The sequence below is a fragment of the Pagrus pagrus genome, assembly GCF_965226575.1.
Source record: "Pagrus pagrus genome assembly, chromosome: 14".
NCBI classification, from domain to species: domain Eukaryota; kingdom Metazoa; phylum Chordata; class Actinopteri; order Spariformes; family Sparidae; genus Pagrus; species Pagrus pagrus.
This window is the reverse complement of record NC_140198.1, coordinates 15565847-15710025: the sequence shown is the minus strand read 5'-3', so window position 1 is coordinate 15710025 and position 144179 is coordinate 15565847. Positions and strand designations below refer to the sequence as shown.

Sequence of the window (144179 nt, the reverse complement as noted above, 5' to 3'; positions counted from 1 at the left end):
TTTGACATTTAACTTGATTGTGCAGGGACTTGTATATGAACTTCACTACTCAACTATGAAGTGCATTTCTAGCACTCTTTTTTTGTGTTTGATAACCAGTCTGAGGGATCAATGCAAAAAATGTAAGTTTATGTACAGTTTAAATTCTGTGTATGTGAGAATATAGGCCAATATGTCAATATCAGAAATTTTTACTCCCTAAAATTGGTATCGGCAACAGTCCCAAAAATCCAGTATTGGTATCGACTTATTAACAAACATTTACCAGAAAATGTTAACACAGGTGCAGAAACAACTACTCTTTTCAATAAAACTACAATTGTTGAAACCTCTATGTGTGGCTCACTATTTTGTGTATCCCATACGTACACCATTGATTGGGTACACATTCCTGCCAGTTCCTTCCAATGGTTTTACACTATTCCACTGGTCAAAGGGTGGCAGTAAGATGTCACGATATTCATAGATACACAAGATACACCAGCAAAGAAGGGAAGAAGAAGATTGCAAGCTAGTGAAAATGGATGTGAACAATGCTGAATCTAAAATACTGTTAACATTTTTCAAAAAATGGCATTTGAAAGTTCGGATAGTAAGACCTAATGTAAACATCACTTTTTTTACACAGGGCACCTTTAATCAACACCTATTTTTAAAGACTCTGGATGCTTCGAGACTTGAGACACAAAGGGCAGCCCAGAGCTAATGTAAAACTGGGCCAAAATTAAGTCTTACTATAGATGCTTCACTGCACACCATTTTTTGTTCGTTAATTGAATTAGATAGTAGACCTGAAGCTAATAATAATTGTTATTCGCTTTGCCCTGAGCTAAGGTTAGCCTTAGGCTTAATTTTATGTATATTAAGAGGTCAAAATAGCGCAGCGTTTATTCTCAGGGCAGGGCTAAATTTTGCCCAGGGCTTGAATATGTGTACTGTGAAAATGGCTCCAGAATTTAATTCAAGGTAGTGAGTAAATGATGTCAACAGCATGTCTCAGAGCCTTAACATACTATTCAAACCTATCTTACATGTGGCTCAGTCATTACTTTTCATAACACAGTCTTGAGATTGGAACATAATAATTATCGCAGAGTTAAAAGCTTTAGAAATGGAAGGTAGCATATGTGAAAGATCTGGTAAGCATCCAAAATATCCCCCTTGTTGCCGGGCATGTGCCAGCTCATCATGCATTAATACAACACATCATGCCGGTGTATGCTACAAACACACACATGCGAGCAGTGCAACACAACAGCCATTTCTTGTCTGTCTGCGCAGTAGCCAACCGTAGGCAGCACAGAGCTGCAGAAAACAGGCTTAGACACACAGTTCTACATGAAAACCCTTCTTTTCCATGAGCTGATCCTTCTTTGTTCTGCATAAATGCCAATTACATAATTCTCTCTGGCATGCAAATCAGATTAGATGAGGCCATGGCAGATCACCTATACCGCTCGGTCTCGTACCGCTTCCAAATCCACAAGAATAGAACATTTGGGGACACCACAGTTGTGTGCATTTAACAATTTAATCAGCTTTTAATTCAAGATGCAACAGATGAAATATGGTTCTTAATGTAAAAATGTATCGTTATATCTTTTGAGGTCAACTGTGCTATTTAAAACAGTGTGGACATTTTGGTGTACGCATGCTGGTATTTGATTAAATAAAACGCAACTTGAAATTTTGATAGGGAATTACCAAGAGTATTATGAAATGTTAGAGATGTCCAGGAGTATACATGACATACTGTATCAGGGGAATATTTGTATGCTGAGAAGAGACACTGACATTCAGCTTGTGGGCACTGATACCCAGAACCATGCTGGGAAAGGGAACCAATGCAAATTAGCAAATCGAAGGAAAGTGACACTTTGCTGTTGGCTGTGGCAAGTCATCAGTAGAATGTTGCAGCAGTGCACGGCGCAGTCGAGAAAAAGCACAAAAAGGGCTCTCACGACACTACGCTTTTTCTCTGTGCGTGTGTTGCAAGGGCACGTGTGTGTGTGTGTGTGTGTGTGTGTGTGTGTGTGTGTTTGCCTGCGTTTGTTTCAGCCCAGGGAACTAAAGAGCAGAACAAACCAGAAGTTGCCTGACAGCACAAGACCCTACCCAATGTGAACTTTGAGGATGCGAGGACAGCTGGTGGAGGAGAGAGGGGGGACGGGGGGTGGCTGGTGGGGGGGGGAGGGGCGACAGAAATGGAAAGCAGAAAAAAGGATGTTGCGACTGCGATGCATTACTCATGATTTTAGGAAGAGCTTGTGTCAGAAATCTCTAGTATGTGACACAGAACACGCTATGAATACATTTATTCCTTTCTCTGTGCGTATGTATGTGTGTCGGAACGGAAGTGGACATAAAAGAAGAAAAGGCCAAGAGGGCACCTATTCACCGCAGATGTGTGCGAGAGACAAGACGCTACAAAGAACCGCTGAAAAACATCAAGCAACGACACAACATAAAGTAGAGCCACAGGCTGCCAATCAGAATCCAGAATTTTGGAATATATTTCTTCTTCTGAAAATATAACATGTTGATACATTTCTGTTTTGCATATTACAGCATACAGTAGTGGAGAGGCTGCAGGCACATTCCCGTGACTCTGAGTATCCAAGCATACATGCTCCAAGTGCACAGGCCAGGCTGCAGAATATGGACGTTACAGTTTGCATTAATAGATGCAATCCCGGTCCCCACAGTCCTCCGGGCTTTCTTTTGTTAATGGTATTATGAAGCAAACAAGACCAGTGACATTAACTTGATATTCAGCTTCCATCTTAGCGCACAGGAATGCTAAAAATACAGCATCTGGTGGAAAGAGATGACTGTGAATGGTTTTCAGAATTTTCTTTCTTTTCTTTTTCTTTTTCTAAACGCAAGTCCAGTGAAATTCAATTCATCACCAGGGACACACAGCCATATACCGACAATTCCTCCCAGTTGTGAGCACATCTGGATTGTGCACATAAGGTAAACATCCTTAACGCAGTAGCCAGCGGACATACAAAGAAAAAAAGAAACACATTGCACAATAATAGGTTTGATGCCTCTGTCCCCTCTGTGCTAAACCATCAAACAGAGCATTGTGTCCCTGCTGCAGGCCTGGCCTCCGGGTCCTGGGGACAGATATAGACAGATACAGATCTATAACCTGCAGTATCAGGGCCTAATTGATGCAGGTCTAGCATGCAGGGGGAAAAAAATCGACATGACAGGCATCAGCCACGTGTGACAAGCTTTATCGGTTTGTCTGGGTGTTCTGGCCAGGAGGAGTTAAACTGGTGTCAACACGCATGCGTCATGCAGCTCATTTGCACTGTTTTTGTCATTTTCTTTGTTTAACAGAGTATGAAATTGTCGTGAAGCTTTTTTCCTGCTTGAAGGCGGAGCTCTTCGAAAATGACAGTAGAGATTGCGGTACCAAAAATCCTGCTTGAATAGCAAAAGCCCCGGCAGCAGTGTGAATTTGAAAACGCCTGCTTGGAAAAGCCCCGCAGATCAGCGATCAAATGTGTTAAAAAATTTGCGAGAAAACATCTGAAACACAGATGTCTAGCGGATGTTTCCCATAACACTTCCTCCTCCTCTGACATGCTGAGCTGTCTCTCTCCTATTCATATGCTAATGCTCAATCAGGCTGTCCAATCCGGAAGCATTTCCAACCACAAGTTGTTTTTTTTTTGTTGTTTTTTTTTCTTTTTCCAAGCAATCAATTTACCTTGGAGAGAGATAAAAGCTTAAAGAGTCACATAAGAGGCGAGCTGGAGCAAATGGTGATATGAACTGAAAAAAAGGGAGGGAAAAAAAAAACCCAAGACAGGAAAAGAGGCAGTTGGGGAATAGCTGGATAATGTAGGTATAAACACACAAGTCTGTGCCTAGGAAGGCTCGACTGAAGCTCATTCTCATCTAAGCTGAGTTTCCCCCACTGCAGGAGGGACTTCCAACACCTTCAGCTGCAATATAAATGTTAATAGAGTTCAGGGAAAGAAAACGAGGCGTAAACAAACAAATGTGGTATTCCATGCTTTGGGGCAGCAGGAGGGCCCCTGCCATTGAGCAGTATGTCTGTGCACGTTTGTATGTGCCTGCCTGTGTGTGTGTGTGTGTGTGTGTGTGTGTGTGTTTTGCGTATGCATGTGCTACGGGAATCGTGAGAGAAGAGGGAATAAAGATGGGGCTTCTCGTACACTCGGTGTGAGCCGGGCTGTAGTGGACCTCCAGCGGTGGAGGCCCCCCGAAAGCCTTCCTAAAACCTCCAGTGAGACTCCGCCGTAAGACAGCCAGATCATTTTCTACATCGTAAAAAAGAAGACAGCTTTGAGGGTGAGAGCCGCTCCGAATGGAAATCCACTGTCACCGGAAACAACACACACTGAGCATCCAAAACCAAAACAATAGCGGGCGTCATTCTAAATTGAGTGCTTCCTAAAATATCAAAGTATATCAAAGATAAAGTATTTATCTGCTTGTTTCTGCTAACTTTCCGAGCTTCAACAGTCATTTCCAGCACACAAAAGCAGGACAGTGAACAAGAGAGAGAGAGATGAAGGGTAGGTGGGTGGTAAACCCTCACATCCTCATTCTAAGCACACAGGCAGCCACAACTCTCCGTCCTGACTTGTTCAAAGGGTTGGCAACCTTCAGACCAATTAGACATCACAGGGCAGCCTGCACAGCGCCCAGCTTTCATATAAACGGCTCTCCATGAATTTTTAATCAGCTATAATTTAAGGATTTAAATAAAGATCAAATTCTTCCGGCTGCACTGCGAAGAGGTGTCTGCCTGTGTGTGTGTGCATGTCTGCATTTTTATGCAATCAAACGGAAGTGAGTTTGCATGAATGTGTTCATCTGTTTCCCTCACTGTCCCTCCCCTCCTCCCCTCATTCCTCACCACCCCCCTCATCCTTAATGTTTCCTCTTCTTCCTCTCCCGCTCCCTCTCCTCCCTCCCCCCGATCCCACCTGCCAGTGTTGTGAGCAGAAGCCCGGCAGGTTGTCTAACCCAGAGCAGAAAATTTCCTGACTGACTGGTTGACTGGTTGACTGGTTGGCTGGCTGAGTGGCAGCATGTGAAGAGCAGGAGACAGATCTGCAGGGAATCACTGACAGATGTAATTAATGAGGTCATACTTGGAGTTGGCAGTCCCCTTCATATCCAATTCCTGCCGATCACAACTGAACACACCTGCAGCTCGAACAGCGAGAGGGAAAAAAAGACAATACCCCCTGACAGTGTAAGGGGAGAAGAGACTCATTTTTAGAACGCATCGTCCCTTCTGAATCTCAGATAAGAGTTTACACGGCACAAAGCCCCAAACAATATCTAAACTGCAGCGACGCAGACAGTAAAATGTATGAGAGGCTGATCTTTAGCTGGCTACATCTTTTTCTTGCGCAGATATTTCTATTTAACAAACATCTGAAAGTACAAATATTTATGGTATTTCTTTATGACTTAATATAAACAGCAAATCTTCTTGAGAAAGCAATAAACAGACTTTCCACGCAATAATTGAAGATTGTACAGGCTCGTCCTCTGTAGAGCTGCAACAATTAATCGATGAGTTGTCAACTATTCAATTAATCATCAACTATTTTGATAATCGATTAGTCAGTTTGAGTCATATTTCAAGAAAAAAACCTAAAAATTCTCTGACTCTGATGCCTACCTCCTGGACATCTCACTGATGGCAGGTAAAAGGCCATTACAAAATACTGGCTTCAGAAAAACTGCCCCACTGCTGCCTTTTTTTAAATATATATATATTGTTTAACACCTAAATCTGTTAGAGCAGATGACTTACTCCATACTACTCAAAAACAACTGGGAGAAAAGCAGTAGGAAAAATAGTGTTTATTTAGCCAATCTGTAATAAAATATTGTACCATGTATAACATTTTATTATAAAATAGTCAAATTTGCTTTCATTTACTGATTTACCCATGACTTTGTGTTTGCATTTTGTTTTTTCCTTCTCTCTTATTGTTCACATTACCTATCATATGAATTATCACAATATTCATGATAATCTTGATGTTAGGCCTTGTGCATCTTTGTTTATGATTTCATCTGGCTGATTTTTCACTGGTAATTGAATGCAACTTTATTTGCCAAAAAAAGACACAAAACACACAGTAAACCAAGTTAAAGATAGAACTTGATAATATACCGTGAATCACGATAATCGTGTAGGGAAAATTTTTAGTGTGACAGCCCTCATGTGAATAATGTGAAAAATGTTAATAAATAAAAAAATAAATGTGAATATGTTCTGGTTTCTTTACTCCTTTATGACAGTAAGTTAAATATATGTGGGTTGTGGACAAAACAAGACATTTGAGGACATAATCTTGAAAAAAAAAAAAATGTTATTGCAACCTTAGTCTTCTGTATCCAATCTTTTATCTTTGTCTTATTTCTTTCTTATTCATTCTTATTTGTTATACTCAGAAGTGCTCAAATTGGACAGCCTGGAGATATAAACTCTGTTGTGATAATTTGCTGCCCATTATTCTTTCATAAGGAGTGGCTGTTTTTGGAGGCTACATTTATGTTTTTGGGGTTGCCTTTTTGGTTTTCTTTTGATTTGAGGAATCTGCCTACCTGGGTCTCTGTACGTCAATAAAAATTTGCAAAAAAGAAACCAAACAATAAAAATCAATGCTTACCTCAAAAACAAACCAAAGAAAATAAAACAAATAAAAATTGGCATCGCCATAAAAACCAAGGGGACATGCTTTCAAGAATGGAAAGACAACAAAACCTTCTACCTTACATGAACAATTTTTCCTCCTATGTATGTTTGGGAGCACTTTCTCCAATAACAGAGTGTGACATTTCACGAACTTATGAGATAAACAATATCACATGAGACGGTGATGAAAACACAGATAAAACAAAACAAAAAATGCTGCTTGTGAAATGAAGTTACTACCATTCACCACGGTATTACTGCAGTACTACAGTTAATTATGCTGAATGTCAATGAGTATTCCTCCATTTCCACCCAGACCAGATTATACCCTCTCCTGGCCCGGTTTCTAACTTCGTGCTGGATAGTGTTTATTACCTGTAAACAAGCAGGAAAACAGGCCTTGTCACGTTTCACTGGGGCTCCCTCACTCATCACTAATATGTGAAAATATGTATTCAGGTCAAAGATTTCAGGCCTTCCCTCGAGACCCTGTCAGTCTTCAGTCTTCCTTAGTGCAAACATGCAAACAAACACATGTACTAAAGGCCACATGATGCCTAGCAAATATTGTATGCTCAAAGGACAACATTGGAATAGATTTACATCCGGTAAACGACACACACATATGGCCGCGGTTCGCATGCGCGTCCATTTACGTGCACGTTTACATTTCCCCCCCCGTCTCCGCACATGAGGCTGACCAGCCATTACAGCATCAATGGAACACTTACTAACCCTGAAAACAAAGGAGAGCCTTGGCAATGCTCTTGTTATCCATCACCTCTTCAGTCTTGCATAAATAACTCTTAATAAATAGCATCATCATGTCAGAGAGCTTTCAGCTGCGTGGCCTCCCCTGCAGCTCCAACCTATTTTTTCTCCACTCTGCACTTTTATCCTTACTTGTTTTGCATTTTCGCCTCGCTTAGCATTAAGGGATAACAAAATATTTCGAATCCAGGGTTCTGGTGACTCTTCAAGGATGCCAAATGCAATTCCCTGGGATGCTTTAGGTACACTTGTAACTTTTGGAGGGAATGACAAGCTGTGGTGAATCTAAAACCCATTCTGACTATGTTTGCCCTACAGGGAGGTATTACCAGCCTGATTAGAGTGGTCTATTTTAGGATGGCAACAGTCAATCATTAAATGGTTGGAAAAGCATGACAAAAACAAATAATAACTACATCAGTCAACGTGTATGAATTCAAATGAAGAGTTGTAAATGACTAAAATACTAATTTTGCATAAATAACTTTGTTACTTATTTTAGGTTTTTATTTTTCAATTGGATAAATGCATTTATCAATACATACAATAGTTCTCACTGTTATTGCACACTAGAGCTCAACCAATGTATTGGTCATCCGATATTATTGGCTGACATTAGCCTTCCACAGATATATTGAAGGTATGTCTGTATCGGTGTATGATATGCACCAAAAGACACTTGAGGTCATTTATAACAGAGCCTGACAATGTATCAGCTGTCCGATATTATTGGCCGATATTGGCCTTGCACAGTTATACTTGTATTGGCGTATATGTTATCCGATATGTGTAGATAAGTAAACTTTTGTTTTTATAGAATATAAGGCAGAAAAAGATGCATCAAGTGATTTATAATTATTAAATTCCCAGTGACATGCACTGATGTCATTTAGGACAATAAACTTTATTGTACTTCTACAACTAATGGTTATTTTAATCGTTGGTTGATCTGCAGATTATTTTTTTGATTAATCGATTATTTGTTTGGTCTATAATATTAAGCAAATGAAAAATTTAAAGAAGGCTATCAGTGTTTCCCAAAGACCAAGATGACTTATCTTGTCTTGCCCACAACCCGAATATTCAGTTTACTGTCCTAGAGAAGTAAAGAAATCAGAAAATATTCAAATTTAAGAGGCTGGAATCAGAAAATCTTTAGGGTTTTTTTCCTAAAAATGATTCAAATCAATTAATCGTTTATCAAAAATCATGATGATCAATGAATCATTGCAGCTCTACTTTATTGGTTAAACTGTAAAATAACCTGCCTCCATTACATACCTTTGTCACAAGCAAGTATATGATATTATGTCTATACATATATGTGTCCCCCCCCCCGCCCCAATATTGGTATCAGCATCAGCCCCAATACTTTTATGTAATGATTAAGTGGTCAGAGCAGGATTATCAAATATTCTTCAATGTGTTTAAAGTGATTTTTGACCACAAGGGGGCAGAAAGTAAAGTCAAAACCAAAATCACAGCAATGACCCTTAGCATTACCTGCCTTTCCCTTGTCATTATGGCATCTGGTCAGTTTTGATTGTCATCTAACCTCCAATCAAATTATCCATAGCCTGAGCTTCTGCTGCACTGGTATCACTCCTGGTACATCATATTAATTTATGTTCAAAAAGAAAATTGAGCTACCCCTATTCTTCTGCTTCAATAAATGTGGTAATTGTGAGTGTGTTTCCAAGCGTTAGAGTATCAAAGGGCCTCAGGTGTTGTAGCTCGTTTTGGCCCTTTTGGTGTGTAGCAGAGTGCAGCGCTCCAAGCAAACTGGCAGCGCTGCAAAAAAAGCTCGAACAGTGGAGTAATTAAGTTACAGTATTTGAACATAATTACTAATAATTGTTTAAACTAACCTGAATTATCCTCTAAAAAGCACTGAGGACGAGTGCAAAGTAGGTCAGCCCCGTTCAATATCGCTTATTTTGTCTTCTCCCCTTATATCCCCCCCCCCTGTCTTTTGATGATGAAACACTCACCAGGCACGGTAACACATTTCAAGTGTTATCATTGTTTTAACAAAGCTCTGGCCTGGCATTCATGTTTCCTGCTTTTTTTACTTCCCTTTTTCACACTCCACCTCAAAGAGCAGTGTCATGTTTTATCTGACCATCTCACACAGGGCCTAGAGAGCCTATCTCTTTTATCTGACCACCTCTATCCACCTCTCTTTTTCTCTGTCTCTTTTGCAACAAAACACACACACATACACACACACACACACACACATACACACACACACACACACACACACACACACAACCCTGCCAGGGGGGTAGGATTCGGAAAAAAAAAAGAAAAAAAAACCTTATTTCTCCCTAATAGGAAAAGGAGAGCTTGCTGTGTCTTTGGGTGGAAATAAGGTTATTAACAAGGTTATAGCGCCCTTCTAGGAAAAGGTTGCCTTGAGCGGTCGGAGAAAAAACTAAATCAATCAGCACTTAAGCTAGATGAGATCGAATGACAACAGAAGAGAGGACTATACAAAGAGTTTAAATAATGACATGTGGCTGAAATGGTGGAGACAACCTCAGCTTCACCTGCGCGAGCTCTCCGCTCCCTCCCCCCAGGCTTTCCCCTTTGCTCTTCTACCCTTATATAGAGCTATTTCTTTCACAGGGAAAGACACTGGTTAAGCCCTCTTGACTATACCCAAGTTATTTATAGACTGAGAGGTTCCATAACAAATAACCATTGTCCAAAGTAGGAAGAGGAAGGATAACTGAACGTTTAAACCCAAATCGGCAGTACTACTTGGACTACAACCAAACAATGTGAGCCCCCTTGTTCGCAGGACCCCTTAATGTTGCAAAAAAAGACAACGAGACTATATTAAGTGCTCAACAATGGGGATTCTAAAGTAGGATGAATCCCGCAGGGTCTACTAGAGTTAGAGGCTGTTAAGGATTCTGTCCATTGGTCTGTGATGAATGATGTGGTAGCCAGCGTACCTTAGCAATGATAGCTTATAGCTCCATTAGCCTGTAACTACAGAGAAAGGGTCAGAGAAAACGGTGAACTCCCTGGCAACATACAGAGCATGGGCAGGCTGCAGTGGCCAGGAAGATTCATTAATCTAAGATGATGAGTCTTGGTAAGTGTAATTAGGCCTCCTGACACAGACAGCCTCACAAGAGTTGTGTTGAAGGCCTTTATGGCAAAAAGAATCTCCCCCGATGTGCTAGCGTTGGTAAGCTTGGGAACAAATGGATCAATGAAGCCGTGATATCATTGTTTACAAGCACACCTCTGTATTTTCCTTTCCTTAGGTGCTGCACTGGGTCTGTGGGAGTTAATCATTCATAGGTAGCGGGTGGCTTTAAGACACAAATGCAACTCTTGCTGGCACCAGAGCTACCAGCATCACCCACACTTTCTATATATAACTCTTTTTCCATGGCGAGGCCATTTGTGGAGCAGAGTTCACAAGGACACTTGCTAGAGGAGATTTCTGCTCTAACATTGTTAGCTAGACCTAAAGAAAGATTACCGCCAACACCCTTCTTCATAAAAATAATACTTTTATCAAAGCTTCTTACGTTTTATAGGCCATATGATCAAGTCAGTGGAATTTGTCATAGGGACACACAGGAAGCTTACCAATGCCTGTCTGCTGATCCACAATGTAGATCCACATGCACAAAGAAAGTATACCAAAAAGCTTAGGAAAGCAGATAAAACTACCTACTTATTAAATTAAAAAATAACATAAAGTGATTTTTCACCACCAGGTGGCAAAAAGCAACACAGCCCTAAATTATAAGACACATTCAGGCCAAATAGCAATTCCACATTTAAACATCCAGTAGTGACAAAGTGAGACGATCGCCATTTTTCTGCCATCTGACAAATGTGTTCTGAAGTCTGGAAGTAGTAGGACACTCAAATCTTTTTTTTTTGTTTGATACTCCAGCAGTCTGCTGTTGAAATAAAAAATGACGAAATCAACTAATGATTATTTTCATTAGCGATTAAACAGAATTTAATGTTTCTTTTTATTTCAACTTCCCAGAGCTCAAAATGACTTCTTCAAATTGCTTATTTTGTTCCACCAACATTCCAAAACCCAAAGACTCTTCATTTACTATCATAAGTGACAAAGAAAAGCAGAAAATCCCTCCATTTAAAAAATCTACTCTACTAAAAAACAGACAAAGAGGGTATGTACAGTATACGATGAGGATGGGATGCCTATTTTGCTCTATTTCTGCTCAGCAAGCAAAAAGTATTTCTAATTACACTTCTACTTATTGGTCGACAATGTTATGCCCTTGAAGCCAAAAGTCCCAGAAATAATAATTAACCAATAACTTTGTCGGTGGAACTTGACTTCACATGTGCAGCTTTGTACCACTGACTGTATATTAAGATAGGCGACATCACAACTCCCAAAACGTAGAGGCTAAACATCTCAATCGCCTCCCTGGAGATAGACAAATACATTTTTACCAAGGATGGTTTCTTACATTTTAGGTAGTTTTCATCTTGCTGATGTATGTTCACTTGTTAGTTTTTCCGATAAGTTTGGTTATATTTAGTTTTTTGATGCTACCAAAAGGGGGCATCACGTCATGAGTGACTTGCAAGCACTTCTCGGGACTGAGTGTGGCAGTTGTAATATTGCAACGCTGGCATGCAGGATATTTTGGCTTTATTTTGTTATAGTGGAAGGAAGTGTGAAGTGTAGATGCATCGCCCATCGTTATGTATGTAAACGTTTTGTACTGTGAAGCCTTGCCATTCGGAATAAAATTACTGCTCGTTCCCATTTCCTTGTGTGGTGCATTGCACTGATTATTAAAACAATTCGCGTACCAAACAGAATGTCCTGTACTGAGCAATTCAGCGACCGAGCCCCTCTGTATTTGCATGCTGCTGTTAGAGGCAGGGCTTTTGATCATGTTTCCGTAAAATAAAATACTTTTATCAGTGTGCATCCTCTTTGGTAGGAATGGCTGATTAATCTGAAAGCATCAATAAATACGGAACCTTGCTAATGACACATGAGAGCCGCTCTCACAGCCCTCTTAATAACCACAGCCAGCCGTGCCCCGGGTAGCACAACCGCTGGGTAGCCACAGCCGAGTGCACCAATTGGGGACCCATTCCTTAAAGAACAATTAACAGGGCCATTTAAAAAAATCATCCAGCCCACACACTCAATTAACACAACCCACTTTTGCACTTTCCCCTCTATTGTGTCCTAGAATAGCCCTGTTGAATTGGCACGATTAAGCTGTGTTGGTGATGACTGAATCACGGTAGGCCCTCGTGCTTTTTCCCACAGCAGCCACTATGTTTGTGTGTAGCTTTAAAGAAAAGATTTAACAGCTTTGGGGATCACCTATCAAATGTGTGTCTTTCAGGGGTCTAAACGAGATGTAATTACTGCCTGCTTTTTTGTTCCAGGACGAGACGGTCTAAATACGTCTGTTTTACAAATGAAGTTGAACAGAACAGAAAGACTGAAGCTGGGAGATAAGAAAGCAGCTCTTGTGCAAATATGTATTTGAAGAAAGAAAGAGCATGCTGGTTTTGCGGTTGCTGCCGTCGCCCTTGATGCCAGGGAACTTGAAAGCTTTGAATCAATATTTATGGTCATCAAAAAATCATCTAAAAGTCCTGTGCTGACTAATAAAATGTTGGCTGTCCTATACTGTATATCGTTAAACACTATGTCAAAATTGAATGGCAATCAGCTCTGTGTACAGTGAATCTACTACAAAAAAAATGCTTCCCCAGTACTCTGTAAAATGCAAACACAATGTCCTAAAAATAACCCTTATCTTGCAGCAGTCATTATCATTGGGAACACTTCAGAAAACAGCAGCCCCAGTGGTGTGTAAATAAACAGTGAAAAGCGGAGGAAGAGGAAAAAGATAACATACAGCAGGAATTCTATCAAGAGGCAGGGTGGGATGACTCATGAAAATAAGTGACTTTGAGTTTATGTGGGGAAGGACAATAAGGAGCTTTGAAGCTCTGAGATTACAGAGAGGTGGCTGATGGAGCAAACTAGGGAGGGCTGGGTGTTACGGCAGCACTGTAGCACATACTGTGCAACCGGCTCTGGTACTCACTCTTCTGGAAATACATGTAGGGCACGGCTTCATCAACCCCCTGGAGGGATGCAGCCATTACATTAACACAGCTCACCTAGCGGGCAGAGGGACAGGCTAGTGTCTTTGTTGCAGTGCAAGTTCATCCTTGTCCCAAGCCAATATACCCTCCATTCATTGGCCATTTGTCATCATCAGATGACTGGGTATGTTCCTCCTTGGATTACATCAGCAGATAAAATGAAGTAACTGTAATTTCTGTAACATTTCCAACAGCGGGATGTAATTAAGCGCACTTCGAAGGACATACACTTGAATCTCAAACTGCTCATTAACAGTTATACGTATGCTCGAAAGAACACTTGGAACAGTCGAGATCGCTGCATGATCAGTTGAGTGTTTGTAATAGATGTATCTCACAACATCAAGATCGTAAACCACGGCAGGAAAACATCTGGTTCACACATAGCTTACACCAGTTTTGCAGACCACTATGCATGTTTGTATGTTTGTAGAAGGGAAGAACCTTGGAGAATGTCAACAGCTGCACTACTGCTTAAAGCCTCATGTGACTCATGTGATTAAATGTCTATTTTAAATGTTCACAAAAATAACCCATACCAATATTTTAAAAAACACCTAGATTAGTCCGGATCCTGTGCCATGCCCGATCGGGACATGTAACTACATGTTCACACAAACACTCAACTGGTATATGCAGGCTATCTATAGACTTAGCCACTCAACTTTAGGTATCTGTGCAGTGTACAATTGCATGTGCATGCTTTATCAATCAGTCCATTCATCTCTCAAGTGGCTGCTCCTTTAATGGAGAAGCAGTGAATCCTCTCATCCATTCTTCCTTAGCGACAGTGACAAAGGATGGCCAAAGATGGCTGTCTGGAAACGGATCTCAAGGTCTGTCCTTCCTTCCCTGGTTTGGTTACCAGGGTCAATCAATTTCACAATACTGTATTTACTGTTGTTATTGGGCTTTAACTAGGACTTTAACCAACACCTAACTTCATTGTTGATTAATGTGCTTATTTTTCATGATCAATCAATTAATTGTGTAGTTTATAAAATGTCAAAAAAATTGTGAAAATTGCTCATCACAGAGTCTAAAGTGACATCTTCAAATTGCTCCTATTGTCCAAATAACAGTCCAAAACCCAAAGGCTCTTCATTTACTATCATATATCACAAAAAAGCAGCAATTGCTTGAAAAATGACTGAAATGATTAATCTATTATAAACATAGTTGGCAATTAATTTTCTTTCAATTGACTAATCAATTAATCATTGCAGCTCTAGTTTTAACCCTACACGCCTGCAAAGTTGGATCACTACAACCTGTTGGAAGTAGAAATCTGGTTGCACATTGTAATCCCCACTTCTAAAACAACAGGCCACTTACCCTTTATAGGAGCCAGAAGCACATGAACCCATCATACCATCCATACCATCCCTCCATCCCTTTAATGCTTTTTATAGCTCTGCTCTATTGGTATTATTGCCATTTTTCACTGCTACTTTGAAGTACTAAGTGGCAAATCAACCTGCGTCTGCATTGCATGTAAATGGAATTCTCCACCCATAATCATGACTGTACAAACAACTCAAGAAACCAGATATACATAAACTTCTTTTCAGAGTTGAGAAATGCACAATCAAAGAGATCACATTTTCAGAGTAATCTGTAACACATCCTACCAACCACTCATTAGAGCCCTTCAAGTCCTGCTTCTGCTACGCGACAGGAATTTCTAACTTCACTGCAGTCAAAAAAACTTCATAGAGACAGATTATATGTTTGCAGTACAAGAAATCTGCATCAAGCTTATTTATATCCCACCTACCATCAAGGAAGAAAACCACGTTGATACATGATTGGAAATGATTACGGGCTTATTTTTTTTAACCCCAATCAGCAGTGAAGTGTTGCAACTCTGTCCGCCGTTTGGACTATGTTTAACTTCTAAAAATTACTCTGAGATTTTGTTGTAGCACCATACGAACAATTTTAAGCAAGGCTTCAGAGAAAAGTAAGCACTTTTACACATATAAGCACACACTTTGAAAAAAGGATCCAAGTGTGAGAATTTAACAGTACTGTTAGCCTGAGTGTGAGGACCGGTACCACTCAGGGTCAGCAGTGAGTGCTCATGAGAAGGGCAGAAAGGGAACTCTAGACCATGGGTTCAAATAACAAACTCACACCGCAGGTGGTGTTCAGCTGCAGTGCACCCCGAGGCTCTCTACAGCATGCATGAGGGCATCTGTCATGTAAATGAATCAACTAATGACATGGAAAGAGACTCTAGTACAGAAACGACCAGATTGAGATGGCAGGTTGAGAGCTGTTTTATAAAAGAGATGGCGTTTAAACCTGGGCCCTCGGTTTGAAATATCAAACAACATGGCTCCATAAAGATGTACAATTTTAGAGTGTTAGGTCACAAAATTATTATTGCTTGGCTGATGTTGTCTGTGTCAATATAAAATAAGTCCTGAGCAGTGAAGCAAGAAACTGAGCCATAAAATCTGTTCTCTGTGGTATTACTGGGTATCATATCATCATCTGACATCACCTGGACGCTGAGATTTTAACTCGCTGAACGGGAAAGAGCAGGCGAATCACGGGAGCTCAACAAATCAGACTTCATATAGTCCTTTGATGATTCTGCTGATGGTACAAGGTGAGCGAGAGGCTGTATCAGAGTCATTGCTTCACGGTGCTTCAAGTGATTAGCTCTTATTTTGAAACTTTAAAAAAGGAATTTCCCAAACAAAGACTACGTCCACACCGAGAAATAAAATTGGACAGGAGTGTTTAACATTTATCACGGCTAATAAGAAGAGAGGGGAGCTCAAACTTCTAAGCAAGTACAAGGCAATTTTATTACCGCTTAGGGGAAATTGTGCCCACCGTGTGTGATAAAAACAGGACAGTGCAGATAATATAATAAAAAAGCAATTTACATTCACCCTCACTCATACTCAAATGTCACCCAAACACTCATTAACGCATGCCCTGTGAACATATTTTGACATGCATGCAGAAGAATACATACTCCATTTTTTTTGTTTGATTCATTAGAGATTGAAATGTATTTAAAATGTTTCAGTCTTAATGCATTAGAATATTCCATGAAGCTTGGTGATATTAAATGTCAACACACCAAGGAATTTAAAGGACCATGAAAGGAACAGGGAGTTATAACACAATTATAGCTCTAACCTAACTCCAGAGAGAATGGGTTATCTGAATATACCTTACAATATAACATGAATTGTTCCCTATTCACAGCCTATAAGACAATGAAGGCGATAGGCTTAGTCATGCCAGAGGTAGTGCTGCAGGGCTCTGGAAGCTCTCACTACAGTCGGAATTTTAATGACAGATTTAAATGATAGAAACCAGATTGAAAATCGGTAAAATGGGCATTTAAGTACTGTTGGACCATTCATTTACTTCCTCATTCTACTTCCAAATTAGGGCGTTAAACAGGGTTGGGACAAAAAATCAATATGGTGTTATATTTCAATATCACAACATTTCCTCTCGCCTAATGATATCGATGCACTTGCACCAAGTATCAATATTTTTATCAAACTAAGAACGCCGTAAATGGATTTCCTCACATTGAGCCTGCTACTATTTTGGCTTACAGCATTACGACCTCATGAATCCTCCTTGTGGTGGTTATCAGACTGATGATGGAGGGCTGAAATGAAGCTTGCAGCTAAGGAGGAAAACAGAAAATAGCAGATTGTGGAAAAAAATCTGGCTACAGCAACACATTATATCAAATTAATGCCAAATTTATAACCTAAAATTTGTCCAAATCTCTCAGTATTGAACAGAAATTACCTTCAGTTGCTTCAAAGCCTGTGGGTGAATTTTCTTCCACAGAATAACAGAAAAGAAAACTATAAAAACACTGATTCTGACGGTCTTAAACCTGCTCTTACAAACCAAACTTTAAGCCAGGATTTTAGGCCTTGTTGTGCCATACTGATTAAAAACTGAGATCAGACTTTCAGGATTTGCTGGCTCAGCTTATGTGAGGGTCAGTGCCAAAAGTTGGCATTTCTTATCTTGTAGTCTTTTGCCTCACAATTAAGTTGCAGGCCTCCAAGTCTGGAAATCTAATTTTTTTTACCATTATCTACAGCTCATCTCTAGTGTGTGTACAATAGAGAAAAAGGAAATCTGCTTTGGGGTCTGTCATATGGTATGAAAGGCTTTTCATTTTCAAAGTCTATTAAATCTAATAAACCAAGAAATAAATAATAAATAAATAAAATAGCAATTTCCTGGAGAAACAGCTGTGGATATATATTAAAAGAAAACTGATATCATCTTGACAGGCAAATTTCCTCTCCAATAAGTCAACCATATTCAAAATGAGGCATCTCCATACAAAAAATAAGTTGCAAAATTATTAAAGATTTGAAAACCAAAGTCAGCCGTTTCCTTGAAATGCCTTCATCTTGGCTGCGCCGTCTCTCAATTTGTGGTTCATGTGTGTATAAAAGATCAATAAGCAGAGAAACCCATCATGGCGGTTTGTCTTCAAACTGTCATCAAACACATTTGCTCTCAAACTCAAATACATTTCTTCTTCTCAACCACAAGGTTTTATTAGTATTGACTATCAACACAGTAAAGAAGAAGCAAACATTAGCACCATTATCTCATACATCAGACAACATACTGGAAGAATCATCTACTGTACTGGCTCACATCTGCATTTTATTCCCAGCAAGCAGATACTGTTTGGAGCATCTGCTAACTATATGTATACTGTGCACTACTACTCTACGTTGCCCTGCACGTTGTATGCTCGTGTAACTTCGCAGAAACACTCCAAGTGAGCTAATAATTTCGCTCCTGTTTATATTCAAACAATGTGAAGAGCTGCAGCCAGACAGACTGGCTCGGTAAACAAAGACAACAGCACATTTTCTCATTACCAGGGTGCGTGCAGGAGGCCAAGGCATAGAAATTAGTGAGCAAAACTGCAAGGAAAGCAAAGCTACCAGGTCATCTGCAGTGTTTGGCACCCACTGATTTTAATTTCAATATTACCGTACAAACAACGAGAGAAGAGTGGATTATGTGATAAACACGCACTTCATCCACCCCGCTAGCCACAGATAGCCGTGTATGTGTAAGTGACAGACCAGATTACCTTGCCTTTCTATTCTAGGTAAAGCATAAGTACTGTTTTAAGAACAAATCTATAGCCTATTGTTTGCCAATTGTTAGAGGCAGGGCTAGACACACAGTTTGAGGGACAAGGCCTTGGGAAAGAATAACGGTAAGCCTCACGGTTGCACCTGCTTCTCCTTACATCCCCCCAGGGTAACCCACAAACCTTTCTGGAGATGCTGTCAATACAGTATTCAAAACCACAGTTTCAATATCTGTTCTCTCTGTGTGGATGCGTGTACACACACACACGCACACACAGTTTCTTTGTTCAAACTGTATTGTGTTAAATACACAGTGTGTAATTTCTGCCACTAGGAGTCTCTAAATAAAAAGCCGTGACAATAGAAGACGTAGTTTGATGATATCGTGAAGTAGCGTGGGATCATGGGAGTTGTTGTATTCATTGTTTAACGAGTTTTATTCATGTTACTTTTTGTCACATCCGCCAACTTCCAACTTATTATTTGGTGTCTCTCTGGTACCTTTAAAGTACAGATTTCTCTGGGTTTGAATATCGTTGGAAACCTTTAGGGGTGATGCTTTACATTAAGGTTCTCGGAATAAACAAGAGATAATAGTTAATATAGGCCCCCAACATCCTGATAAAATAATTGTTTACATTAATAAGATAGAGTGCTAAAAGCAGAATATTAACACATTTACCGCTAGATTAGACATTTATGAGCACTTATAACAAACTTGTAAACAGTTTATATACAGCCTAAAAAGAGTTAATAGAAGCTTTATGATTTTCTCAACACGTCCTTATACCTAAACGACTGAATAGGTCAATTGTCAGCGTCAAAACAGCGACACACATACCAGAACTTCCTTCTACGGTCACATTTCGGATAGGTTTAGGCACTGACACTACTAAGTTAGTATCAGGAACACATTGTTGTTTGGGTTAAAAGGACGTAAGTACATTACCTAGACATCTTAGATTACCTTGTGTACGTGACATTACTCACCACGTTAGTGACTTTAGAGAACTCACAGCTGACTTGGTTTCACACTGGAAGCGAACAGCAGCCTCCTGAAGGAAAGTCCTGTGCTTGTTTAACCCATCCGTCTATCCCCGACTTCCTTCCTATACAGACCTTTCGCTCTTAATACTACTTCTCCTCACTTCCTCCTTTGCAGCTGTATTAAATACTACAGGTGCTAGAGGTCGCTGTCTAACAAGAAGCGTAAATATGGGCCTTAATAATCACGTTTGACCTAGATGGTTGGTTTTCTGATGATAGCTAATGTTTCTTATAATTGTTTATACCAGAATTGCAAACACATTGCACATGCCATTGTAAGGCCTTTACTAAGCTGTTTTGTTGCTTTAGAAAGATTAATATATACTTTATTATATATTTATTAGTGGTTACCAGGTAACTATGGCCTTTTTGACACATGCAGCAGAGGGTTTCAGGCCGGAAATCAACCTGGGTCACATATATATGAAATAAAGCTATGATGATAGCTTGTATACTTGTATAAAATATAGAGATATACAAGCTATCATCATACGTACTTTAAACAATTTACTAGCACTTATGTTTAACATGTTGCAGTACATTAATAACATACAGTCCACTCCTACCTGCCCTATGAGCAAACAATCTCAGGAAACACATTCAGCATTTCACATAACAGCCTGTTTTCACTGAATACTGTGGCTAATATGTTGCCAAGTGTCCCAGCATAGCCCTGTTGTATATATAGTAAAAATATACCTGCCTGGGGTTAACTGCTAAGCATTGCACAAGCAGTATGGGGATAATGTGCACTCTTCTGAGATCATGCTCAGAGCGAGGAACAGGATTCCACTTTTCACCCCTCACTGTTTCAATATTGCCCCATAGATACAGAAGCAAATAAGCTTCTTTGGCTCAGCTTCCACCATTGTGGGTAGATTTTTTTTTAACAGCCAAACTGAGTGAAGAGAGAGTACAGCAGCTTTCAAACAATAATTGCTTCAGCTATTAATACAGAGTAGCAGCATCTGGTATTGTTTGGTTTCATTTTCAAACCAGCTCATATGTTTAATCTTATGAATATCAAAAGGATAAATATTGCTCAGAGAATCTGCTTAATATCACGACTAACTTGACAGATGAGAGAGGGCCTGATGGCAACTTCAACATAGCCAGTGATGAATCCTTGTTGTGCAGTTATGCACTTGTTATGAACAATACAGCACAATTTTCAAATTCTCAGTGGTCCTATTTTGTCAACGTGCCATTAACAGTTTTCCTTTCAACACATGTCAAAGTGTTTGAGAGGAGCCAGTTTAAAGTCATATCAGATCTTCTTAGATAAGCCAAGCTGACATTTATCCCCATCACACATCACACTATAAACTACAGCTGAGTGAAAGTGCGGTGTGCAGAGCACAGTGCTATTACACAGGCAGACACCCACCGCATCATTTATCCTGCCCATAAATCAGCCCTCTGCTCTACTGCACTACCTGCTCCTCTTGTCCCAGCAGATCTCTCTGACGTATCATTATATCTCATATACCTCCACTAAAATAACCTCTACTGAGCCTAAGAGCTTAGGATGTGTGAAAAGGAGAACCTGAACCCTCTCTCCGTCTGTCTGCCTGGGTGATGCTTTGCATTAGAGCATCAATTAGGCCTGTGATATACGCTTGTTGTTTTACTGCATACTGTTCTGTCTCTCTCTTATGGTTGCAATGAGAAATGTTTGGGGTTGTATAATGCACCATCTCTTCATAGCAAGTCTAATCCTGTGTATGTGATATATCACTGCAGGTGAGTGTGTCTACAAAATGAGGACATTCTGTAATAATGAGGATAATTGAAGGGCTGAGCTAACACTTGGTCCTACGACAAGCTCCACATTGTCTATGCTTAACTCATGTGGCACTCATCGCTGAATCTGAATTCCACACCCATACAGCCCACAAACGTCCCTACTCCTTACATTTATATTTAAAGCTGGACATTGTCCTCTCTGATCCCAGCTTGGCTGCAATGAGTAGATCTGTACCAGACATCAGGGGCAAGCCCAGAAAAAGGGGCCCATGCTTTCCCTGACTCTAGTATTAATGAATTTCTTTGCACGATATAGATCACGATTATTTAACATGATTAAAATTACTTATAACTTTTAGATTATTATTTAAAATGACTTTGGATTAATTATGTATTTTTTAGAGCCTGAACAATATATCGGTAGGCCTATTACAGATACATCGCTATCAAGTGTTCGATAACCACATTTGAGGGATGACTGCAAAAAATATCTGTGTATATTGGCCAATATATCAGTAGTAATTTTCTACTCCCTAATATCGCTAATGCCATCGGCCCAAGAAGACGCATTTAAATTAAAAATCTAAATAACTGACTAATATTAATAATGTATAAAAAAATAATCATTATAACACAATAAAATTCAGAAAGAATCACCTAATACAGCATATGATCTGTATTATAATGTAATTTTTATTTGGTATATAAAATGAGAGAAAGGATTGCTGAGAAGTGATTATTGCGTCTTTTTGGCCGATAATGTAACTGCGAGATTATGCGGCAGTGGCTGGATTTGCCAGATTTTTGCAAACAATGGCTCACTTGAGTGCAGTGCTCACTTGCAGTGAGTTGAACTAATTATGCTTTTTGGGAAGAGCGAAAGTGAACCACCGTGAAGGCAAAGGGTGTGCTGGATTTATAACTAGGGCTCCACGATATGGATTTTCTTCAGCCCATACTGATATCTGATTATGACCTACTTCTCGTGCCAATAATTTCATATTTTTTGTCATTTTAAAAAGAAATTCTGAACCTGTAGTTTCTGCACTCCTGGGGGTAAGAAAAGCGAAGATGTCCGCCCCCACCATCAGTGACAATGGGGATAACGATAATTTATTAGTCAGATATACATTGTGCATCTATATAATGCATGACAAAGTCATAACATTTTATTAAATCACCCTGCCCTAGTTTGAAAGCAACGCCAGTATCCTTTTTCATAATACAGATTACAGATGTGTACATAATAAACATGCAGTGTTGGACTTTATTTTCTGAGTTTTGCTACATTGTACTTCTGACTATGCTCCAGACATGAATAGCAGAAAAGAAGAGCAACAAGGCCCGCTGGACATGTAAATAAAAGAGATGGCAAGAGTTGAGTTTGAGTTTTTTTGACCGAGGAACTGAAAAGGAAGGACAACAGGACATCATTAAAATGTACAACAATGAGTGAATGCCTTATCTGCTGAATGGAGATGACAGTAACGAACGGAAGCTGCAAGGGTTAACATCTGTACGGATTAGAGATGCTGCTCATCAGGCAGGCAGGGGGGGCTGAGTAATGCCTGGGTCCCCTATCAGTGGGGGCTGAATCAAGGCTCTGTGGAGGAAAGGCAGCAAAGCAGTGCAGCACCACTCAGGCCTGTCTAGAGAGGACTCGCTGTGTACCCCTTCACTTAGCCAGCACTCAACTTCTGATTCAAGTGACAATGCCACGGAGAGGGGGGTGAGAGAGAGACAGAGACAGAGACAGAGAGAGAGAGAGAGAGAGAGAGAGAGAAAGAAAGACAGAGAGAGAGAGAGTGATGAAGCAGTAGAGAAAGTAAGAGGCTGTCAGCACTAGAGTAAAAGAGAGAGTAAACAGACATTTTTAGTGGAGGTGAGAAAAAAAAAACAAGGACCAATTTATTTTCCAAACTGTGAAAGCTAAAATGAAGAAAATATAGGGCTAACACCTACAAATATGAGGGAAAGTGTAAGAAAACTCACAGATTTAACTTAAATTCAGCATAAAAAGAACACTTTTACTTCGACTCAACTCCTGTCTACGTGTGCGCTTTTCTCCCCTTGACTGCCCATGCCTCCCCCATTATTTCTCCACTCTCCCTCGCCCCGTGTCTCTTCCTGTCTCCACTTTGAAAAGCAGCGGTGTGTTTGTTTGAGAGGCTCTTGCATCACACCTGTTTGTTTAAGCTGCAAATGACGCTAGAGACAAAGCGCGCCTGTCTCTGCAGACTGCCCAGATATAGCCCGTGGTTGCCAACAACACAGGACTCCCTCTACCTCTCACCCTTTTCCTCCACTCCCGCTCACCCTCTCTGACGCCTTCTCTCTCGCTCTCCAACAGGGGAAATGCAGAACACCGAGCCTCAGTAATCATTCCTACAAGCACAGCAGAGCACTAAATACTCCCAGAGCACCTCAGCTTAGTCCCATGGATAATATGAGGCAAAAACACTAAGTGCAGATGCACTCTGGCTTGCTTAACTTCGACTTATCACCCCAATAATACTGGCAGACTACTATGAGCAGTAGCAGACCAGTACAAAAAAAAAAAAAAAATCAAGGCAATCACTTCTAGACTTCTAGGCAGTGTATTATCATCTATAAATAAAGTACAGCTAACAAAATCTGTATCACAGTGCAATAATCCAGTGTGAAAAAGCTTTACCTAGGGCCATTTAGAATGACCTGCACTCCAGTCTTAGCCAGCACCTTTAGATCCAACCGTACATACAATATGATAAGCAGCTGAGATGTGGAATCTATTTACTGCAGCATTATCAAAGAAAATGCCCAGCCCTTCTGATTTTACACTCACAATAGGTTACGGATCAAAGCCCTGCTATCAGCAGTCAACATTATTCTCTGAAACAGACCTGAGAGGAATCACACCGTAACCTCTGCTGTGCATGTAATTTTTTTCTCCACATGCATCATACATAAGCAAAATTCAGCCTCGCAAGCACTCATAATCAAAGCTGAATACACAAAGAGCAAAGACTGCTTTTTCTTTTTTTTTTTATTTGTCCTGTGGGACAACTAGCAAACGGGGAAAGGTCAAAGGTTAAGGACATAAAATAGACACACCAGGTTAACATCTTTGCTTGTTTTGGCCTCTAAAATGGACAAGTCATCTTGTTATTGACAGACCTGAAAGCAAAAGCAGTGGCTGACAGTTATTTCCGAAGACAGAAATGTCCAGAATGAAAGGAATACCTAGCACCTTAGGCTGACACACTGAGTATTAACTGTTTTTTCTGAATAATTTTCTCTTAAATACTACATAAGGCTTTATTGCAATAGATTTTCTACAGTTACAGGACAAATCATCCTTTTTTTATTAAAGCATTGCAGGTAAGTGTAGGGTGTAGGGAGTAGAATATATTTGGTCCTGTGCAGAGGTAGGTTTTATGTAGGAATATGGTTATTAGAGGCAGTTAAGTTCGCCCCATATAATAGTCCGTTAATTTTTTAACAGACTAGGGGGTGTTTAATGTGTACATTTAAATAATAAAATTGTATTGACATAATTTACACTCAAACCTCATGCCTTCTAAGTCAAATGTTGCTTTATAAAAAACAAGCATCTGTTACTAATATTAACAGCACAAGTGAAATGTTGCATGTAAGTTATCACACAGCCACCCACTACTATCTTATATGCATTATAATATACACAATATTTTTAGCGCCTTCAAATTGCAATATTTTTTCATACAATGTGTAACTTTACGCATCAAATTGTGCTCAATTTTGATTGTTTTCTTACTTTAAGACTAGTCAACATTACTTAAAGTTAATCCTCGGCTTAAGCATCAGGGAAATTAGTCACTAGGAACTTCCCTAGTTACCTTTTGCCAACAGGTAATTGCGAGTATAAAGTCATAAGACAGAGACAAAAGTGGACTTTCATGCAGAAGAACTTGAAACATTTTGAAATAAAATAGATAAATTAAATTAGGTAAAATGTTTAAAGACCTCACACATTCAGATTTACTTCTTATCACATTTAATTTAAGACATTCAAGACACCCTGTGCAATGATTTTAATGTGTTTTTTAATTTAATTTTGCTTATCTTTTTAATATTTGGTATTAAGCGATACAGTATAGGAGACTGTTTGTTTACAACTGTCTCGGGTTTGGAGAAATTGAAGAATGGTTTGCAGAAAACTACCAAATGACACCTCTTTCTCTCTCTTTTTCTTTCTTTCTCCGTCTGTCTTCCTTTCTCTTGCTGTGTGTGCCCCTCAGCTTTGTGTCTACCTGACAAGAGTGGAATTGAAGTCAGATGTGTAACCCCGGGGGCCTCTCTGTCTTCATCGCTAGGGTGAAATTTTCTCCAAACATTTTGTCATTTGCCTCCACTGATGGACAAATTCGCGGTGAAAAACCAAGGGGCTCTCTTATGCTCATTTAGTGCAAGGGTGACCTACACTTTGGAGCAGTAAATACCAGTCTTCATTCAACAACCGAAGCCTAAATTCAGATTTGTTTTCAGCGAGGGCTGGGAGTGTGCGTGCCCATTTTTTAAAAGGGTGTGTCGGCTGATGGCAAATAACGTATTTGCTCTGTTCGCATTAATATTCAGCTGCAACATTTGCTCTTATGCTAGACACCAACACAAGTGTAAATAAACCATTTGCAGCTTAAACATTTTCCAACATGCAACTGTTCCCTCGCCGCTTGACATTTAGTGACTAGGCAGGTCGATACATTAAAACGGCACATTATGAGATCCATCTCAGTGCTGAAAAAAGGCAGGAAGAACTAAAGTTTAATACTGCACACAAATGGTGGCATCCATTTTTATTAAGCTGGGTATTTGGGTTTTAGTAACAACTTCTAGTAAAGGAAACTCATTACACTGAAAGCAGACTTTAGTTCCCGAAGCACAAACACAAACCTGCTCTCTACCATCCGGTCACCCTTTCCACATGTGCCTTCATAAATCAGCCAGGAACTACTCCCGGGTGCCTTCTCACTGTCCCTCCAGCTCTCCTCTCCATGCTCTCCCCATGACTTCCAGATGTGAGTCACTCCTTGCAGACGTCAGGCTGCTCTGTTTTTAAAGCTTGCATTAAATTGAGACAAACAATATAAATGGCACAATCATATCTACATCACTAAATCTGGTCGTATAAATATGGCACTGATAGATTCACTCCCCCTCACTATGAGCCTTCAAGCAGGAAAAGGCCCTCTAGGGACAGTGTTGTACGTGGTTTCAATGGCTCCAGTCTTGTTACCACTTCAGGCACAAGATGGAAAGACAGGTAGACAGGCCCCGACTCTGACCACCACCTGCCATCCACAGACCAGACCCCCTTCCTTCCCCTCCTCCGCCTCCACCTCAAAGCCGTGGTGAAAGAACTTTGCCCCTCTTCTCCTGCTCGTATCACGAGAATCCCCCCTCCGTCTGTGAGCCCGAGGGAGAGGATACCTGCGACCGAAAGCCAGTAACATGGCAACCGAGTCAAAAGGCCTCCATGCCTGTTGCACGGCAGGGCGCTGGCATTTACTTCCCCTCATCCGCTCCCCGTTTCATCCTCGAGGCCCCTAGCCCCACCCGGGAGCCTAAAAGAAATCCACTGTCCTTGCTTTCTCAGCTGCCTCCCTCTTCCCGAGTTAGGAAAACAATATTCCACAAAAGAGAGCGAACGAACTTCCTGTCCTTTTGTCCGTTGTGCAGGCCAAAGGTGCTGTTTATTGCACTCCCCTGCGTGATTCCTGTCTCTGCACACAGGGACTCTTTTTGATGGAGAAAAAAGTAAAGCCCTATTTGTTCAGTGTTATAATGGACTCTACACTTGCAAATGTGCAGTTGCAATTCAGGTATTCTTCTCATATCTAAGACAAGAAAGAGGTGAAAATATGTTTGTGAAGTCATGGAGTTTAGATTTAGGTCATGGGGGACGTTTCGTTCTCTGTGTATTTCCATAAGGCCTTATTTTCACAAACAGCCAAAGCAGCATGCATTTTGTCACAGCCAGTCTTTGACCAGCTGCCTGTTGCTTCACAGTATGTGGGCAAGATTTCCTCCGAGGTTTTAAATGGGTCACATTCGGACTAAAGATACCAGAAGTTGTGCTCACACACGACTGGCTAATCCTGACTACTTTGTTTTATTATTGAGACTATGATTTTATCTCATTTTTGTTTGCGCATCCTGCTTTTGCTACTGAATGTACTGTACTGTGCTATATCTACACATTCTCAGCAGTGATTTTCAAATGTGCAGCAAGCCAACAGTCTTACTTTTACTCCTAATGTTTTATGTCTATTTAAAATTACAACTAATATGGTACTGTTCATTAAATATGCCATCATTTAGTCAAATGCAGTGGCAACATACGATGAATAAATGACCTAAAAATAACATCCAAAACTTTAAAGCACATGTACTGAATCTCATTTGTCGCCATCAGTTGGGTTAAATAGCTCGGTGAGGTCAGTGTTTCCATTGTCGACATAACATTTATTCACTTCTACCATAGTAAGAAACAATATAGCTTTCATGTTAGCCCTTAAAATGAACAACTACTTCTCTTGGCTATAATTTCCCTTCGCTTAAAATGACTGACAGTCGGCACACTGGGCTGTGTTCAACGCATGACACGACCGTTGAGCGTGGCTAATCAAGAAGGCATTGTCAATCATGCAGAGCTTTGGAAAAGCCAGGAACGAATGGGTATACCTTTGCTGTTGAAGGTTGTCTGATAACTAACATCTACAGTAGCATACAGTCAATAATGTTGGTTGGTTATGTATTGCAAGGCTTTACTTATTAAGCATATTAATAGTAATACTTATTACTAATATTTGTTTAGTTTTTGATACTGACCTTGAATTGAGAGTTAAGTAATAGTTTAAATTATTTGTTTAAATCAAATGTAACATTTTTTATTTGGAGGCACTGTGTCTCAATTGTTTTGAGTGTATATAGGTTAAAAATGTGATTGTTAATATTTGTCACTTAAAACAATGCCATTAACAACCACAAGCATTTCAGTGCAACTTTGAGATCTTAAACCACACCTAAGCATTGCATGTGAATACTTAACTCTCAATAGAAGCTCTGTTGACCACTTGCATGTAGAAAATGATGTCCAGCTATACAGAGTTCAATTTATCAAGCTCTCTGAGATCAGATGAACTGAGACTGTCGAATATGCAAGTGTGTCACTATGAACATTGTCTGAATAATGAAATAAATGGACTATGTGTGTGTGAATTATAATGATTTTGTAAAGCTCATTAGGTCCTTATAATGCTATATGAAGCTGCATTTGACACAGACTACTACATAATGGTGCAAACCCTTGCAATTACTCTGCTAAATCACCCCCCTTCCTTCTCCACACACACACACACACACACACACACACACACACACACACACACACACACACACACACACACACACACACACCAATTTAACCCGGAGATTTAAAACCAAATTACCTCAAAATGAAAGATAATCATGATGATTCACTTTAAGGAACCACAACAATATTTTTACATTAAGATTTAAAAAGTCAGCACCAACAGTTTTACACAGATCTATGCAGGGATTCTATTTTATTTTCTTTCCTATTTGAGCTTCCTGCTTTTTTTGCATTGTGTTTGTTTGACGAGACTAAATTACAGCATGTCAATATAAATGAACTGCATGATTATCAAGTATGGAAATACATTGCTGTGATATATAATTCTCTTTGTTTAATTAGTGCAACACAAGATGGCAAAAAATGCAAATCAAAGACAACAACATCTTGGTGACGTTAAAAAGAAACATGGATCCAGTCTGAATTTACATATTCAATGTAATCAGTGATGGTGATGACACATCAAAGCATTTGTGTTAACACACCTGTTGCAGTATACAGTCATCCAATGTACACTTTCCTGCTTACTGGGCATCCTCCACCGCACAATGTAACACAGTATTTTCAGAGGAGGAGAGGTGTTGTGCTTATAATCTTGCTTTGGGAGGTGCTAACCTCACCATCTTGTAGAGTTCTCAGTGACAGAGGGAGAAGGACTCGCCCAGAGTGAAGGAGCCAGTGGCAAGCTCATCGATCAAAGACTGGGAAATGTCAGACGCCAAGTACGAGGCAGAGGTTTTATGCAAGCCTCACGTCTGCTAAAGCTACACCTCACAGGCAATTACTCTGAACAAGAATTCTTTTCTCACCGGTACAATTAAAATACAGGGTCAGTTCATGAGCGTTTTGGTAACTGACACATGCCAGCTATTATCATCATGCCTTCAAAAAGTGCTTGACATTTTGATGTTAGATGAACTTGAGGTTTCAAGCAAAATAATATAATTGCTCTGTTTTTATTTCAGTGTTTCCCACACATAGACTTTACTTGCGCAGGCCACACAGGTATATTTACGGCCACCCAAGTATATTTGGTGACCTATTTAGCATTTTACACTTCTATCGCACCATCTGCCCTCCTCTTCCCCTCCCAATGCTGTCAATCAAACATGCTTTGCAGAGAGAGAGAGGCTCTCTGGTATTACATCCCTCCTGTAAATGTTTGTGATGCGACCTCTCCTATTTAATGTAGGCCTACTTATGCTTTTGTTTTGTACAAGCTTGTAAGAGCATCTCTTTGTTGTGATGTTTATTAAATTGGTGCATTGTTTGCAAGAGTTTGGAATATTGTCCAATACTAAGAAGATATTCCTCCAGAAATTGATCGATAATAATATCGACATAATCTATATTATCCAAGGGAAAAATGGGACTTGACCACACTGATTTACATCCATCACTCTGTTTGCACAAATAAAGCCTGCAAATCAATCAGTGTACAACTTTTTCCTTTGGAAGATTGCCGTCTTCCAACTCAGAAGCACCTGATTTTGATAATATGTTTGAGGTAAGCATCCCAGTGGATGGTTGGTTGACTCTCTGTGACTCTTTCCAATCAAACAGCTCAGAAATAGATGTATAAGCAAGTTAGCTACACTGTATAACTGAGAAAATTACAGTGAAACGTTTTCTCCATATCCTAATGATAGAGATTTGAATCCACTCGACTAAACTCGAATGTGAGGTTTAGAAAGACAACATAGAGAACAGATGTGGTAGCCTGCTGATAATAAACAAAATTACATTGTAATCTGCGAAGATACTTTTTGAATTTCATCTAGCTAATGTGCTTTTCTGTGAAATATCTGCCTGGTCTTACTTTCTCAGCGACTGACACTGTTTACCTGTAATGTTCCAGAATCTAGCAAATAATTGCATTGTGAATCCAAATGGCAAACTAATTACTCGCTCTCCTTCTGGAAAATGTACAGTACAATGTAGCCGAGGGCCACCGCAGGATGCCACTTTACTGCACAGGGAGGAAATATTCCACCCTTCATTATCAACATAAACAAGAGGCAAACGACAGGCTATAGAACACAGGATAAAGGAGAAGTATTACTGGCAACAGGCAGATAAGAAAGTTATGAAAGCGGGGACAATGAGAGAGAAAGCGACAGAGGAGCTGCTCTTCTGTTCGAGCCATTACCTTCCTTCTTGAGACACTACAGTGAGGAATGTGTGTGTATTGTTCAGAGGATCGATCCATCAGCATACTGTATAGGACAAGGCGGGGAAACTGCACTCTGCTTACAAACTATTTTAATGCAAACATGAGCTTTACAAAACATACTTATACATCTACAGGAAGGCATAAAAACTAAAACTGCGCTCTTCACGGTATACACCAGCGCTGCACGATATGATAAAAAAAAATCTCATTTTGACAGATAGTATGATTGCGATATGATTTACGATGAGTGGGAATTCTGTTTTCTTACATCTAATCAACAAGACTTGTAGACCAGCACATCTCTGCAGCATTAAAGTACTTCATTTTAAGCTTCTGCGACTTGCCAAATTGTGATATACAGATATAATGAGCCAATATTGGCCGATCACATATCGATATTGTGGTACACTGGTGCTCCCTACTGAAAATGTTAGGATCACCAGCATAAAATTTAGGAGCACTATTTAAATCAACATGCACCGCCTGCACAAGGAGTCGGATGCGTGGGCTGGATGGGTCAAACAAACACAGGACTTTCATCCAGGAGACAGAAAGTCGTATCTGTTTGTGTGAAACCAAAAGTCAACAAAGAGCTATTTAAATTCTTCATAACATACTTAACTTACTACTTATCTTACGTCATGCACATAACTTAACTATTACACAAATAATGTATTTTTAACTCAAACCATGATCTTTTACTAAACCTAACCAAGTATTTTTGGTGCCTGAACCTGACCAAACAGCAATCAGTTCACAGTGTTGACGACGGGACAAGGAAGGTCCAGTATAGTACCGTCACAGGTAAAGATCATATACTTATGTTGTCTTGGGAGTCACTGACAATCAGTTGTTTATGTATGAGGAGTTGTGTAGTTGTCGTACAACAGTCAGACAGTGTTTTCTGTAATTCAGCTTTCCATAAGTAGTTCAGCTCCACTGTTTAATACTTTCATCCCTACTAAATATGCAATATAAGAGCTGACTAAGGATCAGAAAGCTTACAGTCTCATATCTGGATTTCCATTCATATGCTCTCCTGGTAACAAGACAAACATCTATATCAACTTGCTATATGGATGCACTGAACCACTTTCATTCCCAAACCCCATGTTTGTTTCAAACTCGACAAATAAAATCAAACAAATATTGTGCAGTTGCTCAGACTCTCTTCTCTTGCTCCTCTCCCCCAGAAACAAAATACCATTTCAGAGATTTTTAAGCACACCGACATTTATTATTGATATTCTGACTTGTAACTTTGGTTGTATTGCATGGTCCATCCTCTCCTGTGGCAACTTTTAATAACGTGTGTGCATCCCTGCTCCTTTAGCTCACGTACGGTTCAGTTACAGAGCCTGAACCATCTGCAAGGCTCAAAATGTTCTTTTACTTTGTGCATAAATAAAGGAACAAATGTGTCCTACAGTGTAATGGCACTTCAAAGATCACAGAGCTTTTTTTAATGCGTCCATGTCCATGTTGAGGTACTCTATTGCTTTTCCTGCTAATGTGTTAGCCTGTGGCTAACACGTCTCTTCACAAAAGTGAGATGAGTCAAGCTTGTAAGGTGCTGCCGAAACCACTCCGGGCGGACACATAATTTCCGTCAGTGGGTGCCATATTGTAATCAAACAATATTAGGGCTAACAAAGAATTTGGGAACTAAGGGGAGTGTAATGAAGGCTGCACTCACTGTCAGCACATTTGCAGCTGTAATTTAAAAAGGCAAAGATATTCTATTAGAACCTCTACAAGCCCTTAATTTTATGATGCACAACCCCACTGAGCTGAATGATGTAATTTGAATATGCTGTCAGTTTAAATGTAGCCTTCTGGGACAAGAATGCGGTCACTGGAATTTAATTGGAGGACAGCAAACAGTCATGGCAGCAACAGAGAGACAAAAGAGAGAGGGGGATTTCTGTGATGGCCTCACGTTTTTCAAAGAGATAAATAAAAGATGATAAACATGGATTAGAGAGGCCATTTTGTCTGCTCTCTTCTCTCTTTCTAGTCCCGGTGTCTTTGAGAAATATGTCTCTAAATTTAGCATCAGATTTATCAAGCCGAGGCAATCCAGGGAAAAGGGAAGGGGGACTTGGGAATAGAGAGAGCAAAAGAATGAGACAAGGTTGAAAGGTATCTAAAAGACAGGTGCAGCAGACAAAAAGATTGAGGGTGGTGGAGGGGGGAGAGCGGGGGGCATTGTCTGGGAGATCCTGTCCATCACTTGCCACTTTTAGAATGAAAATACATCTCCGCTAATATCCGCCCCGCGCACACACATATAGATTCGCACACACCGGCAAGACACATGAGGAGAAAGAGATGTGAATTTCAATTAAGCAGGTAAGGAAATTAAACTAGTGTTACAGTTATAAAGTCAACCAAGCAGATAAAGACTCCAATACTGCAAAGAGGGTGGATAGAAGAGACAGATGGACAGAGAGACAAACTCATTCACACAAAAAACACACACACAGATAAACACAAATATACCCACAGAAAGCCAGACAGAGAATAAAACCAAGGTCAAAAGAGGTCAGATGTGAAACTCCTCTGCTCTCAATTTTTTGGATTAATTTCCACTTCCTGTCCACTAACTGTCCACTCTATGGAGTGAAATGAGAGCCTCATTAAGTGGCGCCACATATAATTACCAATGATGTTAATGAATTCTTTGCCAGTATTTACTCTTAATGCATTCATAGATGCTGGTGTTTGCTGTTTTTAATCACCAGTGGAGGTCCTGACTGCTTTATGCAAATGAAGCGCTTCAGACAACGTGACTTGCCTCTTTTCAAACCGCTGTTATCTTCTGAAAAACTGAGACCCAGCCACAGTGTCACCTCTTTTTGGTTGAATTATCTTCAGACATGCTATTCGGTGGACTTGAGAGATAACGTTCCTGGACACGTTTTTCTAATTGAAAATTGTGCCTAACACAATTCGGTTTACTGACTATCTGCTGCCAATCAAATGCTAACGACGGGTCAACTTTTAGTAGCATCAAATATAAAGTGGTTTTACTGCTCTGGCCAGTCTCCCTTGCCTGCTCTTCATTGCCGTCTTCCATTTGCAATGAATGGAATCTTGTCATTCACCACTATGTTTTACTGGTGGAAGTAAATTCAGCCTCTCTCCTTTCCTACTCTCCTTTTCTTTCCTCTCCTCTGCTGACAAATCTGTCCTCTCTGAAAATTGCCCTTGTTTAGATGCAAGATTTACATGGGATGCAAATCCTCAAACTCCACAGTAGCACTGTATACACCTGGCTGCCAGGTCTCAGACAAGGCCTTTCTGTGTAAGCTCGGCCACATTGTGTCAGCATAAATCACAATACGGCAACAACAGTTAAAAGTTAAAGAATTGCTCGGCTGACGGTGGCTGAACGCAGTGCATGCTGGCACGCGTGTTCATACAAATTCAATATTCATTTCGTGGATGGATTCCAAATGAATACTAAACACCTTGTCAATTGAGATTCATCCGAGGTTTGTGTTTATTCATTTACCAATATACATCTGCTCAATATTACATGGGAGATTAACTAGTTCCATATGAAGGATTTATCTGAGTAGAGTCATCATGCACCTGTGTTCCCTAATGACGTATGTAAGGGCTTCCCCTCTTAGTCAATTAGTCAACTAAGTGGTTGTTGCAGCCTCATTCCACAGAGGTATTTTTATTCACCTATTTATTTTTATTTTGTAAATCCTTGTAAAATAATCTCTCTGGGGTCAGAGACACTGAGTATATTCACATCACGGATTATTTAATTGTGTGAAATCAATCAAACAATTAATGTAAGAGACCATTATCAATTCACTTGAGTCTCACCATATTTCATACAGTGCATATATGGATTAATATGTTGTAAATGCCTGTATTCATTTGGCAAAAGTTAATGAGGAAAGAAGGTGAAAATAATTTGGAGCAATATAAATGCAAAGCGAACAGAAGGTCAAAGTTGGACTAATTAAAAGTGCTATAAAATTGTCTCGTGCTATAAAATTGCTGCATGTAGCTATCAATTAGAAATCACAAAATGGTCCTAGGCGGCAGCGGCAAGGAAATGAATCTGTCAACACTTTTCATTATTGTATGATAACACGGGAGAAAATTAAGTCACAAAATAACTGTTACAAGCTGGACTTGACCTGCTTATGCATTACCTCTGTTTGATTATTTCACATTCTCTGCGACTCTGCAGCAGCGACACAGAGACCGGGCTTGTTTTTGCATTTTCCCGACAGAGTGTCACAAGGGGTCTTCTTTTAATGAATCGAGGTGAAAGCAAAGGCAGTGGTGTAAATTCATGGCAGTAGCACATGTGCGAGAACACATTTTTTTGGTAATTTTGTGACCAGAGATGTTGGCGCAGCGGTGGCACACCTGCGGTGCGGTCGCAAAAAGAGGTTGGATTAGAAGGAATAAATTACCAGTAGATGTGGAAGGGGCCGGTGTCAATCACAGTCAATTAAATTAGGTCCTCTCGTTCCCTTTAAAAGCAATGAGCTCCCCGCCATGTGGCAAAGACAGTTTCACCATAAATGAAAGTCCAAACTGGCCGCCCTGTAAAACCTTCTGAACAGAGGAAATCTGTTGATGTCTACGAGGTGCAGACATTGGAAATGTGCTGCCAAGACGTATGATATCCAATTTAAAGCTGAATTAATTTCACTGCAAATATTGAAATCTTACAATTGGCACAATAAATCAAATCTGTGAACAGCCAAGCTCGACACTGACATTAACTCTGAATATCTTCTGAGAATGGATAATGAACGGTAATTACTTCAGTTATGTGTTTGCTTCAATTAAATAGAAAGCATTGAAGTCCTATCTAAAACAGTAGTTTCCCTTTGTTAAAAAATAGTGGCTAGTTTCTATGATCAGTGGAGTGGGTGGTGTAGTCACACTGAAAGAAACTGGGCGGTATGACAAGGTCACTGATTCAAAAAGACTCAACAAAGCATCAACAACTGATGTAAGTGTGGAAATTATGGATTGCCATGTTATTGTTTGGTATTCCGTGGAGATAATTAGCACCGTCACAGATCTAGCGCAAACAGTATCTAGTCAAGGGTTTACTTTCTATTGTTAAGAAAAATGTATAAAGACATGTTGTCCGTCTATAATAACTACTGTTATTACACTAATTAAACATGAATTACATGCCGGTTGTGCATTCACTCCTGTTGATTTTTGCCACAGCAGCACAAAGTAGCTCTATGCTTATAAAAACAGCCACAAAAATGTCTGCTTTTGTTACAAGGTCCATTTTGTTATTTGCAGCCAAAGCACTCAAATATAACAAGCCGTATTTGTGACTTCTAAGCTTAGAGCCGCAGGAACACGGTGTATAGTGTGCACTTGGAAACAACATCACTCTGGAGACAGTTTCATTAAGCATGAAAAGCATTCATTTTAACTATTACATCTGGTTGTTAAAATCACTGTTTGAATATTGTTCATCCATATACAATAACACCGATAATTTAGCTGTTGTGGTTCAGATAATCATACATAAAATGATCATTTTTCATAACGCGTTTCTCCTTCATTTTGTGTTTGATCATCACACTTTCAGTATGTGCAGCCGTGGTGTAGATCGTTTCTGTCCAACCATCTCACCATCTAATGGCTCACATGCATACATTCATTTTCCTACTCGCATCTTATTTATTCATGTTACATATATCACTCATTTAGCGATGATATATGTATTTTCCCACCGCTGCCACATTGTGTTTACATCTGAATCAGTTTCTGAGTTGAATTGAATGCAAAATCTAATCTCTAGGGCACGCACATAAACAGACAAATACAAATTATGGAGAGCCTACATGCACACACAACACAAATTTATCCAGATGATAAAATATGATGTGGCTGACATTGCCTCCAATGAAAAATTATTGGCATGAGCCAACATGTCAGCAGTATAATCATGAATGATGTGCGGAAGAGAAAGGTCACAGCTGAGGACCGAGGCATTATGTTGAGGAACAGCTAAGCTCTTTAGCGCCCTGACTTAGATATAATTCAGTATTGAAGACTCGCTGTCTTACACATTCATACATTTATTCTTGTTTTTTTGTTTTTTACCATACCTTACAATGTGATTCATTGCAGCGGTGGCAACATGTCATCATGTGAAAATAAACATGTGATTTCAGCTCAGAAGAGTCACCAATTTTATTCCATCTCCATTTAGGTTGGAAGATTGTACATTATTATGGAATTGAATGACAGACCACCCTGCATTTAACTGCGGACGGAAAGCAGGTGAGGGACTCCATCATAAATGTGGAGCTACATGCCCGTCCATCTGTCTGTCTGTCCTGCTGTATGTCCTTCTTGTCATGCTTTGTTAGAGCTCAACCCTCAGATTCTATCTGGTTCTTTCTGCGACCAACAATACCATGGAGGTTTTGTTTGAGGACAGGTCTGGATTGAATGGTGGGCCTATGATTCTTATCATAAGCAGACTGGCCACCTGCATTACCGCTCCAGAATTGTTACATTTCTTTATGTTAATACTCTTGAAACGCTTATCTCCGGTCAACCGTTTTATCTTTTATCAAGACTGATCCGTCCAAGTGAAAAAAATACCCCCTAATTACAGCATATTTTAATTAAACAACAAAGAATCAATGCTCTAAATGCTTTCAGCTAATTACATAATATTTGTACATCAGAGTGACAACCGATACACCACAGTCACCTTCTAGTTAAGATATTTTGGGGTGCAACACAAAGGAAACGCATCACACAGCTGCTGAGAGTGACAAGTAAAATAACAGCGCAAGTTCTGAAATATGTAATTACAGCATAGAAGATATTTCCGTTTGCCTCTTGTTATTTTGGTCTATCCAGTCATGTTTGGTTATTAATAGAGTGTTGCTCTATTGACTGTGTGAAGGCGGTGACTAAACCAAACATTAGACTGGTTTGGTAATGGTAAACCACGACCATAGGCCTTTAATAGTCACACCATCACAAGAACAAAGAAGTCATGTAAGCCAAGCATGGGCAGACACATTTTTAATTAAAAGGATGTGATGTTGTAACTAATGCCCCATTTTTGGCTACAGTGTCATGTTGCAAACAAACAGTTGAACCAGAAAAAGGCAACAAAAGCTACTGGCTATCACTATTAATCACACAACTGACAACAGTGCAACTAACAACCTGACAGGTTCGTCTTGCTTAAGGAACATCATTCTCAATCTGAGAGGCTGGTGCTCCAGAACAAAAAAAACAAAACAGGGAAGCATATGAAAACTCCAGAGCATGAACTGTCAAACAACGTCAAAGTGAGAAGTGGCCTGTGAGATTCCAATATCTAACCCTACAATGACAACTGGATCCAATCATGGCAGGACACTTCAGTTAGTCAGCCAAACAATCCTCCAATCAGGCAGACATGCCCAAAACAAAATGATCAGATGTCAGCTTTACTTATACAATAGAATAAACTATAGATATTGTAAGACACTGTATGTTTAAACCTCACTATTGGAGTAAAAGTAAGCAACTTAACGTCAATTTACAATAAATACAACTTATTTACCCAAATGATTAAACAGTAAGTATATTATACTATATATTACATATTACAGTACATGCGTGTGTATTTTAAATGAACATAGCATTTGACCCTTTTATTTGCATAAATTAGATTAATTTCATGCAACATTACATTTAAACTGTACTTGTTGATGTGCTGGTTTGGTACGCAATTGTTTTGAGGTATGTCACTTTATGGTAAGGTTGTCAAAAGTATGAAAGTGACTTCTTATTAAAGTATTGTTTTTTTTATACCTGTATTGTATCAAATTTTAAAATTCTGATATTGTATAACCTTACTTTACAAAAAACAATACAAAACATACACTGCAGATAAAGTATAATGTTGTATTTACCTGTGCGAAAATGACCCTAATCATGTTAGTACATAGATAATACAGAAGCGCTGTATTTTACTCATAGATACACATACAATTTGTACTTTGAAACATATATTGCCTGATTCTACTATCTTTTCATAAGAGATACTAGTACTGTATATATAGCTGTATGTCTGTTGGTAATAATTTGCCCACATCTTGACACACCTGAGCCTCTCTGCCAACGGATGGCATATTACACTGACTGTTGTACAAATCCCACACTGCGTGTTTGAAACACAGGGGTGAAGGTGCTGAGAATTCAGAACCGGCAGCAAGGTGATGTGTCTGACAACACAATGGAACTCACTGTCCTGATTAAGCTGGACGTCCCTTTTTCTTAAATGATTATTTCTAGTGTTTCATTCAAAACACAATCTCAAAAAGGTCACCGTTACAAAAATTAGAAATGCACTCCTCTTCGGCCTCTCCGGCTGCCAAAGCCACTCCCTGAAGTGATGACTTTCATAGTTAAGTGGCCCTCCGCTTCATTCACAATCTTAGTTTTTCACATTGGATGGGTGGAGACTAAAGAAGATTGAAAAAAGATGTTCGTATCATGGAAAGGCCGGACGCGACTAGCTAATCCACCTGTCATTTAATCGCAGTGCATTAATACAGAACAATGTTACAGCTGCGGAGGGCCCAAGGTCAGAGTCACTGATGGTTTGTGCTGAACAAAGCCATTTAGACTGTCAGTGACATTGTTCTGATGAGAGACTACTAGAAAACCAGACACTATGTTTTATTACTGCTCCTTGCAGTTAGGGCCCGGCATTATATCGATATTTTATTGTTATCGGGATATGAGACTATATATTGTCCATTTTGGATATTGTTAAATCGAGATATGGCATAAGTGTCATCTTTTTCTGGTGTTAAAGGCAGCATTACAGTACAGTATATTACAAGTTTAGTCATTATATCCACATTACTGATGATTAGTATGTAAAAATCAGCCACTTGTTGAATTCATACAGTATATCACCAGAGGAACTGCTAACTGCAGCTGCTGCTAGCTAGTTAGCCACAAGCTAGTGGTCCTATTCGCTGACTCAAGTATGCCCAGAGTAGGAGCTGGGAGTGTTTATTCTGCTAGCACAGGAGCCTTGAACCGCCGGGGCTAGCTGATCAGCATGCTAACTTCAGTTGATATCTCTTCAACACAGTACACAGACATCTTTGACATTATGTCAAAACTAATGTTTCATCAAATTCTGCTGATAATCTTAGTTCATTTTTTCAGTGTTTCAAAGTAAAATTCTTACCTTTTGCACCTTTAATGTGTTATATTAATATTGATCTTGAGGCATTTCTTCAAGAATATTGTGATATTTCAATCTGTCGCCCAGTCCTAGCATTTATGCGGAGATTTAAAAATACTGAGCCTTAAAATAGTGTGATAATATTTCGCCCAGCCATACTTGCAGTCCATCTGTTTTTTTTAGTTTAGGCAAAAAAAACCTTACTGCAACTATGGGAAGACACACAAAAGATATTAAAATATTGTCTGGATTTATTGCTGATCTATTTGAGGAAAAAACATGAACATGCTATTTTTAATGTGAATTTGGGTCCTTCCTAAAAAAACAGCTGTTTCCCAGTGAATGAACAGAAAGTCACAAAGCTGCTGCCGTAACAAACCTCATTTTCTGAATGACCACCAGTCGCATGTATTTTTAGATTCTTTAAAAATAAGACTGATGTAACATGGAACAGTGATGTATTCTCTGCAGGCTGCCAAGAACACATCAAACATGTGTTTTTGCGCGTGTGTGCTTGCGTTGTTTGTATCTCTGTGAGCACATGTGTGTGCACAGAGGCTTTGATAAGAGGTCTTGAGAGGTATAGTGGAGGACCATGCCCTCCTCTCCTCTCTTCTCTATCCTGGCTAGCAGGCTGTCCTCATTACTGTCAGTCAGCATCAGGTTTAGCAGTGCCAGGCTCCTGCACAGCCCTCTGTCCTCTCTGCCCTGCCAGCACTAGCCTGCCTGACTGCTGCCATTGGTAAGCATTGTAAGAACCCCTCAATCCCCTAGAAAACCTAATTACTCTCCACCCGCAACCAAGGAGACCGGAGAAAGAGGCAGGCCGAGAGAAGAAGAATCACACGCATGTACACTCCATTTATAAGCGCTCCGGCAATTATTCAAACAAAAGAAATGTGTGTTCGTATTATATCTGCGGTAAAAAACATAATTACACAAGCCCTTACATTCACACATCATTTATCTTTCCATTGAAGCTTAAACATTGGAGGAAAGCAAGAAAAAAAAAAGAGGACAGTAAATACATTTAGAAAGTGTGGAACACACTCAAAAAAACATACCCGAATCAAACTGAGCATCGCTTTGACTAGCCGTTAACTGGGTCACTCAGTTGGTGATTGTGTCTGACCACCAAACAAACAGTCATTCATATGTCTGTGCTCTGGCCCCATTTTCATCTGGAGCAGTTCCACAGAGGCCGCTGAAAGCAAAGGAGCTGACGGGTCAGGGATTTAAACCCATCTCCAGCTTCGGCACAGTAGCCATTACCACCGGGTGGGGGCGAGGTGGTAGATGGGGTGGGGGGTGGCTCCTTGTGTCATCCTCCATCTAAAGGAGGGTTTATTTATGTTGGCTGCACATGTGGGGTTTTTTTTTTTTTCTCCGGGGGTGAGAGGAGAGTGACAGTGAAGAATTCCCATCAACTCGCTTGTCACTTCTCCGTCGTCTTCCGTCTGACTCTTGGTTTCACTGAAACGTCAGTGCATTTAGTGTCAGTTGTAAGAAAAAAAAAACCCATTTCAAAAGTGCATTTATTTTGAGAAATACAGCAAATATCTTTTCAGCTGGGCATCTCGGTCGCTCACTGGGATAAGACCTGTGCCATATGCCTTGAAATGCGACGTCAGGTTCGGATAATAGCCGGCACAGCATAACATTCCTTCTCTTTCTTCCACTCCGTGTGCTATCTGCACAGTAGAAATGCCTTGAAATAAGAAATGTCTAATAAGAAATAATCTTCTTTCACATAATAAATATTTGGTGGGGCTCATTGTCATGAACTGTAAAGCTGAACAAAGATATTGATACGGCATTCTGTTCCACATTAAAGACTTTTGTCCTTGAATATTCTTTCAGACTCGTGCAGCTGTGCAGATCTGAGTTGGAACGGGGGAAGCTGGTGCTTTTAATAAACTCACAGGGACATTCAAAGGGGCTGGCAGCTACAGAGGTTTCATTTTCCCAGCAGTGAGCTGTGTCATTTAAAATAAGGATCATTTTCAGAAGGGGGAATATCATAATGCTAAATCTAGATCAAATAACTGAGCAAGGTGTAAGACTGGATTTACAAGGCCTTGTAATCCTAAAAAGACTGAAAAGGAAGAGAAGAAAAGAGCATAAAGAGGGAAAGACGGAGTGGCAGATAAAGTAAAAGAGAACAAGGAAAGAAGTTTGTTTTGTATTCACGTATAAAACTACACACCTGTGCCTGCTTAATACAGCAGGCGCACAAGTGGTCGTGTGTGAGTCTGTGTTTATGTCACGCAGCACAAATGCACAGGGGGATGAGAATGTGTATTTACTGCGCGCTGCATTATTATTAGACTTCATTAAAACTTAAGACCTGAAATCTCCAGAACAGCAATACACCTGAGAGTCTTTTCTGCAGGTAAGAACATAAAGCACACACAGTCCCTGAGAGAGCTGTGGGGGGATCAGACAAGTGGAGGAGGTGGGGGCACTGGTCAATTTGCCATCCACAGAGAGAGAAAGAAGGCAAATGGAGAAAGAGAAAGTGACATGCAAAGACAGAGAGTGAGACAAAGAGACAGGCGAAGATAGAGAGAGAGAGGGCTCCAGCTGCCAGAGATAGACCGACACTAACAGCAGGCCAACAACAGGGAAGGCACAGTCACAGCTGTCACAGGTTGGAGTAAAATTTGGTTGCTTTGATGGTATTTTTGACTGAAAGCCCAGATTTACCTCAACCAGTGTACCAGCACAGTTCCTCCTCGCTGACATAAACGCGAGCAGTTTAAAACGGGACGTTTCGGGAGAGGAACTGTCAACGCAAACAAAATAAGCAGAATATCTGGAAGCGTTGTCACAGCTGCTCCTGTGCAGCACACATCTATTTTGTGCACAGATAGAGTCTTCTTGCTGCATCCAAAAGACTGCCAGAGACACGGTGACAACCTGTTCGGGATGGCTTACATGGCAAATCCCTTTATGGAGGCGCAAGGAAAGGGTTACGCCCATTGCTCTGTAAATGGTCGCTGCTCCTTCCTTTCATTTCCATAACAAGCCATCAGAACTCATCTCCCACTGAAGTGGCCACAGTCCCGCTGGCAATTAAAATCATGCTGGGACATGCCATGCTTGTGTGCGACTCCACTGTGGGAAACAAAAAGCAGCGGCAGCAGCAGTAATGACGCCAACAGTCGAGTGGTAAATCTCGAGCAATGTCGGCGGAAACCGCCGCTTTGATTTCTCCAGGAAACTGAGAGCAGGCCTCGTTTACATCTTTCAGTGTGAACCTTACTGGAAGATATCAAACGAGGAGACAGCAAGAAACAGAATCATCTCATCTCCGTCTTCTTTACCACTTTCTGTACACAGCCACAATACTAGAAAGGCATGCAGGGTTTTTTTGTTTTTTTTTATAGTTCTGTCAGTATCTCAACAGGCTCGAAATTTAGATGGGGAAAAATTAAGGATTGGGGCTTTAAAAACACACTGGAATAATTTGTTAGAATTTTTGACTGCTGTACTTCAGAATCAGGGCGGTAGATTCAGGTTTGAGATGCATGTCTGTCTGATTCAGCTCAAAAGGTGATTGACCGATCACAGTGCATTCGCGTCACAGTTAATCAGAGCAGCATGTTGCAATCTTAGGGAAGAAAACCCTGTGTTTTTAAGGCTTAAGTGTGTATGACATCCTCTAACCAATTTCCTGGGGGCAACCCTGGTCATGTCATGATGCTCTGGCAAAACAACACAGTGATGAATATATTAACTTCATCAAATCAGAGCTCATATCTGTATTCTTTAAGAAAAAAGCTCCTATAAAAACTATTACATCTATATCAGGGACGGCATTACATCGATATTAATAGAATGGATCAACAACAGCTTGTTGTGAAACTAAATATTAAGATGCTGAAACATTTTATGTTGAAATCCTGGCTTTCTAAAGCTACTTTTGGCTGCCTATCTAATAAAGCCACAGCTAACCCCAGCCAGGCTGAATAGGCTAGGGAGAGACAAGGCATAAATGAATGTGCATAAAGCACTTTGCATCACATCATCATTGTTTAATCCTTTCATTCTCATCTGTCAATCATCTGCAGATGAAACCTAATCCCTGAATATTTGCGGGCTAGTGTGCATTGATACCTTTGACAGAACTTGTAAGCACAGCTTCTATTTTTAATGCAAAATGTCCACTTTAAAGTCTTAAGATAAGCTTTGGTCGTGTGACATTATTCATTAGTAATGCGTGCGCCATTTTGCATTTCTTTGGCATATTTCCTTTGATTGACAGGTCCTGCGGTTATCTCCCATTCGTGCCCTTTACCAACATTCTAGTGCAGATGGTCACGAAAACCATAGGATGCAAATGCAAGGTGCGAAGCAGACATAATCCGCACTGTGACTGACTTTTTATACAAGGACATGTTTATGTTTCCCATTAAGTTTTCCAGAATTGTACGTATAAATCCTCTGATTAAGTCGACCTTGTCATACATGTCAAATCAGACTGTCTACTTAAATACAGCCTAATGATTATGTGTTGCCAAACTCCTCTCCGTCTCTTTCTCACCACCTCTTTACAGTGGAACTGTCCATGTTTTGGGGCAGTGTCAGTTATGTCTGCTGATACAAGTTGTTTTTCCTGTGATCCTGTCATCCCGGTGCAAACACCTTCAGTTGTTTACAGTGAAATGTCCTCTGTGTTCACCTTCACTTCCTGTCTGTTTTCAGCATTACTCTACGTGCTGTACATACTGTATAGTTTCACCGTACTGCAGCATTCAGCAGTGGGAGGTCATTGGCAGGGTTACTTGTGAGGTCATTGTTAGCCGTGAGAAAATTAACGCTGATTGGTCTCGTCACGATTCGCTCCCCGAAGCCCGTGCCACCGAGGCACCTGCCAAGGCGAGCTTCTTTAAACGAGAACGAGGCCTATTCAACAGCTGCATAAGCAGCCAGGCAGGCAGACAGTGGAGGGGAAAAGAGGGACAAAAGAAAGCAAATGCAAAACAGAGAGTACTTTCTAAATGGGAACCTCAGAATGGGACTTCTTTTAAAGGTCTTAAATCAATTGAACAGAAAGTACAAACCCATGCAATGTTAATCTATCGGGCTTAATCCCATTGCTTTAAGATCCTTTATAATCCACATTCAATACAACCATTTTTCTTCTCTAACAAGCTTGCCCTATAGCCATTTTATAAATCATTGGTACAAGGCTTTTGCAGTGCCACAAATTCTGTTATGGTGTCATTATTTCACTGAGTTATGAATCATGCAAGGTGGAATGACAAATATGTTTAACACCAGTAGAACAGCTCAAAATATTGTATTTCCTTCTCTGAGTCATTGCTAAAAAAAATCTAACACTGTTTAAAAAAGATTAACAATAAACACGACAGCAAGAAGAGTTCCTTGTTCACTTAAAAATTGGAAGAATCATCAAACATCTGAGCTGTTTTATTGCACCTTCGACATTTATGAGCGCAGCTCAGAAGAGAACAAGTTAAAGTGATATACTTGCTATGTAAGAAGTGTGGGGAAACACTGGTAGTTTCTCAACCATATGCCGATATCCTTAAGTCACCATGTGCTCTGGCTTTGAAAGCCTGCACTGCCAATTCTTCATTTGAAACCTGACCAACTCTTTAACAATGGCTCTCTCTGATCCAGTGGGAAGGAGAAAATCTATTATCGATTTCCACCTGGTTTAGGTGGAAAAAGCCCTGATAGCGATGCTGAATAGCGCAACACTGTACTGTGCTACAGCCTGCACATAAAGCTGGGGGGGATGGTGTGAGAGGGCATGTCAACAAAGCCCTTGACTATGCCACAGCACCATCTGCACACGCTGAATATTTAATTGTCAATAGAACTGCTCGAGACCAGTAATCAAGAAAAGGAAAAGATAATGTGCATTATGAGGAGCTCATACGACAGTTCCTGCGTGATTAGAGTTGGGCTTATTTTTTAAATCACCCATTCTTTCGATGCTAATTGTGACTATTTCTACATGCATGCACCACAATTAAAGATAGTTCTAAATCACTTATGTCATTCAATCCCATTCAACTCAGAATGCTACAGAAAACAACTCAATAGACTTATAATTCAGCCAGTAAATGTAATTCATCACTGTCAATGAGTCAACAACCATTTCTTGCGAATTCAGTCAGGCTATTCACTTCAAAATAAAACTCTCGCTTTTTTACTTCAAAAACAGGATCTTGACTTCTCTTTGTAATTTTCTGATTTCCCGTTTCCCACATCAGAATAAAACTTTCAACCAATAGGTAACGTTTACTGCAGATAGTCTGTCTCCTGTCAGTCAACAATTCCATTGAGCCAACACAGATGGTCTCACCACTTATACTCTATTGCATTAACAGACAATATCGCTTGATGTTTTTATTATTATTACATCACAATAATAAGACAGAGTTCCTTTCTAAACATTTGACAATAAAAACATGATGAGGGATGAAATGCAAATATGAGCATAAAAGCCCTGCCGCAGATATAAAACAGTGAGGTGATACAAAAAAGAACATAACCTCAATCATGCTGAAAATTTCCTTTAAGTCTAATATGTCCAACTTTAATTGCTTTGGTGCAACAGCACAGACAAGGTGAGAACAATGGAGCCAGACTTGGTTTTTCTCTACAATAACAAACAGGCAACCGCTGCCTCTTTGTATCTGCTGTGTGAGCACACAAAATTAGGTAAGCTGGTGACATGAGACATAATCATTTTCTTTGAGCAGGGTTAGTGACCAATTTATTCTTACCTTAGGCTGGGCGCGACGGGGAAAGGCAACCTTAGGATCAATCTGAGGATGAGAAGAGAATAGTAAAACTGTTGTTAAAAGAAAAGCAGGGATATTTTATGGCAGTGAACAGGTGTTGGAAAATATTTCTCAAGCTCTGAGCCTACAAAGGGAACCAGACCATTCACATAGTCACATTTAAAATCCTCTCTGGTTTGGAAGAATTGCTTGTATCTTAATAGCAGTAATACATGTTCAAAAGATAATACATTCAAATGTGATATTTTCAACTCACAATGATAACAATTTATCGAAGCCATTAAGACTTACAAAAGCTGCGTAATCAGCCTGTAGTGATACAGTCTGCTTTTGAATTCGAGAAGTATTTTCAGGAGCTACAGCTGCATTCAAGAAATGTCAAAATTATTGCGATTGCTAATTAAGTGCACATGAATGACCCAACAAAACTGATAACGAGAACAGAGAAAGGATGATTTATTTTTCATAACACACTGGAGTCTGCTTGAATCATTGCTTACTTTTGTCAAATCTGACGTCATTGTTTTTCCCCTGTGGTTTAAGGTTAGGCTGAGTTATTTTTACAAAGAAAAGGCTGGGTCATGGTTATGGTTAGCTTAATATCCTACAATCTGTTTTTGTGGTATGAAGATTTTCTTGCAAGAATGTGCACTGGCTTTGATTAACTTGGAAGCAAGTAAAACAACAAAAGACAGATTTTATGACAGTATAGTGATGCTGTTGAATACTATTAAATCAATTCTTAAGGCAGTGTATGTTCCCACTGAGCAGTTCATTTGTAAATTACTACAGCTGCAACTATTTGTTGACTGAAAGAAATGAGTCGACTGAAAGGAAATTAATCCACAACTATTTTGATAACTAATTAATCATTTTTCAAGTATAAATGTTTTGGTGGGTCTAGCTTCTTACATGTGAGGATTCACTGTTTTTCTTTGTCATGATAGTAAATAAAGTAATGGATTCATTTTGAAAATATTTTTTGGTTACACTTTATATGACACCTATAATGCATTATAAATATACTGTCATAATGTCATAATGACTGATCATTATGACATTATGACAGTCATTAAGTCATTATTTCACCAATGTCATGCATTATATACATTAATATAATGGAATACACTGAAGTATTCCATTCATGGTATGTTAGTACTTCATGTATTTCATGTATGCTGCTTTTGCATTGACTTAATCTTATTTTCATCACTTAACTTAAAGCAAACAATGACCTGTTCTATATGTACTTGTAACCAGCTGGTACTTTGTTTGTTTGTTTGCTTGTTAAATCACTCACTATAATTAAAAAGGATTGGTATGTTTTTAATCCATTGTTGACATTGGTGTCATAATGTGTTATGATTTGTTATAAAGCATTATGAATATATATATACTGAATAACACATAAGTAAGCTTATAATGCGTTTTAATACATGAGCTTCATAGAACGTGTTACCCAAATGTAAGTTGCAAAAACAGCCGATCGTTTAAATTTATCGTTGGCCTATTACCTGACCTGGTTCCTTATTAATAATACTGGTGCAGTTATTTGGCACAATAACTGCTGTGACTACAAGTTAAGTTTGTTAGGATTGTCGCTGTGCAGACCTTTGGCTTGCACACACTTCAGTAATTTAAGTCTTCACTGACTAATGTTAGTACACAATTTGTTATTATGAGGATTTGAAGACAGCTGGCTAACATCACTGACCTCATTACTTACTGTAGCAAATTTTCTACAATTGATGGAGCTTAATGACACATTCTAGGCACCGTTTTCATTGCAGTGGGCAAGGTACTGAAGGAAACTACATATTAATTACTGCTACTGTGTGAATTAGTCTCGATACGAAAACATCGGTGCTACCCACTTATCTTCTAGTGCTGCCAACCGATACATACTGAGAAAAAGAACTACGGCTGCTTTAAAAAAAAAGTTAGCATGGAGACCAGCCACGCCATCATTCTGCTGGTCATGGTTGCGGCAGGGAGAGGCTCGCTTTTATTTTAGGCAGGAATGGCTGATTGAATATGACAGGGAGAAAATGAGAGTCTGAGGCCGGTGACGCCTCCAGATATTGCCAAATAACCAGGAGGATGCGTCAGATCAGCCTGTTTCTCCATCTTGTGCTTGTTATCTCATTAGCTTCATTTTCCTCGTTAATTTCACTGGTATGAAGGTATGTGGGGGGGGTGTCTCATCAACCTTGAACTTACAATGACAAGGAACTATCTCAAACAGCAATGTTCTTTTGTTCAATATGAATGAAAATTTCTCCCAAAAAACTAACAGCTATAATGAGCTTTGTGATATAGTGTTGCTCATTAGTGTTGAACATAAAATCTGTTTCACGTTGAGCCGTATTTTGCTGTACTGAAATATTTACAATTAGTGTACCAATTCTATGCATTCGTAGAAGTTACTCCTTCAGCACAGATGGACTTATTTAAGAAAAAATATATCTCTTCCTGCTGCGAAAAACAATGGAAAGAAAATGAATCGAGGAATGCAAGAACAAAACACACCATCTGCACAGATCAATTAAGCCAATGACAATGACTGCGTTTTAATGCGTTTGAAGGGAAACCATGATGTGCAATGTCATTGTCATCTTTTCTGTCAGTCTCAGTTATTACTGTTATCTTTCTAAATCAGGTCAAAATGAGAAATGAATTCAATAACACCTGGGTATGGCAACCCTGCTTGTAATGAATTTCATTTAAAGATTTGTTTTAGCACTTAGCCCCCAGGCATAACCAATTCAAACTCAATTATTTTGTGCGCCCTATTTGAGCAAAGACAACACATTATGCTTTGAATACCAAAGTCCTTTACTTGGTAATGTATCTTACTTTTTAAACCCATACAAAACATATCAAACCTCATTTCATCATACTCGCATAAACTAATTGTTTTCCTGTCCTGCTGAGAATTCCTATTTACTCGGATGTTCCAGTTTCAACACGCACGAGAGGGCACTTTAACACAGCAGCAATGGAGGTCATATAGCTTCCTGTCAGTTTAAAATATTACAATTATCAAAAGGAGACCATTATACCATTATATGCTCAAAAATGTGTTAAAAATGAGGCTATGATACTGCAGATTGTTTAAATCACACTCAGAGCAATGCAACCAAATTAGGCAATGAGGACTTACTAACCAATCCTTCAGAGAAATGCTGTAGCAGCACCTTTTTAGGTCACAACTTATGATGAATGGCTCCTTTGAGAAATTTAAAATGATGAGGAGGGGAGGTGAAGCAATTGTTTCCCCTTGGTTTACACATTCATATGCATGTGATTTCTATGGTGAATGCGCCTTCATGCTTAAGGCTGAGAGCTAAAATATGCATCAGCCTTTGCACTGGATAACCGTACCATTGAAGCGGAGATTATGCTGTCTCAGTTTCACCTGATACTTCCTTCCTGAAACATTTTTGTTATGTAACACACACACACACACACACACATACCATCAGGTTTGGGATCAGTCAACCGGACCTGGGTAGTGCACTTGTTTCAGTAATTCCACACACACACACACACACAGTCCACACACACACATACACAGTCCACACAGCAAATGCTATTTCACTCAAGCCTGTTTTCATCTATCAGTGCCTTAAAAATGTTAACACTAATTTAAAAATATACCCATTTGTGATTTACCTTGCGTGTTTTGGTCCATTTTGTTTTGGAGAAAGTACTTTTCTTAATGGGTTAAGGGGGAAAAACACTCTTGTCTTGCTGTGCTATAGCTTTCACTGTAATTTTCACATTCTCCATCTACATCAGCTGAACGCAACAAGTTTAGGCACACTCTCTGTGGTTTGTTGAAATGGATTGTGGGAACAAATCACAAGCTGATGTAAAAGCTTCAGAGCACATGTAGCAAAAAGCACATTAAAACGTGCCAGCATGCAATCATTTCTGTAACATATTCAGGGGCATGTACAGCTTTTATTGACTGGGTGGCCCAAGATGGGCACTAACCTATGTAGGGATGACATGAAGTAGTATGTGCGTCCACACGTACACAGACGTCGGAATTGCATTAACTTACCATTTCTCATAACTTCTTTAAAAGGTGCCATATTTAAGCTAGCAGATTCCAGCCAGCTAACAAGACCACAAGCTGCACAGCTAAATGAGCTAACAAGCTAACAGCTGCTAGTTACTATAGCCATATATAGCTACAGCAAAGAGTATAGTGTTACCCTGTTAATATGCTGCCCCCTATTTGTTTGGATGACCTTCGACAGATTCCAATTCTAACACGTTGTCCCTTTAATTTACAAAATGTGAGTGTCTTGCAGTTACTTACATTTCTGTGTTTCACCTTTTTTACATTACATTAAATGTTGCTGATGTTTTAATACAAAGCAACTTACGATAAGCACATTTAAAATATTTAAAGATAACACATTTAAGATAACACAATATAATATAGAGCGTCCATACTAAGTGCTCAAGAAAAACTTCTACCACCAAAAGTAGGCTACGTACAAAAGAAAACAATGCAGGTTTAAAAATACTCGTCAAACAGTCGGCCCAAACTAAGGTCCCGCCTCTCACTGAGGAAGATAGCCAGTCATAGGGTCAATAGGGTGGCCAACCCAGGCCCCCCTTCTATACACACCCCTGAACGTACTGACCACCATAAACAGAGGACACATATCTACAGTGTGGAAAGCAAGGCCTCCAGTGCAGCTGCAGCTGTATGGTTAACACCTAGTAGCAATAAAAGTACTTTATTAACCCCCCTCTAGGGAAATTTCTATATCATGGAGACATCACAAGCAGTTCACACAAACTAAACAGCACATAAATATTTAGAAACCTGACTTAGAGCTGATTCAACAATCTGCTCTGAATATGAATGTGCTCCACCTTTGAACATTACATTTTATTGGTTGCCAGATTAGCTGCTCAAACGAGGGGAAGCCAGCACTATTCAGGAGGTAAACACCTAGAATTTACCTTTTGTTGAAATGTCGGAAAAGGTGAAAAAGGTTGATCAGTGTTTCCGAAAGCCCTCAAATGTCTTGTTTTGTCCACAACCCAAAGATATTCAGTTTACTGTCATAGACGAGTAAAAAAAAAACTAGTTACAGTTGACAACTAAAGCTGACCTGCTCTTTTTAATTCACAATTTCCTCTCCATCAGCACTAATTTTCTCACTCTGGTGTCAATGGGTTCCGCTTGTGGTTTTCTCACGGTTGGTTTGTAAATAACTTGGCCAGCGGCAGAGTTGGTGCGGCAGAATGTGAGTCATATATGCCCAGGTGGTGCCGACTACTTTGGCTGTCGCAACTGCAGTGTCTTTTGGCAAACAGGCCAGGTGACTTAGCAGCGGGCGGGTAGAGCTAGCCTATCTGCTCTACCTAACGAGCCCAGGTTGGTGTATTTGCTGGCACGGCTGCGGCTTGTAGGCCACCATATCAGACCGCAAGAAAAGTGGACATTACTTCTTTGTGAGTTAATAGCTTTACAGACGTAGTATCACTGGTGACAATGACAATCTATTCTGTTGTTGTCAGTGGCAATGGTGTTACCGAACTACACACCTGATAAATGATTGGCTGTTCGTAGCGAGCTCCATTATCAAGGGATATGATAGGCTGTTTATAAGCCAGGGCGTATTCGTTATGTGCTTTTATGTTGGTTTGCATTGGTTTGCTATCAATGACTGGCTATCACTGATACATATTGGTATTGTTTTAACGCCCAGGCCTATGCGTTGACATGAAAACTTTACTATTACTGAGATTATATATATTATATACATTATATAGATTTTAATGTAGAAAAGGATGATTATGGTAATTATTAAAGATTTCCCAGTGAAGTTTCCATTTCCGTGCACTGATTTTTAGTCACACAAGAAAGATTCATGTTAAAGAGTTAAATATCCTGCCTATTACATATATTTTTCAAAATTGTTTGATAACCACATTTGAGGGATCATTATGAAAAATGTGTGTTTATTGGCAGAAATATCGATATCAGCATTTTTTACTCCCTAATATTGGTATAGGAATCAGCCCCCAAAATCAAGTATCAAGGCTCTGCTATTTGTTGATGTTATGTGGTAGGTATGAAAACTGCAATAAAAATGCATCATCATGTTTTTATGTGTGAGCCAAAACAAAATCGTAATCCATATGCGCCATATCCAATTCACATATGCCATGTCACTGTGTCTTTGTGAGAAAACAAAAAGATCTTACGGGATGAGTTAGAGTATGATTTCTACCGCTATAGCTGTCTGTAGGACGTATTGGTTCCTTTTTTCCCCATCGATTAAATTACTGCAACCATCTAATGATACCTGTTATGTACAATTGACTGGCAGCCCCTAATGTGATGTCATTTTCAAAGGGCTCTGCAATTATGGTGTGTGCGCCTTTTGCAATGTGAGCAACTCGGATAAATCTTAAGCATCTATTCAAATAGTTTGGTTCATGGGGAGCACAAGGGCAGTGACATGCTAAAGATGCACGACTGCTGAAGTATCTCACACAGCTCTATGTTAAGAGCTTTCTCCTCAATCTAAAGCTAAAACTAGCCTCTCCAGTGGAGCACTTTTAAGTATTTGCTCACCTTATTCCCTCTTTACATCACCCTAACAAGACTTTTTTTCAAATTAATAGTTTTTGATACATGATGAAACATGATCTCAAGCAGAACAAACGTGGATTTCCTCGAGACATCATACAACCTGATATGTCAATGTAATAAATGAGAACAGACCAAGAGGATCCCCTCCAACCCCACCCCGCCATCTTTTATCTTGCGCAGCCTTTTACTACAGGGTCTCTGAGGGCCGCTTCTGCATGCGACTGTGGGAGATCAGGGCAGAGAAACAGCATATATCTTAAGTTCACATCTTACAAAGGATTTCATATATTAATGCGGCTCCTGGGTAAACTCTCTCCCGCTCTCTTAAGACATATCTACACTAGCATGATGATGTGGTGTTTAAACTAAAAGGGAAAAGGCTTATCAAAGCTTGCAGCTTCTCCCAACTTAAGAGTGTGAGCGGGTCCACAGGTGTGCGTGTGTGATACTGGCGGAGCAGACATGAAATTAAAACATAAATGTTTCATATCTGTGCTGTCAATCTTTTACCGATTTTGCGCGGTGGAATAACATCTCGAAAAGGCAGTTTGTTATGCCCCTCAAATCAATAATGAGAATTTTGCCAATGTCACGCTCAACAAGCAAATTGCCCATCTTCTTTTTTTCTTAAAAATATGCAACGTCATTATGAGAATAATCCAGATTCGCTGGTATTACACAAGATATTACATTACTGCCTTGACAAACATCTGATGTTCTGTATGTGCTGACGAGAGACGGATACAGCGTGAACTAATAACGCCTTCAGCCATAATTAACTGCAGAAGACAGAGCACCTGCTATACATAAAACAAGAGCAAGTCAGAGTTCAGCTCACTGATTTGACTTCACTTCCAAATCCTATCTGATGAATATGATTTAGACTGGCCAGAACAGCTGCTCCTTCATGCCTTTTCTCCTCCTTTCCCCTTGTGTTGTTTCCTGCCTCACCTAAAACATGAAAACTGCAAGTGTGTGTTGACCTGGGGTCACTTCATAAAGGCTGGATTTACCCCAAGACCACATAGAATCTTACAAGAAAACAATAAATGAAGATTGAAACCATATTTATGCTGTTCAAACTATGATGAATGGCATCACATTGTCATGAACAAATCCATATTTCAAGTACAACCTTCGATAGGTGCATAGACAGCCCTGATAAATACTTTATCACGTTTTTTTTTTTACATAAAACAATAAAAAAAAAAAAACCTGGAATCAATCCAGCGCCTTGTTAATCTCTCAACTGTTACTTCTCAAATGCAAAATCATGTACTATTCTATCCCCTGTTCATACCAGCCTGCCTTGAAACATCTTACGGAACAGATGCCATGAGTTGCATATTTCTAAACTGAACAAAGCATCATGAAAAATGGTAAATATGTTCTGAATTACCAGCATGTGTGTTTTGAAGCCCCGGGCTGTGCTTCCCCATATGTCTCATTCACATTCATCCTAGTCTGAGTGTTTTCATAACCGGACAAAAAGCAGAGCACAAAGTGAAAAAAATATGACAATACCGAAAAAAAAAAAATGCACGAGGAGGAGGACTGTGGTGGTGTGTCCATCTTCATGCATTTTGGCATTTTGGACGAAGTTATATTGATTCCATCGCCTTTTTAACCTCAACCATAGGGAAATGTTATGCTAAATGATAATCCATAGCTGAAATCCTTTTATCAATATAATTCAAGCAAGAAATGCCTGTATTGCATATGCTTTTCAACTGATATCACTAAATAATAGTGACTTGTAGTCCGTACATTTTTCATAATATTAAAGCAACATATCCAGCTGTATCTGCCAGATAAAAAAAGAGATAAACGAACAAAAAAAGGGAAAAAAATGTAAATTAGGTATGATTTCCACTTTCCCTGTCCGAACAATATGACTCAACTTGTTCGCAGTCACAGCACCTCCAGCCACTCACTCCTTTCAAGGTTACTGGGGACAAAAACACTGGTAGGGGTTCATTCAAACACTGCAAGTAGGAGGCTTGTATCATACCAACATCTGCAAACACATCAAGAACCAGCCAACATTTGCTGGACCGGTTCATTCTTTCCATTACTGCTGAGCAACTTTAGAAGAGATATGATAGATCCAAACGCTTGATAATGTGAATGTTAAAGATATACAAAAGCACAGCAGATACAGCCCCAGTGACTAATAGGGAGAAAAACAACAAAGACAGCCGCCTTAGGTTTGTAATCTCGAATTGCTCGCTGACGGATAAATACCAGCACATTAGCGGTGAGGAAATATCAATTTCTGCATGCATTTGAGTCAACAGGGTCTTTGGTATGTCAATTAGACTGTCAAACACTCATCCTATTACGATGTCCAGCAAAAATAAAAACACATGGCTTCACTTGTTGTTCATTACGATGAAGCCATTGGCTATTCCTATTATTACAGGAGTATCATCAATATAATTCAGGCTTGGAAACAAAGCAAATAAATTAGAGACAAAAAATGTTTCATTAATATCAGAGAGAAAAGCGAATCTAATTCGGCTCCAGAACTTTTTAAATATAGTCCGTGTAAAAGTCAACGTCCGATATGATTAAGCTAATGGTCATTAGAAACTATTTATTTGGGGCAGCCTGGTGGCCTAAGGGTGTAAACGCTGACCATGTAACCACAACGGCCTGTGATCAAGCCCAGCCAGGCCTCCCTCTCCACTCATTTCCTGTCAGCTCTCTCTGCATGCTATCTAATAAAGACAAAAAAGCCCCAAAACTTTAAACATTTCTGAAAGGAAATCCACTCCCAAAACATATGGATTTTTTTTTTTAGAAAAGATAATACCTGACAGACGTAATGATAAATATAATAAAAAAGGAAAGGTTTCACAATAAGCCCAGAGCGACTTGCCAATCACGTGAAGACAAACGTGGAGGAAGTTTAGAGAACTTTGCTGTGCACCAAGGCTACAATTCAGAGAAAATGATGATTGGATGTCAGACCTTAAAATGTCACTGTTCAGTTCTCAGGGTGAGGTGCTGTCAAGTCTGAGGAGTATGACATAAGTCTGCCAAATATGACCTATAGCCAACAATAAGTGCGAAATAGTCCAATTGTTTATGTTCATATCTGTAGCTTCTGTAAATGAACATAAAACAGAGGTGTCTCTAGGGCTCAAGATGAACTTTTTACACTGTTTGCACTGGTGCACCTAACTTTTTTGTTTAGGTCCCCCAGCACATAATTAGGGTGCACCCAATAATACATTTTGATTATATTTCTTAACACATTATGTGAATAATTGTAAACAGGAATACGAGTGCAGATAAATGTTTTTCTTCATTAAAATCACAGCACATGCAACAAGAAATTGCAATAACCTCAATTATTTTTAAAAAATAAATTGGAAGTTGCTCTTGTTTATTAAATAAATTAAACTTAAATATTATTATGGTATTGTAAAAAACATTAACTGACATAAAAGCTTACATATATTTACAATGTTTATAATATTTTTTGATTTTTTTTTCTCGTTTCTTTTTTTCCTGATGTTTAGTGACACTTTATATCACACATTTTTAGGTGCATGTGCAACCAAAAGTAGCCACACCATGGAGCCCTGGTCTCATGATTAAAAATGGTAATTTTACATTATAAGCTTCAGAGGCGTAGAAAAAAAATGGTGTTTTCACTCCAGCATAACACATAACAAAACAGGTCAACAATATTCTATATTCTGATCGTGACATGGACATTACATATACAGTCAACTGCAGGCAGAAGTTATGTAACTTTACTATAGGAAGAAAGAATCAAATACTTTTTCCTCTGGGTAAATAATTGCAGTCAATAAGTCAGATGCAAGTAGCAGCGGTTGGAGACTGAGGAAGAGGTCATTAAGTTAAATCCAGCAACTATCTTTACAGAATCATTAAATATGCACAGGGAATTTAACTCTTTCCTGTCACCACTACTATCAAAGTGCCCTCAGGCAAGGCATTAAACCAACAACTACTTCATTAATCAGGCACCAGTAAAAGACTGGAGCTGAACCAGCCAGCTCACAGGTAAAAGTACATTTGTAAGTGCAACCTCCCTCACACCCCGACCTTTACTGTATGTATGTATGTATGTATGTATGTATGTATGTGTTATATATATACATATGTGTTATATACATACGTATGTGTTATATATATACATATGTGTTATATATATATATATATATATACACACACACACACACACATATATATGTGCTGTCAAGTTGTCACAAAGCTGTTGATTCAAAATGTCAAGCTTGAAGTTATCAAAACGTAGATTCTAAGTGAAAGTATGTTTGTAATTGTTACCCCTTCAAGCAGCCACTTTAACCTGCTTACACACACTCTCTGCTCTACAGATGTTTGCAGGTTTTACAATGCAATCAGTCCTACTGATTGATCATTTCACTGCCAAAAACCTTGTCTTCCCTCTAAAACCACTGATTCAAAACAGTAGCACCACTCTATGTCCTTATTACCCCTTATAGAGCTCATACATAACGTATCAAATGCATCTATATACATAGATACACTAAAGAACAGCTATGTTTGATGTTTGACCTGAGACTTCAAAAACATTAACCGCAAGGATCTGATTGGTTGCATTCATATAATGCATTCTCACTTAATGTCATCAATAATATTGTAATGGTACGCGTGTCTTTTTCATAATGGCAAGTAACTAATTTTAGGACCAGTATAAATAAAAACCCATAAGCCCATTTAAAGAAGTATTGCCTCCATCATGGAGCTGTTGTGAATCTTGGCCAGAAAGCTCAGGGCTCCATAAAAAAATAGCAACATTACTACAAACTTTGCAGTTGAAGGAATTGGAAGGAATACAAAGTAAGGTCCACTCCCCAACAAAAAGCACATTTTCTCAGCTCTGTGCCAATCACACTTGAGCTCAAGAATGTGATTCTAGTGAACAGCAAATCTTAAAAACGGCATTACTTGCCGAATTGTACACAGATTTTGTGATTAAATACTACTACCTGAAGTACAATCTATTTCTATTTCAAAATCTTGGAAAAACATTCCTCCATCCAAGTAACACACATCCTTCAACGTGCACTCTTGCATTTCCAAAAGTATGCCGGCATATCTGGATATTACCACCTACCGAGGAGAAATCCCAGCTAGATATGATTTCAGATGAACCCTGTCTAATCCATCACTCCAGACATCTTCTAAAAATGACTCGCGTTTTTAATTATTCATCTACTGACTAATTTCAAAAAGGGAAGTAGAATCCACAATAGTTCAAAGTTTTTTTATAAATGAGAGTGGGTGTATGTCTGTAAATCAACAGCCATATTTATTTATTTACGTCAAATCAGGCAATTATTAAAAATTACACATGCTTTTATAATGTCATTACTATTACGCTCTTAAAATCAAACTGTAAGAAAGTGCAAGAAATTAGTGAGTGCGTGATTTTGTTGTTTAGAAAGTCAATTAATTCCGCTTTAGTTAACTGACAAAAACAGAGTTCTGTTTCTGACATCAGGGCAGTATTTCTTTTGAGGGGAGCGTTGTTTCAAATCTATTTTTCACACTTACAGTATCAGTGCATCAGGCGTGATACAATGCAATATCTGCCGGGTCAAACAATAGCGAGGCAGCAGGCCTGAGACAGCACGCCCTTCAGTGGAACATGAGATATGTGCACGCTGCACATGTGGCTGCAGCGAAAGAAGGGGGCGTGTCAGCCCCCGTTCACCCACAGAAGTGAAAGTGAACACATATAATAATATTCACCCTGGAGTTGTGTTTTATTGCCAAGCTGAGCGTTGAAGGGCCCATCATGCATTTAGCCTATATACGGTACATGACCTTGATCCACACAGCATGTTAACCCAAGAGGTGTTCCCCTGCGAGGCCCTCGGGCGGAAAAAAGCCACACAGTTATGACAGGGCAGGACAGACCAAAACAAGGCATAAACACTTATGTAAGTGTAGATAAAATGAACTCACCGTCTTTGAGTCTAATTCATGGTGTTGTTGAGCTAAGACTTTATCTACACTGGCAGCATCTGTAAACGTAACAAACCCAAATCCTCTGCGGAAAGAAAAAGACAAAAATAACAACAGCGTTAAAATGCATACACGTGAGACCAAAACACATTTTGTTTATTGCAAATATAAATGCTAAAAATATATAAACATATATATATTGTGACTTGCAACCAAACTGCACAACAACACCAGGCATAATATTCCCATGACCTTATTATTGTTACAATAATTCTGTGTAAATGTGTTTATAATCCACATTATGGACGTCCTGGAGCAGATTTGAAACAGAAAGTGAGGACACGGCTGATCGTTGTGTGCTATGTAACAATATGAGACGACACTACACCAACATTGTGGTGCAGTCACAAAGTCAATGTCAAATTGCATTCGGCTGCAGCTTTACAGCAGTGAGCATTTAAGCTTATCTGGCTCGCTGTGAAACCACACGCAGGCGCGCGCACACACGGGGACACACACACACACACACACACACGCACGCACGCACGCCTGCGCACGCACAGACACGTGCGCGCGCGGACACAGAAACACACATACACACGCTGGATTAAACACTGAACACGGACAAAGTGAGCGATATCGCTGCATGCACTGGTGGAGGAAAAGTAGAGGAGCCGTGGATTTACCTTGAGCGTTTTGTCGTGGGGTCTCTCATCACCATACATTCTCTTATTTCTCCGAATTTACTAAAATAGTCTCTAAGGCTGTCTGTGGATAGAGAGAAAAGATGTCGGGTCATTTGACAGGAACATATGGGCATGCTGTTGTCACTGCATTTTCACAGAAAACAAAAAAAACACCCCGCGATGCGCTTAGGGGTCGAATAGAGGACTTCAGATGGACGGAGATCAAAAATAACATCGTGCGCACACACTAGTCAGATATCCCATACAGTACGGTGCACATTCGCACATACACCGCCAGCAGCCACAACGAGCACTCAGTCACAGCGACAAAACAACAAGAAATACTGAGATAGGCTGTAAAAGAGAATAACAGTCTCACCTGGTGAGGTTTGCCAGCTGAGGCCACCGATAAACATTTTACTGTAAGGGGAAAACACAACAGAAGTGAGTCCAGATGTCAGTTCGGCCATTTTGACGACTAACTACTTCTAAAAGCGACCTTAAAGGATAAAGGAAGACTATGAAAACACATTCGCGCTTAGTAATTATAGTCTATCTCCGCGAAAAGGGGGGCAGGCCACTCTCGCTACAAAGCTCGGGGTCTTTAAAACTGCATCTGGAAAGAGACCCGTGCACGGTTTAAGTGCGTACTGTGGGGACGAATCCAGCACGGCAGTCGAAGTCCTCTCCAAGATGTTGTAACATGAAAAAAAAATCGTACCTTAGGATTAAATTTAGAAAGATTCTTACCCCGGGTCATGTTGTGAATCATTTAGGCTTCCGGATGTGGCTTGACTCCCGTCTCCTTCCATATCTATTTCAAACTATAGGCTGGGACTACAGTCACAGTGACAGACACACACAGATACGGCAGGAGATATGCAAAGCCCCGCTATGAGAATATTACTGAGCCGGGAATGAAAGCGTCACACGTGGGATCAGCTCAGCCCCCTGCTCCCTCCTCCCTCTCTCTCAGCGTGCTCTACCTTGGCCCACAGGGGGCGGAGCCTGCCTCTGTCACCTAACCAATCCAATTGACGTCAATTCAGGCAATCTGCAAACCAATCCTCCGATTTGTCATTTAATTAAGCAATAAGCCACTAGAGGTGAAAGTGGCTTATTGCTCTTCTAAATCAGTGGACACATACAAGTGTAAAAAAAAAAAAAAAAAAAACTTTATCCAACAATTCTCATTCTTAATTAGCTCATGTTATTGTTCGACTGAGAAGTAAACCTCTACAAAGCAGCAGCAGCAGCGACTTTTAATCATTAATTAATATGGCTTGTTATTCTTCCGCCGTGCAATATAGTCCCTCACCAGGAAGTTAAAAAAAAAGAAAAGAAAAGTGGGGCAATCCCCATTTGCACGCTTATATTTAAATGATCCCGGTTGTTATGGCTCACAGGTGTTCTGTTAAGAAAGAGGCAGAGTTTCATTCAGCTGAAAGTTGCACGAAATGTGAGGGAAGATGTGAAATAGATATTGTGCAGAACTAGTCGACAGGCACCTTTTCTTTTTGAATTATAATAATAATAATAAAAATAATAATAATAATAAATTTACATCAACAAACAAAGAGCCAGACAGCACAGATCTTGCCAAATAACAAAAGGATAATAACATTCATGGTGTTACATCAACACACATATGGGTCAAGTTTATACGTCGTTGTTCACATTAGTATCATGTCAAAGGAAGGGTGCCCTTTCTGTAGCAGCACCTGTTTTACTTTAAGATAAATCAGCGAATGAAAGCATGCTGATGTGCTTATAATCAAACAATAATTATTATTACAATATTATTATTATTGTCCCCAAAAGCAATATATAGCATATCTATAGTATAAATAGTTTTTAACAGTAGTGCTGCATTGCATATCATTGCAAAATGATATGTCATACATATAGCCGATAGGAGGTCACTTTTGGTACGGGAGTTTACTAGATCTGCATATAATAGGACGCCGAGCTTTAAACGTGACCAGTACACCAGTTCATGTTATTGAACAAAAAAAATTCAATATCCGTATTAAAAGTTGACCAATTTAAAGCCGTGAGGTGGCCTGATTACTAGACAACGTCTCCAGAGCCATACAATCTGTGTTCAAGTCCTGCTGTGAAGGTCCCTGAGCAACATGCTGAATCTCTGTAGCTGACCCCGTGGTCTGACCTTTAACTGCTACAGTCATTATGAAAGCCAACAAAGAATTTTCCTACAGGGATCAATAAAGAATGGTATTCGCACATACGGTGCAGTAATTACAGATACTCTCATGTACATGACCTATAATGAGCTGCCAGCCCTGCCCTGTACGCAATGTATGTGGAGATAAGCTGACTCTGCCCCCTCATGACCCAGAGGAAGAAGAAGCAGGATATGAAATGGATGAATTCGTGAATGTGCATGACTTGCTGTGGGAAAAAATATTTTTTTCATATACATTATCAGCACAGTATTCTACCAACAGAGCATAAAGAAAAAACACTCATGTACAAATTATGCTTTAAATGCCGCATTATACGTTTATATCCTGCTCCGACTGCTCACAGAACCCAGACAATAGATTCTATATAAATGCAGTTTTCATTCACATTAGCATGAGAATACTTACAACAAACCATTCCTGCATGAAACGTGACTACTGATCGTATTTCATTATTCCCATTCAGTGAAGTTTTTTGAATAGGCTTCTGTGTGCCGACTGTTCAGGGCACTACCAGAGGGAATTTCTTATCTGGCCAGGCAGCATGTTTTTGAAACAATGACTTAGATAAAAACCCAAATAGCAACATTTCTGACAGTTTAACAGCTAAAACTCTGTCATTAGTTCGGGGACACTCCACAATGCAGCTGTCTGTATCTTAGAAACAAAGGTATAGAAGCAATTTGTGGCAATTCCTTATAGCACAGGAGTGTCAAAGGGAATGGAAATATGACACCTCGTGTGAAACGCTATTACTTACTCTACCTTCTATGCACTGTGTCTCTGTCCCATGCCGTTTTGTGATGCATTAAAGATTATCTTCGTCTTGCATTTTCTCTAAGTTGTCAAATATGTGGCAGCGTCCTTATGCCCGTGAATGTAAGAAAAACGTCTCCACTCATGCAGCTGCAGACAGAGAAGAGTGAGGGAGGATATAAATTGAAGCGGAATAGGAGCTCCGAGGAACAACAGGCTTTAAAGCCCATCACAAGGTGTGCAAAAATCACAGTGGATTTAACACATGAAGAGTAACTTCTGTTTTATGCTCAAATAAAAACACTAGGGTCCCAGGTTTCACGGTGAAGTTGTGAATTATTCTGCTTTGTGAACATTGTTATCATGGCCTTTCTATTCACTGTCGTTACACCATGAAAGTGGGTGGAAGTGCAAACGTGACGGAGGAGGTACATTAGGTGTGACGTTTTGCAATATCTGATCAAGGGTTGTGAGAGTTTGAACCCAACACAACCTGATGCCAGAGCAGATCTCTCTCAGATTGGTACCACAGTCAACCAACATATCAGATTTCAGCTTTCATATCTGGGTCGAGCTTTGGGTCTCTGGATCTATCCATTACAGTGATTGAAGAGGAAACATGTATAGATTTTTGAAATTGGGAGGTGTTCTCCTTTAATCTGAGCAGCCACTAGTGCCTGATGAAAGTGCCTAAAGTGTTTATACTTCTTTAAGCAACTTTAGGTGCTCTGACAGCTCTGCTTTTTGGAGCAGTTGAGCGTGTAGTATACTGACTGAGGAGGAAAGAGAAGGGCTGTATTTTACTACAAATTACGTGTGAACACATCTCTATGAAAGTGATGCTAATGGCATCACAGCATCATAACACATCACGGCTTGGAAGCGTTTGTAAAGGTGACAGCTGCTGAAGACGTTTTGATTAGCGATGAGACGAAGAATTTCAAGAAATAGACTCATTTTTACAGCCCACATGCTTTGAACTCATCTGTGCTGAATCACAATTCACCATGTCGAAGGGAAATGCACAGATTTCTGAAATCATATAGTGGCATCAGTGCAACTGCAGCTCGTATTCAGGGCTGAAAGCTGAAGCGCTCCTCAATAGAGAGGAAACTCAGCATGCAAAAAAGCTTGTAACTAACCGAGCCTTTGCATGAAAACTGGAGGATTTGGGGATTGAGAGAGAAGTAAAATTGATAGTGTGTGAAAGAGCTGAGGGGAAAAAGAAAGTGAGAGAAGCAACAGACTCACTGGCAGTGTTATGAGACGCTGTTTTGAGTAGAGGCATCCTGTTTCCTGTTGCAGTAATCACTTTACACCCTCCGAATCTTCACTTGACCTTGGAGGAATTGTTCGTGGATCACTTCAACCCATTTTCTCCGCACAGATTGCTCCATATAATCTGTGCACCAAACACAAAATATTTTTTCAATCCTTAAATGTCTGGAGACGTAAACACTGGTGATGATAATACTGCAACATATTTTTAAAGTGAAACTTGAACTTCACAGGGATTAAACATTTGTATATCTAATTTGCATAATTACCATGTGTTGTAAGCATGCACTGACATGTGAAAGAATCCAATATATATTAATCCAACACGAACAGAGAGCTCAGAGTAAACACCTTCCACGAATTTGCGTTGCGTATCGCTCAAACACTCATGAGAGGCTGTTTGGATTTTGTGAATGATTCCACATTGATCACTGTGGATTGAGTGATCTCTGCTTTGCTTAGGAGGGCCCATTAAGGCGAGATTCAGAATCTGGAGGAGAAGCTGTGGAGAAGGCTGCAGATGTGAACAAATTGTCTCCCTCTAGTGTCCTCTTCCTTTCTGCTTTTCTTCTCTGCTGAGCAAAAGCACCTCTCAGACTGCAGGGAGAGAGCCAAGCCGAAACATGCATAATTGACAGTCCTATTTCAGGAATTAGCCACCCACCAAACTGCGGTCTACCTGCTCTTTCATCTTTGCCTGGAATAACTTAGCATCTTATAAAAGTCTATTTCAGCCACACAGGATTATTTAATTGCAAAGTGAAATGAATTTAATAAATAAAATGTCTGGCCCCATCATTGATTCGTGAGGGCTGTTGTGTAAAGACCTTGTTGACTGATCATGATTATGTGAGGATTACCGGGAATGTGCACAATTGTCACCACATAGAGAAACTGTTTGAAGTCAGATCAGTGGGAAGGATGTTCTGGTGATGAGTGATTTCTCTCCCCCCCATTATGCCTTCTGTAACTACGCAGATGAGTTAATTAAGCCGTGCCAGAGGCTACGCACTAGCATTCCAGGTAGATGGGCCGCTGTGATATTCAGACATCCACATTATTAAAAAATGAAACCGTAATATTGACTTTTGAAATATCTAAAATGAATAAGATGGCAAATTATTCTTGCAAATTAAAAAAAAAAAAAATGCTGTAATCCCTCGTGCCAAGTGCCAAAAAGCACCTGAAGGTAATAGATCGTAGTACCCCAGGGGACTACAGATTCCTTAGAGTTTTACACAATATGCAAACTAAATCCCGAAATATTGCATGCACGAAACTATTTTCAAGAATGACTGTCTTTCTGTTTTAAAGGGGCACTATGTAGTTTTGAAGAAGACATTTTGATATTTACAAAAATCAACAAGGTAATAACACAAATCCTTTTTTTATTAACTGAATAAACAAGCTGTCAGTTTGTTTATCCAGTTTATTCAGTGTATTTTGTTAAGGCAAAAAAAATGAGTCAATGAAGATCTTTCTCTTCTGATTAAAATTTCTACATAGTGCACCTTCAACAATATAGACCGAGCAACTGGATCTGCTTCCTTGACCCCACCATGACAAGACCATTTGCATGCAGGGCTCTTTAGACCAATCAGGTTCCAACACAAGTGGATGATGACGACATCATTTACCTGCTCCACTGGGCTGGGAGATAAGCTCATGCCCCTGCTGCTCCCTGGAATGTTCAGGCTGCTGTTTGCACGACTCCAGAGAGAGCTGTGTGTCACAGATGATGACGAGTGGCATTAAAGCGCCGCGAGGAGCCGTCCCATCACCTGTACAGTCGGCAGCGGGGGAGAAACATGTGCACGGTGGCCTTTTGGAGGGCTTTGTTAAGACAGAGGAAGTGGTATACGCTTCTTCGTGCAGAGACTGAAGGTGAAACTGCCCAAGTCGTGTGAGTTATGCGCATTTTCTTTGAATCTGCTGAGCATTACTTTGAAAGTGAGCGTTTTTAAAATAACGAACTTTTCTCCACCCTCTGTCAAAGTACATTAAACCACATTTTGTTTGACATCCTCCCCAGGACAGCTGTGCACCATGCTCTCTGGTTTATCATGCAAATTTACAGTACACACTCCAGATTTCCTCTTTAGCACAGTGTTAAAACAGACTCATGCATGCACGCAGCTGCAGACTCACACACAATAAGCCTACAGTTTACGAGCTTGAAGAACTCTTACGCCCAGTTTTTTGTCACTTGTTCTCAGTTCGTTTATATGAGTGCTATACCTCATATATTTCTAAGAATAGTACAATAAGAAGGCCTCCCTGGATAGACCAGCTTAGCAGTTGCTCTCTGTCTCCTGGCTCATTCTTTGTTTTCAACCCAACCTATTCTCTCTCCTTTCCTTTTTACTTTATTTTGTTTCCCCCACTAACTGGCTGCCACCATATATTCTCTCAGTTGCCAACCACTTCCTATCCTGCAACCACTGACCTTAACACTGACCTTGCCTTGTCTATGCCATTGAGACGAGAGCGAGAGATACCATATCCTCAGCTCCCCCCCACCCCCGCCTCACTATGCTGCAGGGTAGAATTTTGCCTGTCTCATCAGTCTTCCGGTTGCTGGAGTACACCTTGTTATTTCTTCCAGATTCCTACACGTTTCGCTATTCAGCTGATCAGTGGCCAGACTCGAAAACATTGCTCTTGGCTCAGGAGGAGCATTGGCATATACTACATGGTCCACGAAAATGAGCGTTTCATTAGGTGTACATTTGGCCGGCAGGTTGCTGGTCATCATGATTGTCCTGTTTGATGTGAGATAAAGGTTTCCCTTGAGTGCTGTGGGGCGCTATCCTTCATCTTTTGCTCTGACTTTATTTGCTCTCTTATCTTGGGTTTGAGGATGATGTTCTGCGAGAAGAAGATTGTTCTAGAATTTAAAGATAAGTCCACAAATTTCGAGACAAATAGCCATAAGTTTTTAAAGGGTTGCAATTTTGCACACTAAACTGTCTTTACTTGGGGAGTGCTACTGCATACGTGGAAAAAGTAGCATAAAGCCTTTTTTGTGGCTCCAGAGGGTGGTGCAAGTAATCTGATAAATTGCCTCAAGTGATGTCAATCAGTAGCAAGGCTGCATTGTGGGAAATGTAGGCGTCGAGTTTTGACAGTGAAGAGGAATGTGTGGAATAAAGAAGGCGATTTTTCTGGTGTATCGATTTTGATCGTTTTATGTTATAAGCGCAATGCTTGTTATAAGTTAAGTGCAATGCTAGACCAGTGAACTGCCTTTCAAAATCTGGCGCCTACATTGCCCACAGTGCCCACACTGTCACCATTGAGTGACATCACCGGAGGGAATTTATCAGATTACATAGAGCTTCCTCTGGAGCCACAAAACGCTTCATACTACTTTTTCACACATGTAGTAGCACTCTGAGAAAAGATATGAATGTGTCAAATTGATGGAGTTAACCTTTAAGTCCATTTATTCATAATCTTGACATTTGTTGTGTTTTTGGTGTATTGAATTATCAAGTCTTGTCTTTGCAGTCACTTATTTGTGCATTGTAGTGAGATTTTCCTCAACAAAGTCCTTGAAAAATACTCTTTTTCAGAGGCATTTTGTGTCTTGGTGAAACACCAAATCTCTCTCTGAGTTGTCATGTTTTGGGATAAACATTCATTTCAGTCCCACCGCCACAAGAGGGCACTTTGAGCACATGTAATCAAAAAGAGGAGCTGATGTCATTTGTGTTCATGTGCCTTTTGTGTAGTGTGTGCTCACGGAGGTGGTGCAAAGTAAGTGACACATCTCTTGTGTTCCTTTTGGGAGCGGCGAGTCTAAAAAAAATCACACCCCGGTTCACCACCCACAGTGGCCTTCTGGCCTCTCTTATTGAAGGGAAAGATTGTGTGACGTCCACAGGCTGCTGCAAAGGGGAAACAGCTCAAACGTGGGGCTGCTTTCTGCACGCTCTGTTATTTCTGTGTACAGTCTCAAAAAAAAAGAAGTTCAATTCCAAACTAACTCCAACCTGTTAGCTTGGCGGAGAGCCAGACTTGTAAGCAGTGCTCTCCAAAACAGAAGAAAATTGACTTTTTCACACACACACACACACCGATGAATAAAGTACACATACACTCACCACCTACATTGTAATAAACTATATGCTATTAAAGCTATTCTATACGTCCGAACTGGGTGATATATGAAGCTGATGGAGAATTAAATGCACAAGGACACATGAGGGCAGCGGGTATAAAGAAGTACCCTGAGGTTGAGTCTTATTGAGTGTGGCTGAAAGAAAGAAGGCAGCTCACTCAAAACAAGCCTGGGTGGAGAGAGGGGAGGCATGGCAGCAGTAAATGATGCTCGCCTTCTACACCTTGTCAGTTATTAGGAGAAGCCAGAAGAGAAATCTGACATGACTTTGTGTTGTCTACAGAGAAAATAATTGGCAAGCAGGCCAGTGCACCGGCACCTATACAATGCTGTACTGTACTTGGAGGATATGTTTTGAGGTTCTGCAGCTAAAGGGAAGCAAAAAGATAATATATATCATGTTCAATCTCCCTATGGATTAGAATGTGTGAAATACAGCAACTAAAACCAAAAGAGAGGGAAGATGATTCAGTGGTTGTATTGTTTGTTCTTATCTCTGCAGTTAAATAGTAATATCAATATTTAAAAAAAAAAAACTTCCTATTAACTCCCCTCCATCTTCTTTTGTCTGAGCAAGTACAAATAAAAAGACTTCAATAAAAGAAAAATGGTCCAACACGAATTCAGAATCATAAATTGTACTACGTCCTCACTTTGCCTTTTGCCTTTTTGTCCCATAAACTAGGTCTACAGTAAAAAAAAAAAAAACTATCTGGCTGTAGAGGCAGAAATGTATTAATTTGGAGGACTTGTTGGAATAAATTCAATAAAATAATCATTTAATAATCAATGAGGGATGCAAGTCAAAGCAGAAACGTAGACTTGATGGGAGAAATGAAACCATAGTTATCTTTACTTTGAGACTTGAATCAAGCTTATAAATAAACTGCAAGCCAACCGCAAGTTTCTTTCTGCTCCGGCTTCTAAGCTATAAATACACACAATTTATTCAGCAGGTGTTTTCAGTATGAAGGCTGCTGTGCAGATAAAATCACCACTTATTTTCGCTCACGCTTCCTGACTTTTCTTTCTTTTCTTATTCAGAAAATCTCAACAATGATGTATTGCTCTTTCCAAAACCATCTAATTGTCATCAACCACATAATTATACATCTTTTTATCCAGTTGTATGGTAATTTTAATGTTAAAAGAGATTTTTTTTTCAGTCTCTTTTGTTGGCTATTTAGGTATGATCCAAGGCCAAACTGGCATTGCATCAGATGTTTATTATTCACAGTCTGGGTGTTGACGGTGATATTGCTCTTGTGGCTGAACCACAGGGTCACCACCTATACTGGCCTCGCACCTCCCTGTGCCACACAGTGTCTGGAGGGAGTTCTTGTTTCTCTGTCACAGATGTTTCAGCATGGGAGATTTTCTCACTTCTCTTCAGGACATTAATAAAGACAGTGGCTCTGTTCCACATTATATATTTCGGCATACAGCAGACTATTTTTTGCCGATTTCTTTTTCATTTTTTTTATCTAGACATTCTGTTTCGGCAGTGGTGAGAGAAGTATCCACATCCTTTACTGAAGAAAAAAACCAAAAAACTACCACATTGTAAAAATACTCCACTAGAAGTAAAAGTCCTCATTCATAAAACTCACTGAAGTAAAAATATGTAAGTATTATTAGCAAAATGTACTTAAACCATCAGAAATAAAAGTACTCATTATGCAGTAAAATCCCAAAATGTTCCCTGTCATAGATTTACTGTTATATATAATGTTTTTCTGGATTGATATCACTGCTGCATTAATGTTAATGTTGCATTTTACTGCTGTAGGTGTTCAAGGTTGAGCCTATTTTATCTACTTTTTATATTGTTGGGTAGCCTACAGCAAATGAATCATATTCCTATCTAAAATGTTTGCCCTGTGAGAACCACGTATTTTTAAACACTCAACTTTTCCTGAGCTCAGAAACACAGCTTTGTGATGATGCATTTTACAGCTTATCCAAGAGGGTTGTTAGAAAACAGTTTATTAAGTTCAAAGGATTAAAATGGAAATCCAGTCATTTACTACTCACCCTTATGTCGATGGAAAGTCGGGCGGAGTTTTGTAGCCCACAAAACATGTCTGGGGCTTCACAGCAAAACAACATTGCAGCATTCTCCTAAACAACTGAAGTAGATGGAGACTTGTTTTAAACCAACTGAAAAAAACAAACATAAAATGGCTTCACTCACGCTCAAGCTCATGTATCCTCTTCAGAAGGGGATGCTAATGCTCTTAGCTTAGCGGCTACTGTGAAGATTTGGGCTTTAAAAGGGTGTAAATGACATCTTTTCAAATCAATTTTGGATCTTCTGGCTTCCAGAGACTTGGATTACGCCAGACAAGCTGTATGGAGCAATTTTATGTTTCCTGTTGGTTGTCTTTTTACATTTTAAATCAAGTCCCCATCTACTTCAGTTGTTTAGGAGAATGTGGCTACGCTGTTTTGCTGTGAAGCTCCAGAAATGATTTGTGGACTACGAAACTTCACCCGGCTTTTCATCAGTGTGGAGATTAGTAGATAGTGACTGTATTTTCATTTCCGGGTGATTTTTCACACCTATAAAAGATCACTTAATCCTTCATTCAAAATCACCACGTTTGTTTTGTACTGGAAAGAAAGGTATGAAAGATTCGAATCTGAAAATTAACAAGTGACTAAAGCTGTCAGACAAATTTAGTGAAGTAAAAAGTAGATGTCTAAAGTTGTACAAAATGGAAATACTGAAGAAAAGTAGTTCAGAGCGCTTGCTCAATGACCAACAGATAAGACGCTGTCTGTAATGGGCAGTTTCCAGGTGTGATTAACTCTGAAGCGAGGTCTGATTGGAATAAGTGCTTTTGTTCTTGGTGAACCTTCCTTCAATAAACAAACTTAAAAACAAATCTATGGCTGCTAATTAAACAACTACCTCAGCAGCCACGAGGGTTGACACCTGTGTCAGAGCCTCATGGGAGATGTTGGTGTTGAATACTAAATAAAAATAAATTGCTGTTTGTCTGACCTCTCCCCGGAGATAAAAAAAAAAAGAAAAAGTGGTGTGAAAAAAAGCAGTTGAGGCAAAATTCAAACATCATCAAAAGGTGTAAATAACTCAGCACATTTTATTCCACTTTACAGAAAGTGCCTCCCTCGCACTTTATTCTTCCTAAGTTTATCAAATGCAGCTTGCTGAGATGCATTTACTATCCCGGCACCTTTTGGGACCAAAAGGTATTTCTAAGATGTAAAATCCTGTTGGCTGGCACATCGCTATTATTTAGGCTTAATGCAATCAAGATGGGAATATCTTAACATTTCATACAAATAAGCTGAGAGTGCCTGTGCTTTGATGCTCTGCGGCAATATAGCGGTTAGGTTAGCATTCCTGGAACGTTCAATCACCATGCAGATCATTTTCACGAGCGTCACTGAATCATGAAGGACACTTAAGTCTGAGATGTGATCAAAATGCAGAAGCAGTACTCAGAGTTTGTTAAAGATAGTGACGCCAGCGTTGTCCGTTTGTTCCCCCTTCGCTCCACAGAGTCTCTGTTGCTCCAGGTATACATGACAAGTTCCTTACCCTGTCCCCAGAAAATATTGCTTCTCTGATGACTGATGTGGTTTGTTACATGTATCAAGCAAGACAGGCATCAAGGACATCTATTAAGAGTGTCAAAATAGGTACATTAAAACTTTAAAGGGGCACTATGTAGTTTGGAGAAGAAGTCCGAAGTTTAATATTTACAATATTAAAGAGGTAATAATACAAACTCAGAAATAGGTAATTCTTTCGATAATTGAATAAACAAGCTGTTCTCAGAGGAAAATAAGGTCCCAGAACACTGTTTAAAACTAGAAAGGTGGCAGGGTCCGCCACATGTAAACAAAGTAAAACAGTATGAAATTGTGTTGTCCTTTAAGGTCAGTTTGTTTGCTCAGTTTATTCATGAAAACAAAGACAGCTCGTCTATTTAGTTTGTTTAGGCTTAAAAGAATCAGTCAGTGAAGATCTTTCTCTGATTAAAATGTCTTCCCCAAAACTACATCATGCTCCTTTAAGTGTCATATTGAAGGGTTCATTTAGAAGAACAGATATCTCCATTTTATTTAATTTCCTTAATCATGCTTTCTTGGGTGCACTCCAAGCAAAATTAATCACACTTGTGTTGCTTTGTTTTGATAAGATATCTCAAAATGTTTTAATTTTCATAAATCATGTTTTATTCTTTTTCTTTTTTTATATATATATTGCGCACTCAAAGGAAAATCAATCAAACTGCTGTTGGTGGATTCATTTTAAGAGTGTTGTTTATCTGTTGCTGCAAATGAACTCATCACCACATATCTTGAAAGCCGCTGCAATTTAAAACTGTCACCACGATATGACCAACCATCGAAGTCAAAGTCAAATCCTGCCAAGAATAGAAATAAAAGGATACACAAAATTTGTAGGTCATAATGTGTGCTGCACAACCTCGAAAAGGGTTGTTGCAGATAGGCACCAGGCTACATTCGGTTACATAATAAACTGGTACCTGAATGTATAGTGCCACCATGTGCTTAGCTATATTCATTACAATCTTATTTTTAAATCAGTGACATTTGAGTGGCTGCTTTAAAAAATGTTATTGGAAAACATCTTTTTTTTTAACTAACATCATAAAAGTAGCATCATACCACACTCAGGATCAGGATTAAGAGAACTTGTGCTGTAAATGGCCTTTTGCCACCAACAGGCTTGTATGTGCTGTATTTGTTTGTGCTGTGCCAACGTTTCGCATTTGTCTTTCAGATGATTTGCTGCAGAATGAGAGACAGAAGCCCCAGGTTGTGTAAGAAAGGGATGGAGGAGCAGGTTGTGAGACCCGGGCTGCTGTTGCTGATGCCATTAGGAAAGGACTGATTCTGCCTCCTCACACTCCTGGTGCGAAGAGTGGTTGTCTTCTTTGTTTCTACAGACGGGCTCTCTGTTGTAAAAACATGGTGTGTGGCCAGCGTCATGTCAACCAGGATGGGTGTTTCAGAAAAAGGGGATGTGTCTGTGGTGTGGAGGGAGTCAGTGGTTGATTCCTGTGTGCCGGAGATGAGATTAGAATCAATGTGGAGCATGCGCTCTGCGGCGAGGTGATTAATAGTCAGGTGTGTGCCTGTGCTTCTGGGTGACAGGGTGGAGATACTGATGGGTGTGGCTGTGAAGGGCTGGTGCGGCGTGTTCCAAGTCTGTTTGGGAGTGTGTGGGGTGCTTAGGAGAGAAGAAACAGACAAGTACCACCACCCAGTGACACTTGCGTCAGGTGGCATGGACGTCAGGTCCTGGGCGCTTGCTGCCAGCGGAGGCTGATTGTAGGTGGCAAAGTGCCACCCTCCTGTCCTGCCCGGGCGCGCCCCTCCACAGACAGGCTGGGTGTGGCAGGGGCAGCCCAGGACATGGGCAGGGGTGTGCTGAGTCCAGGAGAGCAAGTAGCTGATGTCAGCGTAAAGGTGGCAGGCCCAAGGGTTGTCGCCCAGAGTGATGACTCTAAGTGATGTCATTGTGTCGAACACTCCAGAGGGCAGCGTGGAAAAGCGATTGGCATGCAGATAGAAGTAAGTTAGTCTGACGAGCCAGTCCAGAGAGCCTGGAAGTACCTTCACAAGCAAGTTGTGGGAAAGGTCAATAGTCTCCAAATGTGCGGGCATGTTCGTAGGCAAAGTCCAGAAATTATTGCGGCTTAGGTTGAGCATGCATAGATTGGTCAGCGTGTTGTTGATAAAGATGGCGCGTTCCAGCTTGTTGTTGGACAAGTCGAGCGTTCGCAGATTCCACTGGTAGACTGTGTCGTTCTTGTCCAGCAACTGGAGGCGGTTGGAGGCGGCGTAGAGGTGCCAGAGGGAACGAGGCAAGCCTTTGGGCAGGTGGCTCAGCCGGTTGTGAGACAAATCGAGGAAGCGGAGATGGGTGTACGAGGTGAGCTGGTCGTCCAGGTTGTGAAATCGGTTGTGGGACAAGTTGAGGGAGCGCACGTTGTGCTGCAGCCCATCGGGCAGCTGTCTCAGACTCCTCCAGGAGCAGTCTACCTCCCTGTGGCTGCGGCTGCAGGAGCACGTGGAGGGGCACACGGCCAGGGCGTGCGACCCCAGCAACAACACGAGCAGGAGCTCCAGGAGGGCCTCATTAGGGGGGAGCTTCAGCAGCACATGCCTGCTAAAAGACAGATAGGGAAAGGGGAATGTTAGTCTTACATGGCATCCTATTGAACTCAAAGAGGCACACTGTGAAAGCTGAAGTGATGCCTGCAGTGTGCTTGGATAGAGAACACAGGGAAGATACTCTTCTGCAGGAGACGTGTGCTAACTGCAGAGAGCAGCGCTGAATAAAACTTGTTTCATCGCCTCTTTAAAGCTCCACCCTCTGCCAGACTCTATCTCTCCCTCTCCGTGCTGTGCTCACACACACAGGCTGCACATCACTGCATTGCTTGCAGATATACACAGTCACATTACACGCCAAACTCACTCCCCCAACCATAGGACGAATGTTTTAAGAGACGCCGTAGCAGCATCCTTTAGAGAAACGCTCATACTGTAAATTTGCACCATCAGTAGAGAGAGAGAAGCTTGAAATGTGTCCTTTTTTTATAACTGATAAATATTTGACCTGATCTGCAGCAGGATATTTCTAGTCTATCCAAGAACATCATTCATCACAGAGGATGAGAAATCCCTGCAGTCATTCTCCCTGGCATCAGTTTGTGTCTTCAGTCATCAGTGGTTGTCAGAGCAGTCAGTCCCATGCTCTCAGAGGAGGAGAACTAGCTCAATAGATAGGCTTTATTAATGACTCCACAGAGAACTCATGCATCAGCTGGTCCGAAGGCAGGCAAAGACACGGCCAAGAGCTCTACGCTGCAGTATGTGCGAGCCAGGGTGTGGCAGAATGTGTGTGTGTAAAAAAAAAAGAAAAAAAAAAGTCTTTGAATTAGTCCATAACTCACCTTCTCATCTTATCATTCCAGTCACTTTTCTCTGCTCCTTTTTGCTGTCCAGCCTCTCTTCCCTCTCCTCTCCTCTCCTGCTTTCAAGCCTCGGGACCAGCTGCTGCTGTGCTGAAGGTGAATGTTTTTTTTTTTTCTATGCCTGAATTCTCCTCATAGAATTTGACCCTTGCTCACTTGTCCAGTGCAGGTTTTTGAAGTTATCCTCACTGCCTTGCAGTTTGGTCCTTTCTGTCCTCTTATGGATCTTTTGGGTTAGCGCGATCAGGCACTGCAGGCTCTGGATTTACTCTGTGCAGTGGAAGTGAGGGAGGGCTGGGGTGTCAGTGTGGGGGAAGTATTAGGAGGGGGGGAAAGGAGAAATGGAGCGCATAATGGAGGGGGGTCCCTGCATGCAAGGCTGCTACAAAGAAAACTCCTCAGTCCCTTATCTGGAAGCGCTCAGGATTTACTTCTGCATTTAAAGTGACAGCTATTGTTGTGGTTAGATTAATTGACTGATTGCAGTCCTGTTTGTACTCAAAATAAATTAGACTGTTATCAGTTATCACCTCAATCAATATCACTCCTCTCTAAAGCATCCATTTACAAAGTAATGCTGTGCTGTAATTGGCTGTTATTTTCCTTGTGTAAATTTAGACACTGCCACAAAAACCATCAAGATTTATTGGAGAGGACTCCCGTCCACTGCAGCTTTCCACCTGCCGTCAGCAGTACAAGCAGCTCTCCATTCTGCACTGCAATGCTGTACTTCCACCACACATTATTACTGTGCATTCGATTGGACAGTTCAACAGTGATACAGATGGTGATCACGGTTTAAATGTAAGAAATGTGAAATATTCATCAAAATGATGTTGCACTGCAGCAGGTGGGGGTTATTTTATAGTCATTCCCGTTGTCATGCAAACTAAACAAAGTACCTCTTTTGTTTTGCATTTGCTACTTCCTCACCTGCACTGTCTGTACTTTCCTCTCTTGCCTTCCTCTATTTCCAGTAGCCAGCTGCACCGAGATTGAAACTCAGTAACATTTTACAATAAGGTTCACAAAAAAGCAAGTGGTTACTAAGAAACGAATGAGGAATGAATCAGGAATGTCTTGATAATGAATGAGTTGATAATGAGCAATCACTGAATAAAGGTGATACAAGGACTATATAGTAGTTAATGATGAGTAACGAGAGAAAAGATGGGAAAATACTTTGTTGATGAATCACTAGGTAATGATTAGTTCATAATCATAATCAATTGATATACAATTACTTTCTTCATGAGCTGCTCCTGATTAACTATGAACCAGCCACTGAAACTAGTAATGTCACATTAAATACTAATTACTTAATCATAACCTTCTTTTTTGTGTTCCTTCAGGTAAACTGAGACATTATACTGAGTAGTTACCAAGTAGACTCGTCAAATACTAATTACTATATCATTAATTACTCTTTTTGTGTACCATCAAGTAAAGCTAACAAACTACTAAGTAGTTAGCAAGTAAACTCATTAATTACTAATTACTAAATCATGAGTTACTCTTTTACTGCCCCCTCGAGTAAAGTACTGGGTAGTTACCAAGTAGCCTCATCACATGCTAATCAGGTGATCATTAGTTACTCTTTTTGCGCCACCTCAAGTATAGTATAACAAACTATTGAGTAGTTATCAAGTAGACTCTTTAAATACTGATTACTTAGTCATTAGTTACTCTTTTTGTGCCCCCTCAAGTAAAGTGAAACATAAAACTGAGTAGTTACCAAGTAGCCTAGTTAAATACTGATTACTCAATCATGAATTACTCTTTTCGTGCCCCCTCAAGTAAAGTGATAGATAATACAGAGTAGTCAGCAAGTAGTACCTCATTACATCATGATTATGGCAATTAAATGTGCTTACTTGGTAACTACTCAGCATTAACTTGAAGGTGAGCAAAAAGAGTAACTAATGATTAAGAAATTAGTAATTAATGCGTTGTCACTACTTTGTGCCACTCAACAGCTGGTTCATAGGTAATCAGGAACAACTCATTCAAAAGTGGTCAGTATGTCCAAATTGTTCCTGATTCATTACCCAAAAATTGTAGTCAAACCCTCCCTTCCACTCAACATGCTATACTGTCAGTTTGAGCTGTGTTCACACACAAAAAAATCACATCAATCACATCACATCACCCGGAGCTACAGCAAGTCAGAGCACAGCTGAACTGGAATTAAAGCAGAGGCTGCATTGAGAAGGGTCAAACTATTCAGACTCTTAATGAAAGCTCCACATCCATCACGGCGTCGCAAGTAAGTAGATGAACAAATATCTGCACAGGACGGCGGAAACAAGCGCATATTGGTTTTTTGAAAGCTTTTTTGTGCGTCTTTGTCAGCTCTGGCTGAGGTGAAAGAGAGCGTTCATTCTGAGTTGAGTGGCGCTGCCCGGAAGAGGCGCCTTCTCTGCTTGCTAATCAAGCAGACCTCTCTTTGTCTCTCTCTCCCTCTCACCCACACATGTTACACAGCCACGACTTAAAAGGAAATAGATGGATGGTAATAAATTAAAGACAAAGTTAACAATCTCTGTTTTATTCCCCTGGTCATAGGTCATACATGTACATACATCTCAAAAAGTAAAGCAAGTAAGTCACAAATTGACCTGGGGAAAAAAATGTATTATAATATTGATATATTCTAATATTCAAAACACACAAATAATAGAGAAATAAGGTATCGGCCTGTTGTTTTCAACCAAAAATGCTCAGTGCTCAGTTTGACAGATTTAGCAAAAGTGTGGAAAAGCTACAAAATAAAAGTATCCTTTATGTACAGTTAACAGGTTGTAAAGCTATAGGGAAGTGAAGACAGCTGCTCAGGAAACTCTTTGCCTTCACAAACACACACACAAAAACACTACACCACATCCTTTGCTTCCTCTGTGCCCTCAGAGGCGGGGGCTGCTGCAGCTTTGTCGGGCTGGGAATCAGTGGCCTCCTCTTGCAGCTCTGAGGGGGATGAATTCTCAGCAGCGGCTACAGGTGCAGTTGAAGCTTCCCCAGTTTTGGCAGTGTCACCCTCCTCCGTCTTCTTCTCCTCTTCCATTTGTTCATCCACGTTTACCTTCTCTCCCTCTTCCTTGGTGGCACCATTACCCACCTCTTCCAGTGTTTGATTGACGTCAGCCATTAACACGGTGGTCTCTTTGGGTTCTTCCTCTGATTTGCTTTTGTCCCCCTTGGCCGTTCCCATCCAGTATTCAGAGTTGCTGATCATGTCTGCGTTGCTGCTCAGCACCTTGATGCGTCTGCTCTGCCGGCACACCTTACACGACAACAACAAAGTTGAAAGCAGCAGAATAGTACAGACTATCATCAGTCCACCAGTCACCATTAACAGTGGACGACTTTCCTCCTTGAAAATCATATCGATAAATGTGGTGGGCTCTGGGGCTGTTGAGGGAGGGCTATGACTTTTGGAAGGGCTGGTTTTAGCTGACTGAGTGCTCGTCAACTTGGTGGCCTGAGTTGTGCTGACGGAAGTAGTCGGTAGACTGGCGATGGGTGTTGCTATCGGATTGGTAATATAGCTTTCACCAATAGTAACATTCAGAGCAGGAGTAGGAGATGCTTGGTGAGGATCAACTCCACACAAAAGCGCACCCAGGATGAGAAGGCCTTTCATGTTGGTATCTGCGAAGACATGGGTTGGGAGTTTAATTCAAAATGAGTTTTGGAATACAAATGTAGAACAGTAAGGAGAATTAGGAGGAAGTACAGATGAAATAACACTAACCATGACATTGATAATAACTGTACTATATAAAATCTATGCCGCAGCAATAATTAAACCAAAATGGTTTGTGGTTCAACCTAATTTTTAAAGTGGAAGAAAGCAACTGATCAGGTACTGCAGTCATGTTCAATTTTGAGGCACTAGTGCTTTCCATTTTATGTTACTTTATATTACTACTCCAGCACATTTCAGAGGCAAATATTGTACTTTTCACTGAAATACAATCATCTGACAGCTATAGTTACAAGTTTTTTTGCAGCTTTAAATAATTATTTTAGTATGTAATCAACACATTATGATACAATATTAATGATCAAAATACCCAGCAGTATATGAAGTACTTACAGTGAGATGCATCTTCACCAGATGCTAAATTAAAGTAATGCTTATGTATTAATGGTGGGCCAGCGACCAAAGGCAGACACCTATCGCACTGTATTGTATTGTAGTGTAGTTTAGTGTAGTTCATTGTATTGTATTGTATTGTTTTATATTGTCTTGTACTGTATCGTATATTGTATTGTTTGTACTGTATTGTAAAGATGCAAAATGTTGTATATATATATATATATATATAGATATGATGTTGTTATATATTTATACTTATATATATTTGAAGAGCATTTTTACCTCATAAATAATAAAACAGCATAAACACAGATATATATTATCATTTTTAAATAAAGTTTTAATCTGGCGGGCCAACTTGAACCTATTGACATATTACGTATATGTCAATAGGTTCAATTTGGCCAATGATATATATCATTTGGGCCAGTCTGCATCATAAGTACTTTTACTTTTAGTAATTTGCATATGTTTTGATTCTAATGTTTGTACTTTTACTGATGTAAAATTTTAGTGCTTTTACTTGTCACAGGATATGTCTACACACTGGTATTCAGCTGATTTGAGTTCTCCTGCCACTATGAATCACATATACTTTCAATGATTGTAACTGCACTGCAAACTGTAAAAGCTGACTTTACTTTAAAAAAGTCAGGAAATGCTTACCTCAGAATTACCAAATAAAAGTATGCTATTAAATTTAAGTTGTGCAAGCTTAATAGTTTTAACAGCTTAAAACTATTTGTCTACTTTACTTGGTAATTTTGAGATAATCGGTTTCCTTGATTTTTTTAAAGTAAAGTCACTTTGTCAGATTTTACAATGAAACTTCTTCATAACGTATAATCATTTCTTTGATTTTCAGAGTTCACTTTTTTCTTTCTGTGTACAGTATGAAAATAAGACTAAAGAAATAATAAAATAAACATTAAATATTATGAGCATTTTGTTGTCTATGAATTATTTGTCAGCTTTTGGAAGCATGGAGAAATTTGAAAAGTATGTCAGCCTGAAGACTAATGTGCCACTGGTCCTTAAGAGTTAGCTACTGAACTGACTTAGTGTCAGAAAGCTTTGGTTTTTGGAAAATCAAAACCAAAAGAGGAAAAAGTAAGCAGACAAGAGTGAATAAAAGAATACTGTAAATACAACAGCAGTTTGTGTTTAGAAGGTTATGAAAAACATATCAGCATTATCTCCACATTTTCATTACGGTCCATCCTTACATCATTGGAAACCATGCAAAGCAACCGCCCTTTAAAAACATCAGCATGGTTTAGAAAATGGTCAGCAATATTGCTGCCCTGAACACAGTATGTTCTTTGAAATACCAGTATGATCCTTTTTTGCAACTTTACTGAAATTTAAAAAAAAAAAAAAAAAGTTTTACTGTATTTTAATTAGTACTGTATTTTCTTCATCTCTGAATGACGAATTTCACTTTCATGTTAAAGTGAAGTCAATGTAAAAAAGTTACAGTATCTGCCCTCATTTACAAGGCTGTCTGAAAAGTATTCAACAATAGCACAAAATAGCACATTTTTGGTATCCGGATTTAGGACAAATAATGCTAAAACACTACTGATACAGATGTCAGCACCTATTCCTTCTTCTGTGTCCAAAAATGAAGTCCATACTTTTAATATTTGGCCTATTTATTACTGTTTACAGTTTTCAAATTAAAAGCATTCATCAATTAAATTTGCCACTTACACTGAAGGTGATCCTGATCTAGTTCCAAGAAGAAAAAGGTTTTGTGTGCAAGCAGAGTGAGGTGAATGATGTGTAGAAGAACTGAGAGACACTGACTGTAATCAATTATACACTCATCTGTCTGCCTCGTTCCTACTTCTCCATTTGGACTATAAGAAGATAAGGAAGTGGTTTGGTGCTCTGTTCGAAGCTAAAGTTGGTCACGCATACATCTGCGAGGTGGAAGACTATAAAAAGCTTTAGGCCTGCTAAATACTCTGAGTTGCTCGAATCTAGTGAGATAGTTTGGGCTCCTTGATAAGAACTTTTATTTATACTTCTTTTTAAACCTTTGAATTAATGCAATTTGGGCTTTCACACTTTAGCCATGTACAACTACAGCTGTGGTAAAGCTGACATCGATAAAACTCCACAAAGCCCTCAATCCAAACCCACAGCCTGCATGACACCAAAGATATAAATTGCATGGTTTTACCACAAGTAGAAAGCAGCAAACTGCACTATTCTTTATATCCGGATATTGTATTGTCTTTAAAGCCTGTCACATTACAGGTCTCTCTTTTTCTAAAGCTGAGATGTTGACAAGCTCTTGCATAGCTGTTTCAGGTGGCATAATAGATTTAAAAATGCATGCGTGCATCTTCTTCAGTGTCATCTATGTATTTTTGTCCAAGCCACAACTGCTCATAGTTGAGTCTAATTATAGCCCCTGTTGAAAGTAACTTACCAATGAGGCCTTCCGATAATTAGTCAGTTAAAACCACACGCAGTTGAGAATGCTCTTCTCACGCACATGAAAGCATTATCAATTTACATTGTTTGCAAGCATATTTATTTCACGTTTGTGTTTTTTGTGCATTTTGTGCTCACTTCTGCAGTGTGCTTGCACCTGCACTTGTAGATTACATCTTGAGAGTGAAATGCTTGACTTAGCAAAGTTGCCTCCCCACAGATGATACCGGCAGCATGCAAGACAGGAGGTAGCAAACCCAGGATGCAAAACACTCAAAAATTAACCAAAACTATCAACAGAATGTAAGGAGGTAAAACATTTGACATCTATGTATTGTGTTGCAGAGATATCTGCTGAAGTTAGCATGCTAGCTAGCTAGCAACAGCCCGTTGCATGGTCCGACATTCCTGTGCTAGTGGTGTACACCAACACTCCTCTGGCGAGCTGAGCTCCCGGTCTTGACTGCTAGATGCACGGCTAATCAAGCTAACTAGCTAACGGCAGCTACAGTTAGCAGCAGTTAGTGGTAACTCTGGTGATATGCTGCCCTGTTTGTTTTGAGTATGAATTCCACGGGTAGCCGACTCTTACATATTGCAAGACTGTTATAATTAGTGTTATAAATGTTGCTCTAAAATGCAACAAGTTGAACTGCTGTTGTGATACACCACACCAATTCCTTTATTTACACCGCTGCCATTCAAAATCTCTTTCATCACATATTAGTAGTGGCCACAGATGCTGATTAAACACAGCAAATATAGCGTGTTTTGTCAACCCAGACAGATAACATTGTGTGTTAACTCAGCTTCTACCCTTGGTGCAGATTTATCTGATAAAGGAAAAAAAGCATCATCAGGCTAATTATGTGTGAGAGGAAGTGAGAGTATAGAAGGAATACAGATGACTTCATCTCGAAAACCCCATTCCTTCCCCTGAGAAATGGAAAGTCCCATTTGTCATTAGGCCAGCAGGTTTATTTGTATAGCACCTTTTAACATCAAGGCAGTTCATCAGGCAAAAAAAAGAAAAGAAAAAAAAAGACAATATAATAACACGCACAGAGGATTTTTATAATATACTGTATACACATTTTTTTGAGTAAAACAAAAAAATAAATAAATAAACTCAAACAGAATGACAGCTATTCACTAATTATCCAATAAAACAAAGTGCAATTACAGTCTAGTACAAGATATGAAAAGGAGGTGATAAAGTGATACCTCCTTTAATTCTTGATATTATTCTAAATTTGATAGTGGGCTGATTTGACAATACCAAGATTTCTAGTTAGCACTGACTTTTGATCTTGGGAGCAACTGTGGCTAAGGAGGTAGAGCGGGTTGTCCAGTAATCGGAAGGTCACTGGTTTGATTCCCAGGCTCCCCTGGCTGTATGTCAAAGTATCCTTGCCATCAGTGTATGAATGTGTTCGTGAATAGGTAAATGTGACAAGTCAAAGCACTTACTCAGTGCTTGTATGGTAGTTGTCTGATAAGTTATATAGATCTATGTGTCGTCTACATATCGATGGTCGGATATTGTTTTTCGAAGTCTGCACCATAGGAACATGTAGATTGGAGATTAAGAGGCCCGAAAATGGAGCCTTGGGGAACTCCAGGTGTCATTTTTGTATGCTCAGATGTTGAATTATTGAAAGACACAAAGACATTCACATTCTTCAAAGGATTCAAACCAGTTTACCATTGTGCCAGAAACCCAGTTTTCTAGCGTGTCTAATAATCTATTGTAGTCGACCATGTTGAATGCAGCACTGAGATTCAATACTACCAAGACTGAAACCTTTCCTGTCTAGACTAAAGTGCATGCTGTTTAAGACCTTAACAGCAGTCTTGGTGCTGCGGTGTGGTAGAAATGGAAAACATAAAAATTATTCTCCAGGGCCAAGATTGTGGTAAGCTGCTGAAAAACAATGATTCAATGATACTTAAAAATAGGAAGTTTTATGTGGGCCAGTAATTGTTCATTAGTGAGTTAAGAGTGGTTTATTTACTCCAGCTTTCAGGGCCTGTGGGAAATAACCTGAGATTAAAGAAGTGTTGACTACTTACGAGTAGGTAGAATGTGAAGGTAGCAGGAGGGGGATTTCAGATGTTACACAATTTCTTCCAAAAGTCTAACTCTGATAGGACCAGATTGTTTCAAACAATCTGAATTGATTTTAAGTGGATGCAAATACAATATGTTCCCTATGCTGATATAGAGGAACTGATAGCATGTCAAATTTTCTCGATTTCGTCACTGAAAACGGAGGCAAACTTAGTGGAAAAATTCAGGGGCTACTGGCACTGAAGGGTTTGTCAGCCTGCCAGCACTATTTTTGTTTGTGGTAGTGATGTCAAAGAAGGAGGACTCCTTGTATTTCTCAGTTCAAAGCTATAAATATAAAGTCTCTCTTACTAGATGTCACAGTGCACCTGGAGATTTGTTTTTCTTTGCCTGCCCTTCACTCTCTTTTATTATTTTTTTCCAGGATGGTGTTTATTTTCTTACTAGAGACTCCTTTTACCGTGGTGGGGACAATGGGATCAATAACATTGGAATTTTAGAACTGAACTGACTAAGGCCCAAGCAAGGGAGGGTGTGGAAGGAATGGTCGAATGATTCATTCACTGGTGTTTTCAAAAGCCAATGGATAGCCAGAATACAACACAGTTCTTTTCATGCAGCTTTTCTGGAGGTTGTCAACGTAAATGTTAAAATCCCCAACAATAAGAGCAAGGTCAAAGTAACAATTAATAGACGGCAACCTTTAAGAAGGCAGCTCGGCATGAGTTCAGCTGAAGAGCAACATCTTCAAAACAAACAAAACTTACATAAGATGTCTGCTTGTAACGAATGGAAGGCAGTAGGTAGTCACATGCCCATAGCCCATATTCACACGATGGCCATTTGACATTACATTCAGGGTGGGAAGCTCAAATGTTGTAGGCTACTGCTGTGTTCTGGGGTGCAAATCATATAAACGTGGGCAATCTGACAAATCGTTATCATTTCGCCACTTCCTGATTGATTAGCAATGGCTAAGACAATGGATAGTTCAATCAGGAGGAACATCGGACCATATTTCATTGTAGAAGATAACTGATTAGCTTTCATTAGACGATAGGTAAGGTTAGCATTCAGCTACATTCGAGCTAACATTACTGTTCGATACGACACTGTTTTGATGCGATACAAGTAGGAAAGGCGTACATTAATTCAGGTATATCAACACACATCTTGGACTCTGGAAGTGAAACACACAGGATGATTTCACTATCTTTTCAGTTGCTGATCAGTTGGGAAGCTGTAAATAAGGTAAATAGGTAAACAACCTATGTTTATATGAATAGCAACCTGGAACACAGCAGCATTACATCATTTTAGCCTTCCCACCCTGAGTGTGACGTTGGAGGAAAATGGCTGTCATTGAATAAGGTCTTTTAGGAGGAAGATGGGGGGGACAAATAACCTGTCTTCTCTTCTGTCTGTGCTGATACCAGGCTGATTCTCTTAGTGTTGATTTCAGTGGCGGTCATTCGAGATGCGGTTGTGCAATTTAGTGGCATCTATTAACAATCACATTGAGTTCCTTAATCTCTGACCTCAGTTTGTTAGAGATATCTCTACGAAGGCAGGTGGGGGGGAGACTGATGAGGCAAATTTTTAGGTGACCTTGCCGGTCTTATCAGTCTTGTCCGCCTGGGCAGGAGGGAGCCATTCTCTCTTTTAGTCGTTTTTGTTATCAGCAAGGTTGGTGTTACAGAATGTGCTGGGTTGGGGTGGAGGCAGATGACGTAGATGTGACTGTGGTGGTGGTGGCGGGGCGAATTTAATGTCAGTGTTAACCAACCCTCCATTTTATCAGTAAATCCCATGAGGGTGAGAGGGAATTAGAAGACTGATCCACGGGCTGGTTGACAACATGCTGACATTGAGGCTGCAATGTTTTGTCTTTGTGGTGCAGAGGCTGCTGCAGAAAATGGCCCATTAGTACATCAACTCCAGATCTGCTTGGGTGGAGGCCATCTGCCCCTGACAAGATGCCCGCGCCCCCCCCAGAAAAGATTGAAATGATCAATGTTAGTTGATCCCTTTCGGACTGCAGGTTTTTCTAAGCCATGTACTGAATCCTCAGAGTCTGCTGAACTGAACTGAATCCATAAAGTTTGCCCTTTGTAAGAGTACAGTCTTGTACTTATCGTTAGATTTGGCACCCAGATAATCCCTGCAGCTACAAGTCCCATTCACAGCACAGTGACTTTACTGGTCTCATTTCAGTGAGTCTTGGGAAAGTTATGGCGTCATTTAGAGACAGCCATCCAATTAAATCATGTCGAGTCGAATTCTGATGAACTAACTCGCTGGCAGGAGACACTGGCCGAGTGTCGGGGAGTTCAGAAGACTCCTCCAGTGTGAACACCCGTCTCCAGTACGGCCATCATCTCTGACGATTTATGATGAGGCGCATAGTGCAGTCCAAAATTCTGTCACTCGCCCACTATGTTACTGTTTTGTGGAAAATCCAGAGTTGTGATAAATTATCCTCCCATTATCTAGTTGTTACAGGAAACTCTAGCTGTACAGTACGCAGCGATCTGCAGCAATTTACATGTATTAAAGGAGACATATTAATCCTTTTTTCAGGTTTTATTTTGGGTTACTATTAGAATACGTTTACATGTTTTAATGCTCAAAAAACACATCAGTTCTCTCATACTGTCCAGTGCTGCAGCTCTGTATTTCACACTGAAACGCTCTGTTTGAGCTCCTGTCTCTTTAAGGCCCCCCTCAAGAATACCCAGTCTCCTCTGATTGGTCAGCTCGCACACACTTGAGCCACCACTGCTAACAACAGCAGAGTGTGACAAAAGTGACAGAAGGTGTGTCAGTTGGTCCTGACTTTGACCTTTTTAACTTTCAGTTTCGTTTACATGCACAAGAACCTGTACAAAACAGCGAAGGAAAGAAAAAAACAAGTCTTATTTCTATGGGCCATATGTGACAGGATTGTAATGACTCCCTCCCCTTCTCTCTCAGTTGCCTACACAAGCCTACGAACGATTTCTATAAATTGTTTAATGCTGCAGGATTGTGGATTTATGCACATTCTCGAGTGAGTCATCTCAATGCCTCTCTCCGTTCAGCTAACAGAGAGCAACAGGAGCTAACGCTATTTTAGAAATTGAGTTCGCAAACATATGACAGGCTTCCTGCACAACACATTCACAGAGACCCTTTAAATGTGTTGTAGTTTGAGAAGAGAAGTTTGCCACAATTACCATCTTTCAGTTTTAATTATGTGATGTGATGTGATCATAAGCATTGGCACCAGTTTTGCACAAGTTCTACGAAGATGTTTCAAATCATCAGGCACAGAATTTGGCAAAGAAACATAAAAACAAATGGCTGATTGTCATTTGCTTTGATTACCATGCGGTGAAGAAAGGCCGTTCTGTGTCTGACCACCCAGTGAGTGAAACAGTTTCCTCTCACCAAATGCTGGTCACATGGTCCAGTACCAGTTGGAGTCAAAGAGCTTTTGGTTGCAGTGCACCACCAGCGGGGATACAAGATACAGGTCCTTTCTTTTCCGCTGGATTGATACCAGTGTACAGAAATCTATCCGTCATTTTTATTATTTAAAGCCGCACTTCAGATGCATCCTTACTGATAACAGGTTTCAAGGACTGGACGCAAGCTGTAGTTATCATCTCACTGACAGCTCCCAAGGCCTAATTTTGTAAGCTTTTGATAAAGTCTTCATGAAAAGCTGCATAAGCAGAAGTGTAAGAAAAGGCCTACGAGTCATTTTTTTCCTCAAAGCATTGATAAGGCAACAGCCCATACTGATCTGCTCCAAGAACACACAGCTCCAAGTGGCTCCCAGATTTTGGAGATAGGAGTTAATTTTCAGATTTTCAGATTCAAGCTGATTCAGTTGTTCTTGGTTATGGGAAAATGACTCTTTTCACACCTGATTATCTTTGCATAATACACTATATTAATAGTAATACTAATAAAAGTAATGAGAACAGAATACCATGCAACAGAAAAAGGGGAAAAAAATCTAACCAAACTTCATGTCAAATGTGCAGAATTATACCATAACACACCATGGTTCACAACACAAAGACTAGAGATGACTATGATCACTTTCTGTTGGGTCTTTATGCCACCTAGAGGCGAACTGGGATATTAAACATCATGCAGCTGCTACAAGGACATAACCTTCTCAAATGAGCTCGAGGGTTCATTATTGACCTTGAAAAGAGTAGTTTCTTTATTTATGTTTCTGTTTGCAGGGCTAACCATTTTAAGTGGGACCATTAGGGACGTGAAACCCACCCAGGGTGCTCTCATAAGCCTGTTATGTGTATCACCCTCAGATGAGTGAAAAGAGCTCTACTTCCTACACATTCCAGAGTGGTGCTTTTTAATTTTCTCTTTTCTCTTTTTTCATCTATACAAACCCGAAAAAACGCATATCCCGTTGCCATTCATGTACACTTGGCAATACACATGCCGTTGTAAACAGGAAGCAGATTTTACTCTCTGATCAGTAGCAAACTCAACTCCGATATCATAACACATTCTGCAGGTCGGTGAAAAGTGAGTTCCTGAATATCTTCACCCTGGCTGGAGTTTTCCAAAAGATCAGTTTTGGATGCCCTGAACGAAAGGCCATTTTAAGAAATACCCGTGTACGTGTGGACAGGGCCTTAGTGGCCTGCTAAGAGGAAGTCAGACAGAAACTAGCTGGAAATTAAAAATGATATGATCAGCAGAAGTTAAACATAAACCAGGTGGAAGTTTCCTGGAAATGTACTAAAGATACTACCAGCTACTCATTGACAGCTTGTTAGAAAACAGCAGAATATTACTGAATAACAGTGGGATAATTTTTAAATCAATTTTGAGGTAATTATTGTTGTCATAGGGGGGCAATTTCAAAGAAATTTCAAATATGTTGCTTGGTAATTACCACCTACAGTACTCGCCACGAAAGTGTCAGAACCAAAGTGGCTTATTAAAATCCTAAGTTGAGTAAAGTTGCATATCTTCAGACATTTTAACATTTCTTAAGCTTGTCTGCATTTTCCCTTTTTTCAAAACCTTAGCGCAAGGTCATGCTTTTTATCTGCACCATTTGTTTTTATATACTGTATGCAGCCAGTGCACATATTTAAAATCCAACATCTGGAACCGTAAGGTACTGTTTAGCCTGTATTGAAAAATGAGACGAGAAAACTAAATCATTCATAGTCTTCTATTGTCAGGAAGGCCACTGCAGCGCAACAGGGAAATAAGAGTGCCCGCATTATTGTTACATGACAAGCCTCATTTTATTGTCTTCCATGGATGAAAACAGAAACTGCGTGTACAGAATGGTAGTCACATGCAATACAAAAATATGAATTTTTACAATAACATAAAAAAACATGTATTGGCCCATTCTAAAAAAATTGTACAGCTTTTTTACAGTCTTTTATACATGAAAAAAATATAAATATATATACATCTGTAATAGCCATAGCAGTACCTATTCAAAAATGTCGTGATGTATTTTACATATAAAATGTTTGTACAAATATTAGAAGAATCGGGTTCATTTTGCTATACATTAAATAATGTATGTACATTACATACCATTGGATTTTGCAACACGACATTTACTGCAGTCTTTCACAAGAACCGACCCTACGCGTTCCAACACAGGACGCTCACTCAGTCGCACGTGCACCCATACACACACACACACACACACGCACGCACACACACGACACATAAATACAAGCACGCCAACTGAAGCCAGCAATCACAAACAGTATACACAAGCGCGCACAAGAGGTAATGTTTTAGGAAGATATAGGACACTTTTGCGCCAGGTTCCTGATTTCTATTTTTTTTTTTTTGCGCAGAGAATGAAATCGCTTCTCGAGAGGAGGATCTTTCTAAATAACTCATATTCTTATAAGGTGCACTTTACACTTCAATGGATGGACACTGCTATTAAAAAAATCTTGAATCATAAACAGCCAGCATCATTCTATTCCCACGTGGATTGTGAATGATGAAGGGAATATTTCGCCCGTTTCTTTTCATTTCTACCGCCGTTTAGCATACAGAAGTCTTCATCAGTGCCCTGTTTTCAAACGCATCCAATGAACAGTGAATTTACCGGGTTATACTCCAACAAAGACAACATACAAGTGAGCATTTCACACTGTCCAAGCCTCTGAGACCCTCCTGAAGAAAAAAGAAAACACTGCAAATATGACTATTCAAAACCAAACTAAACAACATCAACAAAAAAAATAATAAAAAAAGAAGAGTTCATGATTTTTTTTTTTTCCCCTGTTGACAAAGTGCATATTGTGTCGAGAGCACAAGCCATCACACAAACATTAAAAACTGAGAGAGAGCGAGAGAGGAGCAGAGAGGAGAGGCAGGTGGTTTGAGAACATCACTCAAGCAGCCTGTCAAACGTGTGTCAACCCCTCAGGGAAAACATAGATAAATGAAGTGGTCCATTTGGTAGTAGGGTCCATTTTTATGTCCAGCAGTGTGTTTCTTTGTGTGTGTGTGTGTGTGTTTTTAGAGAGAGAAAGAGTGGTAGGAGCCCGGGCAAGAGCGACCACGTTACAGCAGCACAGAGAAGGTGAGCGGGGGGGCTGAGGACAGGGCACAGCCGTCAGCAGGCACAGACCACAGCACACCAGTCAGTCTCAGCACAAGCCAGTTATTTCGCAAGCCTCGGAGTCCCGAACGACGTTACAGAACAGAACCGAAAGGAAGGCAAAGAGATATTAGACGAGAGGAGGGGAGAGCGTGGAGGACGACAGGTGCGCCCGTCTTCCCCCGCCGCCCGCCGCGCCTCGCCTCGCTCCACCGGTCCTCTCTTCCCCCGACAAGAAAACGGTTAGACATGGAAGATCAGACTGTGGATTAGTGGAAGCAGTGTCTGTTTCAGGCAGAGGCAATGCTTTGATCAATCCTGTAAGAGTTAAGGATACAGGAGCATGCAAGGCAGACCCAGGCTTTGTTTTGCATTGCTTATGTTTCAGAGCGACTGCTACAACCTAGATTAGAAAAAAAGAGAAAAAGAAAAGAGAGAGCAAAGGAAAACACAAACGTTAGATGGTTAGTGAGAGTAACAGTGAAGAAAGCAGCAGGATATCACACACACTTAGATCAGTTAAAAGGACATTCGTTTGCAAACGTGCGAGTTCAATCGAGAAATTATTTTAAGATCCGTTGTATCATTTTATGACCAAGCAGACCTCGTGTAAAATGTTCTCTCTTGAAGAAAACATGCTTCCGTCTCTCTCACCATCCAGCTAAACAAAACCGGAATTTAACTATGTAAGACTGATCATGACTTGCGTGCGTCTTGGAGCAAATGCAACAGAACTTTGTGAAAAAGCAAATCATTGAATAAGGAGTTGAAACAAGTGGGAAACATGGCGTGAGAGCAAAGTTGCGATGAAGTCATGAAATTAAATGCGGCGATGCTGTGGGGCAGAAGGAAGTAGAAACGCTGATCTGGATAAAAAGAAGATGAAGGATTACCACAGACCAATGAGATGACACGTGAGATATAAACAAGAGAAGATACAAGTTTAAGTGCTTTTTTTGGACTTACATTCTTGTCATGACTTTTTCGGTCTAGAAATTCTCTAGGTTCTCTAAGACTCTAGGTTTTTTGTATGTATTCAACTTAAAGGAGACATATTATGCTAATTCCAGGTTAATAATTTAGTGCTCAAAAAACACAGTTTGTCAGTTTTCTAGTGCCTGTAGTGCTGCAGCAGTGTCTCCCCCCTCTGTCTGAAACACACCGTTTTAGCGCCTGTCTCTTTAAAAGGCCCCACTCCCGACTACCCAGTCCACTCTGATTGGTCAGCTCACACATGCCTGAGCCGGAACCGCTTACCGTGTCTCCGGTCGGGTCTGTTGTGTTTTCGGCTTCCAGTTGCCTTCATTTCTACCGTGAATATAGGCATATATTATGCAAATGTCTGACATAGTGACACAGTGATGTCAAGAAGTCACAGAAATAAAAGCGGGACTGCTGATGAGGCGTTTCAGGAGCAGTGTTTTCTGTGGGAGACAGGAGCTCCTGTAGGCTTTTTAGATATAAAGACGTTTTAAAAGCACAAGAACCTATACAACACACTGAAGGAAAGGAAAAAAACAGAAAAGCATAATAGGTCTCCTTTAAAATTTTACTTGGTTGTTTCACACTTAGTTACTCTAAATTTAAGATGGAATGTTGTAAAATGTCTCGTATTTACACCTCGATGATGGTGAGAACAAAGGAATGATTTTAATATTATCACACAGTTAAAGGCAAAATCACTGTTTTTTGACAGAAAGGAATACAAATCCACTTCAAACTTTACATGAGTGTGCATCTGTCTTATTAGTCTGTTTAACTTGTCCTGCCTGCCTCGTTTAATCCAATCAAACTGTGCGGCAGGCTGTGACGTTACTCACAATGTCCTCAAATTCTACGACGACGGCGCCAAGTATGCAAAAATGCACCATTTCTGTCCAACAACCGTCAGGTTTGTTTTGGGACAGTTAATAAATTAAACTTTACAATTCACATTCATACATCTAAACAACAAAGTTCACATTTCATTAGAGGAGCTGTGCCTTGGTGCAGTGACAGAATGTATTTGGGTCATGTGCGATGATAAAAAGAAAAAAAAAAGAATTAATTCAAACCTATCTAACTTTTCTTATTTTCAAAAATATAGCAAACAAATATCCATTTATCACTCTTACTTATAAATAAGACTCTGTAACCCTCTGAAAACTACAAGCCATTGTACCACAGGGAACCAGAAAACACGCAGTAAGAACTAAGGGAGCTTTTCTTTGTGTTTTCACATATCCAGTGTCTTCACATGGTCCTTCCTGTCTGGATACCTACTCTGCAGACTTCCAGAAGTGTCCGGGGTGAGACAGCCTGCGGTTCAGTTTGGGCAGCTTCTCCAGCATGTCGGCCAGCTGGGTGAAGGTCGGCCTCTCTCTCAGGTCGTACGCCCAGCAGGCAGAGAGGATCTCCTGAGACCACAAACCACCTTGAGTCAATGTACGCAGCGGAGCACTGAGCCACACACTCACTGCACTATGGACTAACATCATGATATCTCTGCACCACTAGAGCACGGCTGATCAGTTGCCACTCTTGTACAAGCAGAATGAACATGCACTTTATCTGAATGAATGACACACTTGTGCTTTTGTCTCAACTCACAGTGACCTCCTTGCCGAGGCTGATCTCCGCTAAGACCTTCTTTATGCCCTCTCCGCTCCCCACCTGCCAGATGGTAGCTTCCACAGGCTGGTTGGTGATTGGCCAGTCCCTAGCTTGAAGCTCATACCAAATGGTGCTGAAAAAGGGAGGGAAGCAAAAGTAGGATTATTATGTCAAATGGTTAACTCACTTAGTAAAGTAAGCTCTTTTCACTCATTGTAACAGAACAGCAGGTCTCTGGAGCTTCTGAATCAGCTCTGCCAGTGTCTTTGCAAACACGACCATGCTGACTGATTGAGCCTGATTGTCAACCAGCATTTCTGAGGGTGGCGACTGTATAGTTGTGATTAGGGGTTTGATTCGATTACAAAAAAATTCTGCACCGACAGCTTTGCTATTGTTAGACGTAGACTTTTATGCCCTGACAGCTGTCATTTACATTTTCACATTCTTCTTTAAAAGGGGATATTTTTACAACAACAGATGGAGTTTGTCCTGGATGTTTTTTGCAGGTTAGGGTTAGACAAGTTCAAATAATATTCATCAAAAATAAAGATTCCAGAGTTTAACAAAAAAAATACCAAGCCTCAGCGATTCAACAATAAACGACAAAAGATAGAAATTCAGTTTGTTTCAAAGTTTAGTGTTTCACAGTAAACCATCTTCACAAATAAATTAATCATGGATCTTTGGCAGTGCTGTCAGTTTAGTTCAGTTCACTTTTTCCTCTATGAGTGAACCCTCTTCTCATCAATAAAGGATATCTGAAACATACGATTCTGCATTTTAATTCGATTGTCGGAACTGAACGCATATTTCAAAGTCCGGCTCATTTGACGAAATCTCACTTTCCACAAAACGGGACCTTTATACTAAGTTATCTAAGATGCGTGAGTGTGCAGGACTTACCCAAAGGCGTACACATCTGCTGAGGTGGAAAAGGGGAGGCGGTCCTCATTGTTACCTGGGCTCATCCTGCGCACAATCTCAGGTGCGAGATAACAAATCCAGCCGTGTGGAAGTTTTAGTTTGTTCTCGCGCCTGGGAAAAATAAAAAAGGGGTACACATGTTTCAGTAACAAATGAAATAGAGTGGACAGTGTAGAGAATCTTGAATAACACAAAATTACAAAGCTGTCTGTTTTAAATGTACTTCAGATTTTATAACCAGGAGACTTCAGTCTTTGCACTGAATACTGGCTGACGGGAGAGATGCCTGCAGGACTGGAGCCACTGTGGACCTCAGCAATTATTACAAATCACTGGACCTCTCCAGGTAATAACAGTGCAGTGTGAACAGCACTTCAGCTGAGGTTGTGTTTTTAAGGCCTCTTGAGTGGCGTTTCTTACCTCCCTTCCTGAACAACTCCAGAGATCCCAAACAGCCCGAAGTCTGTGATAATGACTTTATTGGTGTCGTGAAAAACGTTCTTCGACTTCAAGTCTTTGTGAACAATGCCTTTAGCGTGCAGATAGCCCATTCCCTGTGTCAGAAAACAAACAGAGACAGTCCATGAAGTGTTGTTGTGTTATATCAGACAGAGATGTTAACATTTAAGCTGCTCCTGTTCACATTTTTCTCCGGTAGCTTAGAAAAGAAACAAACTTACCTTTACAATCTCCTGAGCAATTTGTCTCGTCTTATTAATATCCAAAGTGTTTTTAGTGTCTCTAACAACTGAATACAGTGTCCTCCCTTTACAGAAACTGTGGGGAGAGAGAAGAAAAGATTCAATTGAAGATACAAACATGGATTTGGGGTTAAAACCATTTTCGAGGTGTGTTCGATATTTCTGCTCTCACCTGGTGATGATGGCTAGGTGGGGTGGAGCCATGCAGGCCCCCATGAAGAGGACCACATTCTCATGCCTGGTCTGTCTGTAGTTCATCACTTCCTTTTTGAAGAGCTTCAGATGGTCCTGATTGTTCCCGTCAATCTCGAGAAGTCGGATAGCTACCTCGCCGTGCCACCGGCCCTTGTGCACTTTGCCCCAGCGGCCCTGAACAAACATGAGCTTCAGTAAAAGGGCCGTTTTGGGATATAATACATGTACTATTAAACGTCTAGGTCCGATTCCTCACCTTTCCTATGAGTTCTCCGAGGTCCAGCTGCTCAAACGGGATGTCCCACTCCTGCAGGTAGACGCTGGTCTGGCTCGCCTTGCGGGAAATGGGGCCCTTCCACTGGTTTCCCCGAGAGCTGGGCAGGTCATCCAGCTCGTCAACCTCCCCGTCCGAGCCCACATTCATCCTCATGTCCTCCCCGTCATCGTCGTCGTCTTCCCCGTCATCCTCATTCTCCTCGTCGTCGTCGTCTTCGTTCTCTTCCTCCGCTTCGGGGTCTTCATCTTCAACCTCAATTTCCTCCTCGCCTTCCTGCAAGAGCGTGGGTTCGTTAATCCGCTGTGCATTAATGAAGGAAACAGGTCTACCCAATGTTTTTCAACAGAATCTGTAAATGCGAGCCAGCATTGACTTTATTGGTACAGCATTGGTATTTTTTTCTGTGTCTCCAGCTTTGTGTTGCTGTCTCAGTTGTAAATTGTAGTGATATTTTCATGTCAGCAAGACTCTCCGGGATAAATTAATAACATCACTGGCAAAACAAGTCAACCGGGTTCCAATAAAAAAAATAAACTGTCAGAGGAGCGAACGTCTTGCTGAAATTATTACCAAGAAACCTGATATTGTGACCACGACAAAAACTGATTTCATCATGTTACATTTTTCCTTTTAAAAAATGACCTGATGTAACTGAACTAATCGAACAGATCTCCTGCCCTTTTAATCCTCAAAGTCCAACACAGTTTCCAGAGAAATGAGTTTGACCCACGTCTCCCTGCTTTGACAGCTGATTTTCAAAACTCATTTTGGTGCCGTAACTATCATGATGTTTCCCTGCCACCGTTTTCATCTTTGTCTCAGGTTAACAGGCTATCTGCATCCTGTGTCATAAGTCTAGTGCTTCCAGAGGTTGTTTACGCTCATTATTACTCAGATCCTGGTGGGGCTGGGATGGATGCATCGACTCATTTTATTGCTTTTGACATCCCTGTGTTTCCTGTGATGGATGAAAATATCAGTCTCCACAAATTGAACAGAATGTGATGCGGGATACATTTTAGAAATATGACTCTAAACAACCTCATTATACTGACAGCACAAATTGAATTTAAGGGGAGACAATAGAGGTAAAAACACAATTTTTCACGCACTGATCAATTTTGAGATTTTGGGTTTCAGTAACATGTCTTGTTTTAGACAATCCTAACCCACTGGGGAAGTTTCACGGTGATATCTGTTAGTTAAAGAAACATTCATTTTCTTAAAACGTTAACTATAAAGGGCGTTTTCTCAAAGTGAGTTTCTGGATAATACTGATACTGTGATACAAATGGCGACTCTGTCCTGTTTAATATCGTTACGCCAAATGAATGAAACAATTATTGCATTTAACTAGATAAGCATCATTTGTTTATATAAAACATATACTTTCCGAAAACTTGTGATACAAAAGAATGTCTTGATATAAGTAATCAACTGGGAAAAGTTCAGGGTGAAAAATGTTTTATCCTATTCACTTGTAGTGTCTCTAGACTGCATACAAACATGTTGCACTATAGAAGTCTCTGCGGTCGTACCACTAGTTTTATTTTTATGATTTATTACTTGTTAATCCATTTGTATAATTTCTGAGTTAACAGAGGCCTAAAGTGACCACAAACTAAATTTTTTTATACAAGCTTGTTTGTAAAAATATAATAAATGAATCTCGTATGTTGAAAACATTACCTCTTCATCTTCATCCTCTACCAGCTCAGCATGTATGTCGTCCGTCGGCTCTATCTCAGTGCTATGATACAGAGAATTGATATCAGAGGGGTAAACACCAAAAAAAAAAATCTAATTAGTATGAAATGTTTGATATGAATGTCTTACACAGTGTCTTGGAGGACATCCGGGTGCAAATGAGCAGGACTGGAAACATCTGTAGGGAAAATGAAGACGGTTTCGAGGAGGAATCACGGGAACAAAAATAAATGTTTTCTTGCATTTCCTCCCTCATAGCCCCAACACACAGACACATGACTCCTCATGCAATTTCACAATACCACCACCAGATGGTGTCAAAACCCCGGTAACTGTCAACATGCAATCCTTGTGCTGGCACACAGTGAGAGAGAACTACAGTAACTGCCCCAACCCTAAAAGCAAACATGCAGATGACAGAGAGAGCGGCAGTGAATCGAAGGTTTGGAAAGTGGGAGGATAACAATGCAGCATGACGCTTTGGAACCGTCAACTCACCGGGGAAGATAAACTGCTGTCTATGCTGAAAGTAACAGGCAGCTTTTGCGATAAAAAAAAAAAGAGAGAGAGGGAAAGACCGACAAGGATGGCAGGGAGAGAGACTTCAGGTTAGAGAAGCTTTGGATTAACAGATGTTGTAAAAAGCACAGTTCTTGTTCAGTGTTAGTGTCGTATATGGAGCGAGGAGGGAAGAGAAGAGTGTTTGTGCAGCGTGCTACTGAGAAGTGATCTAGGGAACAAAATCTGTATAATAAGGAGAAATTAAACGTGTGTACTGTATGTGTGTCTGGTTTCTTGTGTATTTCCACCTGGTGTTTCCTCTTACCTGGGAAGTTGAAGCGGCTGTCCCGATGGCCTTTGGGCGAGGGGTTGGGTGGCGGAGTGGCGCTGGGGGGGTTGCTCTGCTGGAAGGGTGCGGGGGAGGAAGGTGTGGACGAGGTGGTGGAGGACGGATTGCTGCTGGAGTCCAGCTGGTTTAGCACTGGAGGGTGATCCTGGTGGCGTGGGGATGGATGCAAACAACATGGATCAGAGTTTATCGGTAACAGTCATATTGCGTCATATTCCAGATGACTTCCACTGCTTCTACACCTTGTTTTAATTTCATGTGACATTGTAGCAGCCAATGTGACAACATGGGAAATCTGCTGGATTATGTTTTGGCAGAAAGAAGGATCGTTTGATGGCATGAAATGGGGAGAACATCAATAATTTTTGACTGTTTCGAAACACCAATTGGTAAGAAGACTGAAATCTGATGGATAAATCAGTTGCAGAACTATTTGTCTGTTCCAAAAAATAAGTGGATCAGCAAGAGGTCATCTGTGCAACAGAACCAATGGAGGATTATGACAAATGTCGTCTTAAATTACAAACACTTTGGCTTTATGGATTTACATACTTTATATCAAGATGTTATTACTCACAAGTGTTTAAAAGTGCGACAATAAGGTGATGCTAAGCGTTGTGATGCACCTCAGCCTTTAATTTTTTTTTTTTTTTACCTTTTTTGTAATGGCCTTTGGTAGTGTGCCAAACTGTGGTGCTTCTGCCGGCCGGTCCACAGGGTTGTTTATATCGGACGGAACAGACTCAGTCCTCCGAATTTTGGCGACTAGGACAGAAAATAGGAAATGTCACAATGAATATGCAACGTACAGCGTGTGTCCATCAACTGCAGCCTGAGGATTAAAACAAAGCTTACTTGGTAGAAAGGAGATTCTGCAGGATGGGGCTTCCTTTGTGCATTTGTTGTGGCACTTTAACCTGCACAGAAAGAAGGCAGCATATCAGAGACTCCAACAGCTGAAGACTGATTACTGTTTAGGCTTTCTCCGGTTCCAGTCAATGAACAAATATTTGAAGTTGAGTGACACACCCTTAAAAAGTGCTCAACTCACCGACAGTGTTTGCACTTCACCCCGAACATCATGTTCTTCTGGCACACCTGACACGTCTGGGACAGCCAGGACTTGGTGGAAAACCTTCATGAACCCAAGAAATGCTGTCACACCTACTGTACTAGATTACTCTTAAAAGGTGCAATATGCAAGATTTGGCCAGCTATTGAATTCATACTCAAAACAAATAGTGGAATGCATATCACCAGAGTAACTGATAACTGTGGCTACTATTAGCTAGTTAGCTCAGTTAGCTGACTAGACTGGGAGCTTGGAGCACCAGGGAAGCTTTGGACCGGGGTGGGTTAGGGCTAGCTAGCTAGCATGCTAAACATGCTCTCAAAGACAATACAGAAGTCATAATGTCAAGAACTCCTTCACAAACTGTTGATAATTTTTATTTCAGTCTCTAATGTTTCTAACCAAAATTCTTACATATTGCACCTTTAAGTTATTATCATTATTATTAGATACTTTTTATATTTCATTACCAACAAATCTAGCTTGTTTGCCTTATTATAACAGGACAGAACATACTGTGTGTGAAAGAAAACACATCTACCTGTGTGTGACTGCTAGGCCTATGTCCCTCCTCACTGCTTGTGGGGAGCTGCGATGCACTGCTACGTTATCTGGCCAGGGGACAGAGCGACAGAAGAAGGTAAGCAAGGGGAAAAAGATCATTGGGATATGTCGAGAAAAGACTGATATCTCATTAGGTGGTTAATCACATAAAGAACTGAGGATTTAACAATTTAGGTGTTGTCATTGAACACGGTCAAACCACATTTGGGATGTGATCTCCTTACACTGAAAAGATTGTGGCGATGTTACGGTCACAGTCGAGCCCAAACACAAACACACATGCTTGCACATGAATGCATATGAAATAAGGATGAGGAGAAGTCATTTTTCACAACAATTTCCACAAAACTGCTTTGCAGTTTTACAAGTTGTTTGACATTAATATTCACTAAATCATCAAAATAAAAATGTATCCATGACTCACTCTTGATGGTGCTGTGCTCTTCCAGCAGGGTGGGCGTGCCAGGCAGGGTGTAAGATGCTGTGGTGGCAGCTGGGGTGACTCCAGGGGTGCGCGCAGGCATGACAGGGTAACGGGAAGGTGAGTCCTCACATCCATTCCCGTTGACTTGCATATTCAGGAGCAACTTGTTCTTTTTAGCACACCTGCAGAGAAGGAAAGCAGTCAGAGTCAGGCAAAATCTAGACTGGATACCGCAGCTGGTCGGCTTGAGCACCATACTGTACGGGGCAGGTTATGTCAGGGCGAGAGAGACGCACGTTGGAGTACGTAAATAGCGTTTGGCACGGGAGCGGCAGGGTGACATCCTTAACACCCAGGCTGATGTCACAGGGACCGAGGCAGCAGGCAGTGCCAGTTCTCTGGTTAGTACGCACACATGCACATACGCACGTGAGCAATCCTAGTTAGAAAATGAATCCATTTGTTGACTCTTGAGTTCTGTTCAATCAGCTATCAGAGCTCTGACCTGTTTTACTGTACAGCGTGTACAAAGCCAAGACAAACTAGCAGGATCGTCTGGGTGTGTGTGTTAGATGCACTGGATCTATGTCAGCCGTATTTACTTCTGCCTTTGCCAGTTGCCCCCCGCCCCCCCGCCTCAGTAAAGTAAAGCTTTCCATAAACAGACAGGATATTATGGATAAACATGTGGCTTGTTTGTGTATGTGCATCCAATCACAATAGAGGGAGAGAGGGGGAAATATGGGGGGAGAGAGAGAGAGAGATTGTGTGTCTTGCCACCTCTGAGCATTAGTCCTAGGAAATACTTCCTGTTTTGACATGAGTCATAATCTCTGGGAATCTGTGCGGGGATTAGCTCGACACACACGCACACACACAGTCAGAGCAAAGGAGCAACAGGATGTGAAAGGATGTGAAAGAGGGAGAGAGAACGCATGTGAAGGAAAAAAGCTCGGCTTCTGTCATGAAAACTGCACCGGCAACTGTTCTCATCAGCAGGTGATAAGTGACATGAGGCTACAACAGTAACCCACTGACTGTAATACCACCATGATCATGCTTTTTTTCTTTTTAGATAGGCTACAGCACCCACTACTGATATTTGTTGGCATTTCAGGAAAACCTGTTCCCTGCATTTCTCCACTGTGTGTAGACATTTTACTTGTTAAAGGTGCGATATGTAAGACATTTTGTGTTGCTGAGATATCTGCTGAAGTTAGCATGCTAACCAACTAGCCCCAGCCCATCCTGTCTCGTAATACCACTCTGATTTAGCAGTCCATACCACTAGCTGCTAACTGAGCTACCAGCTAAGACAGCTATAGTTAGCAGTTAATCCGGTTAAATGCTGCACCATATTGGTTTGGAGTATGAATTTGAGAGGTGGGCAATTCTTACATATTGCACCTTTACCTGTCCAATTTTACTGTGCTCATTGGACAGTTTGGCCTTGCATACATGAATATAGAATGCATACATGGGGATACAATTAATCATGTATACACTGTCACTTTTCAAGCAAAAAAGTCAAACATTTGCTGGTTCCAGCCTCTTAAATGTAAAGATTTGCCGCTTTTCTTTGTCACTAATGACAGTAAATAAAAAGTCTTTAGGTTCTGGACTGTTGGTTGGACAAAAGAAGCAATTTGGAGACGTAACTGTGGGCTCCGGTAAATTGTTAAGTCTATAACGCTCATTCCAATTTCCCAATTATTTGTAAAAAATAATCTGCAGATTAATCGATAATGAAACTAATAATTGGTTGCAGCCCTCATAAAAACTAGATCATGTTTTGCCAGTTTGATGTACAATTAATAATCCCTTGTCAAAACTGTCATCAATTCAATTTGTGTCTATCAGTGAAATCCTTAATCAGTTTGACTGGCTAACCATTACACAAACGTTCTGTATGTCACTCTGCATGTCCCCTACTTAGAAAGAAAGACACAGATGAGATGAGAAGGTGAGTTCTGTAACAGCCTCCTGAGCACCTACTTGTTGGTGGGCGGGTCCTCGATGCGGTTACCCAGCTGGGACTCGTGGCTTTTGCTGCGCGTCAGGGTGATGTTGGGAAGCAGATGCAGCACTTTGCGGGACGGAGGCGGAGGGGTGCAGGGGGGCTTCAGCCGGTGACGCCTCTTTGAGGGCGGAGTGATGGGTGGGGTGGAAGTGCGTCCGTGGAGCCGAGCTGCGCGAGCTGCTGACATCGGGAATGGATCTGTGAGAGGGCTGTCGCAGTGGACGTATGATGCCAGCGCCTCGGGCGTGGGTACCGCCGACACCGAGCCCGAGCGGGGATGAGGGAAGATGGCGCAGGGGGTGGATGGGGTGGATTGGATGGTGGATGGGCGAGCGAGAGGCGAGGGACTGTGAGGGCGGAGTGGAGTGCCGAAGTTGGTTAGCTGGTCTGCAGTCAGTAGAGAGCCACTGTCCCTCCTTGTGGGCTCAGACAGCCAGGGACCGCCATCTTCCCTCATCTCACCTCCTGGATGGCACAGAATAAAACATCTTGTACAGAACTAAAGGAGAACAAGATGTGATGCATTTGCTCATGAAGGAAAACATACCTGATTCAGTTGCACTCTTCAGACAGGAGAGGGCAGCACTGAGCCTGGCACATTCTTCTGAGCTGGACCCTAGTCTTCGCATAGTGTCTCTCACCTGAGCACCTGTCATCTGCAGTAAGGCATCCAGGGACAACTTGGCTTCCACTGCCTGCAGAGGAGCATTACCAGGAAAAAGAGAGAGTGGGGGACTCAATAACGGTACACGAATGAGCAAAAAACACAAGCAATATACATGATGCATCAGTGAGAGGCTCAAGTGAAAGCCAAGAGAAGGTTTATGTAACATCAATAACAAAAAAACTTCTTTTGCAAGTCCTCTGACACTGCAGTGGTCTTAACATCATGGCTAAAGTGATCTAGGAGGCTGGCGTTGCAGCATTAAAAGGGCAGCGTGGTCGCCGACTAAATGGGTCACACAACCTCTAACTTGCGCCGTTCCTGGAAATCAGTGTAATCCTGTTTGTTTGGGGGCATTTCACATACCAGTTCTTCCACTTATCTGGGAGATAAGAGCAGATTATACAATACTGCATACATGATTTTATGCCTGTATCAGTAGATGGGAGTAAAAACAAAATCTGAGGTGGTCAAGGCCACCTAGTACGAGGCAAGTGTGGGTCGAGACTGATTCAAGCTTTCTGAAGAGCGAGCTTAAACTGCAATTTTATCAGTTTCCATTCAATATATTTATATTCCACTGTTTGAGAGTTAGTTATGTTCATTAAAATTCACTCAGGATTTCCAAACCAACACATCTATGAGTTGGAGGAAGAAGACAGACATGTAATATGCGTAGTAGTGGATACACATTCCTCAGTCGAGCACTATCAGAGTGGGAGGCAGACTGGCTAGAGCTGGTCGGCTACAATTTGGAGAAGGCACAGATACACGGCTTGCCAGGACCAAATATATTGCAAGTGTGTGTGTGTGTGTGTGTGTGTGTGTGTGTGTGTGTGTGTGTGTGTGTGTGAAAATATATACAGTACATATTAAGAAAAAGAAAAATCCAAAACATTTCCCCCCATAATTAAAGGCCAACATTATGTGACAAGCTGCATCCAACTACTTGTAGGTGACAACTTGTCAAACTGGACAATAGAATGTGAATCAGGCCAAATGCAGCATTTGAGAGAGTACTGGATGAGACAACTAGCAGACAGTAAAACAGTGCTCAATTCAACAATGAAATGGTGAAAAATTACACTTAAAAACCTTTAAAGGAGACATATTTTCAGGTTAAACATTTTTTTTTTTTTACCTTTTATATACACCAGAGGAAGGAAAAACCCGAAAATGCATAAAAAGTCTCCTGTAAAAAGAACCTGTCTGCAATCATCAAGGCAGCCTGTTAACCATCTATACTTGAACTGGATAACTGTAGTTATTTGTAGTGTAGTATTTCTTTAAACGGTAACAGAGTAACATTGTGTTATATTACTCCAGTATAGCGTGTTACTAATAATATTTCAGTCATATATCACTATAGTTATGTTATGTAACGCGTTACAATCCGCGTTACCAACTGAAGTGAAGTGTTTATTGTTTTTTTAGGAATCCATCCACAGCGTGCATGACCATATCAATATACGCTATGCGTGTGTTCTTTGTTCAGTCTCTGTGACTGAAATGAGCCATATTTCGCAGCCTAATGATAAAGCCTAATCCTTCAAGCGCACTTCTATTTACTTTCTTGAATCACATGTGAGGCGACTGTGAGGTTAGCTAGCATGATGGCTTAGGATAGAGAGAAGAGCAAATATGGGTACTTCATTTGTTTATTGCAAGTCATATCTTCATTGCAATATCAAACAATGTTACTGCACATTGCAGATTTTCCTCATAATGTGCACTCCTAGTACCCTTGACCTTGCAGTGCTTGATCATCATTGAGTTAAAGGTGCATTATGAAAGAATTGACTATAGAATATTGCCAGAATAACAGCTAACTGCTGCTAACTGTAACTACCGTTAGCAGTCAAGACTGGGAGCTGCAGCTAATATGCATGCATGCGAGAACAATTCCTAAGCTAGCTATATTCCCATATGTATGTAGACCTTTCTCTGTTAGAGAAGAGTAGCTGACAACCAGGGTTTAAAGGCAAGATTCTGAACAGAAACTGAAGCTACATGGATACAGACCTACGGGCCTGACGCATTTACTGTCCACTTTAACGTTCTGTTACTGAGACAGCAGGCAAAGCGACAGCACAAACACATGAACCGCAGAAGGAAATGGGAGATAGTCCAGTGAGTTTAGGATGTTTTTTGGACATGGGAAGTACGCAATCGCTTATCAGTCAGGTTAAACCCTTGCTCTGAGAGGGCAAACACTGATCAGAAAACTAGGGCAGCCTCCCACACTCGTGTGTACACTGTAAGCAAAAAGGAAGCGCGCACACACAGGCAGACACACCAACACACAGGCGAGGGTGAGTGATGTGATATTCCAAAGTGGCTGTGGGCCCTCCGCTCCCCTACCACCTACTCACTCATAATAACATTACAATTTTAGCACCATGAACAGCATAGCTTGCATACGTGATTGCTGTGCTGTGGCCTCCTTGATACAGTGTTATTGGTCAGACTTGCTGAGTGGCCTGGCAAAGCAATTAAAGTCACATTATTGTTGATTCTACAGATTAAGTCAAGTGGGTTTTTAGTAGCCTAAATATGGGGCCCTGTACTGGTTGGCATAAGAATAGAATATAAATATAATACTCACGTGCGCATACTGTGGTTAGACAGAAGTTTCTAGTCTCACATTGGCGTGGCTTAAGATTCTTTGGCTACCTTTTTGTTGTAGTGAGCAGGCTGCTAAAGGGACAGTTCACTCCAAAATCAAAAATACATATTTTTCCTTTTACCAGTTGTACTATTAATCCATCTAGATTATTTTTTGGCTTGGAAGCAGAGTTTTGTATTACATCTGAAAAGGTCTGTAGATTATCTTGAGTAATCAGGTCATTGTTTCTAAAACGAGACATTGATGTTGAGTTTTTCAAATGTATTTATTCGCCTCTTTTAGCGCCACAAGCCGAGTGCCATCTAGTTCCATTATATTCAAGTGAAGGCAGACATTCAAAAGGCAGAAGGCAGATATCTCCAAAATTAGGCAACTCACACCAAAACAATCCAGATAGAAAGCAGCACTACAGGTAAAAGAAAAAAATTATATTTTTGATTTTGGGGTGAGCTGTCTCTTTAATCATGATCAGGCTACTTAGTGGGGCCAGAGACAAGATTAATTAGTGCACAGAAAGGCACAGATTATCATTTAGGAAGCTTGCCATTATGGCATCCACATACTTGTATAACATTATGCAATAGCTCTCCATCAGTTGCAGCACAGGAACAGAGAGGTTGGTATCCAGGTTAGAAAAAAAATGCTGCATACAATCGTTGTAATGTTTTTGGACCATCCATTACATAAACCACCCCTCACACTATAGAGTGAGGGGATGAACTGTAGAGATCGCAATCTGATTATGTTTTATCTAAATGGGTCATCATCGTGTTATGACGGCTCTCTACGTGTTTTGGGAAATCCCGGTTGGTCTGCAAGACGTACAAATCGAGAAACTTTTTTTCTCCAGAACACAGCTGACTTCTTTGACGGGAAAGTGTTGAGGTTTAAATTGCAAAGTAAACCGATATGAGTAAGCCATAAACACAAGACAAATAATCTGATCTGGAGCGAGGCGGTAAAACAAAAACACAAGTCATGCACAGAGTAGAGACATATTAAAGAATAACAAGTGCAGAAACACGCAAAATAAGCAGTTTGCGGTTAGGTCACCGAACAACGACAAACAGACAAGACGAAGGAAAACATACAGTAGCCGAGAGGGATTAGAACTGTTTACAGCAGCGCAGGAAGGGGAGCCAGACGAATGAGAGGAAATGACGCTAAAATGTGACAATCAAAACACGCGGTGGGATGACGACTGCACTAAACTATCTGATTCATTTTTGTCAGGTGTGTATAAGCATCCGGTGGTTGGGTGCGGGTGTGAGGTACTAAACAACACTGCTAACACTGTAGCTTCCTTACACGAACACATAAGCATATTTAGTGCGATGCAATAATAACTTCAAGTTCGCTTTTTTGCAATTTTGTTAAAAATAATTAGAGATATATCCTAACTGGATTTCTAAAACCCACCAATCTTGATATCAGTGTCAGTCAGGCTATATTTAGGAGCACTCATATTATGCTATATTATGACTAGAGGACTGTAAGACTCAGAGTTACAGCTGGTAAGCTAAATAGTACAATAGATGAAGTCATACAGTTTGTTCCAATGTGTGCTACCGCTTTTAGCTGAGCAGCTGCAGTGAAGATTTCAGCTTTAGAAAAGGTGTAAATAACATCAAATCAATTTGGGATCTCAGGGTTTCCGGAGAGTGATGTGGATATAATGACTAAGTTGGTCGAGCAAAGTATGAGAACAAGTAGAACTGTTTGCTGTTGTCAAAAATTGGACAGTAGTGCTCCACATATTCAAGACTGGACTAATGCACTGTTGAAAAGCCAAGATTGAGAAAATCATTTACATGAAGCTAACATGTCCAAAATAGAAATAAAACACACCTTATACATTTTCAATGCACATCAAAATGTCACAAACAAATATACAACTCTAATAAAGCCAAAATTAATCCGTGGCAAGATCAAGAATATATGTGAGACTTCAACAAATATTTATTATGTAGAAATTCCTCACACAGTGGTATAAAAGTCACTTTCCAGTCTCACTAACATGGCACAATGATATAAATGGCAGTAGGTTGTGGACTAGACTTTTAGGCGACCACGAGGAGTTTGTCTAATCTTGTCTGAGCGATAGCGAGCATTCACCTTCCTCAATACATAAGTCTCATGAAACATGATTTAAACATTGCAAAAAATAAATCAGGTCAGGTTCAGAACTGTTGCCACTCCAGGAAGACACTTCCATGGTCACTGGTCAAATATTCTGCATGCACATGTGAGAGTACACAAACTGAGCCCACATTAATGTGACACATACAGTCACACAGGCCAGAGAGACAGAGGAAGAGAAATGACCCTACCTCGATCAGCTCGGGTCGCAGGTTGATGGTGCGTAGCCAGTCTCGTAAGTGTGGGTAGCTGTCCAGGGCCTCGGGCCTCTCCGTCTCTGGCACTTTCTGCTTGCACTGCAGCTGTTTACAGATGTATTTCATCAGCTTCACCTGCAGGGAGCAATAGAGAACACAGCACAGATGGGAGGGGCAGTTTAGAGGAGAGACTCACAGCGTGCTAGGAGCTACAGCTAAGGAGCAGGCCTTCACTGAGGAGGATATCTGTCACACCTCTGTGTCGGCAGCGTGCTGTGCTTTATTGTTCTTGCAATACCACACACACAATAACTCAATCTTTGCAGCTGCAACAGTTGATACTGCCGCTTCTACAAAAGTGACCTTAGAGAGGGCAGAGTCCGCACATTCATCACCTCAGCTGGCAACACACAGCTATATATTTTCCATCAATACAATAAAGGTTAACCTGACGCATGAAGTGCTCCATACTCGCACCGTTTTTCCATTCCGAGCTCGGAGCTGTACCTGCAGTGACGATTCCAGTGTTTGTTTAACCCAATTTCCCAATGCCCCCAGTGCACAAGACAGTTAATTAGATATAAACAGCTATTATCATACAGAGGAACAACGAGCTGGTCATCTAATGAGAGCATCTGCGGTGCTGGCACAGCAAACAAGTGTATTTGGAACAAGGAAGCGACTTAGTGACTTAATGACGGAAGAGAGTGCCATATGACCGGTCAATTTCCCAGTTAATTACAAATCTACTGTACTGTACTGTACCTCATCACTAGCTCCTGGAAAACATGGTAAAGACTTGAACCTTTTGCCACGATCAATAAAAGTACAGAACAACTGATAGACTGTGCAATTAACCTCCATACTGAACGAAATAACTGCAGTAATTCATTGTGAAACAAGTGATTTGGATAAATTGTTTCCTGGGAATATTGCATCACAGATTAGTTTTTCTCAGGAAACTTATACACAGTTCTCTCTATTATGTATTTTTTAATTTTTAACAATCATTCAAGCTACAAGCTACTACTAGGGAAGCTTAATTGTTTGTTGACGCTGGCGGCCACTGGAGACAAAAGATGACGAAGGTTAAACAAAGTAAACTTTCTTTTAGTGCCACCAGACTACAGAGCGGCTTCTCTCCTCTGGCTGCGAGACTCCTTAATTCATCTTCACCATAAAAAAATGTTTTAATTTTATGGCTTTTCCAAACCAGATAAGTTGGAATTCCAACCAGATCACAGGCATTACGAATTGCTGTCATTTTTACACAGAAATAACCAATCTTCTCCCTGATTTGCTCATGTGCGTCATGTGGCGGCATCATTATTAAAGTGAGACTCTTTCATAACCAGATAAAAGTTCCCTGTAGTATATTTTTATGTCTTTTTTGACAAATTTAGTGTTTAGTGTCATTAATCTATTAGCTCAGCCTGTTATAACTGTGCACTCTAATACAAGATGAGGCTGTTTAGCCGAGAGTGAAGGCTCTGTGAATGTAGCTTGTGTTCAGGTCCTCACTGTGCCATTATCCTGTGAGATTTTTATATCTTAAGGGGCACTATGTACTTTTGGAGAGGAAATTTGAAGTCAGAATTTTAATATTTACAATTTTAATGAGGTAAAAATACAAACTCAGAAATATCTATCTTTTCAATAAACAAGCTGTTCTCAGAGGAAAATAAGGTCCCCAGAACACTGTTTGAAGCTAGAAAGGTGGCAGGGTCCGCCAAATATAAAACAAAGTTAACAGTATGAAACTGCGTTGTCCTTTAAGGTCAGTTTGTTTATTCAGTCATGAAAACGAAGAGAGCATATAAAAAAAGAATGTCTTCCCCAAAACTACAGAGAGCACCTTTAAATAGTAATATAAACTCTAAAAGTGTTTTTCTTCACAGATATAAATGAAATGCTGAGATATAAGCCAACATTAGATTTTTTTTAACCCCTCCTTGAAGCTTTGGCGGCCCCTAATGGGGTTTGGGACCCCCAAGGTCGGAACCAGTGGCTTACACAGCAACACCCCCTCTCGTCTTCCTCTTGACGCTTGCATCTGCTAATCAGCATATTAATGACTAAAGCCCTGGTGAGGACCTTTGCTGTAGTGTCTCATAACGTGGGGAGCATCAGTTAACATGACAAGAACATCCCAAACCCTCAGCTGGACCAGTGACGATCGCACAACACTCAAATAATCAACAACAAATAAAGCCAGGAGACTTTATCCCACTTTTTCCAAGCCAATGTCAAGTGCAGTGGTCCTGTGAGTAAGTATTACAATGAACACCGTGGTATTGGTTTGCAGCGGCCCGCGTTGTGCAGCTCAGCGCGGCCGTATAGTGTGTCTCCTTATCTCGCCGTCTATCTGTAAGAGTCCATTACAGCAGGCCGCACCTTCAGATGAGCTGCGCGACACCAGCCAGCTCTCGACCCCGCCGCACACCTCTCGAGTGCCTGAGCAACAATGAGGCAGCGCGTGTCTTTCTCTGCTCATTCAACGTTCTCCCTGACACATTCACTCGCCGAACAGACAGAAAAACTCACACAGCCGCGCTGCTGCTCTCAGAAAAGTGTGGCCTTGGGATGTAAAAAGGCTGCTTCGTGGCAGCTAACAAAAGCATCTCGACTGTGGGCCAGAGAGATGAGAGAGGATGGAATGGAGGTAAACGCTCTCAGTGTCGGCTCTGACTGCAGCTTTTTACTCGTCAATTATCAGCTGCACTGAGAGCATTATAAAATAATAATACAGCATGCATTATTGAAAGCAAACTAATAAAAGGTGACGTTTTCAAAACTAACAAGCAAGATCTGATCGGAAAATGAATTCCAATAGAAACCCCATACATGCCTAAATGCAAACTAAGCTCAGTTTGCTCGTCATGATCAGTACTTTAAATGTCGTATGTGGCTCTGAAAGGAGCACTCTAAATGTTGAAAAAATGACCCAGATGATGTTGTAGTGTCATCGGGGTTCTCTTGGCTTGGAAAAAAAAAAAAAAGGTACAATATGTAAGAATTAGCCACCTGTTAATTCATACTTAAAACAAATAGGGGGCAGCATATCACCAGAGTAATCACTAATTGCTGCTTGGAGCACCAGGTGAGTGTTAGTGCTTTTAGCAATTAGCACTGGAGCTTTGGACCAGGACAGACCAAGGCTAGCTTGTTAGCATGCTAGCTTGAGTAGATATCTCCAACATAATACACGGACATCATAATGTCAACAATGTTATTTCTTCACATTCTATAGATAATTTAAAAGATGAAATATGTATTTTCGTTAAAACATTAGATGAAATTGTCACAACTAATGTGTCGATGTTGTGTCAAAGATATCTATGCATATGTGTTGAATTGACAGGTGGCCAATTTTTACATACTGCACCTTTAACAAGAGTCTGCCTCACAAACTGTGAGCAGCATGAAATACGTAGGGAGGTAGAGTGTAATTACAGACACTATTAAGCTGCATTATGGGAAATGTAGGATCCAATGTCTTATTTAAGCTTAGTCCATAGCAAGGAGTAGCAGTGAGGATATCTTCATGTTGCTCTTTTCATGATCTTTCTTTTCCGAGTCTCCAATCTTTATGAAAGTAAAATGATAAATCATTGGAGTACCCCTTCAAATGGTGTCCAAAATGAAGCTCCTTTGAGCATTTGACCTTAGAGCCAAGCCAGTACAAGCAGCTCCTTCTGTGGGTGGATGACAGAGACAGGCAGCCTGCTCAACACACAGATTATTCACTGTGCTCTCGTCATGTGTGTGAAGTCAGTGTTTCTGCATATCTGGACTAGCACGGCCAGCAGTGAGAGGCCTTTACTCGATGTGGCTAATGAGCTAGCCTCCTGCTTTACCTCCCTATACACCAGTGCAGTGCTGTGACGTCAGGTTACCTAGCAACCCCTCTTCTGAGTCGTCAGCAACATTTCAGTGGGATTTTCCCCATACATGTGAAACACGGGGCTCAGACACAATGCATCTCGACATATAAATGTCACCATGTGTCTCCGCTGGACAGTAAGTGTTGTAGCTACAAAACACGAGCGACATTTTATCTCAAGTCACACTCGGAGCGTTCAATACACCCATTATCATCCTAAGTAAATAAGGTGGATAGGATTACACAAGTCCCCAAATCCCTTACTGATATCAGTAATGTGTGTATTTGTGGTGGGAGCACAGTCAGGCACATCAACAAACCAGAAGATGACAGGCCCCGTGCATATTATTTTTGGTGCAGAGTGGAGAAAAGCAGCGTTTGACGTGTGGCCGGGAGGTGGGAGGAGGAGGCGGAGGAGGAGGGGGATGGGGGGGGATGGCGTCAGAGCCCACCTGTCAGCAGAGCTAAACAACACCATGGCAACGGCCTAATGCTGCGAGGAGATGAGTGACAGCCAGTGCGTCGGCCACCGGGGAGGGGAGAGGAGTCCCAGCAGCGAGCGGCCTGCCTGACACAGCAGACTTGGGGAGCAGATCCCACTGCTCCAATTGTTTTCTCAAGGCTCTTGCTGACACAGCAACTTTGGCGCACCTGCCAAGGATAGCATGGCCTATCTGAGAACTGAGCAGCAACGCTCTATCCCAGAAAATGATATTTGCACAGGAAGGTCAGTTTGTTTCCCTCAGACTAAAAAGTGCTTCAGAACAAAACCTAGAAAATGTCAGATCTGCACACAATATCGTCACTATTAGGAGGATGAGGAGAGCAGGGATCCTCTAGTTATTCTTTGGTTGTAGCCTGTAGTCTCCTCTGTCTTTACATGTGGCAGCTCCAGTCAGTGTCACAGTCCAAATGAAATGTGACAGCAGCAACAGTGGCACTGGAGCTTGAAGATAATGCAAATCTAAGGCTGATTTTAATATCACTTTCAAGGACACATTTCATACAGGATCACGCACGGAAGCCGTTGTGAGTACACTGATGTTTCATGGCTGACGCACAATTTTATCTGCACGTATTTAAAAAAAAAAATGATGATAACGCCAAAAGACAAAAACACAATTGAGCCAGGCAGATCTAGTTATGCAGAGGCCAGGTCACATGGACTTTTTTGCGGTAGGCTGAACGTACATGGTTGACAGTCGCAGACAATGGCCTGCTGCCCCTCCTCCATCATTGTTACCACCAGTGCAAGTTGACCCCTCAACTGGGCTGGGAGGGAGGAGGGGGTGATAAAGTGGCCTCCAACTCTCTGTGGCAAGGCTGTGTAGGGATAGTCTACATCCCGGCCTACGACCTGCACGCATACACACAGACAGAACCTTGGCCTAGTTTAGGCTTACACTGTGACGTATCTGTGACGTATCTGTGACAGAAGGACATGTGGTCATTAGGGCCATTTTATGCTTCTCAAACATACGAATACACACGATTATTATTGCTACTGCTAATAATATTGGACATCAAACACATTTTGTGAAAACTGATGATGAGCAAATAATTGAAAGTTTGAAATTACGGACATACTTGACACTAACTCAAATACACTGCTAATAGGGCTGCAACAAACGATTATTTTCATTGTTGATTAATCTGTTGATACGTTTTGCGATTGATTGATTAGTTGTTTGCTCTATAAAAATGTCAGAAAATGGCGCAAAAACTTTTGAGAAGAATCGCAGCATCCCAACTTTATTGGAATCGAGGTTGTGGCTGCAACATTAGAGCTGCAACAATTAGTCGATTAATTGATTAGTCGATTGAAAAAAAAAAAAAGAGTCGCTAAATGATCAATCGTTTCAGCCGTTTATCAAGCAAAAAGGGTCAAACATCTGCCGGTTCCAGCTTCTTAAAATTAACAATTCGCTGCTTTTCTTTGACATTTATGACCGTACAGGGCTCCAGACTAAACTCTTACACTGGTTGCACTGGTGCGCCTTATTTTTTCATTTAGGTGCACCTAACAATTCATTTTAATTTAATTTCTTAACAAATTATGTAAACGATTAGAAACAGGAGAACATTTGTTCAAAGGCAACAGTCTACAAACCCAGTTAGTGTTTGTTAAAAATATCTTCATGTGCTAAATTTTGTTTAATCGGATCTGCTGAATAACAGGCCAACCAATAAAACATGTTCAATTGCAATGATTTTTTGGATGCACGGATGGAGTCTTTTGGTTTAGAAGAAATTTGAACGTCAATTTTGACGTCACTTCGGGCTCTGGCAAATCAGGGTCAGCATTTGTCAATTTTAACCATTTACAAGCAGGCACACCATGCTAACGTCCTTATAATTTGAAGCTGGGATGAGCAAATGCCCCCTCTCCCACAAAAGAGGCACAGGAGACCTCAAAATTACAGGATGTAATGCAACTCATCCTGAGTCAGTTTAAGAATAGATGAAGGCCTGCCTACACTGTTCATCCTGAGTCCCACATCATGCCGTCCATTCTTATTGACTACACCACTCGTACTGGAGGAGAAAAAAGGAAACAAAGAGTGGGTCGGCATTGCTACACTCACTAGAGTTGTGTTTCCTTTACACTCATGTGAGCAACATTCTCCATTGTCTTCTCCTCGGCCTCCGACAGAGACACACATACACACACAGACACGCAGCGGTTGTCATGTCATAAGAAGCAGCCCAGCGGATTGGCTTTGATTCTCCCCTCCCCTTTCCTCCCTGCTCTCCCCTCTCGCACAGGCTCTTTGCGCGTCATTTGATTTTCTTATTTAACAACCAACCCTGAAAATGCGTAGGAAGAAAGATGTCTAAATATAGATGCAGCCACAACAGCTCGCACCACGAGCGCACAGCAAACTCTCTCCAACACCATGAGGAGACAAAACAGAGTGACGCTTTGCTGTTTGCTGATCGTTACCGAGAGCAGTGATTAGACAGATAAGAACTGCTTTTATGTAAAGATTTACACCGATGCATAAATATCAAGGATGTTTAAAACACAGCACATAAGCAAACCACTTCAGGTCCCCTGTTTATAGGATGTTTTGAGCTTATGTTTCTAGTTGTCTAGACTGATTTGGACCCAGTTTAAAAAGAAACACGGTGCTAACTTGGGCAGCGCACAGAGGATATGATAAAGCAAAAGTCAGAGCTACATAAAGAGCTACAGTAAAAGTAACACGGAGACAGCGTGAGAGGCAGAGACCAGGCTGAGTGGGATTAACATGTGAAAAGTGAAGTACCAGTTAGCACTCCATTTGAGAGGCCAGTATCATTATCCTCTCACTGGCAAGGCAGAAAAACCACACAGTTCAAGTGGAATAATAAAGCTCTCTCAATGAGAGTATAAACCGAGTTCAAGCCTCTCTCGATTGCACTCCAGCGCAATACGGGAGCGATACCCGCTTGCACCATGAGTGCGACAACTACTCTGACCCTCGCACATTTCGCTCAGATTCATCAGATGAATTAAAGTAGCTTAAATGACAAGCTATCATAACCAGCTACCTCTGCTACAGGATGGTGGTAACCTGGATGATGAAGTGGGAGTTTTACACCTCTCACGTTAATAGGTCAAGGTTCAGACACGACAGGGAGGACCTTTCGGGATGTCTTGTGCATCTCCAAACTGTAACATATTGGCTGAAATTTGGAATAATCATGAAGAGTCAGCCTAATAAAACTGTTACTAACTTCCACAATCTGCTGACATGAAACGTTCGAGGCCTGTAGCAAGGGAAATCTCAATGAGAGCCAAAGCAAGAAGTGAAAGTGCACACTTATGGCAAGACGTGGTTTCAAAATGGTGTGCCAGTAAAGACATAGGAAGTAAGACTGCTGATCAAGACATGCCATGCCAGCTCTACTTGAAAGACTGTTGCAAGACATCTAGGCCAGGCTTCCTAGAAACGATGATGAACGTTTGACGCTGTATTTGAATGATGTGTTGCTGATCTTCAACCAAAATGTCAGCTCAAAAGGTCACATTTCAAAAGAATGTGTGTCATCGGACAGTTTATGTAGTAGCGTCAACAGTGCAACTTAAAGGGGCAATATGTACAAATTTTAGCTGTCCGAACCACTAGCTGCACGTCTACCTGAGCTGACCAGCTAAGGGATAGCATCAGTTGGTGGTTACTCTGGTGATACGCTGCTCCCTATTTGTTTTAAGTATGAATTTGACAGGGGGCCAGTTCTTACATGTCGCTCCTTTAATCTTGGAAGTTAAACGCATTAAGCCGTCATTTTCATGACTGTCTCCTCCACTGCTTTTCTTTACATGCGATTATCTTTTTAAATAGTTGTGACTTGAACCCTTGTTTGAGTGACAGGAAAGTGGTTTCAAAGAATCTCAACAGGAAGAAAATAGGCAAGAATCACATGACAGTAACACAGTAAGTAAGAGTAAAACCTGTTAGAGGTCAAAAGGAATTTAAGATGACTGTATCACACACCTAGCTAAAACAGAGAAATGATGTGGACTTGTACGATTCTGCTGATGCATTATGAGACAAACGGCAAATAATCAGTTCAAGGGAAGTTCCTAAAAGTTTTGACTTGAGCCGTGACCTCAAACATCGCTGCTCGTGTGTTGATTAGGATGTTTTAGTCACACGTTATCTCTACTTTAGACTTTGTAACAGTCAGGAACACCATAAGCACTTTATTGTTAGTTAAAGCCGGGTTGAGTAGCTGCACTCTGAACTCACCACTGACCAGAAAATGTTAATTAGACAAAATGTAAATAAATGTACCACTGAGACCGTTTAACTGTGCTGTAAAACAGAGAGTATCTACTATACCTGTGTCCAGTGCAGCCTCCTAGTTGTTCTGATACTGAACCCTCCCAAACCACAAACCAGCAAAGCTAACTCGAGGAAACCGGACCCACTATTTGCACTTCTGACTTTCAGAGATTCCCCCCTAAAAACGGCCTCTAACCACAGGAAAGAGACCTCAGAGCTGTTTTAATAGCCTTCAAGAAACACATGAAACCGGCGCGGCCTGCCCATTGTCGTGTCGAACAATGGCGTCCAAAAATGCACCTATGAGACAAGCGTACCTCAGGAAGTACTCTGCCAGATCACGTCCTGTTCCGCGCAGCGAGGAGGCACGCATGACAGCGGATGAAGAAGGGTTGAAGCAGTGTGTGGAGCAGGGACAGGCCGTGAACCTGCATCCAGACTATGTTTTTAAACCGTAACTGGAAGTCCGTGTGAGAAAACATGCTACGTTCAGCAGATTCATTCACACTCATTGCAGAAAAGCGTTGGGAGTATAAAAGGGGACAACTACAAACATGCAAACTGATCGGGTCTGGTTTCCATTTCAGTTAATACTTTGAATTTTTCATTTAATACTGGGCTTCTTCGCTTGAGCCTGTGAAAATGTGTTCCCACACAGTAGCTTGCCAACTTGCACTTGATGCCTGCCAGCCAGCTGAGCTACCAAATTATTTTGCAGACATTAATATTATGAAAATGGATAAAAAGCTGCAGCTACACAAAGGACTGCTTTGTCAACTCTCCTTTGTTCTAACACATCTTTTTTTTCCTGCAGACATCACAAATACAAATACATCTTTTGAGCAGGAGTTACTGGCTGATGCAAACCGTCCGACAGGAACAAGATTACATATACAGTGCAACTTGCTTTAAAAGGGCTACTCTCTTCAAGAGCCGTGATTCCTGACCACTTTGAAGGTCACTTAGAAAAAAAAAAAACAGTCCAGCCAGGCTGCGTTGTGTCTCTGTGTGGCTGAAACTAAATGCTCTGAGCTTTCTGGAACATTGGTTTATAGGGGCAACGGCACAATTGTTCATGGGGTGTTCAGTTATACAGAAATAAAACAGACATGGATAATTGATAGCCTCGAGCCAATCAGGAGTGGAATATTCCTTTTATCCAAGGTATAAAGCTTAAATAAAGCATGAGCCAGAAAACCCATTTACCATCTATCATATCCCTGAAGTGTCAGCATGTCTGGAGCCTATACCAACGATACGTTCATCTACTTACTTGTAGCCATTACAAATGTGCTATTCTACTGTTTAACTCAACGTCTCATCGAGGCACCGTCTCAGCCTCCTCACCATCCAACCCCCTTCTTCCCATGGCCCCCCCTCAGCAGAAGCAGGGCCTGCTGTCGGGCTCGTGGCATTGTTACTAACAACATGAAGCCGGACTTTCCATGACATGATTCCTTCAGTCATGTTGCAGCTGAGATTATTACAAAAACATTATGTGACTGTAAACATCCCATGGGTGGAAACATGCAGGCCTGAGAAAAAAAAAAAAAAGTGACCCTTACATCAACATCACTATAAAATCAACATGACATGGGAATGATGGCGATTATAATTTCACTGTCGATTAATCGGTCGATCGGTTTGTTCTATAATATGTCACAAACGGTGAAAAATTACATTGACCTCAAATGTTTTGTATTGTCCACAACCAAAGATATTCAGTTTACTGTCACAGAAAATATTCAAGTTAGCAACTCAATCAATTATCCAAATAGTAGGCCATTAATCGACAACCAATCGATTAATCGCTGCAGCTCTATATGAAACAACACATTGCTGTGTAGTCACCTGAAAACTGCATTTTCAAACCTGCATCTGAATCCTATCAGAGCGTTGTTTTTAATCATGTGCAGGGTGAAAATATTAAGTGCACCCTTTGCTGATGCCTGCATGCTACCAGGGCATGACTGCCATACTATAGTAGGGGCATGCTGAGGCCCTACTAAAGCCGTGGCTCTTGCGCAAAGCAATGTCAAGTCATCCCAACACGACTGAACTGAATCTGCATCCAGATGCAGGAAAGCAGCGAGTCCACCGACCTCCTCTCTCCCTGCACGGCTGGGAGGCGGACAAACACACATGGTACACGTCGTACATTTCGTTCACGGTGCACACACACACACACGAAAATCCTGTGCAGGGAACAGAACAAGGGAGGGGGGAGGACATAAATAGCTAATAGCAGCAGCATCTAGATTATTGAATGTGTGCCATTAGGCCAGGCTGAATTCAGCTGCACAGCACGGCGCTGCGAACTATCCGAGGGGCTCCTCACCAAATATTTCCACCCAGAGAAAGAGGTCACACAAATAACTGGACCAGGCTGCACTGATATCTCAATTGTTGGGGAATATTCTGAATAGACAATGAAGCCCAAACACTTGAATATCATTTTCTGAGCCATGCTCACCTCCACGCATCGACCCAGAAGCGACAAAATGTGCTCTCAGCTCACTGACACTCAGGGACAGGGCGCCTCGCTTGCAGCCAATATTCAGCCTATATGTGAGGCGGACATAGCGTTTGGGCTTCATGACTCCGCAATTTGACTACACTGCTTTGCGGTTCACACACACACACACACGCACGCGCGCATACACATACACAGGGGGAAAGCTGCTTTACCTCTAAAGTGCGTATTTCTTGCTGTGTGAGGTCGTTGGACGCGGCGCATTTGGTCCGTAGCCCCTGTAAGCTGGAGATGGAGATTTCAATCATATTCTGGATGAGTTCGCATTGATGTAGTGCGGCCATCGCTGCGCCACCGCCGCCGCCGCCGCCACTATCCCTCTTCGGCTGCTCATCACTCTCGACCATCTTCCCACCTTTAGCAGACACACTATCCATTCCTCAGCATTGGGCACGGCTGGAAGGGCTGGAGTCAAACTGTTAAGCTCGAACACAACATATGCAGCAGTCCGGGGCGACCTATTGTGGAAGTTAGCTGACAGCAAATTGTCCCCCTCAGCTCCCAATCTGGAAGAGTCAGGATGCAAAAAAGCAGTTTGTCTCTTCTTTGCTTTCTTATTCTTTTTTTTGTTGTTTTGGTTTTTAAATTATCTAAACAAAACGCTCGACGGCGACCCGGGTTGTCGAAGCGGTCCGAAGTCCAGCAATGCCGCGACTTGTGTTTTTCGGTCCGTGTATGCTACCACCGACGAGAGGCTACTCTCTTCCACCGACAGCTCTGGCAGAGGCTTTCACCGTCTGTCAGCTGTTGGGAACATCATGGGGCGCGGTGCAATGTGGGAAATGAAGTCACACGGGTTACAAAAAAAAAAAAAAAAAATACCCCTGCACTACTCCACGCTACATCCCGTCAACCTCCCCCTACCCTCTGATGCGCCTGCTCACACGCATGCAGATGAAGAAAAGGGACAGTTGTCTGATTACGAAGGTGATTTCCAGTGATTTAATAACAGGAAAAGCAAATTAATGACATTAAAGGTTATTTAAATAATAAGGGGAGCGAGGGGGCTGCTAACTGCACCAGGGACAGGAAGTTAGCTAAAACAACGACGGTTATAACGGCTGAATTAAATGTAAGGGCCTTGATATATAGCACCATTTTAATTTTGATATGTTACAACAGGAAAGCACGAGTGTAATTAATATGGCTGAGTTCCATTTCGCTGCTCCTGCTGGTGTCATTTGTAGTCCCTAAAACCTGGACATCAGTTAGCAGTTGGCTGTTGGCTGTCTGAGTTTTTTAAATTAGTTTTTTTCGGTTAAAAGCCTAAAATAAGGTCTGTCGTTTACCACAGGCTTAAGTTATTTACATTTATTTATTCTACGACATAAAAAACATCATTAAATGTCCCACAATTGAATTATAAAGCACTTTGGTGTCTTGAAAACTGCGGTTGCTAACAAGGGCCTTTATGTAGCACCATTTTCATACTGACATGTTACAACAAGGAAGCACAGGTGTAAATAATAAGGCTGAATTCCATTTCGCTGCTTCAGTTTCAAGGTTTTTCCTTACACTTTTGTTCTGCAAGATAATCTTCACGCTGCTTTTGTAGTGTAGTGTAAATGCAACCGCCACAAGTAAAAAGCTAACATCAGGCTAAAAACAAACTACATCAGTCGCATGACCTCCACGGCAACACCATTAAACTTTTTAATGGCCTGCACTAGCATTTACTGTACACACTTCATAAAATGGTGAGTAGGCCCAGATGAGTTTCCGTGTTCAGCGTAATGACGTTGATGTGTTTTATGTCATAAAACAAAACATGAAAATCCCTAAACCCTGTGTTAACCACAGGCCTTATCTCAGGCATCTAACCCATTCAAAAAACCCACTGACTTTGAGACGAGGGAATCAGAAGAGCAAAAATGCTAAATTATTTCCGGGTTGTAGGACTAATTCCTGCTGCATTCTGTTTTATGCTGGCTCACTGTCATACCGTCATGGCCTCCTGGGACAGTTGAAAAGAATGGAGCCCTTGTTAATGTCATCGGTAACACCTGTGCTTTTCCTGACAGGTCAGAATTTCTGCTTTGAAAAAGGCCTATTGTGCACGCTGCACTGGTGTGGCTTGCTGGGAGGCTTAAAGGGGCAGTTCACTCCAAAAACCAAAATATACTTTTATACTTAATATACTATCCATCTAGATCGTTTTGGTGTGAGTTGCTGAGTTCTGGAGATATCAGACGTAGACAAGTTTGTGTCCTCTCGAATGTAATGGAACTTTATTGTACTCGACTTGTGGTGCTCAAAGTGCTCTTTCTAGAAATCATGACCCAGTTACTCAAGTAACTGTATCATCGCATAGAAGGAAGCATGCAACTACTCATCGTTGAAGCTAGCTAACTAAGCTAACCAGTTAATGTTACAGCTAAGCAGAGAAGGATGCCGTTAATGCTTACATCCTGCATTGTCAGGAGCAAAAACTTCTTGTCCCTTCCGCACAGCGATATAGTTGGTTGGTGTAGTTGGTTTGACAGAAAATAGTCCTTACATAAAACTGCTGACAACAAGGTTTGTGGATCATTTCGAGCTCAAGGTCATGATTTCTGTAAAGAGACATTGGTGTTGAGTTTTTCAAATACATGTTTTTGGTCACTATAGGCCACACATGCTGAATGCCATCTAAGTCCATTATATTCGAAAAAAGGCAGACATCTGTACGGGCGATATCGCCAAACCTCGGCAACCCACGCCAAACCAATCTAGATGACTAAGTAGCACAACAGATGAGAGGAAAAATATAAGTTTTTGATTTGGGGACGAACTGTACCTTTAAGTGGAATAGTCATCATTTTATGTACTACTTTCACCTGCGCTATTCCTGAGGCAACAAGTCAAACTGTCTGCCAATAAACGGTAAAAACATACTATGAAGTAATATGATAGGATCTGCAACAACAGGGTGCTGTGAGGAATTCTGGGATCCAGAACACTCCTCTCTCTCCTACACTGGTACAGCAACAATAGCACGGTCGTGTGGAGAGGCAGGGCTGGCAATGCAAGAGCAGCTTTGGGCCCCAAGAATAATCACCACCTTTCACCTCGCTCACAGCTCCATGCACTGTCAGTACATACTCTGTGTTGAGCAAAAGAGATGCACCATAAGGCGGACAGGAATACTATAGAGATTTTAGCAGTAGGATGAGGTTCTTTATGTATTTTATCAAAGGTACAATCTGTGATCAGAGCACAGCCCCCTTCCCATCCCATCCCACCAGTCCAAGTCCACATAGTTGACATTCCACTTGCATGTAGTTGAGTGTACATGGTCTGCATTCAAATGCAGACTGTGCACTTTCCACAATGATGTGATGTTTGAAAGGGTGCAGCACCTAAAGGGTTCTGGGCTTTTAATAGTACACATTTTATTTTGTTGTTTGGTGCATACAATCACACTCCCCCAAAAACTCAAGAGTTACTACAAATTAAATCAAATTAAAACTGATTACTTAATTCCTCCCACTCAGTCTTATTTCCAGACTAAAAACAATAGCATGCAGCCAAAAATCAAGAAATGTTACAAATCCTGACAGCGATGGAAGTTGCTGCAACTTCAGTACCGTACCTTAACAGATATGCACTGTCATATCAGGACGGTGCATATTATAAGTGTGGAGGTGGGAGGTGTGTGCAGGTTTCCACAACCATGAAGCAACAGTACACATGGCTCACTGCTGCAATGAGGGTGTGATGTTCCTTCCTTTAATATACCCTGATTATACAATGGGACGTGAGTCACTTCTCATGGAGCCCTGTGTTCCTCCTCTCCATCTGTCTATCTGTCTCCTCTCAGATTCTGATCGTGGAAGAAATTGTGCTGCATCTGATGCTGGCCAGACATGAACCGGTCCAAATAGCAGCCCTGCACAGTAACATATAGGGATCCGAGTGAGAAACCAAATTAAGGAATTGGAAACCTCAGTCAGGGTGTTTTGGTGTACCGCAAGTCGACCTCCAATTTAAAATGGAAACTAAACCGAAACCAATGACAGAAATTCCACTGAAATAACATTACAATCTGAAATTGACTCAACATGAAACTGTAAATCAGTCTAAAACCAGTGCAAACAATGGAATGAGACAGACACAAAGCCAAGTTTCAATCGTGACCGTGAACTAATTGTTTTTCTTGGTCTAGTAGCCTACTTTGTAAATTCTCTCCTGCTGTATTAACAACACAGATTTGATGGTGACATGCCAGCAGAACACAGTGCCAATTTCAGCACTTCTTTGCCTTCAAAATGAAGTTACTAAGTAGCAACAGTGGGATCAGAGCAAAGGCTTTAAGGTAATATAAAAAATTTGTTGTATATGCCCACCTCTTAGAAAGCATTGATATCTAACTTCAAACACAGACCGTATAATTTGTACAAACACCAAAAGGGTGAGGTTTATGAGTCTTATTTCAGTTGTTCAACATGATGGCAACTAATTCAGCAAACATAATATTGCTACAGCACTACAGCCACGTCTGTGAACAAGTTAAATCTTGCAATTTAAGGGAAATATTAATTTAAACCTCTTTCGCTCCATATGTCTGGCTTATCGTCGATTGCATAACTGCGGCATAAGGACTCTGGTAGTGAGAATGTGATTATCTTTGTGATTATTTAACCCCTGAGTTGACAGAAAACAACAAGGTGAAATGTGTGCACAACAGATGCCACTATTCCCTCGACTTCTTATCCCATGTGCAATGTATTTCATGAAAGACTCCAGCATCTCCGGTGAAAAACATTTCAATGTCTCACCGTTTGTTCCTCCTCCACTCTGTGTTATGTCCTTCTGCTGCAGCTTTCCAACAGTTCATTTCCCTCCTGATACTTAAGGATAACTGACCTTTGTTCAGTAATAAATCACATGCATCATGTAGGCAGTTCAAAAAATACCAATGTTGTGAAATAAAAGAGGCATGAGAAACGGTCATAGGCACTTGACAGCTTGTTGACACGACTCACTCAGCTGAGGACAGCGTGATCCTTTCCCAGCCTGACGGTCTCTTAAGCCGTTTAAACTGTTGTACTATTGGACAGCCAAGACGCACATGCAGCGCGGTGCTCAGGGGTTCAGATTAAATTAGATTGTGGACAGTCTGACTTCAGCGTCTTTGCTGGCCAGGAATTCCAGGAGCTAACCCTTAAGGTCTTGGGGAGGTTGAGACCTGATGGGATCATTATAGAGTCACAGCCTTTGCTTTATAGTCTGCAAAAAAGGTTGAAATTACACCGTCTGGATACATGATTTTGATGCAGGTCTGGTCATTGCATAATTCAATGCGACACATTCAGGGTGCACATGTAACAAATATCTTGCAGTGCAAATTATATATGTTTATGTTATATATATGTTTTAGTATAGACTACAATTATGTTGATAAACAAATATAATGAAAAGTAGAACTCAGAGTCTGGCACTCATTTTTCTAAAAATTAAAAAAGGAAAACCTGAAAAAAACAACATAAATAAGATTATCGTCATTAAATATTTTTTCATAGATGCTTCATACTTTTCTGAATTATCTAACTTCTGCTGCATTCATAAAAATGGGAAAAGGAAAATGTTTGCATTTTCCTTCAAATATCTCATGCTCATGTGTTCATACTGCGTGTGCTATTAAAGTAGCCTAAAAAATGCTGCCCATAATGTGCATGAAGCAGCTCAAAGTAGAAATTCTGTTGTGTCAAACTCTGAAAAATGATGTCATTCTTCTGTTATTCTTAGAATTGAGGTGAAGTGCCAAATATAGATGTAGGCAAATGTTCCTAAAGTGTTAGCACTTGTTCACAGCTCCCAAATTATTTAAGAGAGCACCAGAGGTCTCCTAAGTCAGCTAACACTTACCTTCAGAGGCAGCAGCTGCAGAATTTCCATATTTTGCAAATGTATGACGATAAGTTGATCAAAAGGTACATTGTCTGTTCCAAAACTCATACTGTGTCATGAAACAGTCATAACATGATGGATTTAGCATAAAATACAATCAGATCTTCATATTAAACCGATTTATCAATTTTAAAATGTGATATATGTGTGGTGAACATTCCTTTTATCATCCTACTGATGAAAGTGAACATTAAAACTACATTTTTAAGTTTTTCCTAAAAGCTATACGAGTCATAAGTCAAAGTGTAAGACCATTTTAGTTACCCTCACCCATTAACTTCATGTATTTAGTAGGAAATTCTGCAACAAGGTTCCCAGTTCGCTGTTCTATAGCAGGGGTGCCCAAACTTTTCCCTTGGAGGCCCAAAACTGAAACTTAATGGTAGATAACGCACCAAAAGGAAACACCTATTGCATTGTATTGTTACATGCAAAATGGTACCAGGATCCCAAATTGACTGACTTCCTGCACAAAGTGTAACTCACCATGTTTGCCCACCATGTTCAGATTATCAGAAAAGATTCATAATTCTACTGTTAAAAAACATTTTTACCCCAAAAAACAAACAAACAAAACAAAAATAACATCATACACATTGATTTATATTACCATAAAGTCATTTTTGTAATTACTTTTATTCATCTCTTTATTTATTTTTGTTAGAAAGGTGTGGCGGGGCCAAATCAACTCTCATGGAGGCCCAACTTCGTTCCGTGGGCCCTGCTTTGAGCAGCCTTGGCCCAGAGCAATTCAAGGGGAACTGCACATTTCTGACCATGCAGGCCTGTTGTGATTAAAGCTAAATTAAATGCCAACTGGTGTTTTGGTGTGGGGCAGTAGGAGCACCATCATGCTGGTATCACAGTATATTGTAATTATAATATTATTATTTTACTCTCTGTTATTATCTCTGTTATTTGTTTTTCTTACTTGTATGTTAAATTACAAATTTTTGTCCATTCGGTCAGTGATTTTTTTGTAATTAGACGGGTTCAGCAGTAAGTAGTTATCATTCGTCTTTCCTATTTATAACACTTACAGTAATTCAATTTTATCAGAGTTTTAAAAAGATACCAAGGAGTGCTCAGTAGCTTAAATATCTTCATTTGAATGTATTTTAAAGTCCTTTGGGAAAAAGAAAAAAAAATCTAGAACATATATCCACGCCCATTGTCTGTTTGATATCATTACATTAATATGAAAACAGGAAGTCAGACAGAGCAGGCCTCCCGTGAACTCCAGCTGAACTCTCCACCCTACAGAGTGGCCAAGTGAGTTTTTTTTTTTTTTTTCTATTAAGGGACAAGGCAGTCCTCTAACCTTTACTATTTTTACTGCATACATACAGCTGTGAAACAAAAGGTGGAGGAAACATGGAGGTGGGGGGGACCAAAGTATTGGGCTTCAGTCTTGTACCAGCATGAGACGTGCCAAAGCCTTAGCTGTTGAACTCCACTAGACACTCAAGAGAAAAACAAACAGACATTGCTTGAGATCTGCATCCGGCCTGTCTGTTCTTACTGACCTTTAGGATTGTCAATACCTTCAGATGGATATGACATGAAGTTGGATGTTACATTCAAAAGAGTCAACTGCCTCTGCACATTTGACTTAAAAGTAAGCTGCAGACATATATGTGGTCAACTCCAGGATATCCTCCACCAGATACTGTTCTCTGGAGTGTCTCTGTATGCCTCAGTTGCGTCAGTCAGCATATACACCACAGAATAAATGTCATCCAGGCCAAATAAAATTCAAAGTAGGTAAACTCATTGCCATCACACATTAGAATGTAAATCAATATGCCCACATTGGAGACCATTTGGATTATTCCTTACAGTAGGAACAAGGGGTGGATAAAACTAGGACGCCAGTGGCACAGGGCAGTGAAATATGCACAGACGACACCATCTGCTGGACAACTGTGTACTGCAAAAAGCATTAAAGGATAAGCTCGCACAAAACTGACACATTTAGACATCATCTACTCAGCCCCATGCTGATGGTGTGTCTTTTTGGTCTCCTAAACAACTGAAGTAGATGGGGATTTAAGATTTTAAAAAAAAGAAAAACAAACATAAAATGGTTTCATAAACTCGTTAAGCATAATCCAGGTTTTCAGAACTCCCAGACATCCCAAATTGATTTGAATTGATCATTGACACCCTTGAGGTGCGGTCAAGCTCATGCGCTCACTACAGACAGTTTGAGCGCTAATGCTACTAGCTCAGCAGCTAGAGTGAATATTCCATCTTAAATAAAGGCTGTAAGTAACGTCTTTTCAAATCAAGCATACACGATATACGACGCCATATTACACAATGTAACTTGAAACAGATTATTATCTAGAATCCAGCAAATGACTTTGATTCCTTGAAACTCTTTAAAGAAGTTGATGTGAATTAGAAAGAAAGCATCTATTTTGAAAACAATGAATCATCTTTGTATCATGTTAATCTACAATGGACATTAATGGCCTACAATAACACATGCTCCTGGAACTACATTTTCATTTTCAAATTAAATATCAATTTAATAAAGTTGCCTATGGGCTTCCATACTGTTTGACTGCGACTCAGTAAACATGCAGGCAGCACAAGAGCTTCAGCGGTTTGACCGGGCAGTGGGCAAGCTGCATGATCTAAGAGACTCTGAATGTTGTATGATTGTTTGTACCAGATGTGGCAGCGCTGCCGTCTCAGAAACAGCTGCCCTCGAGGGATTTTCATGAGCTATGCTGTTTAGAATTGAATATCGACAGAGGCAGCTCTGTGGGTGAAAACAAATTGTCAATGAGTGAGATCAGAGAAGACAGAGCAGACCAATTTAACACGAGCACAGTTCAACAGTTGGTCTGGTTTGAATGTGTGGCCGGGGAGGCGGTTGGTTTTTTGGTCTGAATTATTAACCCAGTCTGGCCCCGCAGACAGTGTAACTGTATATTGTAATGTGAACATATTTTTTTATTTTTCTTTGAGCTTAAATGCACTCTCTCGCTCTCTGTAACTGAACTTAGTCTTTTAAAAATGTATTTGTAACCGATACTGATTTAAACCTGCAATATGTACAGATTTTTGTTGAAAACACAAGATTAACTCAATTTATCAACAGAACGTAACGAAACAACAGTTTTGTCATTATAGCATCAATGCATTGTGTTGCAGGGATTCTACTGGAGTAAGCATGCTAACCAACTAGCTCCACACCTGTTCAAAGCTCCTATGCTAGTTATGTAAACACAAAGACGCCCCTGGTACCAGAGCTCCCAGTCTGAACTGCTAGCTGCACTGCTAACTAAGATAACTAGCTAATGGTAGCTACAGTTAGCAGCAGTTAGCTGTTATTCTGGGGATATGCTGCCACCTGATTTGTTTTGAGTATAAATTTGACAGCATGTAAGTAACATGACATGGGGCTCAAATTAGACGCGTCTTTTTCTTTTTTGGTAATCGTCAACAAGCCAAAAAAGGTGGTAACCACCTATGTTTACACCAGCTGTTTGATAAATGGAATACAGTAAAAATTAGATTTTCCTCTGAAATGTAGTTGTTATGGCTAACATTTGAGCAAGTAATTACTTATATTCCAGGAGACATGGTACAACAGCACTCATGTCGTCTCAGTACAACAAATATTTGGAACTTATTAACGGATGTTTGTCTTTCTTCATCAGCTAGCTTACTTAGTTGCTAACTTTCAGACCCAGCTAGAGCCAAGTTCTATTTTGTGGGTGCTTTGCAACATTAACCAAATGAAGATGCCTTTCCCACAACCAGTAAGACTAGGTTAAATTTAGTAAAAGTATGGTCAATGTGGTCTTAATGTCATGGAAAAGGACTGTATACTCATTCAGAATCTGAAATGGCTGATAGGGAAACTCCACACTTGACTAACAAATGGTCTAACTGTAGTTGCTGCAGGCCAGCCAATAATTAGCAATGTGTTTTGGAAATTGCTCGATAACAGGAAGTGGTAAAACAAGGATGGCCTTGAGTTGATTAGTCTGAGTAAGTCTGGTTATTTTTTTTATTATTTTTTGAAATGTATTTAGTTTCATTGTTTGTTTACAAAATGTAAAACTCAAGCACTAAACATGCATACCTGCCAAGGCATTTAAAAGTTTGTGTTGGATGGTAAGTGCTCATAAACCAAATAAAAGCTGAAACACAGGAAATTTTCTACCAAAGAAATGAATAGTAAGTACACTCATCTATTTGAAGCCGTGCTTTCTCAATACGGAACATTACTTAATACATAGAACACATTTGATAGTTTTCTTTTATTTAGACAACCCAAATAAAAGGCACATAACATTGCGCATGTTTATGTAATAATTTGACAAACGTACATTTAAAAAAAATGTAGGAATGTTTGACCTTTCTGCTAATCAGAAAGCCTAGCCTCTCATATATACAAAATTACCATTGTTAATGTTCTAATACAAAAGATTTATAAAAAAGGTTATCTTATCTTTCACATCTATTGTAACTACCGTATCCTTGGAACTAAAATAGTTTTGTACAAAGATATACATTCAACTGCTTCCACAAGGGTCCTGGAATTTCCAATTATTTGTTTTCCTTAAAAATAAAGAGATGTTCGATTCCACGAGAATTGTTCAGTTTAACATATTTTTGTATCAAATTTGGCAAACAGGCTATCATAGTGTATCTACGTAAATGCATAATAACAAAAAAGCTACACTAATATTTTGTTTAAAACAAAACTTGGGAAAAATGACAAACATGCATATTGCATTTTTCAGTATAAACTGTCTCAACTCGAAGAGTTGCAACACTGTTGAGATCACATGGCATTCATTAAAAATACTTAATGTTCAACAGCTACAGTGTTTGGGATCATGCAACATCAATTCTTGTCCCATTACTTTAATGGACACAAACTTGCATTTCATCAAACCTATTCAGAACTCAGCTACATAACTGTGCAGCCAGAGCTGAACTTGACAATGTTTTAAATGGACGGCTATGTTTAAAATCAATGGTTGTTGGACTTCTTGTCCCTGATGGAAGGCTGGACAAATCTTAGCACCTTAATGCCAAATGATTTTGGAAATCTAAAAAAAGAACATGAAGAAGTCAAGAATCAAGAAAAATGGTAGATATACTCAATTTAAGAAGGAACCAAATTCATGAGTTATGGGCTTTTAGGTGTTTCCTGAGTGAGGGGTCCTTAGTATCATCTAGGGGCTATGAGAGATAAATGATTAAAAAAAAAAAAAAAAAAAAAAAAAAACAGTGTACAGAAGAGTCAGACAAAACTAATTAGTCACCATTATGATGACAGTAACAGCCTGAAAAAGCTTCACTACAAAGGCCAGGCCTTTCCATGGTCAGCCACTAGATGGCCCTCAAGTGCAGGCTGGCTAACCAAAACACTTAAGACTCCAATTTGATCTTTGATAATACTGCTGCTCACCTGTATGTAGGATATGCTTTCAGTGCAAGACTCATTCCATTCTGACTTCATGGAAAAAAAATAAACTACAAATAGGCAAATAAAAACAAACCTTTGCATTTCCATACAAATAGAAAACAAAGTACAAATATTTTCATTGTCAAGAGGACAGTGTCGAGATATCCCCTCGAATGACAAAAGCAAAAATTAAAACGCTGACATGAAAAATACATTACTATGTCAACTGTACAAGTTAGTCACTGTACCTCAAGAGCATACCTACTATCTCAGAAGAAAAAAAAAGCTATAGCACTGTGAAAAAATATTCTTCCATGCAAGTGGAAGCTGCTGTCCCTTTTACTAGACTCATTTCCTATAACATTAAATAGATAGTGATTAGCAGGCTATAGTTAAAAAAACAACATACAAAGCAACACCCAGAGGCTTCGGGAGAGAACTTGTAAAACATCAAAAACAGCAATTTATAGTTATTGCTTTAGTCCATGTCTCATCTCCCTTTTACAAAAGCACGGGTGTGTTTTCCTACGGGGTCCTCAAGGTGCTTGAGGGATCCTCACCTCTCATTTGTCATGGTACAAATCACAGTTTCATCATTCTAACTGACTACTCTAAGTCTCCTGATTTCAAGATAAATCCTACTCGACTTCTACTCAAGTGTTCTGCATCTCGTGCCAGCCTCTTTACATTAGTTGGGACGCAGCTGTGACTTGGGGGAGCTCCTACCGGCCGCACAGCTCATGTAAATATTCACTTCAGGGTTTGGTGAAGTAAACGTTGTTCAGGGGGAGAAAGAGCTCGGCTTGAGGTGCAAAGCATGTGGACAGGAGTCTCTTGGTTTACTTCATTTTCCCTTTCTCTCTGGCCAGTTCAACGCTCTCTCTCCTTTTTTACCAAGGTGGGGAAGAAGGCAAGACTTGGGAGAGAAAAGACATGCTATCCACTGGCCGCATGGCGATGTTGAGCGGCCCGGCCATATTCATGGGCATTGGGGTCGTTATTGCGACCGGGTGGGCTATATTCATGGACGCCGAGGCAGGGATGTTGACGGAGGCAATGTTGACAGGCCCGGTGATGGTGACTGGGTGCTGAAGGCTGACTGGAGATGTAATGTTGACGGTGTTGGTGCTAATGTTCATTTGGGCAGCTATGGTGACGGGGTTGTTGTTGTGGCTCCGGTTCATCGCCGAGGTGATGGGGGCAGAAATGGTCACAGGTGTAGCTGAGGCAGAGTTGCAGACATCGCTTCCATCTGGAAAGAAAACACAGGAAGAGTATTTAACTGTGTCCTTGCAGTCACTCAAAAATATTTGTTTATTGATTAAAGATAAAAAGGTAAAATAAAGGGCAACACCCTCATAACTACGGAAGCTTATTGCTGCCACACCAGAACAAGAAGAATGGATCAATAGCAAATTATATGTTTTTTACATTACTACAACATATCTTCGCATTAGTGCGAATACAAACTTGTCATGTCATAACAAGAAACTTTTCTAAATCTTGTTCAAATGTTTATCATTTTACAGTATAATTTATTTATTATAAAATATATTGCTATAAAAATGTTTCATATAATAACAAGGTATTTCCACGCTATATAATCACATTTAACTTGAAATAATTCATGTAATAACATCAAACAACAAAAACAAAAGAGAAAACTCACACTGAGAGATAGTGTTACAGAAGCCTGTAAAAAGAAGAACTGATTATGAGAATTGGACATCTTTTCCTGACTCAACTGCACACCCTCAGTATTGTGATGTTAGGGGTATTTGTTTGACAGGCAAACCTTTGTTACAGGAGTTGAAGTTGGTCTGTCCGTGAGTCTTCAAGTGGCTGGTGATGTAGGCCGCACTGAGCATCTTCCCACAGATGCTACAGGTCACCTTGCCTTCATGTCTGATCATGTGGGAACGGAGTCTGTCTTTGGTGGCGAAAGCAGAGGTACAGGCCTGCAGACGGGGTTAAGGGTCAGTGGAGTACAACATCAACAACAACACTAATAATCATAATAATAATGGAGCCGACAGTAATGACTCTTACCGTTACTTGACATTTAAACGGTCTTTCTGATGAATGCACATGCTTCACATGGCAGCTCAAGTGGTCTGGCCTAGATTTGAAAAAGAAAACAATAACACATTTAATATTTAGACTTAGAGAAAAGCCTCATGCACAACCTTTATTTACATTTAAATGTGTGCTCGGATGTGCTCTGTTTGCTTTGATAATGAGGGGATGAGCACACACACACAAAAAAAATCCCTAAAATTTCAGTCAGTAGCGGTCAATTCTCCATGATCAATCAAGCATGAATTAGTTTGACCTAGTTTCAAAAACGCACCACACCAAGATGGCAATTTTGTACATGTTCCACTTGTTTACTGATAGTTAAGCATTTCACTACACTAGTACAGTTTATTTCCTGCAGCCTTGGCATTACTTACAGAAATATGAAGAGAATGTTACTGAGAATTTCCAGGAATTTAGTTGGTAGTTTCCAAGAAAATACTAGACCGAGTTTGCGCAACATCTCTCTCTGAGGATATCATTATTGTATATCTAACGGTTAAGAATTTTAATAAAATATTAAAAGCATGTTGACAGTGATGGAAAACATGTGAGGAATCAGTCACAACCCTGGTTCTGAATGATTGGAAATATAAATGCACATTACTTCTTGCTCTCTAACTTAAGTTTGATCACCAACATTTGCTTAATTCTTTCACATGAAACCTTGTATGTATTAAAATGACAAATCCCTAGCAATAACAGGTGATACTTAAACAACTAAACAAACTTTTATCCACACAATGTTACCTTTTATAATTAAGATACTCATAGTGTCCCTAAAGTAAGCGCTTATACAAAGAAAAACTGTGTATGACTGAAAGTTAAAAATAACAAAAAACATGATGACAACACATCTCTCAGCGTTCTTCTGTATAATTTGCTGTTCACTGCATATCAGCGGTTGAGAAAAAAAAAAAAAAAAAAACTGTTCTTTGCTTCTTGACCTTTACACTGAAACTCCAGCTTTCACAAATTCTTCTTGGCACTGATCCTCGTCGGTCAGCTTGTTAGTTCTACTGAAGTTGTGAGCTGAATCATGTTAGAAGTGCCATAATGGAGTGAGTAAGGGTTACAGCGCTGGCAGCTGCTCCCAAACCGGAAAGAAGTTTCATGCTGCTGGATTTTTTTTAAACTAGAGGAGTCAAGTGGAGTCTTCTCAGTAGTGCCATGAACCGGAATCAGGTTTTTTTTTTTCTTTCCTTCTTTTATTTTTTGTCCCACTGACGAGGAGCTCAGACTCCAGACAGTGCCTGCCTACATATCTGGCTGAGTGGCAGTGACTCAGTGCCCTGTTATTCAGTCCCCATTCTCACTTTCCAGTATGCTGATGAATCCCTACCCCACGTCACTGTGCTGGAGGCATGCCTGAAACTGCCCTACAAAGCACAGTGCTAATGTTACAGCTTGGCTGACTAGGGAACACTGCTGATGTTTTTGTTGAAGTTGTGTTTCAGCACAGAACTCATCTGATGTTATTAATATTCACTGCATGCCGACTAACATACACCAGATATGCTGGCTTAATAGATATCAAAAGATAGCGAAGTGTTGATAAATCTAAATATGAAGCCACCTTCAGAGACCTTCTTAGATAAAATATTTATCCACTACATAGTAAATGTGTTGACCTGAACATTACTACATGGTTCACTGAATTCCCAGGGGAAAGGGAGTCTGTGACATGCTGGCGGGAACCGCAAAGTGACAAGTGACGCCTCCCCCTCCCTTGATACTCTACCACTGGTGCTCTCCCATGTGCGACTGTTTAAACATGTGGTTAAAATGGCGTGGGGGGTCAGTACAAGTACAAATCCAAACTGCTACACAACTATAAATATGGAAACACAGCCACTGGGAGGCTACATGAACAGTAAATGGCTATACAATAACCCCTCTATATAAGATCATGGTGCGACCGAATAACTCAAAACATACAAGTCATGCTACGAGCAACAGGGACACTGTTCAGTGAGCCGCTGATAAAGCTGAAAAAAATGTAGCATCTGGCGATTGCATTCTTTGTTACAATAAATCCTGCCTTTGTATTCACTGCCAAAAAAACATTCTAATTGCAAACAGTATAAATATAAAGTATAAGGTTACACTTGAGTTTAGTCAGCATGTTTTTCTTACTTGAAACAAAGCAAAAGCTAATTTTTTGACTGCCATGTACAAAGTCAAAAAGGTATGTTTGTTAGAATTTGTTTGTCATTATGTTATTTTTAAATTCCGTGCAGACAAGCCAAGTCTTTCCTTTCTGACCCTTCAATGCAACCATCAGAGGGTGAAATTACTTTCCGTCTACACTAACATTAGAATAAATGAGATCTCAGAAGCATGCTTCCTGTTTACAATAGCCTTGTAACATGTTGATTGAAAGCTTATGGATAAACTAGAGGAGTTGTAAAAACAATCTGCTTTTGCATTTGTCCCCCATTTTCTCACCACTTAAGTATTTGCTATTGTCACTGTGCAGTGTTGCTGCTGATCCCATTACCAACCGAACACCTCCTTAGACACACTCAGAAATTCTGATTCATACAGAAGAGCTGCAAGCCTTTTGTTTTTGCTTTTCTTTTCACTGGGAGAGTTTAACTCAGATTCACCGGCCTAGACACTCGCACTAAAGACGCATCACAAACAAACCAGTGGCTAGTGCAGCGACAAGGTCATGATCCCCAGCTGGCCCCCCATTGGAAAACACTTCCAGTTATGTTTGTGGGAGTCTTGGGCTGCACTGGACCTGTCTCAAGAAGCTGATTTAGCTGGATAACAGCAGTGAATAATACCAGAAACAGATGCTACAGTACATGCTCCACAATGGATTTGAGGGGGACTGCATTCTACTTAGTAAAGTCTATTAACTATTGTGTCTATTAACCGACTAAGCCTTGAACAAATAAAACCAAGTATTTTCATAACTACTGAGTGACATATCAGTGGAAGTTTAGGACATTTTAAGTCCACTTAAATTGCCTGTTGATGTACTAAGCATGCCATTCTTTTTTCACCTTAATGTAATTGGTCTAGGAGGGAACATAACTTATTCTGCAACCTCAAGAGCTATATAAGGAATGTAGAAAGACATTTGAAACGGGTAATATAATCTCCCCATGAAATCTGTTGCTAGCACTTAGCAGCTATTCATTGCTGAGGGTTTGCCAGTCTGACTTACTCTGACAAGTCTGTCTGGCAGCATGAAGAAAATATGTCTACACATTTAAAAGTCACTCTAGCATTTTCTCCACATTTTACTGATAGCTCAAATATTGTAAAAAGTAAATTTTCTGTTAGAATCAGTATTAGAGAGCTTTGAATAACTACGTTGTGGAACAATAAACATATCATTGTTGTAAGACACTTTTAAAAGATTTAAGAGAGAAAAACAGGCTTGTTCACAAAACAAGTGTGTGCTTGTCAGTTGCATTAACCGCAGAAATACTGAAAGCAGTCATTGTTCCCATATTAGAAACACTACATATTTCACTTGAGTATTAGTCACAACATTGCAGGATGTCTAGATCAAAAAGGCTACATTTTGAAAAGCCTAAAATGGGATCCTTACCTGGAAAAGCCTTTTCCACACACAGAACAAACATAGGGCTTGTGGACTCCTCCGTCATGAGAGCGAACATGGTAGGTCATCCGGTCCTTCCTTTTAAAGCGTTGCTGGCAGATAGGGCACTCAAAAGGCTTCTCGTCTGAATGGGACAACTTGTGGCGATTCAGGTGGTAGACATCACGGAAGGCCTTGCCGCACATCTCACAGCCGTGGTTCTTCTTGACAGGTTTGGCGGGTTTCTTGGGCATGTTTTGCTGTGGCTGGTTGCCCATTGCAGATGATGTCATGATACTGGAGGAAACCGAAGTGGTTGCCGTGGAGAGGATGCCTGCTACCGTGGAGATGTAGGAAGGGTTGCCGTTGTTCTCTCGCGGCATGGTGGAGATCATGGGCACCATGGTGGGGGCTGTCTGGGCGGTCTTCTTTGGCCGTGACACCATCTTGATGCCGGTGTGGCTGGACTCATGGCGCCGCAGGTGGTAGCTGTCGCGGAAGGCCTTGTTGCAATAACCACAGACGAAGGGTGTCTTGCCTTTGTGTTCCTTCTTTATGACAGGCACTGGCGGACGTTGACCTCCTCCGCTGGCCACATTGTCTTTGAGGAGATCGGCGGCACTGGAAGGGGGCTTCTGGTCTATCTGGATGGGCAGGATAGGCTTTTGGTCAATAGGTTCAGCTCCTGCATTAAGAAGTGGCAGCAGGCTGTTCTGGGCCACATGGTGCTGGTGGTGGAGGGCTTCATTGGCCTGCTAAAGAAACAAACACAAAAATATAGAGTTTTAATATGATGTTGAACCTTGATTACTTCCACACATTTTTTAAATTAATTTATTCTACCTGCAATCTTATTAAAAAACAGATTCTGATAATGGAAAAATGCCAAATATCCAAATATAACTTATCTGATAACTGGTCAAGCCCAACTCAAAACAATAATAATTCCCTACTGTGTCGTTTCAACTTCCCAATGCCTGCATCAGAATTACAAATCCATGAAAACAACAAGGATAAGGGAGATCTTACAGAATACAAAATGGGCACTGGAGCATGCAGCGTGCCACTAATGCAAAAGAATCCAAATATACTGAATGAAAAACGATCCCATCATGACGGTGCTGATTCATCATGTGACTGCAAAGCAAGCATACCAAATTAGAGGCACGGCAGAGACCAGTGCACTGAAGAGCAACCCATTAGCTCAGCTACAGAGCTCAGTGAGAAGACATGGCTCTTGTAGCTGCCTTCAAATTTAACACTTCCTACGCAGTCACCTAAAAGTAAAAGCAGCAAAAATAATTATGGCTTTTATTGCGGAGCAGCTATTGATAAAGATTGGCGTTTGTCAGCTTAGATTACTTAAATTTTAAGGTTAGAAATTAGGCTTAACCTTCATTTGGACACAGGTCAGATCAGTTTTTAACGAGTTGCTTACCCCCATTATGAAATTCCTTAGATTCCCGTTAACCTCAGGACTAACCTGCCTACATCCATTGAAATTTATCAGGGAATGCAGACACAGAATTGGCAAGGATGAGTGTTTTTGGTAAATCATTAGTTTCTATTAATTCAAACTTCCCTGCAGAACTGCAGAAGCCTGTAAGGAAAAAATACTTGAATTCAATACGTCTGTTTAAGTCTGGGGGTAACTGTAGTCATCTTTTTTAAAATCGCATTTTTTTCAACATCCGACATAAAAAGTGCATCTCGTTAACACTGCTGTTTCGGTAAACGGACACAGTCAAGACAACTATGTTGTCAGCCACCAGCAAGAAAGGGCAAGGTGAAATGCTTGACCCTTCCCTTTGAGGTTCAATCATCCATCGAAGAAGGCCAGCCAAGAAAGGAGTTGCAAAATAGGAGGCAGTGGAGAGAAAAGAAAAATGAACCACACAATGTCCTCCTTATGTCATCTAGCCTATTGTGAGAGACACAAATCTGAGCAGTGATGCCTCAGCGGGGGATCTTTGTATGCTCATCTTCATTGATTTGGCTCATCTATTCATGAGACAGGGACATTGTTTATCCACACACTACTCAACTAAACTAGCCGTCATTCCCTCATATGCAATGGGACCTGGGAACTCGTGGAGAATGCCACCAAAGCCCACCCATCCATTTGTCTAAGCACCTGCTCACACTTGCCACCTTCCAGGATTAGTCATCATCATGCCAGTCCGCTGGCACACCAGGGGTGGGGGGGCAGAGGGGGGTACCAGCCGGGAACCCTCTTTGTGAAGCTTGTGAGCAGCAGACACAGCCGCTGCAGACGGCCTGCCTCTACACAGAGGTGCAGGGCCTGTAAGCTGCTGTGCCTTCATGCAGCTCTGACCATTTTGACACAAATGCGCTCTGACAACTGGGGCTGCTCCCTCATAAATAACATCAAAATGGAGGGAGTGTCCTGATGGCTCCACGGGCCACTGTAGACTTGAATTGAGCTCATGGTCTGAGTCAGATTATGCACTGTCTCTGAAATCTTTTGTGTCACACTTTACAGCTGCTTGCAAAAAAAAAATCCCTGTTTTTACTAAACAAAACAATAATTGGTAACATAAAAACGAAGGGTAGGCGGGGAAATAATGCTGAGGCATACTTTCTACTTATAAATATATTATTTGTTTTTTCAGGGATATGTTTTCTCTCCCCTATTTTATGAGTTTGTTCTAGGTTGTTTACAAGTTCTGAAATCTGGCTGCTACTCAGGGCCTTTGCTGAGTTGACACGAGTCCTTACAAAACATCACTTCTGTAATGTTTGTAATCCTTGTGGATTTTTTTCACAGCCTGTAAAGCTAAACAAATACTGCAGCAATTCAGTGCAATGTTTGATGCTGCTGTCGGTTGCAAGGAGAGGTATTTCAGTTCTGCTAGTAGTGAGCGAAATGTTTGTGGAGGTTTTGATATATTAATTCTTTAGCCTGGGGTTGGACTGCATCATGCAAGAGGATGATATAAGCCATTTCTACCCACGTCATCTGTCTCCCCATAACACTGAAATCAATGAGCCAAAACCTTTAAAAGTGATGCCATTTATTACAACATCCCATAGCAAACAGTCCTGTCAGGAACAAAGAGTAGATGCCAAACAGCTGTGAGATTAAACACAGTTTAAAATCTATGAAACGTGTATCACGTGAGAGCACAAAGAGCTCTCTTGATTCAAGAAAACTGCAAACATTTCTTAAAAGTGGCCACAACCGGGACTTTAGAAGGAGGTACTATGCGCGAAAAAACATTCAGATGGAAGGTAACTGATCAAGAATGAACTAGCATTTAAAATAGAAACCCGATATCTGACATACAGTACATCTATAGTGAAGCATGCATACATATGACACAGGCTGATCTATGATTTTTGGCATCACAGCAAAGTTCACCCTCTGCCAACATAACCATTGCAGTTACTAACACAAATAGTGATGAGAACACCTGGCGAGTAATCGTTGTAACAGTGACGTAAAATACTGTTTAGACCCCTAAAGTTGTCTATAATTTGAATCTGTGCTATGCAGTAATGTTCACCAACATTCCATAGTTATCAGCTTTTGTTTGCCCAAAAGATGATTATTACTACAATTCAGAAAGATAATACACATTTTTCACAGCAGATATTTTGGCTTGTTTATAGCAGGAAAAGTACATGTGTAATTATTACATTAGAAATCACTGCATTCCTTTTAGATGAGCTAGTTTTGGGGCCATGGTATTGTGCATGCTGGCTCACAGGGACACATTTGAGCCATTATTGCAAAATTTGTTTCAGCTAGGCTCTTCCTGCTATGACAAGTCACAATGTCTACCTCAAAAAAGGTCTTCGGTAAAAACTCAGAACATGAATGAGCAGTACAACATATGAAACTGATGAAACATTTCCTACTGGTACTATTAAGCCTATTATTTATATATTCTAATTTTGCAAAGGGATTGGGCAAGTGAGAAAATGTTGCAACAACCTCTGGCACAGGAACTTAAACCTAAAGTTTCTGACTATTGCTCAAGCACGATCCATTAATATATTTATATAAACAGAATCAAATTACTTTCAAACAGAGGTTGTTTGTCAGGATGCAGCCATTTCCAGCAAAACAAGCACTGATAAAACCCCATGGTAAAGCTACCTGCTCAGCACCAAATGGCAGACAGGAACAGTTAATGGCTAGTTGGCGAGCATCTAGCAGTCTAGTTATATTCAGGTGTTAGTAAAGAACAAAACAGAGCTAAAACATTGGACTTTGTCAATAATTGATAATGTTGCTTCATGTCCGCCTGAAGTGCAAGTGTTTGCTATCACGCAAGTCATTACTTGGCTGTCATTAAAGCTTGACTTAATGTGTTTCTGCCCCCTGTGGGAAAAAAAAAATCTATTAATTCAATTTCAAATGTAATTTAAACTGCACTGAATGTGAATATCTAATATGTAATTTGTCCAGTTGTTGACTGGATTAAGAAACAGACCTATACCAACAAGTCAACAAAATGGCCTCCAAATGCCAGGTGCACCCCTAACAGCTTTCTTTGAATTATAGCTATGGCGCATGTCTCCTTGTAAAGGCAAGATTATTAGTTTAACATGAGTCAATCTTTCAAACCGTTAATATTTTCAGTGTAACGTGTCCACCTGTTGAACATCATTCTCTTTTAGACATTTGGGAACTTGTCAGCCAAATGCATTAAAATTGGCCAGACCCCTCCGGAATGAATGAATTAGCAGCACTTAAAAAACAAAAAAAACCCAACATTTTTCTGTTATTATAATACAATTTATACAGCGTTTGAGAGGCTATTGCAGTCTCCTGGGGAAGTCAGAATGGAGTTTAAGGCACATAAGGAGTGCAATATGACTTTTTCACTTTGGGGCACTCTTCAGTGTTTTCCTGTTTCTTTCTTTATCCCTACAGAATTATTGGTCTATCACTGCGCATCCAGATTCAAACTGGTTTAACAACATGATTCACCAGGGCTCAAGCAGATATTGGATTTTTAATATATTGCAGATTTATCAAAAATAGGAGGCGATACAGCTGCCATTATGGTAATATTCAAGCTCATTTACACAACAATATAGATAATCTAAAAAGCCTGACAAAGAATTTAAACAAGAATATGTAAATCATCATCTTTAAATCTACACCTCTAAATAAGGTACCCATCTATAAAATGGCTACAGAGTGGAGAACTTTAAAACTAAAAATGCTGCACAGCACGGTGGTAGTTAAACGAAATATTGCCCTCCTTACGTCAAGCGGCCGAATGCTAACAGCACACAGATTTACATGAGATTGACACAGTAACAGTGCGAGGTACATAATACATGCAGGGCGTCTGGCTAGATGCCAGATACTCCACAACAAGCCACACTGTCCAGCTGCCTTTTTCATACAAAAAAAAAACTGTGCTTAAAGATGCGAGTAAGCGGTCAGTCTCTGACAGCTGAACAAAATGTTACAAATATCACAAAAAAAGGTGACGCACCCTCTCACTTGTGATAACTTAACTTTATTATAAATACGAGTAAAACATCCCACGGTGCATTATTCATACAATTTGCAACTCCTGCTTGCTTAAAACTCAGCAGACCTAGTGTTAACGTTGGATGAGTAATGTTAATTTTGGCCTGCGCAGCAAGACCTTTATCCACAGAGAGAAAAAAGACGTTCTCAAACATATTTTTGCTCATGCTTCCCTGTGGCACTAATACAAACTCAACATCCTCTTGACTGCTTCTTCCATGAATTCAGCTCCAGTAGCCCGGGAATGATGACACACAAGTACGATGACTTTAATCTATAAGTCCGCTCTGCTATATCACACCAGTAATCCCTCTCAGCAGCTGTTTGACACATTTTTATTAACCTATTTAGTTAATTAGTTTATTATTGCAGCAGATGGTAAGTGGTACAAAGTAAACATGTTTCTCTGTATACTATACAGAGTAGTAAATACACATACTGGCTGGCATTGGCAAGGGACTGCCAGCGTGAACTCATGATCTATACCTGACCCTGCTCTCAATTACAGTCACCCATCTGAAGTTGCAGTAAAATGAACTTAGCAGGCTGCAACTCTCCGTCGTGAACATACGAGGATGTAGATCTGACCACTTTCTAAAAATGAATCAAATTCCAAAAAAGCAATTTTTTGGTGCATGGGAAGTTTTACTGAACTGCTGCAGTTCATTCAGGAAGTTTTCCACCATGAGGAGTTTTCCAGACTCACTAGGTCATACTGAGGCATAACTTCATAGATAATACATGGAGGGGGGGGAAAGAAAATCTTCTTAAGACTTGGAAATACACCCGAGATCACAAGACTTGGGTTAAGGGTTCACATATTGACCAAAAACGGAAAGAAACCAGCATTAAAAATCAAACAATAGAATCCGCGGCAAAACATTTAATCATCTCCAATACTCCCTCTCCACACTAGGCTTGATTTTTTGAGCCGAAGTAAGGCCATGGGAATCAAACATTTCATTCATTTCACTGAACAATGGACTTCCATCTTAGTACACGGTGAAAACCACTAAACCGTGGCAGATATCACTCCACAGCGGCACTCACTTTCTGGCTCAAAATGGACTTATAAATTGCGTAATGTCGTTGCTAATTTCAAATGTGCTCCCTCGGTTGCTAGTGTTAGCTGATGTTGTGTGCATAGTTTGAATTCCTTTCCACCGCGGTCTCCCAGAATAAATAGCGAGTTAATAAACAAGAGAGCTTTACGGGGCTTGTTACCGGGTCGTGTAACGTTTAGTTTTGCAAGCTCAGTGCGGCAGCCTCGCCCAAATTAAGCTAAATTACCCAGCGAGTTTGGTAAACGGAGCCTCAACATCGTTAGCTAACTTGGCTAGTTACTGCCGAGCCGGCTGAGGCAAGCGGAAAGTTCACCGCGGACTTGAGAATCGCCGTTAGTAAATCTCAGCAGCTGATAACCTAAGTATACACTTATTCAACCGTACAAAGACGGATTACTTAAAAATCTAAATTATCTGTGGCATTATCCTCGCCACAAAGAAAACCTCCTCGGCGTTACATCTCATTATGCTACGGCGTCCGATCAAAGCCCTCAATCACAGGGAAGGAAAAAAACAGGTCTGTCTCGATTGTAACGGTGCAGTGGCGTCTCCAGCCTTACTTCAAATGATCCCGCATGTTTTGCTAGCTTCGACTTGGCTAAACAAACTTTGAAAAAACACGAACGCTGTCGAGTTATTCAACATTCATTGTCTAAGTTTTCTTTATCATAGAAAAACAAGCCATATTTTTCAACCGCTCGTTGGGGAGAATTGATTTTTTGTTCTAGCGTCATTCCCAAGCCTCACAGCTGGAAGCCTGGATTCATATACCATTGTTTTGCTTGGTTACTTGATACTGGCATTACTCGTTGAAAAACTGCTTTTACCGCTAAAATATACTGCGCTTACGTTTTCGAGGTTGTTTTACGAGCGATCCCAGTTTCCCTCCCAATGAGTCAACTTACTTGAAAAAGAAACGTACTCCAGCTCGGCTCCATTTCCACACTTACTAATTCTGTAGGAAACCAAGTAGAAGCCTACAACAAAGCAACCAAACATGGCAGCTGAAACAACTTCCGGTAACCTCGCGGGCTGAACCACTTTACATACTATTCGGGGGGGCGTGTTAAATTTAGTATGTTAAAAATGATTTAGCGCAATCGTTTAGGTGGCTAATGTAACATAGAAAAATAAACAAGACTGCCAACATGAAATTTAGTCTAAAACATATTTGCAAGAGGTTATTTGAATAGATCCTCTCCCATCAGAGAGCTCATTTGGACGTCTACAACACCCCTCTGGGTGGTTTTTCGCTGATTCTGCGAGGGGCATTTGTTAGTCGACTACTGTCGCATGTGGCTGGGATTTGATTGTATTTCAGAAACCTTCCATTGGGGTTTTTTTTTTGTATAAGAAAATTAAAATGGGGAAACGGTGTGATCGGTATTACAAATACGGGGGGTTTCGTTTCTTCCCATATTAGAGGTGTTTCAGTTTAAACGAAGCAGGAAATAGTCCGCGTGCGTAGCAGTTTATTTTCATTCATGGGATGGGGATGAATGAAA

General features: G+C 40.5%; 5 protein-coding genes across 17 annotated transcripts in view; all 5 read right to left on the bottom strand.

The window, feature by feature from the left end:
• LOC311269238 (RNA-binding protein Musashi homolog 2) overlaps positions 1-61360 on the bottom strand; it is a 260575-nt gene extending 199215 nt beyond the window's left edge. For all 10 annotated transcript variants that reach the window (XM_084373282.1, XM_084373283.1, XM_084373280.1 and 7 more), the window contains exons 1-5: positions 61170-61360; positions 60799-60839; positions 60420-60501; positions 59734-59818; positions 47097-47138 (exon numbers count right to left, since the gene is read on the bottom strand). In XM_084373282.1, the coding sequence (XP_084229408.1) occupies positions 47097-47138; positions 59734-59818; positions 60420-60501; positions 60799-60839; positions 61170-61231 (312 nt within the window). In that variant the 5' untranslated portion in view covers positions 61232-61360. The remainder of the gene's footprint in view (positions 1-47096; positions 47139-59733; positions 59819-60419; positions 60502-60798; positions 60840-61169) is intronic.
• A 10509-nt stretch (positions 61361-71869) lies between these two features.
• LOC311269399 (oligodendrocyte-myelin glycoprotein-like) lies at positions 71870-76032 on the bottom strand. The gene is made up of 2 exons (XM_084373533.1): positions 75743-76032; positions 71870-74952 (listed from the first exon to the last, which is right to left on the bottom strand). Exons 1-2 carry the CDS (start codon positions 75748-75750, stop codon positions 73557-73559), a joined length of 1404 nt encoding a protein of 467 aa, XP_084229659.1. The 5' UTR covers positions 75751-76032; the 3' UTR covers positions 71870-73556.
• Positions 76033-78329: 2297 nt separating this feature from the next.
• On the bottom strand, positions 78330-81678 carry LOC311269525 (uncharacterized protein). The gene is made up of 2 exons (XM_084373713.1): positions 81576-81678; positions 78330-79411 (listed from the first exon to the last, which is right to left on the bottom strand). Exon 2 carries the CDS (start codon positions 79401-79403, stop codon positions 78636-78638), a length of 768 nt encoding a protein of 255 aa, XP_084229839.1. The 5' UTR covers positions 79404-79411; positions 81576-81678; the 3' UTR covers positions 78330-78635.
• A 7954-nt stretch (positions 81679-89632) lies between these two features.
• Positions 89633-119866, bottom strand: ksr1a (kinase suppressor of ras 1a). 3 transcript variants are annotated; one of them, XM_084374537.1, is made up of 21 exons: positions 119290-119866; positions 107941-108081; positions 102868-103015; positions 102296-102785; positions 100301-100482; positions 99854-99923; positions 99292-99375; positions 99096-99157; positions 98896-99005; positions 98217-98385; positions 97889-97930; positions 97520-97568; positions 97373-97433; positions 95663-95956; positions 95384-95580; positions 95191-95287; positions 94931-95064; positions 94490-94621; positions 93581-93716; positions 93254-93387; positions 89633-91394 (listed from the first exon to the last, which is right to left on the bottom strand). In XM_084374537.1, the coding sequence occupies exons 1-21, from the start codon at positions 119509-119511 to the stop codon at positions 91388-91390; spliced, it is 2961 nt and encodes a 986-aa protein (XP_084230663.1). In that variant the 5' UTR covers positions 119512-119866; the 3' UTR covers positions 89633-91387. The 3 variants fall into 3 exon arrangements, with proteins under 3 accessions (XP_084230663.1, XP_084230665.1, XP_084230664.1); XM_084374539.1 differs by lacking the exon at positions 119290-119866 and adding an exon at positions 116659-116739; XM_084374538.1 differs by lacking the exon at positions 97889-97930.
• A 9418-nt stretch (positions 119867-129284) lies between these two features.
• Positions 129285-143670, bottom strand: vezf1a (vascular endothelial zinc finger 1a). 2 transcript variants are annotated; one of them, XM_084373978.1, is made up of 6 exons: positions 143580-143670; positions 136105-136850; positions 132510-132579; positions 132256-132418; positions 132130-132153; positions 129285-131712 (listed from the first exon to the last, which is right to left on the bottom strand). In XM_084373978.1, exons 1-6 carry the CDS (start codon positions 143610-143612, stop codon positions 131351-131353), a joined length of 1398 nt encoding a protein of 465 aa, XP_084230104.1. In that variant the 5' UTR covers positions 143613-143670; the 3' UTR covers positions 129285-131350. The 2 variants fall into 2 exon arrangements, with proteins under 2 accessions (XP_084230104.1, XP_084230105.1); XM_084373979.1 differs by lacking the exon at positions 132130-132153.
• Positions 143671-144179: the final 509 nt, after the last annotated feature.

Coding starts and splice junctions, on each gene's coding strand:
- LOC311269525 (XM_084373713.1), bottom strand. CDS start 79,403: ATGAAAGGCCTTCTCATCCTGGGTGCGCTTTTGTGTGGAGTTGATCCT.
- ksr1a (XM_084374537.1), bottom strand. CDS start 119,511: ATGGATAGTGTGTCTGCTAAAGGTGGGAAGATGGTCGAGAGTGATGAG. Junction 103,016..107,940: donor TGCGACCCGAGCTGATCGAG/GTAGGGTCATTT, acceptor GCTCCTCTGCAG/GCAGTGGAAGCCAAGTTGTC. Junction 100,483..102,295: donor GAGGACCCGCCCACCAACAA/GTAGGTGCTCAG, acceptor CCTTCTCTGCAG/GTGTGCTAAAAAGAACAAGT.
- vezf1a (XM_084373978.1), bottom strand. CDS start 143,612: ATGGAGCCGAGCTGGAGTACGTTTCTTTTTCAA. Junction 136,851..143,579: donor GGAGTACGTTTCTTTTTCAA/GTAAGTTGACTC, acceptor TTGTTTCTTTAG/CAGGCCAATGAAGCCCTCCA. Junction 131,713..132,129: donor CTGTAACACTATCTCTCAGT/GTGAGTTTTCTC, acceptor TTTTCTTTCCAG/ATGGAAGCGATGTCTGCAAC.